The 144179-nt window shown below is 38.4% G+C and overlaps 3 protein-coding genes across 3 annotated transcripts; 2 read left to right on the plus strand and 1 right to left on the minus strand.

Moving 5' to 3' along the window:
• Positions 1–45673: 45673 nt before the first annotated feature.
• LOC149847329 (serine hydroxymethyltransferase 7-like) lies at positions 45674–77834 on the minus strand. The gene is made up of 4 exons (XM_089996930.1): positions 76549–77834; positions 61533–61938; positions 46250–46351; positions 45674–46129 (listed from the first exon to the last, which is right to left on the minus strand). Exons 1-4 carry the CDS (start codon positions 77593–77595, stop codon positions 45906–45908), a joined length of 1779 nt encoding a protein of 592 aa, XP_089853056.1. The 5' UTR covers positions 77596–77834; the 3' UTR covers positions 45674–45905.
• A 14685-nt stretch (positions 77835–92519) lies between these two features.
• On the plus strand, positions 92520–108536 carry LOC149847330 (nifU-like protein 2, chloroplastic). Its single transcript, XM_089996931.1, has 4 exons — positions 92520–92760; positions 92853–92946; positions 102581–102891; positions 108102–108536. The coding sequence occupies exons 1-4, from the start codon at positions 92638–92640 to the stop codon at positions 108288–108290; spliced, it is 717 nt and encodes a 238-aa protein (XP_089853057.1). The 5' UTR covers positions 92520–92637; the 3' UTR covers positions 108291–108536.
• Positions 108537–139543: 31007 nt separating this feature from the next.
• On the plus strand, positions 139544–142898 carry LOC149847331 (FT-interacting protein 7-like). The gene has a single exon (XM_089996932.1). It carries the CDS (start codon positions 139708–139710, stop codon positions 142714–142716), a length of 3009 nt encoding a protein of 1002 aa, XP_089853058.1. The 5' UTR covers positions 139544–139707; the 3' UTR covers positions 142717–142898.
• The last annotated feature ends 1281 nt before the right edge of the window (positions 142899–144179 follow it).

Raw genomic sequence — 144179 nt, forward strand, 5'->3', positions numbered from 1 at the left:
TTGAGAGAGGATCGTGACCTCTGACCATAATTTCATCTGTGGCACCTTGGATGTCGTTCATCTTAAAACTGATGGACACCCATCCAATGGTGAATAAGGTCCTGTTTGGAATCTCGGCGCTGGGGATGGGCGTTTATGCATTTGGTGGCCCTGAGTTAAAATTTTGGTCAAACTATCTTGGTAGTCCTGTTTGGAATCTCAGTGCTGGGATGGGCGTTTATGCATTTGGGATGGGAAGTGAAGCCCTTTCCCATTCATAATGCCACTAAATCATGGATTTGGCTGCCACTTCTTCAAATGCATAAACTCCATAAACTCCCATGCCAACTACAGATTCCAAACAGGCTTCATTTTAAATCATTCAGATGGAAACTCAAAAGAAATCATGGAAAACAGTGGGCTCATGGCAGTGATGGGCATCTCATTTGTACAGGTTTTTGTTGCGGTTCATCTTGAAATCAACGGCATTCAAAGGAGCTCTAACAGCATTACTCTGACCTGATCCCATCTGTAATTTTACAAAGCGGTGGCGAAGGGCGAAGTTGGGGTTGTAAACGTAGCGCCTTTTTAGGCTTTTAGTTTTTGTAGCCAGAGAGAAGTAAGATGAAGAAGAGTTGGAAAAGAAAAAGTTGGTGTATCGGCATAATGAACAAGATAGATGATGATGATGATGGTCTTTTGGGGGTCGTAGGTGGTTGGTATTTGCCATGGTGTTTTTTTTTTCAAAGATTCCATTCCATGTGATTTTTGGAAATAAGTCACAATAATAACTGTTTTTTTTGGAACAGTGTTAATTCTTGCTCTATGTGTGTGGTAAGGGTGTCAATGGTTCGGGCTCAGGTAGAACCAAATCTATGGTATCGGGTTCAGACCCAAGTTTAATCGGACTCATCATAAGAGAAACCATGCTCAGACCTGATAAAAACTACATGAACCAGACCCGGGTCATACCCGTTAAAATAATATTTTTTTTTATCATTTTTACATTAAAAAACTGCGGCTCTTAATTAGAACTCAGGTCGGGCCGAGGTGTGGTATAAAATTTCACAAACTATACCAGGATTCTTGTATTAATCGAATCTTCGTGTCCGGACTCCGGTCTTAATTATTTATCACCATTCCCGGACTCTATAGGAGGACCAGACCCGTTGACACCCTTGTGTGTAGGGGGGGGGGCTCTTTGGATGGTACTGCACAATGTCTGGATTGTAGGTCAGGGATAGGAAAAGCCCTTTATTTAGGAGTAGGTTTTTTTCACTCCACAAAGAATGAAGAAGCTATAGCCAACGAGGCAAACTAAGTGGGCCTTGGTAGATTTGACAGCATTGGCCCTACCTTGGGGAATTGTTTATACGAATGTTCTTTGTTTTTTGAACCTTTAATTATTAAAGAAACAGGTGTTTAAAGGGTTTTGAGATGATGATGATGTATGGTCTTTGTGGTTGAAACATTGAAGACTGGTTGGTTGGTTGAACTTGCAGTTGTTTTGTGATTTTCCTTCTTTTTTCCTTTCACTGCCTTCTTGTGCGGTTGCAGATTTTGATCATGCTCACTCATGCTTTTAGCTTCTCAGCACCACCAGCTACACAGTCACCATCAATGTTGTCAGTACAGGTATCGGCCCTCTATCGTTTGGCCAAAGATTCAGATGAATCGGCGGATACTGATACTCAAGTGAATCGTTCTCATGAATCTGCCAAAAAATAATTAAAAAAATGTTACTGCTGATCAAAACGTGACATGTGTTAAAGCTATTAAAATAATATAATTTAAAGTATTTTTATATTCATTAAAAAATAACCGATTCTAGGGTGAAGCGCATCCATTTTCAGCCGATAAGCGCCGGCACTGACAACATTGATCACCATTTAAAACCAGACAAACATTTGTGGGGTTTTCCCATCGATCAACAAAACCCCTTTCTTGAAGGTGGTGGATGAAGATGCAGTTACAATAGTAATCCATCCTTACTTGCAAGTCCATTGACAATGAGTGAGTGTTTGATTGCTTGGAAACTAGACTTGAATATGAGATCTGAAGATTAGAGATACACTAGATATCTTTGGCTCAACTCCCCTTTATGGACCAGTGATCCATGTATCTCCATTACAATTTGGATATGAAATCTTGGTTTTCGAGTGGAAACCAGATTCAGCTTTAGAATACTTCAGATCTTAGTGTAGGCCCCACGCCAAGATTAATAGGTGGTTCTGATAATCAAGGTATTCAAACGCCCCGAGAGAGAGAGAGAGAGAGAGAGAGAGAGAGAGAGATTCATTGATCTTTTTACTCCCCACTTGAACCACTTTGACTCTTTTTATAACTTTTAAAAGTATTGGCATGATCTTTTGTAACTCTTAATACCAACCTTGCAAAAGCCTAGTGGGATAAAAAGTAATCCAAAATGTGTATCTAATCCTAAGGCTTTAAAACTGATTCTTGATTTGATGTGGGGGCTGTTATTTTAAGGTAGCCCCTCCGTGAGAGATCCTCAATTTAATATCCACAATATTTGGTTTTGGCTCATTAAACTTGTTGGACATTTTCCAAATAATAGTGAAGGGTGGTAAGTTACCTTTAAGGAACATGAGATTATGCCTATGGTAAAGGTTTAATTTAATCTTCCAAAACGACCTTTTGACTGCATTTATATGTGAAGATGATGGGTGCTTTTGTTAATTAGGGAGACAGGTCACCTGTGGATTCCCACCATCAAAGCCTAGGCACAGACATAAGCATACCCTACAAGGGGAGGAAGGGAAAAGATGTTTTTCCTTTCCCATGGAAAGAATCAAAGCATATTTGTATGGCGATAGCTAGAACCTGCATGAAAGGAAATGATGTAGGCTCTAATGATATTTTAACATTGATATCAAACATACTCACTTTCCACGGCAACCAAATCCGGCTTAATGTGGATTGATGTGTTTCTGATGTTGCAGTTCCACTGTCATTCACACATATATATAGGGTATCTGAAATATATAAACCAGCAAACTATGTAAACAGGTATGCACCAAGATTTTTATAGTTTTTTTTAAATGTCATCGTACAGATGTGATTTAGATGCTTGGTTTTATAGAAACAGACTCTTAGATCATCCCATTAAGCATCTTTTAAGGCTTGAAAATCAATGGCTTAGAATTTTCATAAATATTAAATGATACAAAATCACATTTCCCTATGATTCAATAGTCTATTCCAAGCAAATGGACCATGTCAAATGCATTTGCATAGTTAGATTTGCAAAAAAACTATGAAAATCTTGGCTCGTGTACATATTTTAGTTTTCCTGTATGTATATACAAGGTTAACAATTAGTGCCATTAAAAGCACAAAACTATCTAGCTAGAAATCATAGATTCAAGTTCAAGCTTTATCAACTTAATCTGACCACATAGATGTTTTCAGCATGGTTTATTTGTTAAGGATCAAACCTGTTAAATAAAATATAATAAATAGGTTTTTAGGTTTTTCTCGTTTTATTTTTAGTTTCAGACCATACAAATGTGGTCGACGTAATTGATTTTTTAGGGATCAGCATTTGGAGTGTTCAATTTTGTCCCATGGATAGGTTTTATAAGGTTAAAAAAATCAATGGTCCAAAATCTTTGTAAACTTTTGAGGATCTAAATATCATTTTTTTTCATAAAACACACACGATCTAGGTGTGGATTCCTAATAAATTGATCATGATTCCCACATCTATGGGGTCCAAATAGCAAAAAAAACATGAAAAATGCCAAAAAAAATCATTTAGCATGTTTCCATTTCTCTCTCTCTCTCTCTCTCTCTCTCTCTCTCTATATATATATATATATATATATATATATATATATATATATATATATATATATGAGTCCCTATCTGCAAATTTCTTAGATTTTTTGTTCTTTTATCTTAAATCTAGTCTTAAAGACATGCTTTGTTTTATAAGGACTAGCTCTTGAATTCTCCAATTATGAGTAAGATTTTTTAAGACTTTAAAATCAACCGTTTATAATCTTTATAAATATTCAAGCATCCAAAAAAATTTATTTTTTCATCAAAAATATATGATTGATGATCCAATAGTTGACTTCTAGCAAATTCACACGCCAAACACATTTACATGGTTGGATTTGCAAAAAAAGTATTGAAAATGCCCAATTCACATGGTAGTTTTCATATTCTATACAGTTTTATTCGTGTGCATGGTGTGCAAATTAATGTGCACACCATACGCACCAATAAAATTGTGCACATTCTCTCTCTCTTTTATATATATATATATATATATATATATATATATATATATATATATATATATATATGAGATTGTTAAAAAAGGCCTACAAATGTGATCTATATGGTTTGTTAACAAAGAATAGGTTTAGGTCATATATATACCATTGCAATGTCTAAGAAGGATTTTCAAGGATACTAAAAATCAATGGCCCTAGAGTATACCAAAACTTCATGACTTAAATGGTCATCTTGGTTTTATTTAAAAGATATACGATTCAAGGTATGATTCCTAGGTAACAAATGATGCTCAACACATTTGCAGGTTTAATTATATTAAATAAGAGAGATTTTTTATGTTTAACCACATAGTCATAGTGCAAACAAGGGCACATCAAAACTTGAACACTACCAATATATATATATATATATATATATATATATATATATAGAGAGAGAGAGAGAGAGAATGCTCCATGTGCACCGACACCCACCTAGTAAAAACCATAGATGCGGGTTAATCTTGTCAATCCATATAGATGATGGATGCATCACCCAAATAATTCATGTCCTAAACTGTCCTAGTCACATCTAAAAACATAGTTGCATATGTTTTTAGCTTAGTTCAAATTTATAGATATGTATAGTTTACTTAGTAGAACACATGTATTAGATTAGAACACGTCTTTATAGCAATAAAAAAGATCAATGGCTCACGTTAAACTAAAAAACTTGATCAAATAAAAATCAATGTTTCTCGGTAAATCAATTCAATTCAAATTATATTTTTAGTGAATAAGCAATGATGAACACTGTAGAGATTTGGATTAAGCTAAAAACACACGCAATAATACTTTCTTTGGAGGTGTTTGGGACAGTCTATGACATGAATTGTCTAGGAGCTGCTTATTACTCCGATAGATGTATACAACATAGTTTACCTGACAGGAATCACAACTTAGAATCATATTTTTCAGATGCAAAATATGATTTTTTATGTTATAAAGTTTTAATATAGTATGGAAATGATTCTTTTGAGATCTTAAAAATTCTATATTCACACACAAAATCATACGATCCAAAACTTTTTTTTTAATGGGAAATATGTGTAGATCATATCTAGCACGTGTAAACGACAACAAAAAAAGGATGAAACAATTACAAAACAAGAAACCTAACTTTTGACCTATTTACAGGATCACTCCTAACTTTTCACAATTTACAAATACCTGCTTTTTGAGAGAGACATGATGATGATCATCATCATCAATCACCTATCCTCATACCACAAACTTCATCATCATCACCTTCTCCTTTTTATTCCCAACAGACCCGGGCCCAACCCGAGTTCCGATTAAAACCCATAATTTTTCAATGTAAAAATGATAAAAAAAATATGATTTTACCTGGTTTGGTTCACGTAGTTCTTGTCGGGTCCGGGTATTGTTTTGTTTATAATGGACCAGATTAGACCCAAGTCCAGACCTAATGTCATAACCAAAAATCTGGTCCAAGTCTGGTTTCACCTGGGTCCGAACCAAATCCGACTGGTTGACACCCCTAAGCATAACTTTAGTAAACCTAGCTGAGTTAAAGGAGGCGTGTTTTTTTTTTATATTTATCAGAAACCTAGCCACGCTGGCTCTCCTTGCCATATTTACTGGAGTAAAACTTTGTGGCCTTTATCCCTTGCCCTTAAAAGGAGACGTGTGTTTTAGAATCATTTTTTTAACCAAGCGTGCACTTGTGTATAGGGGTGGGCAACGGGCCCAGTGGCCTGATGGGCCAAGCTGACCTGGCCCGTCATGGGCTGGGTTTAGGCCCGTACTCGGCCCGGCCTGCGGGCTACCGGGCCGGTTGGATGGGCCTGAGTTATTTATTAATTTTTTAACAATATAATTTTTTTAATAAAATTAACTCTTACATTTAATTCATTTTTTGTTAATTTTAGGAATGGGTAACTATTGCTAGTTATTAATTTTATATATTTTTTATTTAATTCAATTTTTTTTGTTATTCTAAGAATTATTATATTAATTTTATTAAAAGAAACCGAGCTACAAATGGGTTTGGACCGGGCTGGACCCTACCTGCTTCACATTGGCCCATTGGGCTTATGGGCCGGGCCACATGCTTCTCTTCAAACCCGAGCCCATTAAGAACCGGGTCAAAACCTGGCCCGTTAGTAACCGGGCCGGGCCATTGACTGGGCTTGCCCGATCAAAGGTCTGGTCCATTAGCGGGCCAGGCCGGGCCGATGCCCACCCCTACTTGTATAAAGTTTAGGTGCACCCCGACCTTATTACTACTAATATAGTGCTATAAAAATAATTCCACACGTTTGCATTTGTAAGTTTGCTAGGGTCCTGTGAACTTGTTGGCCTGCACATGCGCACGCTCACGCACAAATCACAGCTATTCCTTTCCAAAATAAAACCTGTATTATTTTTTCGGTCAATTTGTTTTCTAATTCCTTTAGCTTAGATAATTTATTTTTATTTGAAGTCACCCCTTTTATATTTTTGCAGATTTTCAAATAATAGGTCCAAACTAAAATAATCCTTAATCATGTATTTTGTATCATTTCAAAGAGTTTTCTAATGTAGATTTTCTTGGTACCACCGAGGTGGTGCCAAGCTGAAGGCCCAGGTTCGAATCCCTCTGTCACATGGGGCTTAAGAGATATCTGATAAGGGTCTGCTTAACCTCAGCTTGCCTTTCAAAAAAAAAAACTCCTTAATGCAGTAGACTTCTACTTATTTTTTAGTCATATTTTTTACTTGTATTACTCCTAATCCTTGCCTAGTGCAATTACATATTTTTTTTCTTTTTTTTATGATGAGAAAATCTCGCTGAAACTAGGAAAACCCTGGATGGGGCCCACGACCACCCTGCCTTACGTGGCCCACCTCCAAAAGCTACAGACACACACACACCCGTGCGTCCATGGGGTCACATAATTTTGCTACTCCATTTTTGCTAACATCTATGCAGATTAGGTCTTAATGTATTCTTACAAAATCAATCCCTAAGGGATATGTTTGTCACGAAATGCGACTGACTTCATCCATCCAATGCAAGTTCATTTCTTTTTTATTGCATCATCTTGTTCAATACTAAAGTCATGGCAATGAACCTCTCTCTCTCTCTCTCTCTCTTTATATATATATATATATATATATATATATATATATATATATATATATATATATATATATATATATATATATATATATATATATATATATATATATATATATATATAGTAGTGGGAAGCTATTGCATCCTATCAAACGGTGCCCGATTGCTTAGGACCATCAATTTTCTGTGTTTTTTTAAATTCTAACCTTACAAATGTGTTCAGCATGATTGGTTTACTAGAAATTGAAACTTGGATCATTTGATTCTGATGCATAAATGGATTTTAATAAGCTTTAAAAATCAGTGGTCTACCGTTTTCATAAATTTTTTAGGCTTAAAATTCATTTTTTTCATCCAAAAATGCATGATCCAAGTGTCAATTTCTAGTAAATCAATCATGATGAACATATATGTAATGTCAGAATTTCCAAAAAACATCAAAAAATTTCTTAGTGGGTAGGGTTGGTACGTTTTCTATCGGGTAGGTTTCCATTTATAATATATATAATAAAATCTTACAAAATGAGCAAGATGCTAAATGAAACATGTTATTGGATTTTTGGTATTTTTTCTTCAAAATTCTGACCTCATAGACGTGTTCAACATGATTGATTTACCAGAAATCAATACTTGGATCATGCATTTTGGACAGAAAAATTGGTATTTGGAACCTCAAAAATTTATGAAAATTTTAGGCCATTGATTTTTGAAACCTTATGAAAACATATCCATGCATCGAACTCAACCGCTCCAAGAAGCGATTCTAATAAAAACAAACATATAGATCACATCTTACGGTCATAATTTTGAAAAAAATACTGAAAATCTAGTAGCATGTTTCATTTAACACCATAACCATTTTGTAGGTTTTCATATATATATATATATATATATATATATATATATATATATATAGTGTGTGTGTGTGTGTGTTTTCGCAAATCTATTGTGGCAGATATAATCGGTATGATCAGTTTGCTAGAAAATGACTTGGATCATGTTTTTTTATTTTAAAGTATAACTTTTAAAACCTTGAATATTTATGAAAATTTTAGACCATTGATTTTTAAATCTTATAAAACCTGCCTGCGTGTTAGAATCAGATGAGAATTCGATGATCCAAGAGTAGATTCTATAAAATTAAGCACATAAAGGAAAACAAAAAAAACACTCTTCAAACGCCCAATAGATTGGTGGTTGGCCAGAAAAGTGGTAGGCAGCTACCACCTACTGTATATGTTTATATATATGCTACCAACACCTTAGATTGGTGTTGGTAATGGAAAAAGGTAGAGATTTGGGTAGGAGAAGAAAAGGCTTAGTCAGCTAGGAGAGAGAGGATTGGGTGGTTTTGAGAGGTTAGAAAATGGTTAGGGATGGATTGAGAGGAATCTCAAGCAGTTAGGCAGCTAACTACTTAAGTCTAACCCTTTTATAGTAAATGCACAACTCCAATAGAAAGTTCAAGGAATTCTCTCTAATTGCATTAAGCAACTCAAGTGAGCAATCATAGAATAAGCCAAATGTTTTGGATTGGGCCTCATATAGACCTTAGCTTTCATAACAACCCTTGTTACATATGAATATTACATTCATGCCACCCAATTCTCAGTTGAGTACAAAAACTCTCAACAATTACAAGAATTACAAGGCTACCCAAGTAGCTGATCCCCTTGGAATGACCTTTTAACCGGATTGCCAAAAGTGAATGTTACATTCTTAACCCCTTGAAATTTGCCTTGTCTTCAAGTCAGGTGTTGGACCAGCCAATTAGGGGTGGCAATCGGGTCAGGTTGGCGGGTCAGCATACCTCAACCAGAACCCGGCCCGTTTATTAAACAGGTCGGTTGTGGCAAACACGAACCCGACCCGTTTATTAAACGGGTAACCCGACACGACCTGCCAACCCGCTTAATAAACTGATTGGGTCAGGTAAACGGGTTGGCGGGTTGACCCACCCGCCTAACCCATTTATTAAACGGGTCAGCCGGGTTGGCGGGTTGGCATACCTCAAACACGAACCCGACCCGTTTATTAAACGGGTTAGGCGGGTCGACCCGTTTATTAAACGGGTTCATTTTTGCCCAACCCGAACCCGCCTAAGAGTCAGGTTGGCGGGTCGGGTCAGGTTTTGCCCCCCTTACAGCCAATGCTCATGTCAAGATGGAGATGAATATGATATTGGTGGTCTTTTGTCCCTCTTGCATCCAAAACCTTTTCTCGTCTCCCAATGATGGAGTCCATGGCTATGTATACTTCCTTGGTCTCAAGATTATGGATGTGGGTGGAAACACAACCTCATAAACTCCAAGGTGGCTCCTAATGTTTATATTTGTGGCATTACTTCACTTTCATTGCCCATTATTGAACGTAGGTGGCATGGGCTCTAGAATATTCAATATTCAATTATCGGGTCATGACTAACATTGATTGTTGAGGACCATGGTGCATAGTTCTTGTGTGATTGTAGGGTGCTCACAAGTGATAGGCAGCTGCTCCATATATAGTTTTCTTGTATCTATCATCAAATTCATCACTCCTCATGTCTTTTCATTTTCTTTTTTATCATCCTCCATACTAGCTGCATTTTCATTTTTGTGATCCTCCGTACTAGTTGCTTCTTTTTCATGTATCATATTTTCAACTTGTGATTAAGTGAAGGACTCGTGCTTAAGATCAACATCTGAATTCTTTTCGTGTTCGTGAGAAATCTCATGTGTGACACCTTCTTTGGCTTCTTTTCCTGAATATCTATCATGGTGTTTCTCCAAGATCTCTTGCACTGTCCCGAAGTGACTCGACTTGTGTCGAGTTCGCCTTATGGTTGTTGAAGGGAGGAACTCCAAAGAATGAATCCTAGCAGTTTGGTGTGCCAAAGAAACTCTTGTGCCATTGTAACACTTATTAACATCATCATCAAAATGTAAAGTTGCTAGGTGCACCTTTTCGTGTTTCTTCGGTTTGAGCCCACTCGAAGTAGTGCTCCACCTTGATCAACCAACTGTTAGGATCAATTCCATAAAACTTAGAGAAGTTCATTTTAGGCTTCATTGCTTTGCTGATAGCTTCATTTTTTGGCATGCCCATTTGTGACTTTATATTTCCACTAGTTTGTCTTTGTTTAAGAGCCATTAATTCTTGAAGGCTTCTTATATGATAGCTCTTAGTTTATCATCCATGGAGTCAATCTTGCTTTTGGGTCCACTTACTTCATGGTTTATAGTATCTAATCTCATTTGGTGCTCAGCTCTAAGGCCCTCAACAAGGTCTTGAGCTCGAATAGTCATGGTTGGTAATGTACAACTAGGTTATGGTCTGTTTTTTTGTGAGGGTGAATTTTGGTTCAGTTTTGGATAGGTTCAAGCCAAGACTGGGTTTGGTCTTCAAGTAGGGTAACTTGAGGGTCTACAATCAAAATTTGAACAGGACTGAACTAAACTGAAATTGCACTTGGTTCCAAAATAAAAAAACTTAGTGCCACTTCTTCCAAACGGGACCAAACCTCAAATTTTGAATTCTGACCTTCCTCCACACTCTAAATAACAAGAAACATGAACTTCTTTAGGAAAACACACTCAACTACTGATCTATCAAAGAAGATCAAGATCTTGAGAACTTCAACGTGGGTTTGCATATACCACATGAATTTGACCAAGAACTGACCCAAGATTCAACTCTTCTTCAAGCTATCGTAAACACAACTTCAGAAGTCATGCAATGTAGTAATCTTCAACATATATATCTGACCCAAAATAATTTTTTAACAGGAAATATAAAATTCACTTAAAAAATCGCACACTTAGAAACCCAACATGAAGGTGGCCATGCACTACAAGAAAAACGTGGATTAGTGACAAACGCTATCCGTCGCTAATCTGTCTTATCTATCGCTAAACAATTTAAAGATAGATTGGCGACAGATTAGCAACAGATAGTGTCCATCACATAATCTTGGTCGCTAATTATCGACATAACTTATTTGTCGCTACTTCCGTCGCTAACTTGCGATGGATTAGCGATAAACATGATCTGCCACACGTCCGTCGCTAAATAAACACTGATTTGGGTTTACGACAGATTATATTCCGTCACTATTTTAGCGACGAAATTAGCAACAGAATATAATCTGTCGTAAACCATCAAAAATTCATCGTTGAATATTAGCGACGGATAAAACAAAAATTAAAAAAAGAGCCCAGAGGTGTGCGCCTCATACGCCTTGAAGTGCACACCTCGAGACGAGGCACGCCTCAAGTCAAGGCATACACGCCTTAAATTTTTTAATCAAATGAAGGTCAAAGTCCTTATTTGACCAAAAATTAGGGTTTTTTTACGCAGTTTTAACTAAGCTGCTAGTAAAAAATCAGGTATGATCCATAAGAATCCGGGTCTCGAACATAAGCCCAAGAAAAAACCCAAACCCCCTCCTGTAAGGAAAAAAACTCTTAATCAGGCTCCACAACTCATCACGTATCCCCTAATGGGCACAACTTTGACCGAGTCTTATTATTGTTATATATATATATTTTTAAAAATTCAGTTGGTTAACTAACTACTATTTGATTGTTGTAAATTTTAATGGAATATTTTGAATTGTATTTACATATCACATACCCATAGAAAGATGAGTTAATGGCACACAGACCAAACAAATGTAGTGAATGTTTGATTTTTATAAGCTACATCAACCACATCCACCAGAGACAACGCTTTGATATACAGGACAAAGACTTCTTAAAGTACCATTTTGAGAAACCAACATTTATGTTTTTAATGGAAATTAATAAATTCATAAAAAATTTTGGGTCATTTTTTGAAAGGATTTCATATATTCAAGAAGTAGAAGCTAAGGATTTTTTTTTTCACCAAAAATATAGTTCTTATTGTTCTCATCACAATTGCTGCAGCTCTGGCATCAAGTCTAGAAGTTGGTTCATCCATGAATATTATGGAGGGATTAGCAACAAGCTCCACTGCAATTGTCATCCATGAATGTTACTGACTTTGATAAATGTTCTCAAGATATATCTTGCACTAGCATGATCTTTGCCTCCCTAATTTAATAAAGGAAAAGATTTAGTTCTCAAATTTAAAAAACAAGAACAAGAGAGAGCAAAATGAAACAAAAAAGGATTACCCACTTGATTTCTGGTACAAAACTGTCCAAGTGAAAGCAAAAGGTTCATATTGTTGCTTCCCACATAATCATGAGCCATACCAATAATGGTACTAGCAAGACTCAGAAGCAGAAAATGAAAGTGGTAAGAGAAGCAACAGGATGAAATAAATGAGAAAAATTTAAAAATCAAATGAAAGCAATCAAGCATTAAAATAACAATAATGACAAGAGAAAATGGAGACTATGTCCCCAAGATGGAAAACTCTGAGCCAAAGAGATGATGTAAAATCTAAACCTAAACCGTTTAACCATAGAGATTTTCAAGACATAAAATTGCAAAGAAATTCATAGATTTCAGAAAAATTGAGGATTAACAGAGAGACGTGGGGTCATAAAGGCATATATATTAATGTGAACATTTAGGCCAAAAAATAGCCAAAAGTACCCATGCACAAAGACTATCTTAGAGATGTGAAACAATTACAGGAAAAGAAAGACAAAAATGATAATGATGCTTAGCATTCTGTAACAACGATTGATCTGTAGAGTATTGAATAACAATTCATAATGCTTTAGAATAATTTTCAGAATTAGAACTGGGAAAAAACGATGAAAAGCTCACCTGTAACAAGAAGGTGCTATAACATCAACTAGTTCACTTGCCGGAAGACAGAAATAAGGAGCCTGTTTTGGAGAGAGAACAGAGTTAAGATGAACTAATCTAGTAAAATACTGAAGAAAAAACAGAAGGATGACTAATTGTTGGAAACAAGTATATGCAAACTTTTATACCTCCTCAATATGGCCATCCAAATGCTTTAAGTGGACCTGTTCACTAGAAATTCATTAAAGATGATCATGAAGGATTCTCACAGGAATGAACTTATCTATTGTTCATAATATCTCTATATAATATAACAAATGTGGATGTTCATGTAAGTCATCTTAACAAGCATGGGGTCAATAAATTAAAAAAAAAAAGATTAGAATTGTTCTTGATTTGGCAGCTAATTACAAATCACATTTCTCTTTACTTGGAACATTTCAGATGGATATCTTTATGGTTTTGCATCTGCAGATGTTAAATGCTTTTCTGCCCATAGGAAATAGGAATTCTCTTGTAATTGCAAACTTGGTAATCAATAGAATCTAAGGAAAAAGATGGGAAAATGGCAGTGAAAGGTCAAAACTTCATTTTTGTGAAGCACTCATAAGTAAAAGGCCCAAACGAAGCACTCAAGAATGGCAATTCAATGAACAAATTGATATGAGTAATTCCTGTGCTTAAGTAACTAGACTTATATGAATCATATATCAGAAAGAAAAGAATGCCAAGTGAGCAATTCAAAAGATAACTCTCTTTAAAATAAGAAGCCAACAGTACCTTGTAATCTTGCATGAATTCATAATGTAGAACAGTCTCAGGATCACTGCTCGCAGCTTTTAGAAATTTCTCCAGCCCATCCCGGGCTCCATTGTCTGGTAATAATTTAACATCAAAAGGTTACCTGGAGATATTTTCTGGTAGTTCCACATTTTTCATGCTAATTCCATGCAAGCCACGCTCACAATGCACTTGCATTTCCTTGACCTGTCTCAACCAGCTCTCCTGGATCAAAAGCCATAAAGTTCTATGTTAGGCTTTTCTTTTTCAGTGTAGTACACACATTGCTCATGAAGACAGAAGCTGCCGTGCTCTGTTTAGGAGATGATCGTCAGAGGTCACAAGGGTGGAGTTGTTAAATGCATAGCATTAGAATGTGTTTGGAAACATAGAAAAAAGGGTATTTGAGGGTGTTGGCATCAAAAGTATCACCTCCAACTCCTCAAACCAGCTACCACCACAAAGAGGTGGCAATTTGGAGGCACACACCCCACAACCACTCCCACAGTGCTTCTGACTACCACCAAGGTAAGTCATGCAAGCGTGATGGCCAATGGACCTCTTTTACCAAACACCTTTCAGGCGGAAATGGCAAAGGAGTGACTGAATCTTCCCAAATTGATGAATAGGAAGTGTCAATTTCATGGATTCCACTAACCTATGGAATCCACAACTGCATTATCAGCATCCAACCAAAGAGAGCCTCTTTCTTTTTAAGAAAATGAGAAAGAAATTAAGGGAAAAAACATATTATTTTGTATGCTAGAACAGAATAGAAAGTAAAAAGGGAGAGATTATAGATATACAGAAAATTCTAGCCACATAAAGATAAATTTACAAAAATAGATTTACTTCATCTCTGACTCACAAGGTAGTTTCCCTCTTGTTGTAGGGCCTTCTCCATCTGATAAAAAAGAGATCTCCACTTCACTAGATGATTTTCAGGTAATCCATTTTGTGTACAACTAGCGCCGGAGGATCGTTTAATGCATGTGTCATTCCCTTGGTTAGGCAAGAGCTCCCTCGACATAATAAAAGACAATTCAGTTTGTATCATGGTTTGGATTCGCTTCTTACTGCGCCGCAATGCTGAAGCAAGTGACATTGAAGCCAATTGCCCGCCAACAGGAAACAACCATCCTCCGTTGAATCTGACGAAAATCAAGACTAGCATTGCCGGATCTTCACATAAGAGGTGGCATAGTGAAGAGAAAAGAACGAAATCGACCATAACATCAACATCAAAAAAAGGAAAACCAGATCCAGTTCAACATCAAAAAAATCGCACGCTCCAGTACACTTAAAGAAAAACAAAACTACATAACCAGATCTTCAAAGAAGAGACGAAATGATGATGGAAAAAATGACTAAGATCCATCTTAACATCTTGTAAAAAAGGAAAACCATTATTCTCCACCAACACTGACGAGAGACCGTTACCTGGGTGCCTTGCTCGAGACAGTAAAGCTCCCAACACGCATTCCCGACCTGAATGTCGGCCTGACCGATGTTAATTGAGATGCACTCTCTCATCTTCCCCAGGAATCGAAAAACACGAGACTGGTCTGCGGACGAGGAAGAGAAAGGAGAAGAAGAGAAGGCTAGGGGGGCGGCTGCATACAGTGAAAGGGGGAAAAGTGTGAAAGAACAAAGGGGGGGGGGGGAGTTAGGGCTTTGGGGGTGAACGGGAGGAGAGAGCGCACCGAGGGAGAATTTGGCGTCAGTTTAAATCGAAAAGTGTGGCGACGGAATTAGCTACGAAAAAATTCTGTCCTATTCCGTCGTTAAGAAGAAAGGGATTTGCAACGAAAAAATTCTGTCGTTCATTCGCCGCTAAGTTGCGACAGAAGTTTTCTATCATTAATTAAAGTTTTTTGGTATTGGGATTTGACGACGAAAAAAATTCTGTTGCAAATTCATCGCTAATTAGTGACAGAAATTTTAGTCAATAATTTTACAAATATTTTAAATTGTAGCGACGGATAGTTTTCTCTCGCTAATTTGCGACTGAAAAAATCTGTCACAAATGTCCGTCACTAATTAGCATTTTATTGTAGTGATGTAATACATAAGTTCAATCACGCATCCACTCAAACTTCATGCAGATCTCAAACCTCTTCATTTTTTAACACAATTCAACATATTTTCTACAATACTTCAATATATCTTGAACCCAAAACAAATTGGTAACAAATCTAAAGCTTTTCCACAAAATTCAGTCTCTTGTCTTAATCTTGGAGCTCTTGTGGAGTTAGAACTCACAGATTTTGATTCTCTCACCAAAATCGACCTCCAGAGATGAGTTCAAGGTAAAACTTACCAACTACTGTAGATTTTCATGTGAATAGAGAGGTTTGTAACTCGATTTGCTTCTTGGTTGATGAAGACACCAATACTTGAGGCTGATGGAATGGAGCTCCTCCTTATAGGTTGAGCTCCTCTATGGTGGCTCCTTAGTTGATTCATGATTATCACAACCACATGGTTCATGGCCTGCTCTGATACCAATGTTACTGGCACCTTGGATTGGTGTTGATAATGGAAAATGAGATTTGGGTAGAGAAAGAAGAAGCTTAGTCGGTTAGAGGGAGAGAGAAAATTGGTTAGGGAGAGGATTGAGAGAGAAAGTTGGGTGGTTTTGAGAGGTTTGGGATGGATTGAGGAGAATCTCATGTAGTGAATGCAATCCTGCAAGGAGCATCTATAACACCATCTATTCATTTCAATCGAATTTGATTTAACAACTCTATTGTTGATAAACTTTATAATTAACCACAAGTAGTAATTTACAAAATGACAAATTGCAAGTGTATCGCAATGGATGGGCTAGGCATAAATGAGGTTAAAAAATATTTAAGATTATATATGGGCTATTGCATTAATTTAGAATGAACAACCTAAATGATGCTCCTTGCTCATTCATTGTAAAGTTGGTTTCAAGTCTTCTCCCCATTTCTTATTGCGTGTTTGTGCATGAGAGAGAGTTGGTGCCATGTCCTTTCTTTCTTTTTTGCTCAAGGGAAAGATTTTTTTTTATTAAATATCTAAAGAAAGACTACAGAGTTAGCTTGAGGAGGACTCGACCAATAGAACTTGAAAAGTAGAAGGATTCACCGAAACGAAGGTCGTAACCAAGCCATGTCCTCGGTTCCCCAGTGATTCCTGACCTGATAGAAAATATCTACTAAGAAAAGATGACTAAAAGTCTCAGTAGCAATGAAAACCTCGCTAATTGCTTGGGTTAGGCAGATCCTACCAGTTATACAACCGTACCATTGGGATTTGAACTTGCAACGTCCCAATACAAGGTGACCTGCACTAGCTGCTCCTACCAGATAGGGATGGCACTGGACCGGGGGGAAACGGCCCCCACCCGGCCTTGCCTCATTTTGACCGGGGATGAAGGATATGAAACGGGGATGGAGGTTAAAATTAAAACTTGTGCGGGGATGGACTTACACGCTTTTCCCCCATCCCACCTTGTACCCATCCCGATCCCCACTTTGCTGCACCCCCAATCCCTTTTTAGGGACGGCAGTGGACCAAGGGGAAACGGGGCCTCGCCCTGTTTGGACTGGAGATAGAGGACATGAAATGGGCTTGGAGGAGATGGGGGGTTAAAATCAAAACTTGTGCGAGAATGGAGGGCACGATTTTTAGTCGGGGCGAGGGTGGTGACCTTGTCCTCTGCTCCCGCCACGGTCAACTGCCATCCCTACTACCAGACAAGCAGAGCCCCTGTTGGTAGGAGAACACAATAGTTGAAAATGAACGCATGCCCAAAACAGATGAAAAAACATCTCTTCTGCTGAGTTGCACATAATGCAACGGCTAGACAGGTTATAACCCTAGTTTTTTAGTGTGGCTGGAGTAACTGGTCAGTTCAGCAGAACAAAGGTCATAGAGAGGGGCGAAGAATTGTCATTGCAGGTGGCAAGAGAGAGTAGTAAAAGAAGCACACCATAAACAACCCCCTCTTTAGTACATGACCATCATACATACTCATCATCCGAAGCTACTAATCTGGATGAAAAATGCTCCCAAACTCTGCTCCACTGCTTCCATAATCACAAAGCCATTCTCATGGTGGAACCCAGGCACCACTCAAAACAGTGAGACGATAACCTGTACTTCTCTTTAAGAAATACAAAAACTGTAGGACGCTTGGAAGTAAGAGTAGACAACTATTTACCAAGCAACGCCACATTGTGCCCGCGCAAGAAGCGAATACCAAGACCACCATGATCAAATCGAAGTGTAACCTGCTGCCAAGATACCATGGCTGGCTCTCTCTCTCATCCGCCATACCACACCAAAGATAGTCCCTTAGCAGTTTAACAATCTGCTTCTCAACTTTCAGAGGCATAAAAAATACGGACATGAATCATGGATGTTAACAAGTTCACCACGAATTTCAACCCCCAACAAAAACTAAAATGGCATTTTGGTTTCATGAATTATTTGTTACAACCGAGAGCATTTTATCAATTTATAGAGCATGACACATTTATTACGTGCACTTTGAATGTGCACATTTTCTATTTTTTAAATTGCTCATGGTGACAATTATTGTATAAAATCATGCCATCTAAAATTTGTTGGAAGTATAAATTTGCAGGGAACATCAACGCCCATGAAAGGCGATCAACCCCCATACATATATATACATATGAACCAAAATTTTCATAAGTTTTTTTTTTATTTTCTTTGAAAATTTCACCGTATAAATGTGATCTAGACGTTTGGTCTTATAGAAACCAAGTCTTGTATCATCCAATTATGATATATAAGAATGATCTTTTAAGGATCGAAAATCAATGGCTTAAATTTTTTATAAATATTCAAGCATAAAAGACCGTATTTCTTGATCTAATTACGATGATCCACCTGTCGGATTTCTAGCAAATGGACCACGCCGAACAGAATTAGATTTGATAAAAAAAAACTATGAAAATCTTGATTCATATTAGCAAACATATTTAGTTGGTAAACATATTCCAGTTTCTCTCTCTTTATATATATAACAAGAGACGGAGAGAGTTTGCAGTACTAAACCATACTATCATATATAGTGGTGCACACTATTGTTTTCATGGATCTTGCCACCAAATGTTTAATCTAACCATACAGATATGTTTGGCATGATTTTGCTTACCACAATAGTAGGCCTAATTTTGTCCAATATATCATATGATTCAACTTTTAAGATAGTGAAAAATCAACCACTGCTGATCATGAATATGAGGGTGATTTAAAAAAAGGTCAAAGCATCATGTCTCTTTTAATTACAACAACAAACAACAACAACTACGCCTTCATCCCAAAACAATTGGGGTCAGCGATATGAACCAAAAAAGAAATTCATTTTGGGTCTTCCACATGAATCCTTTTCCTCCAATCATTTCTATCCAACGCCATGTCCTCGGTGAGGTTCAAAGCATTCATATCCTTTCCTATCATCTCCATCCAAGTCTTCCTAGGCCTACCCCGACCTCTTTTAACTAATATATTTTCCCATTTCTCCAACCTTCTAACTGGAGCATCATTAGGCCTTCGCCGAATATGTCCAAACCACCGTAAACGATTCTCTCGCATCTTATTTTCAATGGGTGCAACACCTACCTTCTTACGTATCTCTTCGTTCCGAATCTTATCTTTTATTGTATTTCCACATATCCATCTAAGCATCCGCATCTCAGCTACACTCATTTTTTGAATATGATGTCTCTTGGCAGCCCAACATTCCGTACCATATAGTAAAGCGGGTCTAATAGTCGTCCTATAAAACTTTCCCTTCAACCGCAATGGCATTCTACGATCGCACAGCACTCCAGTAGCACTTTTCCATTTCATCCACCCAACCTTTATCCTATGATTTACATCTCCATCAATTTCTCCATACTTTTGAATGATGGATCCCAAATATTTGAAATAATCATTCACCGGTATATCTTGCTCACCAAGCTTCACTACACTCCCATCACTACTTCGTTGCTTACTAAACCGACATTCCATATATTCAGTCTTACTCTTACTCAACTTAAAACCTCTAGCTTCCAATGTCTGTCTCCATAATTCTAACTTAGCATTAACCCCAGCTCTAGACTCATCAATCAAAACAATATCATCAGCAAACAACATACACCACGGTACATTTTCTTGAATTGATCTCGTAAGCTCATCCATCACTATCGCAAATAGGAAAGGGCTTAAAGCAGATCCTTGATGTAACCCAACCGTTATCGGGAAATTGGTTGTCACCCCTCCACAAGTGCGGACATTGGTTACTACTCCTTCATACATATCTTTAATTATACTAATGTACTTGAGAGAAACACCTTTCTTCATCATTGTCCACCAGAGAACGTCCCTAGGTACTCTATCGTATGCCTTCTCTAAATCAATAAAAACCATATGCAAATCTTTGTTCCTCTCTCTATATCTTTCAATAAGTTGTCTAAGAAGATGTATAGCTTCCATAGTTGATCTTCCAGGCATAAAACCAAATTGATTCTCCGATATCATGACAACCTTCCTCAACCTAGACTCAATCACCCTCTCCCAAAGTTTCATAGTATGACTCATGAGTTTTATACCACAATAGTTTGTGCAATCTTGTATATCACCCTTATTCTTATATAAAGGCACCAAAGTACTCTTCCTCCACTCATTAGGCATCTTATTTGTTCGCCAAATCAAGTTAAAAAGATTTGTCAACCATTCTAAACCTTTCTCTCCCAAGCATTTCCAAGCCTCGATAGGTATACCATCTGGGCCAACTGCCCTTCTTGATTTCATTTTCTTCAAAGCCTCTGCAATTTCTTTCTTTTGAATCTTGCGCATGAAGTCACGATTTATCTCATGAAAAGGAATGGAGAAGTCTCCAAGATCTTGAGCATGACTATCATTAAATAGCTTATCAAAATAATCTTTCCATCTCTCCTTAATCTCCTCATATTTGACTAAAACCCTTTGCGTTTCATCTTTGATACATCTAACCATACCCAAATCCTTCGATTTCCTATCTCTCATCTTTGCAAGCCTATAAATATCCTTCTCGCCTTCTTTGGTATCCAACTTGTCATAAACCTCCTTATATACCTTAGCCCTCGCGTTTCGAACAACTTTTTTAGCTTCCTTCTTTGCTATCATATACTTCTCCAAATTCTCATTATCACGACTCTTACTTAGATTTCTATAACACTCTCTTTTAACCTTAATAGCTAATTTGACATCCTCGTTCCACCATGATGTATCCTTACCTAGTGGTGCACCGCCTTTAGACCCACCCAATACCTCCTTAGCTACTTTTCTCATACCACCCGCTATCTTATTCCACATTGATTCTGAATCCTCCTCGAGACACCAATCAACTTCCTTAACTACCTGCTCTACAAACATTCCTTGTTTAGCTCCTTTCAGTGCCCACCACTTAATTCTAGGATCTATCCTATGTCTATCCCTTTTGCGGCATTGTCTAATTCTAAGATCTAAAATTAAGACTCTATGTTGTGTAGCTACACTTTCTCCTGGTATAACCTTACAATCGATGCAACAACCCCTATCTCTCTTTCTAAGTAGGAAAAAATCTATCTGACTCGTATTAACCCCACTTTTAAATGTTACTAGGTGAGACTCCCTCTTCCTAAACCAAGTGTTTGCTAAGATCATATCATAGGACAAACAAAAATCTAAAATCCTTTCTCCACTTTCATTTCTTTCTCCTATACCATAGCCTCCATGGATATTCTCAAATCCATCCCTACTAATGCCTACATGTCCATTAAGGTCACCGCCGATGAAAAGCTTTTCTCCATAAGATGTCTCTTGTACTACTCCATCTAAATCTTCCCAAAATTGATGCTTAATGGAATCATCTAAACCTACTTGAGGTGCATAAACACTAATAATATTAATAATATCCGTACCTAATACTAATTTAATAAGTAAAATTCTATCACCCTTCCTACGGACTTCAACTACATTATCTATAAACTGACGACTCATAACAATCCCTACTCCATTCCTATTCCTATTTATTCCTGTATACCAAATCTTATATCCCCAAGGTTCTATCACTTTAGCTTTCTCACCTACCCATTTGGTCTCTTGAAGACATAAAATATCAATCTTTCTCCTACACATAACATCTACTAACTCTACCAACTTACCAGTTAAAGACCCTATGTTCCAAGTGGCTACCCTAATTTTATGGTCTTGGACTAACTTCTTTACCCCCACCCGTCCAACAAAGTGAGGGAACCCTTGCCTATTTGACACCACACCCGGGAACCCATGTCTCTTTTAATTAGAAAGGAAAAAATAAAAAATGATGTTATGGGTCAAGTTCAACACATGAAAATAACAAATTGGATATATTAAACATTACCCAAAAGTTAGTTTTTGGTTTTGGAGATTAGATTTGTGTAAATTAAGAGTATACCACCTTAAATTTGTTGAAAAAGGTTTCAAAATATATCTCACTTTGTAAAGTTTTGGTGTTTTATTGTTTCTCACCAAAAGTGTTTTGAAAATGTTTAGTCCTATATCTAAGAAGGAGAAATTTTTCTAGTGGTTTAAATAAAGTGTTTGTTCTCTATTTTTTACTTTGGTAAACCTTTTTTGTTAAAGTAGCTTTCAGATGTTGCTTCACTCCACGCAAGAATGGATGTGCCATTCGCCCAAACGCACGCGTGTGTGCGCAAGGGTGCTTAAAGTGCAGCGGCGCGAGATGTGTGTGAGCTAATGAGGTCTGCTTTGATCAAGCCGTCTTTGATTTTTCATTTTCTTGAATGATTTGGTTGTTTGAAAGACTTTAAAATTGTATTTATATAGTGTTTATGAGGTATTGTGGCTGTTGAACAGTATTGAAGGTCTTTCACTATTGACTGTCAGTGAAAGGCGGGTGATTATTAGGGTCATTTTCATCTAATTTTTAAACCATTGAATTTATAGCCTTTAATTTTATTTATCACAAAAATGTCTTGGCCTTCCTAAAGTCTATAAATCTTTTTATTTTCATCTTTTGGTTCATCAGATTTTCTGAATCTCAAGTTTTTTCTCTTTCTATTCTTTTGTTTTTTATTTGGCTTGCCAAGTTCATGTGTGGGAGAGGTCGTCTGGTCTTGCGAAGCAGTGACACTCTTGAGGTCCAAGCTTAATTATATCTTGAAAACTCAGTTACGAACAAATCCTTTTTCATCTTCAAAATTTTCAAAGTGGAGCGATTGAAGTTTTAAAGATAGCAATCTTAAGAACATGCTTCTAGACTTGAGATATCAATTTTCTTAAATCCTATTTTTGGTCACCGGTGATTTACCATCATATGATATAAAATTCGTCCATGGTCATGCTTTGCTGTTCTTGTGACTGCTTGTCATATTTCATTGCATTTAATGCAAATTTTATGTTCCCTTCAAAAAGAGAACTCATATCTTATGACAGGTTTTCCTATTCTTAAAAATTTTAAAGCACCTGCAATCTGCAGTCGAAATTTCAAAGTTTAAAATGTCAAAAAGGGCTCGAACCTACAAAGTGACCTTATACAATATAAATCTTATTGTGGCAATACAGTTCACCACTATGAGTATAGTTTTTCAAATAGGTGGTTTTTCTCTTTAAAACCAAAATGTCAAAAGGCTAAGACCTACACATAATTTTGAGATAAATACAGAACACCATTTTCTCTCAGAAACACCATTGTGTCCCTTTCAGCGTGAGTGGATTTCCTTGGTATTTTTGTGTTTGTTCTTGAGAGGAAAAAGAAAATGCGAGCGAAATTTAGTTATTAAAAGAGAAGAAATGTGAGAATATGGGTTCAGCTTACAATCTGTTTTGATATTATTTTCTTTTAATTTACATTTGTAATAAATTTAGCACCGGAATCTGCACTAATGCTGAATATATTATTAAATGCTAATAAGAATATGTCACTTCAGCTTTGATCCTCTTTTCCTTTCATTTTTTTTCAAAAATAATAAGTACAGAGAAATTCAAGGTTCAAATTTGTTTCTTCGGCTTCATTAGAAATGGATTAGGCATACACCATGATAGAAAAAAAAACTAAAATATTTGTTATTTGAGATGATAAAGCAAGTGTTAAGTATGCTTAAAATAATGCCAATATAAAGGGGTGATTATATTATATATGCTAAAGGAATTAAGAGAAAAAGGAGAAAACAGTAGGGCAGTTTCTGTCATTAGAGAGGTGAAATGGTTAGAATTGGATCTTAAGACTAGAAACAACATTTTACCTAAGGTTGTTTCTCAGTTTGGAATTTGTGTTGACCTTGTAACCAATTATTAAACACCTTCTATATTAGTAAGAACTAGAGAGGTTTTCTTCAATATTGAGCAATTCTTATATCTTATTTGTAAAAAAGGTGATCGAGTCTTCCTGTAAACTATAGTGACCAATTTCAACTGCATACACTTACATCATCCTTCTTAACAAAGAGAGAATTTAAGTGATTCAAGAGCACAACCGTATACAAGTTCAATCATAATGGTACATTTATGAGTAGAAATAAAATTAAATGAAGCCATTCCAATTTGATTCTTTCCATACCAAATGAAGCTCGGTGTACTCCATAGTGTGCAGAGGAGATGAACTGGTCGGGCTTGTCAGGTTCAAGGTGCAGCCTGAGCCCGGCACGATTCAGGCCAGGTACCCCAAGCCCGATAGGCAGCCCGACCCCAAGGCCACCCTTAGTTTTAACTACTTGGGGGGTGAGTCGACCATCAATCTCTCCTACCACCTGAACATGGGTTTCCCCTCAATAAAATATAAAAAAGCCAAATGAAATTCATGGTTTAGTCATTAGGAGGTTTATGGTCTAGGTAGTGAGGACTTTGCTTCAACCTGATGGTTTCTCCTCTTTTTTTAAAAAAATTTCTTTCTGATCTATTACTAGAAGAAACTGCACCTGGCCAGAATCGAAGACTTGGTCACTTTGGCTGAGCCTGTCATGCCCATGGTCGTCATCCTAAAGGCGTAAACTCGGATGATAGGACCCTCTCCCTAAGGGTCTATGTTAGGTATTGGCTTGTGCAAAGAGATGACGCCCGCAGGAATTGAACTTTGATTGTCCAATTGAGAGCCAAGGCCCAACCCCACTATGCCAACCCCCTTGTGGCCAAGGTAAGGACTTTGAGAGGCTTATTATTCTTATTTCAATAGTTTCCTCTCATGTGGCACAATATTAATTCTTTCATCTCCTTTTACGTATCCATGATAAACCAGCTGCTAAGATAAATGTCAGGCCAGATCGTGGATATGGGCTCAATGTTTTTGTATGTATGTAGGGGTGTCAACGGGCCTGGTTTACCCGGACCCAACCAGAACCAAACCCTATAGGGTCAAGGTATGGTGATAAATAAGAAGACCCAATTAAGACCTGGGCCCAGACTCGAAGGACTGATTAATACATGGACCCGAGTATAGTTTGTGAAATTTTATACCAGACCCGGACCTGACCCGAGTTCTGATTAAGACCCATAATTTTTCAATGTAAAAATGACAAAAAACTATGGTTTTGCCGGGTATGTTTTTTTTTTATAGTAGACTTGATTAGACCGATGTGTGGACCTGATACCATACTTGAAAATCTGGTTCAAGTCTGGTCCCATCTGGGTCCAAACTAAACCCGACCTGTTGATACCCTATTTATATGGCAGTAGGGCTACCACATGCGTGAGAATATTTGCATGGAATAGAAAATGAGAGCACTCCCCCAGAAACACATTGGTGGCCATGCCATTTCTGAGAGCCTGAGAGTGCAATGCAAACTTGGGAGCTGCAAGGAAAGTGGCCTTCATTTTTCAATGTCTGATGATTCAAAAACGCCCTTAGGGTTAGGGCAGAGGATCAGGCGCAATGTGATTGCATACTTTTACTGTGTTGCTGCACCTGATCACCCTACATCTGCTGTTGGGCTCACAGCGACAAGTTGTATCCTGAAGATACAGGGTGATCAGATGCAGCAGCACACTAAAAGGGTGCAATCACATTGCACCTGATACTCCCTCTAAGGTTAGGAAGGTTCAAGTTGAGCTTTCTAGGGTTTAGGCAAGATAAGGGTGAAAAAACTAGCAGGTCTTGAAATATATAAAAGAGCTCCCTCCAACCATGCTTATGACTTTAGTTAAATATGACTTTTTAAAGAATTCTATTTGTGCCTATCATGTCACGTATGACTTATTTTATTTCAAATAGTACATTCACAATTAAAGAAGTAAAGAACAAATATGCAAATACGGGCCCTGGTTTGTAAGATTTCTGGTAAAATTTCTGAAAAATGCTATGATGTAAGATCATTTTTCCTACAAATGATTAGACATGTATAGCTGTTAGATGTCATTGTCTAAACCTGGAATTTTCAGTTATGGCAGTGTTGGAAGAGGGTTAATGTTTTGCTACCTTCATGTATAAGGAAACCACTAGTAAAAAATTGGCAAATTTTTTAAGTTTTTGATGTTTTTTGCGTGACATTCGAGATGTGATCTACATGTTTGGGTAAGGAGAAATAAGTGTTTGATCATATTATTTCAATATATAAGATTTTGCAGGGGTTGAAAAATCAAAAGCTCTTGGGTCAAAACAACCTTCTTCTATGAGTTCCAAGGGTTTCTTGGGTACCAAATACTTGCCCGTTGAAAAATGTATAAAGAGTTTGAAACTTAGCTCTACTTTCCAACCTCCTTTAAGTCTTGCTTGTTTCATTTTCATGTAAAAGAAAGATTTTACCATGGATTTTTAAAAAATGTTGCCAGCTCAATAAATGTGAAAGCTTTCTTAAGAGAGATTTACCTATAAAAAAAGTGATAGATGATGAAAAAAATTAAGTCCATCTGAGTCGGCACAGCACTTTCTCAACATAATGATTTGATGTTTGTTTCATTAATTGTGAAAGGATAACATCAGGTTGTCAACTCAACACTTTCTCATGTAAATTCCGTGACAGATGAGGCTTTAGAATGTTGGGTAACTTATAGATAGAATTTAACATTTTTTGTCTTTCCTAATAATGCTTTTGACAAGATGGATCTACTGGTTGACTTGAGACGTTTTTTTGGCAGTGTATGGTGCAGGTTGTATCTTTCAGAGAAGCCAAATTGTGATAGTCACAAATGGTAGGAGTTCAATGGGACTCTAAGATCTGAAATTTATGATGTTAAGCGCCTCTCAAAAAATCTATGATCCTAAGCATGTAGTCATGATGCTTCATGATTGTTTTCAAAGTACAGGAAACTTAGCATTTTTCTTTTTTCTTTTGGCTAGGTCAAGAGAAAAGGCACCTACTATATGACAAGGGATACCTCTCAGTGAGTCTGTTCTCAATCATAGTTGTCTCGTGTTGGTGACCCTTGAGGTCTTCCTGCCTGCTAGAGAGTACACTCAGCTTCAACCTTATGACAAGGGATACCTCTCAGTGAGTCTGTTCTCAATCATAGTTGTCTCGTGTCAGGTGATAAACCATGGTCTTCTCTAAGCAGGAAGGTCGAGCCCTTATGTGACAGTATTTTCTAACATTTTCATAAGTGGAAGAGATCTGGGAGAGTTCATCACAAGCTTCAATCAAAAGGGATGGGAATCTCTAAAATTTGGAACGTCCAAAACACCAAGGCCCTAAGGCACTTTTAGATGATGAGTATTCTAGAGGAAGGGATGAACTAACTTCTTTATGATCCAGACCTCACAGAATTCTAGCTTGTTAAATGAGTCCTTCCAAGTGATGCATGATTCTTAGACACTCGTCATAAAAAAAAAATATGAGAAAAGTTGAGATATAAGTCTAGATAACATAATCCAAATGATGAGTTGTAAAAGGGAGGCAACAAAGAATAGCCTTGGGAGATTTTTTTCTTCATGGAAACCACCTTCGACATCAGAGACCTAGTCATACTGGTTAAATCGGACGTACTTAGGTTTGCTTTCCCAATAGTGTAAACTCATGGCACACCCCCTTACCCCAAGGAGTCACCCAGCTTTGGCTGTCCAAGGGATAAGCAAGAGCTTACCCCTTAACTTTTATTCATTGTTTCGTTAATGCAAGGGGTTTGGCAGTTATGGTAATGAAAGACCCCTTCCACTGCACCAAACCCATTGAGGCTAGTCTTTGGAGAATTTAAAGAAAAAGTATGATAGGCAGAGAAACATGTCAGTGCAATACATAAATATACAACAATAGGCTCACAAGGGCTCCACTCATTTGGTAGGGGCAGCTTGTAAATGTCACCAAGTTGATAAGACGTCACAAGTTCAAAACCCATGGGTGCATCTCCTGCCACGAGGTCGAAGCTGGGTGTACTCTTCAGTGGGCAGAAGGGACCTTAAGGTTTTACCAATCGGAGACCAATCAATGTGTGGTCGATGATGGAGTTTTTTTTTTCTTGGATTGTCCCAAAAAATAAATAAGTATACAACAATAGGAAGGAAAGATGTTATAGAAAAAACTAAAAAAGCACAAGTGATGTAATGCAATAAAACATAGTGCTTGAGCTGTCACGGGCCTATTTCTTCAATAGGCCAATGCGGCGCGACGGTCCTTCCTTACTGTCGCAAGTCTTTCGGTCACTCGCTTGCCGCTTGCAGAGGCTTAGATAACTCAAAGTGCAAGAGAGTGAAAGAAGAGAGAGGGAGAAAAATTGTAATAACTTAAAAGTAATTACAACGAGAATGAACAAAAGAAAGCTCAACTCATTTGCATTCATTCACAATTTTGCCCGCAGGCTCATTACAGTTCAACTCTACGGGCTAACCCTTCAGGGTATTGATCAACCTGAACCAAAGTGTAAGAGTGACTCAAAGAAAGTTACAAGTGACTCAACACTTACATCAAGACTCAATCAAAACAAAACAGACTCTAGACACAACTGTACAAAGTAGGTCACAGAATAACAGGCTCCCCCCTTCAAATCACACACTGCCCTCGGTGTCATCTATTTTATGGTAGGCTCTGACTTCATCTGGATAGCGGCTCTTCATCCAGAATGTGGGCTCCTACATCAGTTCTGTTGTCTCCTACCACTATACAAAAAACTTCTTTGTTTCGCCTAAGTAGTTGACCTTGTGGCAAAGAATCTTGTTGAGATGCTTCTCGGCCTGTTGTGCTGTCGAGGTCCTCTGCCGAATAGGAGCATGTTGTGGCATGCTACGTTCTGAATCTTCCTTGTCTGCATAGAATGGTTTTAGGTTGCACACGTGAAACACCGGGTGCACCTTGAAGTCTGGGGGTAGGTCCAGTTTGTATGCTAGGTTGACCACTTTCTTGGTGATGGTGAATGGTCCTTCGTACTTCCTGATCAGTCCGCGGTGTCACCCATAGAAGATGCTTGTGCGATCCGATTAAAGCTTCACCAACACCTGGTCTCCAACACAGAATTCAGCAGACCGACGATGCTTGTCCGCCCACTTTTTTATCCTCGTAGACGCCTTGTACAGAAACGCCTTCGCAAGCTCGGTCGGCTCGTGCCACTCTCAAACAAACTAATAGGCAAAGGATGACCTTCCTTTTTCTTATGCGGTTAGAGTATGTGGGGTCAGCGGTTGCTGCTCCGTAGCTATCTCGAACGGGTTGTGGCCTGAAGACTCGCACTTCTAAAGATTGTAGCAGAATTGGGTCATATCCAGGAGCTTCACCCAGTCTTTCTGATTGGCACTAACAAAGTGCCTGAGGTATTGCTCCAGCAGTCCGTTGATGCGCTCCGTCTGCCCATCAGTCTATGGGTGAAAACTTATTAAAAATGGCAGATCGAAACCGAGTAGCCGAAATACTTTATGCTAGAATTTGCGTATCACGATCGCTCATAATACTTTTTGGTACACTCCAATACTCACAACATGCTAATAAACAACTATGCAGTCATCTTTACGGGGTACTCCTTCGAAGCTGGGATGAAGGTGGCGTACTTAGAGAAATGATCTACCATCACCATGATGGAGCTGAAGTCATCTACCTTTGGCAGACTAACAATGAAATCCATGAAAATGCTTTTTTAAGGACGTTCTGTAATTGGTATAGGCTCAAGGAGGTCGACAGTCTTCTGGTTGGTCCCATTGTCTTGCTGGTAGATGAGACAAGTTCGTACATACCCCTCCACATCGTCTCTTATCTGTGGCCAATAGTAGTCGTGCTTAAGGAGTGCTAAGGTTCGCTCCTGACCTGGATGACCGACCCATAATGTATCATGGCACTCCTTAAGCAATTCGCGGTGAATGTTCCCCCACCGCTGCACGAAGACGCATCCCCCTTTAGTCATAAGAAGGTTGTCCCGTAGCCAGAATCGCTTAATCTTTTTCGCTTACACCAGAGAGACAAGGTGTTGTGTTGTTATGTCCTGCTGCATTCCTTCGCAGATGCGATCCAACAATGCACCCTCCAAGTGGACTTCGAAAGGTTTCGCCTATGCAGCCGCCAATTCTGCCATGCGATTCAGGGCATCAACGACAACATTGGTCTTCCCTACCTTATACTCTAAAGCGAAGTCAAACTCAGCTAGAAACATTTGCCATCAAGCTTGCTTGGGCGTCGGCTTCTTCTGCGTCTGAAAATAGCTCGAGGCGACATTGTTTGTCTTGATGATGAACTGGGCACCCAGAAGATAGTGTCGCCATGCCTTAAGGCAGTGCACGATGGTTGTCATCTCACACTCGTACATAGTGTAGCGCCTCTCCGCATCCTTCAGCTTTTGACTCTCGTAAGCAATCAGATGTCTCTCCTGTATGATAACTTCATCGATGACAAAGTCTGAAGCATTAGCGTGGACTTCAAAGGGTTTTGTGTGGTCTGGCAACCGTAACATTGGTTCCTCATCGGGGCCTTCTTCAAGCCATCGAAAGCATCTTGACAGACTCATATCCAGAATAGTAGTTTTCCAAGCCAAGAAATGATCGCAACTCTGGCACTTTGGTTGGCGGACTCTATTCTTGGATGGCTCTTATCTTTTGCCCGTTCATGCGCAGCAAATTATGACCCACGACATGGCTAAAGAAGTTGATCTCCTCCTGACCGAAGAAACACTTCTCTCGCTTGACACAAAGGTCATTTTCCTTTAGCACCTGAAAGATTGTTCGCAAGTGCCTGACATGTTCCTCCATATTGATGTTGTAGATCATCATGTCATCAAAATAGACCACCACAAACTTGTCTAAGTAAGGGTAGAAGATCTTGTTCATTAATGTCGTGAACATGTCTGGAGCATTAGTCAACCCGAATGACATCACCAAAAATTTATAGGCACCATAGCGAGTGACACAAGTTATCATTGACATATTACCGTCAGCAATCCTCACTTGCCAGTAACCTGATCGCAAGTCTAGCTTCAAAAAGACACAGGCACTACCTAGTTGATCGAACAAGTCCACTATCAGTGGCAACAGATACTTGTTTTTCACTGTTACCTTGTTTAATGGACGATAGTCTACACACAGCCATTTGGAGCTGTCATGTTTCAACTAAAAGAGTAATGGGGCACCAAAGGGTGCTTTCGAAGGATAAACGATGTTTGTTTCTAACATCTTGTCTAGTTGTCTGCGCAACTCCTTCAATTCAGTCGGTCGCATGTGATAAAGGACCATGGCAAGGGGTTTTGCTCCTGAGGTCAACTCAATCTTGTGGTCAACCTCGCATCTCAGTGGCATACGCTTCGGCAGTTTTGGGGGCATCACTTCTTGAAACTCCGCCAATAGTGGGGCAAGGGTCGGCATTACTGCTACTTTCACCTTCCATTTTTCGATGCGAACGACAACTAAGAATGTCTGCTCTCCCCGCTTGATACCCTTCTTCAATTGCATAACAGATAGCATTGAAGTCTTGCCTCCAAGAGTAAGGCACTGCACCATGTGCGAAGAGTTTGGCCCCATGATCGTCAATAAGTTAAACTTTGGCAACGTCATCACATTTTGGCTGCGAAGAAACTCCATGCCCAAAATCATTTGAAAATCATTTAGGGACACCACTGATAAGTTGGCTTTATCGGCCCAACTCCCAATTTGGATAGCCACATCCCTTGCTTCACTGAGAATGGGCTACACCTCAGAGTTCACTGTCTTGATGGTCTTTTGCTTTGACATGGGCTTCAAGCTCAATCGTTCTGCCTCTTCCCGCGAGATGAAGTTATGCGTGGCCCCAAAGTCTACCATTGCTGCAGTAAACTTTCCATTTGCAATGACTTCTAGGTACATGAGCTTCTTGTTCATCGGCATGCTCTCTGTTGTACAACTTCTAGTTGCATTAATCAACTGCATGACTCCCATCCTTGGTTGCATGACCTCGGTGTCTCTACTCTTTGCCTGCACTGCATTGGCCTGCCTGTCATCCTTCATGAGGCGCTTTGGACATTGCCTTGCGATATGTCTATCATCACAGAACCAACAAGTCACAACTCGACCTTTGTTGTACTTATTGTAGTTCTGCTTCTTGTCAAAATGGTGTTGGGACGATGCCTCACTCTTGTTGTCACATCGATCCTTCTTCTTTCTTCTATGATCTGACTTCTTCCTGGCCTTGATCGATGGAGTGAAGGACTTATGTTGTGTATCCACTAGTCACTCGACCGTCACATACATATCTTTCAAAGTCACAGAATTGCTCATTTTCACTTCGGATTGTGCCCACGGCTGTAACCCCATAATAAATCAGTTGAGTCTGTCTTCATCTCGTATATTGGGTACATCCTGCATGAGCTTCTGGAATGTCCTAATGTAGTCTATCAAGGCTCTAGTGTGCATCAATTTTGATACCATCTGATAAGCTTGGCGTTGTACATTTCTTGGCATAAAGTAGTTGTGTAGCTCAGTTTTAAAGACCTCAAAGGTATCAATTACGCAATGCCCTCTTTCCATGTCACTACATTTTTTTCTCCACCAGGCTATGGCATCTCCATCAAGTAGAGTTGTTGTTGCTTTCACCTTGACGTCGTCGGTCAATACATTCTGAATGTCCAAGTAGTCTTTCACTTGGAACAGAAATTTCTCTATGACCTTGCTATCTTTGGAACTATTGAACTTCGCTGGCCTCGACACATCTATCTTTGATGGCCTATCACTATTTTTGCCATTTAAGGTCATTGTCTGCTTCAAAGTGCAGTTCTTCAACTGAAGCTCTCCTACTTCAGTCTGCAGGGTAGTCACTGTCTTAGTCAATGTAGTAATGTGTCCCATCAGCAAGTTCACCTGCTCTTGCAGGCTCATCATCTCGTCGTCCAGCCTTCTGAATGACTTAAATGCGTGTGAAATCGCTTTCTCATGCGAAGTCATATCAACCACTAGTCTATTGACAATCTCGGCCATCTGCTCATGGCCCCAAGGTGAACTCATGTCCTCGGCTTCAACGATTGTCTTACTTTTGGTGCTACTTAAGTTGTATTAGGGTACCACGATGTCTTGCTCACAAATCATGGCCTGTCGGTGCGTTTCTCGACATCAACTCTGGAGTTTCTTCTCCAGCTCAAGAACGGACTCTGGTACCACTTGTCACGGGCCTATTTCTTTAATAGGCCAATGCAGCGCGACAGTCCTTCCTTACCGCCGCAAGCCTTCTGGTCGCTCGCTTGCCACTTGCAGAAGCTTAGATAACTCAGAGTGCAAGAGAGCGAAAGAAGAGAGATGTAGAAAAATTGCAATCACTTGAAAGTAATCACAATGAGAGTGAGGAAAAGAAAGCTTAACGCATTTGCATTCATTCACAATTTTGTCCGCAGACTCATTACAGTTCAGATCTATAGGATAACCCTTTAGAGTATTGATCAACCTGAACCAAAGTGCAACAGGGACCCGAAGAAAGTTACAAATGACTCAAGACTTACATCAAGACTCAACCAAAGCAAAACGAACTCTAGACACAATTGTACAAAGTAGGTCACTGGGGAACATGAGCATTAATTAGAATAATTCTTTTCACGTAATGCGATAACAGCTTGAGTAAAGAAGTCTTTTTGTCTTTTTTAGGCCAAGGAGAAATATCCCTCATCATTGACCGCACATTAGCAGGCCTCTGATTAGTGAAAGCCCTCAACGTCCCTTACTGCCCACCAAGAAGTACACCCAACATTGAGCTTGCAACAAGAATGGGTTGCAATGGTGGTCATCTGACAAACTAAGGTTACCTCTTAACCAGGCAAGCTTAGCCCTTGTGGGCTAGTACTTTTTATATGGTTGAGATGATGAGGATTTTTTATGTTTTAGCAAAATCGGTGGTGAGATTTATTAAAATATCATGATTTATCATAACAAACATAAACATTTCGATCTAAACGCGATGTTTTTGTTTTTAGCAACTATTTATCATAAAAAATCATGCATTTTTTATTTTTAAATAATTTTTAGTTGAATTGTATTTTTAATAATTTATTATTATTGACGATATTTTACCGATATTTCTCGCAAGTTTTTGGCTTCCGGTGTTTTGCCGTTTTAAACTTTTGTCACGTGATAAGTCACAAATTGATGTACTTATCCAAAACAAGAAGAAAGTATAGGATTGATGAGTAATTACGTTGGAAGAAACTCATTTAGAACGAATAAAGAAAATCAAAATGATTGGATATTTTGTCCTAATAACATAAATGAACCAGAAATACCATTGCTAAGTTAGAGAATATAAGGAAGATGACCAATTTACTGTTTACTTGACACTTTTGCCCTTTGATGCTCACAAATTTAAGCATCTGATTTTTCAAAAGACAACTTACATGGTGCCTGATTTTTTTAGGTGATAACTGACATGACTAAGGTGCCTATTTTGTTAGGCAATATAAGGGTAAAACTGTCAACAAAAAATAAAAAAATTATAAGTGGTCATGTTTGACATATTTTGAGTAGTGAATTGGCAGTCTAACATATTTCTCTAGTCTTCGCCAAAACAATGAATTGCGCCAAAAGTGAGTACCATCTAAGACATTTTCAGTAACAAATAATACTAGTTGAATTTATAAATAAAAAAAATTTGCCAACTGAAGACGATCAAATAAAACTTGATCTATGGATTAGGGATGGCAGTGGACCGAGGGAAAGCGGGCCCCGCCTCGCTCCGTTTGGACCGGGGATAAAGGGTATGAAACAGGGATGGAGGCGGGGGCGAAGGTTAAAATCCATCCCCATCCGGGGATGGAGGCGGGGATGGACGTGAATTTTTTCCCGCCCCGTTCAGTCCCCGCCACGAACCCCGCCCCGACCACTTTTCCCTGCAATAAAATAAAAGCTTGGGGTAAACCAAGGTTCTCAAACTAGAAAGCTAAAGCAAAAAGCGGGAAGTAGAAGTGAGAAGCAATACATTTTAAACTGTATAGGAAATCAAAAGTATGGAATAAAAAACAATATAGGAATTGAATGAGAATCTAAATGCAACACAAATAAAAAACTAAAATAAAAAATGATTATTCTTAAATTTCATGATTTTTTAGTATAAGAGCTAAATTTTTAACAAAATCTAAAAATGATGGTTGCCAATTTAGAGAGAGCACATGGAAGTGAGTGAGAAACATGAGAAGAAACAAATAAAAACATGAAAAGTAGAGTGAGAAAACATATAAGAAGAATAGAATAGGAGAAGCACTGGAGAATCAAGATTTCCATCAAGTTTCACAAGCGAAGAGTATTGTGCCACCTATCTAAGAAGCTTTCGGTAACTATGGGGTAAACCAGTAGAAACATAGAGGAAGGGCAATGAACAAACTCTCTCTCTCTCTCTCTCTCTCTCTCTCTCTCTCTCTCTCTCTCTCTCTGCTTCAAAGATGCAAGAATCGATTTAAGCCCCTTGGTTGAACTTGAACATTGAGAAAATATATAAGAAAATAAAATTTTACATATGAAAACTTCTAATAATGAAAATTTTTCTCTTTGTGTGATGAGACAGAACTGGGAAAATGTGAAAAAAGTAATAATTCTGCACACTTATGCTTGTTAAATCAGAAATTTATTGTTAATACATATTAACAAATAATCGGTATGCTTTAAAAAAACAAATAATAGGGGAGGGATGTTTTCACTTAACCAAGTTTTGGTGTCACCCAAACACACCAAAACTTGGGTTTTTTGCTCAAAACATAGTTTAGCCAAGTTTAAAATTGGGGTCTGGGTCTCATCCAATCGGTACATAAATTTTTTACTTAAGTACAGAACTTAGCAGGTTTTTGTTTCATACTCTTTTCTATAAAATATACCCACTTTCATAGGAAGAAGGGGCTCTTTTCTAATCTTCATGAGAAATCTGTGATGGGGGCACATAATAAATGCAAACAAGCAATTTTCCTATCAAAATGAGTTTACACATCTCTCCCTGGGCAAGCACTTTACTCTTAGGTGTCCCTTTCAAGGAAAAGTAGCTAACTTTGGGTGGGGCTGTAACAAGCGCCCCCAAAAATATTGGCATTTAGGATTACTTTTTCACTACCCTTGAGGAGAAAAAATGGATGTAGAGATGTAAATGGGTTTGGATTTAGTCATTACCGAATCTGACATAATCAGATCTAAATTTTGAGTCAGATGGGATCATACAAAACCAAATCCAGTTTTGACTAGCTTAAAATCCAATATTCACACATAATCAGATTCAGATTCAGACTCGGATGCAAAACTTAATACTGAATTTGAAACGGATTATTATCGGGTTCCAAATTTGGCTACCGAATCCAACTAGTTGGATTCGGATTGGGTGTGATGTCAGACTACTTCGGTCCCATTGACATCCCTAAATACATGTATGTTGGGTCTTATGCAAGGTAACAAGGGGGGGAGAAAATATTGATTCTTAAGGTGGATAACCAGATGGGAAGAAAATGCTCTCATTTGAGAGAGAGAGGGGGGGGGGGATGGGATATGAAAATTTTCTTCACCTGTAGAACTGGAGAAATTTCTCATGTGAGTAGCTCATGGTTTTTGAAAAAATTACTAGTTTGAAAAGATGTTCTTTCCCACCCGCACTTTTCATATTTTTGTTTCACTTCCAAGCGTGGCCTTACATGGGATAAATTGTACTGTAGCATCCAAATGTCCTGAATATTCAGTTCTCAATTAACAGTCACCCCCTTGGGGAAAGGATTAAGCCCTTAGAGTTTTATGATGCCAAGACAGTGATCATAAGTACGTCAGGTAGAGCCAATGTGGCTAGATCTTTGATCCTAAGAGCAGTTTATTCGTGTAAATATAAAAAAGAAATAGAAAATGATTGTACGACAAAAGTGATGCATGTTAAAAAATGTTCCATAATTTACCAAATCCACCGAATGGACAATATTGTAGGTTCTCAATTTTTTCTTGATGCTTTTACCCTTTACATGTGCGAATTTTTGAGTTTCACACGTCATGACGCTAAAATAATACGCCCACGTAACTCATCAGCAAAATCTCATATGAGGTTGCAATATTTCATAAAAGAAAGCAAAATTTCAAACAATTTGTGAAAAGTTTGATCATTACAAAATCACAGATGATTATTGCATAAAGTATTACAAAACTACGAAAAATTATGAAAGCCTGATATTGCGAAATTTCTTATTCCAATCACACTTATATTGTGCAATTTCTTTTTCTTGCAAAATTTTGTATGAATAGTATAAAAGCAAAACTAAGTTTCAAAGAAACTAGGTTTTTCGAGGTCATTTTTTCAGGGCCAAGCATCGGTGGTGCTTCATCGAAAGAAAATAATCAATGATGAGTTTTTCCAGTAAAGGCATCTTATGGTATGGGTGGCATTGGAAATAAAATCCGCAACTCAATCTTAACATAGAGGATGGGGAACGATGATGATGTATCTTCCCATCAACATAAAGTTGACATATCTCACAGTCAACGTTCGATCACATGATATGGGTGGGACATGTAGCATTCTTGAGGCCACTGCTCTAATGAACTGTGAGGACACACATCTTATGATATAGATAAGATAGAAAAACCAAAAGTGAGCAAATTAGCGTTTAAGGTGGTGATATGTTGAAGAACAACACATATTATAGCGTTTTCTCTTCATCAAAATACAATGATACTTAGCATTTTTGATGCCCAAGAGATTGAGGTACCTTTGCACATGCTCATATTTTCTCCCCATCAAAGTAGTGAAAAGCAACATTATTATCAAAGAATAGAATGAAATCAATGTATGAGAGACTTCGCTTTGTGAAAGAATAGTTTGAATGCAATGAATGAGCGACTTTGCTTTATGAAAGAACAAAGTGAATGCAATGTATGAGATCGTTAGCTCCGTTGGCAAAGGTGCATGGTTGTCGGAGAACCACCATCACCGATGGTGCTTCGGTCGGCCTCTAGAGTGAGTGGTTAAAAGAGATTATGGAACCCTTTCGTTGGAAGGGGGTTTTCGTCGTGGGTCATCGCCAGAAGGGGGGTGACCTTCGTCGGGGGTCATCGATTCACCGGCAGCCTCGCCGATGACGTCCCCTGAAACAAGAGGCCGAAGGGGCATTTGCCCTTTTTTGATGGTCTTCAGTTTCTCAAAAACCGAAACAGGCCTTATATTTTATCGCATTCGGTCTGGGCAGATCTGGACTCGGCATCTGGACTAGATCCATGAGGTGGACCTGACTCATTCTGAGGGTTCGGACCAGACCCGAACCCATTTGGGTTTCGGGTATGGGTCTGATCCGAACAATGGGTTGGTGATCGGATCCGACCCGGTTGGATAAAAAATAGACCCATTTGGGTTTTGGGTCTGGTCTGATCTGGATAAACCAGGCCGTGATCTAAATCTAACCGGATTTGGATATAGTACGGGTCTGGGTCTGATCCGATTAGATTGGGTCAAGATCCAGATCTAGGACTGGACTAGGTATGGTTTCTGGATCTGACCTGGGTCCTGTTATGGACCAGATCTGGATGGATTTTGGATCATTAGATCCAATCCAGAACCCAATCATTGTGGGTCTAGAACCAGATTGGATCTGGACTGAGGGTCTTCAACCTAGGATCCATTCAAGCTGGACTATTTACACTTGAACCGGCTCTATGACCGATACAATACCTTCCAGGACCAGTTCATAGCCATTTTTTAACGAGTTCTTATTAGTTTTTCACCAGTTACAAGATGTAAAGACCCTGTTTTCGTGAATCCATAAAAAAACAAAGATTTTTTCATTCATAGGGTTTTATGATCTTTTCTTTATGTTTTGCACCGGTTCATTAGTTCCCAAATCGATTTAGACCCATAGATGACTGGTTCGAGGCCGTTTGAATGAATGCAATGTATGAGAAATGTCATTTTGTGAAAGAATGATGTTTCATTTTTCAACCACTTTTTTGCATTTGGATGCCTTATTTTTGCAAACCTCGAATTATAGCCCATCTTCAATAAATTTTTTGGTGAATCTCATGTGAATCGTGGAAATGAATAAAAAATTTTGTGAGAATTGTTTTTTTCAATATCAAACTTTCTCAATTTTTGCACGTACCTTGCGAAGTTCCCATCTGATTTAAAAAAAAATGAATGAAACTTTGCATGTACCTTGTAAAAAAAATCAAATTTAAAAAGAAATAAACTAAAATTTGCATATACCTTGTGAATATCGTTATTGATGCAGAAAAAATCACCATTTACAAACACAAGTTCATTATCTATTATATGCACATATCAAACAACTACATTCCCTGTTATATACAAAATTCATTCTCATAAACAAATCAACCAATCAATCTCCTTTTATATAAACAATTCATTCTACTAACAAAATAATAATCAAATAACTTCATTTCCTGTTATATATATATATATATATATATATATATATATATATATATATATATATATATATATATATATATATATATATATATATATATATATATATATATATATAATTCATTCTTATCAAAAAACAAGAAGCAAACAACTTTAACTTTCATTGTCGCAAGTGCAATGGTGACCTTCATGAGCTTCTATCTGCAAGTGCAAGTGCATTATCTGGCTTTCATTACCACAAGCCTAACACAACAGTGGTCGACCATTCTGCGTAAATATCGTAACCAATACATACTGAAAAAAATAACCTGTAATACAACATTAAAATGAATGTGTAATTTAATAAAAAAAAAAGCACAATATTGAAAAGCTATTATGTAAACTACAAAGAAGCATGTCATAAACTACTTTCTAAATGCATTGAATACTCACACATTACTTCCTAATTGTGTTTTTGCCCGTTATGGCCAAGCTCGTGACATACACTCCACTTGTATGGCACTACCTCCTTGTATTATGTTCTCCGTCTTTTCACTTTAAGTCACCCTACTTTCTTAATTGGCACCGGTGGTAAGACAGGAATAAGGGTCGGAGCAGTGACGTGTTGGACATTATTGGCCATCAGATGAAATGGATAAGTACCATATGTAGCTTGATACAATTCAACTGTATAGAACTTATTGCAATAATCATCTAGAAGATTGCCCTCGTACAAAATGCATATAATGACATGCTTGTAAAGAATCCCGCTAGCATATCACTCTTCACATGAGCATTTCATACTTTCAAGATCAACATTGTAGTTGTGTTTTCAGTCACGGGGTTTGTAACGATGATGGAGGCAATGTATTACTACCATGCATAGCTTTTGTGCTTCTACGTGATGCTCTTTCATCTTTATAATTATTTCAAGTACCACAATGTCAGTCATTTTCTCGTAAAGTTTCATCAACATTAGACAAAGTTTCTTAATAAGTGAGATTAAAAACTTGTCACGTATGAAGAGAATCCATGAATTAAAGCACTTCAGTATATTAGAGGTTAAGCACCCATACCTTCTAGAGGAAAAAATGATTGTTAGCCTAAGATATTAGTTTTACTTTTTTTTGCAACATATTTGTATGCTTATTGAATTTGCTCACGAATCTTTGAAATAGAAAAATGGCATTGTTGTCTCGTGGGTGCTTTAGTGGTGTACTACCAATATGCACTAAGTGGTACACCAATTTTTTTAAAAAAAATTTCAATCAGGTGCTTTATACAATATCCATAATGACAGTTACGCCATGTGTGACGAACAACATACAGAAGCGCTTTGTGTCTATCTTATATAACTGTCAACTGTTGTTTAAACTTGAGCTTATCATCATCATAGATATTTATTTGGTTCTTCACATACCCCCAAAATCATTTTCATGACTTCTTCGACTCTTTATCCATTATTCCATATGCTATAGAAAATGTATCACCAGATGCATCGATCGTGTGGGCAGACAACAAAATACCCATGTATTTCATCTATCATAAAAAGTGGAGGGTATCTATTGACAAAGCCATTGATGCATGGTCAAAAATGATAAAAACATGTACATAAATCTATTGTTTGTATCAGTTTCAATGAACGCTACCAGTCTAGGAGTAGCCATCATCAAATGATGACAATAAGTGGGAAGCATCTTAAAGGACTCCTCAAATGAATAATATAGCATCAGCCTAGTCAATTCACGTCCAAGTCATGCTTGTCTGTAAGAAACCTCCACACTTACATCGTGACTGAGGTTGTTCATTATTTCTCTTGAAGTCATCTTCGGGTTATCGTGTAAGCGTCCATCAATAACACATGAATTTTACTTTGAAAACACTTTTCTTGCAATAAGATTATTCATTGATCCACCACATGTATACTGGCTTTGATACCTCTTCACTTTAAAGAACGATGATCTGTGTATCTTTGTGGAGTGGATCTTGCAGAGGCAATCTACCATAGTAGGTGGGTTATTTGTCGTATATACGAGAGTGACTCAACTCTTCATAAGTTTTATTTTAAAATTATTCTTAACCACATGATCTCTCAGAAACTCGCGACATTGCTTAAGATTAGTAAACCTTTTGCTACAAGCAATTTCGTGATCGTTTGACTATGTTGATAACCACTAGAACTGTTTGCATTCATTAAGTTTGTGCAACTCAATATACAACTGAGAAGCCTCTACATCAATTATTTTCAATTGTTCTTCATTGAATGAGAATTCATTCATTAAGAACCAAGGTTTTGACTTCTCAAATGTCATTAGCGCATTGTTCTCACCCACCAATACTTGTTCCAAATTATCACTAATTTGGTCATCCCATATTATCTTTTTGTCCAACCCAGCCGACATTGTATACTCAGAAGTATCGCAATCATCTGATTATGCAATGTGTTCATCATCGTTGCTAGCACAAAATGACTGATTGGCTGCACAAAGAAAATAAAAACTTATCGTATCTATGACTCTCTTTTCTTTCAAAAATGAAATATTCGTGTATTCTTAACTTTGAAGATTAAAAAAAAATAACACTTTTAATTTAAGCATAAATTAAAAAGATCGTCAACCTTTATATATATTTGTCATCTGTATTGGAAGGCTGGGTGTTATACAACATCCTGCGATGAAGGTCATCGACACTGGTCTGTCTAAGTGGTTTCACATCGTTTGTAGTAATTCTTTCATCATTAACTATTGGAAACAGTGGGATGTTCACTAGAGGAGTGAGTTTCATAGTTGGTGGCTGAGATGCACATTATCCACAAGATTTTCATCATGCTATTTTTGTACATCACTTTCGACCACGTCTTGTACATTACTTAGAACTGCCACTTGATGTTTAACTTTGCAAACATTGTTAATTCGTGTCGCTTTACTAGCAACTAAGTAAATGTTGTCCCTATATAACATTGATTGTACATTATCATTGTCAACGAGATGTAACCAAATATTTTCACCATCTAATTTTGAAGTGTACTTATACCAGAGGACCATTAACTCTTCTATATATCTGGTTTTATGAGACACTAATGCTACAAATTTCTTATAGTTGTTTTTAGAGGACATTATAGATCTCCAAAGGGGTTGCTTAGTGCTACAGTACTTTATAAATATCATTTCAATAGTTATCATAATTACCTACAGCAACCACCAAATATATCACTCAGTTAACAACTCTGAAACCAATAACCCACAATAAACCACAATATCCCTACAACCCCAATGTTTGTGCACAGTCAATCCCAACCATATCTAACTAATTGAATATGGCATCTTAGCCTCAATCAAATAGAGATAAATACTGACAAAATCACCAAATATTGACAAGCAACAAACAAAAATAAGTAACTATATGTGAAAATTCCTAAAGATCGTAAACCCTAAACGATAAGCGAGAAAAAAAAGAGATAATGCAACCTTAACAGCTAATCGAAGAGGTGCAGAAGAAGCATACCACAACCGTACACGAGATGGAGTGAACAACTTTCATGAGAATCGCCAGAAGGGTTGGGGTTTTAGAAGGAGGAGGAGGATTGGGGTTACCGATCTTTCCAGATACAAACGAGAAAAAGTAAAAAAAAAACTAAATGTGAATTTATATGAGATAATTTTGCAAGCAAAAGTAATTATGTAATACAAGTGCGATTGAAATAAGAAATTTTGCAATATCAGTCTTTCGTAATTTTTAGTAATTTTACAATACTTCATGTGATACTCGTCTGCAATTATGAAATTATCGGGCTTCCACAAATTTTATGATTTTTCGTATGTTATCTATTTAAATTTTTGCAATCTTTTTTGAAAAATTGTAACCTCAAATGTGATTTTGTTGACAAGTTTCATGGGTGTATTATTTTAACGTCATGATGTGTAAAACTCGAAAATTTATACCTGTGAGAGGTAAAAGAGTCAAGAAAAAAACTAGGAACCTATGATATTGTTCATTAGATGAATTTAGTAAATTGTAGGCATTTTAAAAAATGTATCATTTTTTCCCATTATTTTTCAAACAAAAATCCAGTTTCCCAAAGAGCTGGCACACTGTCACACCCTGGAATCCTAAACACAAGCAGGCCATGTAGGTCCCATGATTTCCTCTATTTGCTGTCAATCAATGTTGGAAACTCATTATGAATGGCTCCTTTTTTCTCCTAAATTATTATTCATTGCCACCAAAACAGTTGACTTTTTTTTATTAGAAAACATTGAACATTTTCAAAAACTACATTCAGAAAAGTAGTGTTTTATACATAAGAAAATAAGAAAAGTAGTACCTCTTAAACCATTTTATCTCCTATTTACTAAATGGGTTCTTCATTGCTTATTCACTAAAAATCATAGGTTATAACAAATTAAATAGAAAATTTAATTTTAATTTTAATACAATGCTAGCCACATCTAAACATGAAAGGAACGGCACAATTCATGTTTCTATTAATTAAGCTGTATAAAAATATACATAGTAACTATTACATTGGGCTGGAGCAACTTAAGGTGTTCAAGACCAGCTCGTTTTTGTGGAGAGTGAAGCCGAGTAGCTCGAGCTAAACGAGCCAAACACAAGCTGGCTCGTTTACAAAAAAAAAATAGATTGTTTCAAAGCCAAAGTAATAGGATTTAAAGCCTATACCTACTGAGCCAAGCTCAAGTTGAATCGTTCACACCAAAAACGCATTGCTTCAAATCTGGAAGCAATAAAATTTGAACTCTAAACCTGTTTTTTTTTTAGAGAAAATTCAATGTAATGATATGTCGATAAGGCACAATACACGATTATGAGTGTGATGAGGTATCACACCCAAAAATCAAAGATAAACCAAAAGCATAAGAAACATAAATCAGAAAATCAGACGCAACACAATAAGGTTGCAGCTCTAGCAAAGAGATCTGTTAGAGACGATCCATTGAATGGACTGATTCTGCCATTTTCTGGGCACCTTGCTTGAAAGCTCTCACTTCAATTGTGCAAGCAGATTATCAGGGCTGCTATAAGATTCATTGAAAATACTACGTTCAAGCCATATTAACTTCCATGCTGTCAACATCCAATCCCGCCACAGAAATTTTGACCTTTTCCCTTTTGAGTCAAGGTGGCTCGCAATCAAAACCTGTCTTGGAAAATCTAAGCCGTCTCAAGTGAAACCCAGATCACCCCATGTCTGCTGCAACAAATACCTCATGAATTTGCATTCCCAAAACAGGTGAATAATCGATTCCTAATTGCAAAGGCATAAGAAGCATCAATTGGCTAATCTTCAATATGATCTCCACTTTGATCTTGCCCTGTAAAATTAACCAGCCTATCAATGAACGCCCCACACACACACACCACAAATACTTCAGCAACTAAAGGGCATGCCATTGCCTTATAAAACGAAGCTGCAAAAAAGTTGCCATCGTTAGACGACGTCCATTCTATCTCATCTACTTGCTGCATCAAGGAGATGGCAGCCAAATCTAATATGAGAACATTCCATTGCTGAAAGGCTTCACCGGATGGATTCCTTATCAAAATAATATCTCAATTATTTGAGTCATGTGACCGGACATCGAGCACTCGGTAATATTTATGGTACAGATCGGGAAACTCATCTCTTAGTTGTCGGTCACTCGCCACTTATCGTGCCAGAAGGTGCCGTTATCAACAACCCGTATTAATTGACAAAAATTCTTCAATTACCATAGACCACCCCTTTCCAAAACCCCGAGCCCCCCTTCCATCTATGATTTTCCGCCCAATTTCAGGGCCAATCCGATAAACCATATTTTTCAGGAAAAAACAATCCACAACCTTCTTTCAAATCAGCCACAAACATTTTGCAAGAAGCGCCTTGTTAAACCGATTTAGATGACGCAAACCCAAACCATTGTATCAAATAAAACATATTGAATTACTACTTCATGAATCTGTACCAGCCAAACCAACCCAAACACTGAGCCTATTTTATGAGTTCGAACAAACTCTTTCAACACCAGGACCACATGGGGAAGTTGGGCACTAATGCACTGGATCCGGCCCACCACAACCCCAAGAAGCTGCAAACTTATGGAGCATGCAAGACAAAGATTGCATCTCTACTAGGCTGGCAAGTTGTGACCCCACTCACTTGATGCTTTTTAAGAATGCCAGGATGGCTGCAACAAAGACAGGCATTTGCCGGTGTATATTGATCTCTCATCAAGAACAATAATGAAATGCAATTTATTACCATATATACAAAACGAGGACGTGAAAGGAAGAGACCAATCAAGCTCATCTTTCTCCATATCCAAGTCACCTCTACAAGCTCCTGGCTAAACTGCAGCAACCATGCCAACTCTCTTCACATGTCGAATGCAGGCAAAGCAAACTGCGCTGCAAAATTCTCAACACGGGTTCTGAGTTCAAGGGCATCCTTGTTGCTCTGAAGGCCCTTCAAGAAATCCTTCTGTAGTTTCCCGTGCTCCCTCTGTATGTCGATTGCAATCTGCACTGCCCTAAGAAGAAACTCTGTGATCGTCTCAAAATCACTTTCCAAACAACCCCTCGATGTCATTGCAGGGGTTCCTGATCAAAGGCGGAAGAAAAGAGCATGAGAAAGATGAATCGACATGCACTTTGATTACAAAACAAGCACACACTTCATAATTTTGACAAACAATGCAAACGCTCAAATGATGATCTTACCAATCCTCACGCCACCGGGGGAAACAGCACCATTATCACCAAATATTGCGCTTTTGTTTAGGCTAATGTGGCACATTTCACAAACCTTCTCATAGTTTTTACCTGAGAAGAGTTAAAAGAGGGGAAAGATCACAACCTGTATGACTGTATCACAAGTACAAACCTCAACTACCAATCAATGTGATATCTATGTACTGGGCTGGTCGGCAAGCCCTATATCCACAATGATGCATCTTAAAGTTGGACAAATAATTAAAGATAGCTATGCAAAATTCAGTAACTTGATGCAACTTTTGGGGACCACCAGAACATTTTTATCTCATGGAGTTTGCACCACATTGGTTGCATAGTAATGGCTTCCCAACACGGGCATATAAACTTGGCAGAAGACAAGAACCCCACTTGCTGAGGTTGGTCAAAAAACAAACACATGTTTCGACATCACATCACATGGCGTGCTAACTGGCAAACAGTCAAGCACAATCAGATACCCTCATACCATATGATGTTTAAGAAACACAATTCATCATCTACCACTGTGAAGCACAATACTGATGGACATTAAAAACTGCAGGCGAAACTGCTCAACTTGCACGGAAAAGCACCATCGCATTTAAGCCAAAAGAATAGCTGCCAACTAGCAACAGAAAAGAGAGACAAGATTGAAATCTTTGAAGAAGATTAACAGCACTTTTAGGAATGCTTCACAAACAAAAACAGGTATAGACCTTTACTTTAAGTCAATAATGCCCCTTAGCTGCTGGTAAAATCAAGATGTCATTGAAGGCACTTTAATTTCATTTCATTTCATTTCAGAAGAATTGAATAGTGTTTTACTCAGTGATAAGAGTTGGCCTAAAGTCGACATTTACAGTAAAATACTCAGGAGGTCAAAGTGTACACGTTGGCTGATAAAGGAGGGAAAAAGACACGAACTCCAAGCATCACAACAATAAGCAATCATTCTCTCGCCCAGATTATGTCATCCATGACATAGCATCCAAAGAAACTATAATTCTTCCTACCTTGTAAATTTCAATAACCAGAGTAAACAAAACCATGGAGATTCATTAACATGTGTTTAAACCATTAGCTGTACTTTTTATTACAATATATAAATTGCATAACAGTTCTTTCTAGGGAAAAAAACAAAAAAAAAAGTGTGACAATTACAATGCTTGTGTAGCATGAAGCATTGCACTTGAAAACTGTTGAGCCATATCTATGTAGTCAAAAGCTCTAGGCAGTCCCTAGTCGGTAGAACCCTAAAAAGACTAGCCAAGGACTAGTCGGTACCCCAATTAAATATAAAAAAGTACACAAAATATACATAAAATATGTTTAATTCGTTTACCAATAAGATGATTTCATTATACAAGTACAAAATTACACAGGTTTTCAAAAAATATATTAATATACATAACCAGAATATATATATATTCAATTATTCAGAACATATTCAGTATAATCAACAAAATATGTTTTCAACCTTTCACAGAAGCACAGTATAATCAACAAAATATGTTTTCAACCTTTCACAGAAGCACAGTAACACATACATATATAAATAACATATTACATAATTCATAATGCTAAACATGCTTTCAAGCTTTTATAGAAAAATTCATCTGAAACAAAGTAACACACACGTATAAAAAAACATAATCAATTAAAATTAATTGTATATGCTTTCAATAACTCCGCCTGTGTATAACTGTTTAGTTATACACTGCCGGTCCCAAGCCCGGATAAAGGAGGAGGGTTGCGGTAGGCCTGTGACAGCCAGCATAAAAACTTTGTCATACCCTATGAATATGAACCAATATGAGAATTTCGTTGGGGCGTTCCCTACTGAGCGACGCGTTGTACTCTATAGGCCCGGAGGCAGTGATAAATGGGCAAGGGTTGCTAGGTCGTCGCCCGGAAGCGACGCGTCACACCGGCGCCCGGGTGTGGTGTCAAATAGGCAAGGGTTCCCTCACTTTGTTGGACAGGTGGGGGTAAAGAAGTTAGTCCAAGACCATAAAATTAGGTTAGCCACTTGGAACATAGGGTCTTTAACTGGTAAGTTGGTAGAGTTAGTAGATGTTATGTGTAGGAGAAAGATTGATATTTTATGTCTACAAGAGACCAAATGGGTAGGTGAGAAAGCAAAAGTGATAGAACCTTGGGGATATAAGATTTGGTATACAGGAATAAATAGGAATGGGAATGGAGTAGGGATTGTTATGAGTCGTGAGTTTATAGATAATGTAGTTGAGGTCCGTAGGAAGGGTGATAGGATTTTACTTATTAAATTAGTATTAGGGACGGATATTATTAATATTATTAGTGTTTATGCACCTCAAGTAGGTTTAGATGATTCCACTAAGCGTCAATTTTGGGAAGATTTAGATGGAGTAGTACAAGGGATATCTTATGGAGAAAGGCTTTTCATCGGCGGTGACCTTAATAGGCATGTAGGCATTAGTAGGGATGGATTTGAGAGTATCCATGGAGGCTATGGTATAGGCGAAAGAAACGATAGTGGAGAAAGGATTTTAGATTTTGGTTTGTCCTATGATATGATCTTAGCAAACACTTGGTTTAGGAAGAGGGAGTCTCACCTAGTAACATTTAAAAGTGGGGTTAATACGAGTCAGATAGATTTTTTTTCCTACTTAGAAAGAGAGATAGGGGTTGTTGCATCGATTGTAAGGTTACACCGGGAGAAAGTGTAGCTACACAACATAGAGTCTTAATTTTAGATCTTAGAATTAGACAATGCTGCAAAAGGGATAGACATAGGATAGATCCTAGAATTAAGTGGTGGACACTAAAAGGAGCTAAACAAGGAATGTTTGTAGAGCGGGTAGTTAAGGAAGTTGATTGGTGTCTCGATGAGGATTCAGAATCTATGTGGAATAAGATAGCGGGTGGCATGAGAAAGGTGGCTAAGGAGGTATTGGGTGAGTCTAAAGGCGGTGCACCGCTAGGTAAGGATACATCGTGGTGGAACGAGGATGTCAAATTAGCTATTAAGGTTAAAAGAGAGTGTTATAGAAATCTAAGTAAAAATCGTGATAATGAGAATTTGGAGAAGTATATGAGAGCAAAGAAGGAAGCTAAAAAAGTAGTTCGGAACGCGAGGGATAAGGTATATAAGGAGGTTTATGACAAGTTGGATACCAAAGAGGGTGAGAAGGATATTTATAGGATTGCAAAAATAAGAGATAGGAAATCGAGGGATCTGGGTATGGTTAGATGTATCAAAGATGAAACGCAAAGGGTTTTAGTCAAAGATGAGGAGATTAAGGAGAGATGGAAAGATTATTTTGATAAGCTATTTAATGAAAGTCATGCTCAGGATCTTGGAGACTTTTTCATTCCTTTTCATGAGATGAATCGTGACTTCATGCGCAAGATTCAAAAGAAAGAAATTGCAGAGGCTTTGAAGAAAATGAAATCAAGAAGGGCAGTTGGCCCAGATGGTATACCTATCGAGGCTTGGAAATGCTTGGGAGAGAAAGGTTTAGAATGGTTGACAAATCTTTTTAACAAGATTCGGCGGACAAATAAGATGCCTAATGAGTGGAGGAAGAGTACTTTGATGCCTCTATATAAGAATAAAGGTGATATACAAGATTGCACAAACTATCATGGTATAAAACTCATGAGTCATACTATGAAACTTTGGGAGAGGGTGATTGAATCTAGGTTGAGGAAGGTTGTCATGATATCAGAGAATCAATTTGGTTTAATGCCTGGAAGATCAACTATGGAAGCTATACATCTTCTTAGACAACTTATTGAGAGAAATAGAGAGAGGAACAAAGATTTGCATATGGTTTTTATTGATTTGGAGAAAGCATACGATAGAGTACCTAGGGACGTTCTCTGGTGGACAATGATGAAGAAAGTTGTTTCTCTTAAGTACATTAGTATAATTAAGGATATGTACGAAGGAGTAGTAACCAATGTCCGCACTTGTGGAGGGGTGACAACCAATTTTCCTATAACGGTTGGGTTACATCAAGGATCTGCTTTAAGCCCTTTCCTATTTGCTATAGTGATGGATGAGCTTACGAGATCAATCCAAGAAAATGTGTCGTGGTGTATGTTGTTTGCTGATGATATTGTTTTGATTGATGAGTCTAGAGCTGGGGTTAATGCTAAGTTAGAATTATGGAGACAGACATTGGAAGCATTGGAAGCAAGAGGTTTTAAGTTGAGTAAGAGTAAGACAGAATACATGGAATGTCGATTTAGTAAGCAACGAAATAGAGATGGGAGTGTAGTGAAGCTTGGTGAGCAAGAAATATCGGTGGATGATTCTTTCAAATATTTGGGATCTATCATTCAAAAGTATGGAGAAATTGATGGAGATGTAAATCATAGGATAAAGGTTGGGTGGATTAAATGGAAGAGTGCAACTGGAGTGTTGTGTGATCGTAGAATGCCATTGCGGTTGAAGGGAAAGTTTTATAGGACGACTATTAGGCCCGCTTTACTATATGGTACGGAATGTTGGGCTGCCAAGAGACATCATATTCAAAAAATGAGTGTAGCTGAGATGCGTATGCTTAGATGGATGTGTGGAAATACAATAAAAGATAAGATTCGGAACGAGGAGATACGTAAGAAGGTAGGCGTTGCACCCATTGAAAATAAGATAAGAGAGAATCGTTTACAGTGGTTTGGACATATTCGACGAAGGCCTAATGATGCTCCAGTTAGAAGGATGGAGAAATGGAAAAATATATTAGTTAAAAGAGGTCGGGGTAGGCCTAGGAAGACATGGATGGAGGTGATAGGAAAGGATATGAATGCTTTGAACCTCACCGAGGACATGGCATTGGATAGAAATGAATGGAGGAGAAGGATTCATGTGGAAGACCCAGAATGATTTTCTTTGTTGGTTCATATCGCCGACCCCAATTGTTTTGGGATGAAGGCGTAGTTGTTGTTGTCGATGCTTTCAATGTTTCACAAAAAAATCCCAAAAGCAATGTAGCACACACACATATATAAATATAATAACTAAGCATGTTTTCATGTTTTCACAGAACAAATCACACACACACACACACACACACACACACACACACACATATATATATATATATAATAACAAAGTATATATGAAAAATAATTAACTAAACTGCCCTCGTGCCTAGGCGGAGGCAGCTTAGTCGTCAACTAGGCGCCTTAGTCGGTGCCTAGTCAGAAAAATTGGTACCTTTTAAGGTATCCACCTAAGAATTACAAAGCCTAGGCATTTTATTTAACCTAGTCGAGCTTTTGACTACATAGGCGTCGACTAGGCACCTAGTCGGGCTAGTCGGTAGGAAAACTAGGAATTGCACAGATTCTTAACTTCCCAAAAACAAGGGACCTTTTTTTCTGACTAGGTGCCAACTTCCGACTAGGCACCTAACTTGCCCTAGCCTAGGCACGAGGGCAAGAAAGTAATATATATTTTTAATATGAAAAGACGAGAGGGGGAGGGAAGGGTTATAAAACCCGTTTCCCCTCTCTCTTACACTCTCTTTTTCTCTCTGCTCTCTTGCTCACTCTCGTAGATCGTTCGTCGCCCTCACCCACCCTCTGTCGAGGCCCTTAGCCTCCAGGTATTCTTCTTCTCTCTTTGTCTCTCTTCCTTCCCCTGCCTCTTCTTCTTCTTCTTCCTCTCCCCCCTTCCTCCGCTTCTTCTTCTTCTTCTTCCACCTCTTCTTTTTCTTCGCCTTTGTGTCTCTTTCTCCCCAGCTCATCTTCTGTTTCTTCTTGTTCTCCCCCCTCCTCTGCCTCTTCTTCTTTTTACTTCTTCTTCTTCCGCCTCTTCTTTTTTTTCTCCTCTTTGTCGCTCTTTCTCTCTCCTCGGCTCCTCTTCTTCTTCTCTTTATGTCTCTCTTTCTCTCTCCCCCTTTGCCTCTTCTTCTTCTCACTCTCCCTTCCCTCGCCTCTTCTCTCTCTCTCTCTCTCTCCCCCCCCCCCCCTTGCTCTGCCTCATCTCCTTCTCTCTTTATTTTTTGTTGTAAATGTTGTAATTGCACTTGTAGTTGTAATTGCTATGTGACCTGTCCTTATTTTTCTGCTGTAATTGCTTTAATCTCTCCCTAGTTCTGTAATTGCTTTCACTATTTTTTACTGCTGCGGATTTTGTGAGAATGTGTTCATTGAACTTATTAACTTTCTACTTATTACTTATTAGTTATTACTAGTAATTTAGTATCCATGTAATATGTATATATGTTTTTTTATTTTTTCTTCTAAATCGTGTATTTTATTAACTTTTTTTATCTGGGTGAGTGAGTTTAGTATTACTCATTATATATAGCAGTTATGTGTGTATATGTAATAGTGTACTTGTTTGATTCTTTTAATGTATATGTAAATATTTTTTATATTTTATATTTTATATTTTATATTTTTTAATTAAGATACCGCCTAGTCTCTGACTAGTCTTTTTAGAGGTCCACCGACTAGGCATACATAGAAAAATATTCAAGCCACAAAGGAAACGCGAGATGAACACGCAACTCAAGGTAAATGAAAAACCTTAACCAAGACAATCATGCAATTGAAATATTATACACAATCATCAGAATTCCTGACATGAACTGAAACACCTATAGACTAAATTTTCAGAATTCCTGTCGTGCATTCTTAACATGCACAACAACCGTCAGTACCATAGAACAAATTTATGGTGTGCATATATAATATTTTAAGCAGCTCACATAGAGCCACTTGTTACGTCCTGTCATTCACATCATGCATATTATCACCAGATTAAGTATCAAAGTCGTAAGCTTTGTGGAAAATGTTAATTGAAGAAACCTTTATAGGTGGACAGTCCTCGTCATCATTACATGGTATACAAAAATTAAGGGTATGTTTGGAGCCTAAAAACATACGGTCTTAGTTTTCCTAAATGAAGATATTTTTATTTCTATTTACTGTTATATGCTAATACAATGATGCACTAAAATAGAGAGAGAAATAGGAGGAACTTTTTTTGTAATTTCATGAAACAGAGGGGAGTTACATTCTATTTTCTAGGAGAGAGGTTATAAAAGTGGGGAACAGAGAGTTTCCTAATTTTAATGCCTTCAAATATTTACCTTATACCTAAATATTAAGCATGCTAAAAATTGGGTGAACAAGACAACGTTGCAAATTTATCACGCAACATTTTGCAATATTAGGATGCGTGCAAAATGTGACTTAAACTATTTAAAATTAGCATCAGAAAAACTAACGTATTCTGTAAAATACACTTCTAACTGAAACATTGAGTTGACTTTCAAGAAATAACTCACTTAGAACACTCACGTACATGAAAAAAATGAATTTTTATTGTAAAATTTTGGTGCTTGGTGGGCCTTTCACTTTTAGATTTCCTTTAAACCTGTCTAAAGATCAAAATCTCCTAATTAACAAACATTCTCCACTAAGAAAGCAATAGAGATCACACCTATATCATTAGATCCACACAACATTCAGTGGTGATATTAGAAAATCGATAAGCCCAATAGATAGCAATCCATCCATACAAGTCATGGGAAACATGCAAAATAAGATTATCATATATGGTCTCTTAAACATTCATCACCACAGACACCAATATCTTGAGCAAAGGCAATTTAGTTTTCTATAAACTCAGTAAAATAAGAAAATTTTAGAAAAAGGAAAAACTAGCAATAATTTTAATTAGTCTGTTTCAAAAGAAACAATGTTCAGAAGAAATCTAGATTTATCAATAACATAGATAATCTAATTGCAATTTTAAAATAACCATTGTTTGCTATAATCCAATTATTCTCAGAGAATTTACCAGGGTTACCGGAAGCACCATAGGACCTGGGGTAGCGCATTTTGGAAGCGTGAAATGTGGCGCTTCCGAAACGTGCTAAGCGCAAAAAAAATGGGAAGCTCGCTTCCCCTTCTTTTTTTCTATTTTTTTGTTTTTTCTTTCTTTTTTCGCTTTCCCCTCGCTTCCGGTTTGCTTCCTAGGTTGCTTCCGGTTCGCTTCTCTTCTAGCTTCAAACACGATTCCTGGTTCGCTTCTAAGTCGTTTCGCGCTTCCTAAAATTTTGGAAGTGCCTCATTTTCCGCTTCCGCTTCGCGAATTGCTTCCTGCTCCCGCTTCCCCGATTGACAACTCCGGAATTTATAGATGTTAATGTCATATTTTGTTTAAACATGTAATATTTTTTTCATTTTTAAAATTGCAATATTCTCAAAATATTGCTAATATCGGTGACTTAGATAGAAACCAACTTAATTTCACCCAACCCGCCAAAAACAACATAAACAAGAGGAAACATAGGCATAGTGCGGCCCTTTATGCCTTGAGGCGCACTTAAATAGCGCATGAAGGCCATGGTGCATGCCTCATGCGCTATGAGGCGTACGCATCAGGGTGCCGCCTTACCCTGAGGTATGCACCTCATTTGATTTAGGTCAAATGGGGGTCAAAGGCCACATTTGACACAAATTTGGAGGGAGCCCAACCCATATTAGGGTAGGGCCCTCTCTTCTTTCCCTCTCTCATTGCTCAATCCTCTCTCCCTCTCTTGTCTTTCGTCTCTCGCATCTCCCTCCTCTCTCGTTGCTCCATCCTCCCTCTCTCTCGTCTCTCATCTTGCATGTACGCAGTAGAAAAAAGGAAGCAGAAGAAAGAGAAGAATTATGTACTTATTTCCCTCTCTCGTCGCTTGCTCTCTCATCTCTTCTTTCTCCCCCTCTTCATTTTTCTCTTTTCCTTCCTCCGCCTCTTCTTCTCTCACCGTTTCTTCCAAGGTTATCAGTATCCTGTTGCATTATATGCTCCGTAACATGGGTGCGGGTGCGGGGGTGCGGCAGAGGCAAAAATGTGTGTGTGTGTATATATATATATAAGGGGGTCCGAGGGTTCCCCCGGCAAGGGTCCCGCTCTTAGAATTATAGGTATGTGCATCTCAAGTTCTCAACTAAAATACGCATACCATATCCTCAGTAAGGGTGAAATTCAACATTTGATTGCTTCGAATATTACCATGTGTCCCATGTCAAGTCAGATCCATGGATCCGAGACCTGAAGTAATCGAAACCAAAAGAAGTGTTTTTTATCACATGGATTCATGAAGCATCTTCGCCCCACGACCAAAAAATGTGGACCGTCAGATCTCATCGATCCGACGGATGTATGACGTCAAATCCCACAACGATCTAGGCAACTCATGCAAACTGCATGAACACCGCTCTCACGCTACCAGCCCCCGCCAGAAACCACACCGGCTAATTCTAGTCAGGTTAAATGACCGAACGCCTTTTTGGTTTGTGACCAAAGAATTTCGTTAGATATTATCCCAAGAAAGAAACTCCAACCTGAACCTTCGGACCAAACCAAAATCCATCGTCCGATCAAATCGAAAAGAAGAGAGGGAACAGATATCCATCGTCTGATCTCCTCCCAACACCATATATAAAACCCTCATCCCCCTTCGGCCTTCCCCGTCTCTCCATTTTCACTGTAACCCGTGCTAGAGCCGCTCTCCTCTCTCGCTCTCGTTCTCTGCGTCTTCTTTGTCCTTGGATCTCCGAAGAAAGGGAAAAAACCAGAGGAAAAATGAGGGAAATCCTTCACATTCAGGGAGGGCAATGCGGGAACCAGATCGGATTTAAGTTCTGGGAGGTCGTCTGCGACGAGCACGGCATCGATCCGACAGGGCACTACATCGGGATGTCCGATCTATAGCTCGAGCGCGTCAATGTCTACGACAACGAGGCGTCCTGCGGGAGGTTCGTGTCGCGCACCGTGCTCATGGACCTTGAGTCGGGCACCATGGACGTCGTCCGCACTGGCCCCTACGTCCAGATCTTTCGGCCGAACAACTTCATCTTCGAGCAATCCGGCTCCAAAAACAACTGAGCCAAGGGGCACTACACAGAGGGCGTCGAGCTCATCGACTCTGTGATTGATGTTTTGCGTAAGGAGGCTGAGAACTGCGATTGCCTCCAAGGTATGTGTAGATTGTGCATTAGAGTCCTCTGTTCTCTATTGATTTAGGGCTATATTTATGGAGAATTTTTGCCGATTATGCATAATAATGATTAGAGCTCTGGATTAGTGTTTTTTTCATCTTTGTTGAGAGATTTCTGGGTTGTAACCTAAGCAACGAAAAACATAGATCGCTTGTTTAGTTATTTTGAGTCAAATCTGCGGTTTTGGCACTGGTCTACTAGAATTTTTTTTAAAATTCTGCAGCCCATTTCATAGGTCAAATTTTTAAAAAAAAATCCAAAAAATGGACCGAAATGACCCTGGGTGCGGTCAACGCACCTAGGGTCGGGTTGACCGCACCCGTGTCGAGTCACGTCGACGCGGGTGCGGCACCCTGCTAGTCGAATCCCTGTGACATAGATTATATGATACGATAAGATGCATATTGTTACTTTTGGGATTTACGATATGATACTTAAGAATGCATTTCTACCATTTTTCACTCAAGAAAGTGGGTTAAGGTAAAAAATCCCTATTCTTTGATTCTTATTGAGTATTTTTGGAGAAAGATGACTTCAGAGGATCCAGCAATGGCAACGGGGCACTCAAGTAGTGAGTAGAAACCGACTAAGAATCAAGTAAAACTATTGCCAAAGTTTTTTTTCGGGTGGTATCTCTCAGTTAAAGTATCATTTAGCTATGGCACATCATAATGTCAAAGCATGCACGTCAAGAAAATTGTCGGATTCCGTAAAACGGCAATGTCAGCAATTACTTGATAATCTGAGAGGAAAAAAACAAGAGAAATTAATGAGGCAGAAATTGAGTACGTGGAACCCTGGGAAGATGTGTATTACGAAAATGAGCTCCGTCTGATTCTACAGCCCATAGCATAAGATTAGAAGTAAGAAGTTCTGCAGTGAAGGAAAAATGTGTGGTTGGTGACAGTAGTAGTGTCGCGGCTTCCGTCTGCAGCCGTAGGCACAAAAAGAAGGGGAGGGAGTTCTTCGAGAGGAGGACCAGGAGGTAGAGCGAGAGGCTCTATTAGAAGCTTTTTCCCTCCTAGGACTATCCCTGAGGTACAGCCTGACATTTGTACTGCTATGACTCCTCAGCATTTAGTCGAGCAAGCGGATGTCACGGCTAGAAGATGGTTATATGATACCTGCATTTCTTTCAATGCGGCAAATTCCTTTCATTTTCAGGTCATGGCAAATGTTATAACCAATATCGGGTCTGGTTATAATATGCCTTCATATCATGCTTTGAGAGAAAAAGTTTTAGATAATAATGTAAAAGTGAAGGTATATTGTGATGAGATGTGGTAGTCATGGAGAGAAACTGGGTATAGCATCATGGCAGATGGGTAGACAAACAAAAAGTCAAGAACCTTGATAAATTTTCTTGTTTATTACACTAAAAGAACCATGTTTTTTAAATCAATTGATTTAGCTGATACGCCCAATATTGTAAATGTATTGCTAAGGGTTTTTGACCAGGTTATGGAAGAGGTTCAGCTTTAAAACATTGTAAAATTCATCACTGATAATACAGCAAATTATATGACAGCAAGTAAAGAATTGGCAAAAAAAATTGGGTCATTCTTTTGGACCCCATGTGTTGTCAATTGCATAGACCTCAATGCTTGAGGACATCGACAACATGGATGAGACAGTTGAATGCTGCCAAGAAATAAATAAATTTATTTACAATCACGCATGGGTTTTGAGCTTAATGAGAAAGTACATTGGTGGTGCTGAGTTGATTCATAGTGCAGTTACTAGATTTGCTACGATTTTTTTTACTGTGCAAAGTCCAATAAAGAACAGAGTTGCACTAAAAAAATGTTTTCATCAGATGAGTGGAATGCATATCCCCATGCACAAAAAAGAAAGCCCAGAGAAATTTTAGATATTGTATTCAAAAGTGAATTTTGGAAATCATGCGTCAAGTTGTTGAAAATAACTATACCCTTGGTGAAGATGTTTTGATTGGTTGACAGTGAAGATAGACCAGCTATGGGTTATCTTTACGAGGCCATGGATAAGGCAAAAGAGGATAACTTGAAGAAGAAAAAATAGTACATGCATATATGGAACAAAATTTATCATAGGTGCACTCGGCAACTTCATCAACCTCTTCATGTTATAGCATATTATTTCAATCATGCATTTATATACTCCCTTATATTTAAAATGGACAGGAAAGTCAACAAGGGACTTTTGGATTACATTGAAAGGTTGAACACTGATTATAACATTCAAGATCAAATTCATAAGGAAATAAAAACTTACGATAATGCATTATATGATATGGAGAGACATGTAGCAGCGCAAAACCGTGTCACGATGCATCGAGGTAATTTATTTCGTCTATTTCAATTTTAATTTTGATGTTCCAAATTTCAGAGCTTTTGTCATTCATTTTCTTAGCTAAACATGTAGTGAAAGTGGATGCAAGAGAAACTGGAGTGTCTCTGAGCAAATCCAAACCAAAAGAAGAATAAATTGGAGCACAAAAGGCTCAATGACCTCGTCTACATTCGCTACAACTTACGACTAAGGCAGAGGTCTATAAAATTATAAAGTTTATTTGTTATTTTCATTCAAAACCCAACTAATTTCAATTTTTTCATGTCAGATTTTTAGGTAAATCGAAAAGTCATAAGCAAGAAAATACGGAACAATTCAATCCCATCAGTTTGGAACATTTTGATGAATTGGATGCATGGGTTGAAGAAAAAGCAAAGACTTTTGAATGAAGAGGAAAATTCAGTGGATTAACATGGAAGGAGCACAAGAGGTAGACGATGAAAACCCCATGTATCTTTGAGACAACATGAATGTCGAAGGAGGAGGCGAATAAGATATTGATGATGAAGATAATTATGATTAATGATGTATCATGTTTTATTAAAAAACTTGGTTATTAAACACTTAATTGTTCATAAACTTAGTTATTTTGTTTTTGTTTATATAATATGAAAGTACAAATCTTGTGGTATGTTATTAATAGAAAGATATTTAATATTTTTCATTGTTCTTGTGAGATATGCATGCAATATTATTTATGATTCTATATTAGTTGATGTTTGATGATGTCTTATGCTACCCATAGAGATATAAATGTTTCATATGTGATTTTATGGTTGTATTTTGTGCAATTCATCATTATTTCATGTGACAAGATTTTTTTAGAATTTTTACTAAATTTTTCTTACTTTTCTTGATTTTTTTGAATATTTTTTAATTTTTTTATTAAAAGTTTATGATATGTTTACGATGCAATACGATACAATACAGTGTTACTATTGGCCCAACTGACAAGGGTAATGATACGCTACTTACAACCTTGGTTTCTTCATCCGCCTCTTCTCCCTTGTTCTTCTTCTATGTTCTTCTTATTCTTCTCCCTTGTTCTTCCTCCCTTTCGCTCGAGTCTTCTTCTCCCACTGTTTCTTCCTCCCTCACACTTTTTCTTCCTCCGCTTCTTCTCCCCTGTTCTTCCTCTGTTTTTCTTCTTCTTCCTCGTTTTAACAAGATTTGGCGGACAAATAAGATGCCTAATGAGCGGAGGAAGAGTACTTTGGTGCCTCTATATAAGAATAAGGGTGATATACAAGATTGCACAAACTATCGTGGTATAAAACTCATGAGTGATACTATGAAACTTTGGGATAGGGTGATTGAGTCTAGGTTGAGGAAGGTTGTCATGATATCAGAGAATCAATTTGGTTTTATGCCTAAAAGATCAACTATGGAAGTTATACATCTTCTTAGACAACTTATTAAGAGAAATAGAGAGAGGAACAAAGATTTGCATATGGTTTTTATTGATTTGGAGAAGGCATACGATAGAGTACCTAAGGACGTTCTCTGGTGGACAATGATAAAGAAAGGTGTTTCTCTCAAGTACATTAGTATAATTAAAGATATGTATGAAGGAGTAGTAACCAATGTCCGCACTTGTGGAGGGGTGACAACCAATTTTCCTATAACGGTTGGGTTACATCAAGGATGAGCTTACGAGATCAATTCAAGAAAATGTGTTGTGGTGTATATTGTTTTGATTGATGATATTGTTTTGATTGATGAGTCTAGAGCTGGGGTTAATGCTAAGTTAGAATTATGGAGACAGACATTGGAAGCAAGAGGTTTTAAGTTGAGTAAGAGTAAGACAGAATACATGGAATGTCGATTTAGTAAGCAACGAAATAGAGATGGGAGTGTAGTGAAGCTTGGTGAGCAAGAAATATCGGTGGATGATTGTTTCAAATATTTGGGATCTATCATTCAAAAGTATGGAGAAATTGATGGAGATGTAAATCATAGGATAAAGGTTGAGTGGATGAAATGGAAAAGTGCAACTGGAGTGTTGTGCGATCGTAGAATGCCATTGCGGTTGAAGGGAAAGTTTTATAGGACGACTATTAGACCCGCTTTACTATATGGTACGAAATGTTGGGCTGCCAAGAGACATCATATTCAAAAAATGAGTGTAGTTGAGATGCGTATGCTTAGATGGATGTGTGGAAATACAATAAAAGATAAGATTCGAAACGAGATACGTAAGAAGGTAGGCGTTGCACCCATTGAAAATAAGATGAGAGAGAATCGTTTACAGTGGTTTGGACATATTCGGCGAAGGCCTAATGATGCTCCAGTTAAAAGGATGGAGAAATGGGAAAATGTATTAATTAAAAGAGGTCGGGGTAGGCCTAAGAAGACTTGGAGGGAAATGATAGGAAAGGATATGAATGCTTTGAACCTCACCGAGGACATGGCATTGGATAGAAATGATTGGAGGAGAAGGATTCATGTGGAATACCCAAAATGATTTTCTTTGTTGGTTCATACGCCGACCCCAATTGTTTTGGGATGAAGGCGTAGTAGTAGTTGTTTTTGTTGTTGTGAAAGCATATATAGTTAATTTCTAAGTCACAGGGACTCAGCAAAAGGGCCCTCGCATCGACGCGATGCGGGTGCGGGTTCCACACCCCGCACCCGGTGTGGCAAACACGTCACAAGAGAGAGAGAAAGAGAAGAGAGAGAGAGGGTTGCCTACCCACACACATAGAGAGAGAGGGCTGGGGTCGTCCTCTTTCTTCTTCTTGCTGGAATAGATAGAGAGAGATCTCAAATCTCAAAAAAACAGTTGTCAAAGGAAGAAAGATATGTAGCCCTTGTATTGTCACATCAACTATGGCACTTGTCATCCATTGAATGTGGGTCTAAAGTTTTCGTTCACCAGTCTGACATCAGAAACACTCAATGGAGAGTGGCAACACAGGCATAATAGATTAAAGTTGATCTTTACCTGTTAAACCCAGAGGCCTTAAATCCCATAATAGCAAATGATTATCTGTGCCTCCAGTAACCAGCCTGCATTTTCTTTTAAGCAAAGCAGCTGACAAAGCTTGAGCATTTTTCTTCACTTGTTGCATGTATGCTTTGTACTCAGGGCTGGCAACCTGTTTCAAGGCTACCGCAAGAGCAGCAATGTGGTTATTGTGAGGTCCACCTTGTAATGATGGGAATACGGCAAAATTTATCCGTTCTTCAAAATCATACTGGTCATTTTCATCTGACTGAAAACTACACAACCCTTGTTTCCTTGGTTTTATGCCTTTCCTGTAAAAAATTATTCCTCCCCGCGGACCTCGAAGGTTTTTGTGAGTTGTTGATGTAACAATATCACAATAATCAAATGGGTTTAAGCATTCCTGCAGGCAACACCATGTTGAACAAATCAGTAACTACCTAACAAAAGTTTCAAGTAGCTAATGGGAACAAGATAATCCCTGTCAGAAAAGTCAATATTGCAATTGAACAGCTAGAACCAGATTAAAAAATAGAAAGGAACACATAAGTCATTCTTTCAAGATGTCAACAAGTAGAGCTTACAGTATTAATAAAGGACCCAGTAACAGCACTTTTTAAACAAAGGTTAGTGCAAGAGAAACAAAAAAAAAAGAAGCAAACCTAATCAGGTGCCTGCATGTATATGTGTGAGCATGCACATACACGCAGATGTGCATAGCATAAAGCCACAAATAATGTATCATCAGCCACATCCAATATTCACTATTATGCATGGATGTTTAAATAGATCTGCCAAGTTCCAACTGCCAAAAACAAGGGTGCATACCATACAGTTAGTTCATTAAAGGATGAAGCAACTCATGCTGAAGACATGTTTTCTATTGCATGAGCCATGATAAATACATATATGTGTCAAAGTACTTTGATAAATGCATGTACCCATTACACACGCACACACACACATATATATATATATATGAGAAGTCAACATATTAGGCCCTCTTTTCTGGTTCTGCCCCATTAGGCCCCATAGTTTGAAGACTTGAAGTGCTTTATGATAGATCTGAACCGTTAGATGTGTTTAGCATGCTCGATTTAGTGAGAAACTACTCTCGAATCATGTTTTTTGGACGAAAAAGTATTTTTATGAGCCAGAAAATTTTGATGTCTTCATAGCCATTGATTTTGGATCACCGGAAAAACCTGTATACAGGTTAGATTCCGGTGATCCAAAAGTCGGTTCCCACTAAACAAAACCTATAGATCACATCTATGGTGTTAGATGTGAGAAAAAATACCAAAAACTACAATTTTTGAAGGGGCCTAACGAGGCAGAATGAGAAAATGGGGTAGAAGGAGCGCATTACTATATATATATATATATATATATATATATATATATATATATATATATATATATATATATATATATATAGAGAGAGAGAGAGAGAGAGAGAGAGAGAGAGAGAGAGCAGGAAACACTCTCTGGAGGATAAATGGTGGTGGGCTGCTGGCCATGAAGATAAAACCTGGGTTAAGCTCATTACAGCTAAATACAACATTCATAACCAACCACAGAGGTGGATGGCAAATCACAAATGGAAGAAGGACTGGGCTTCAGTCTTGGAAAGTCTTAAAGAACTTGCTGTTGTAATAGTTGCAGCCTTAGATTCCGTACATATGCTTGGTGCAGCCAGTCTGCATTAGCAGATAGATTCCCTTGTTTATTTGCATTGACTAGGGATCCTAACTGTTGACTAAATGACAGATGGGACTCCAATTTTGTGGTTGGCGCATGGTATTCTGGAGGAACTTCAAGGATGCGGAGTTCAACAACTGATTGCACCTTCTTAAGGTGCTGGATATGGCTGGGAAACAAGCTGATCTGCTTCTGACTGGGTTGTAAAGAGCTTGCTCAAATTCGTAAAATAGGTTCAGCTAGGGGTGGCAATTTCTGACACGACCCGGCAACCCGACCCGCCAACCCGCCTCTTAGGCGGGTTCGGGTTGGGCTTAAGCCAACCCGTTTAATAAACGGGTCGACCCGTGTAACCCATTTATTAAACAGGTCGGGTTCGGGTTGGGGGTATGCCAACCCGCCAACCCGGCTGACCCGTTTAATAAACGGGTTAGGTGGGTGGGTCAACCCGCCAACCCGTCTGCCCGACCCGTCAACCCGCCAACCCGTCTGCCCGACCCGCCAACCCGACCGCCAACCTGCCTACCTGACAACCCGATCCGTCAACCCGCCAACCTGACCCGCGAACCTGAAAACCCGTTTACCCGACCCAACCCATTTATTAAATGGGTTGGCGGGTCGTGTCGGGTTACCCGTTTATTAAACGGGTCGGGTTCGTGTTTGCCACAGCCGACCCGTTTAATAAACGGGTCGGGTTCGGGTTGAGGTATGCTGACACGCCGACCCGCCAACCCGCCAACCCAACCCGATTGCCACCCCTAGGTTCAGCATGCAGAACATGAACATGAGGTGTTCAGCTCAGCTCATCTTGTATAAGCTTGTTAAGAAGTAATCAAATGTTTTAGATATAATTTACAGGATATAGTATAGTGTAGAACAAATGATTGAAGCATTTGGTTTGCAAGCATATATATATAGATATATATATAGGGAAATGGAAACCTACAAAATGGACACCGTGCTAAATGAATCATGCTAATGAATTTTTGGTGTTTTTTATAAAATTCTGACCGCATAGATGTGTTCAGCATGATTGATTTACTAGAAATTGAAAGGAAATAGAGCCTCAATACACTCACAAAGAATACTCAAAACAGTATATACACTAAGAGGAAAAAAGAAAATACTTCATTCAAGTGGGGAAAACCCACATCCAAAAAGAATTCAAAAGCATGGGGTGTTGCCCCATATTTCTTGAATTATGCTTTTTGACTTGGTCAAAAAGCATAAGTTCAAGTTTGTCTTATTTGGCTTTTGCTTTTTTACTTGGTCAAAAAACATAAGCTCAAATTAGTCCAAAAAGTAAACTAAAAAAAAAAATAAACTACCTATTAACTAGCTATCCTATTGTAACTAAACTGAAAAAAGATTACATATGATGGGGTTTTAACATATGAGATTGTCTATGAGATTACAACTTTTAACACTTCCCCTCAAACTTACGGTTGAACAACCGAAAGTTTGTCCAAAAGAAAATGGAACCGTGAAGCAGCAAGAGGTTTGGTAAAAAAAGTCTGTCAGTTGATATTCTGAGGAGACATATGAAAGCTCAACGGTGCCATGTAGAAATTCCTCACGCACGTAGTGGCAGTCCATTACGATATGCTTGGTCCGTTCGTGAAATGTCCGATTGCTGACAATGTAAATGAAACTTTTATTGTCACAACATAGTCGTGATGCTTTTGTACTCTCAATACCCATATCTTGAACTAGTAGCCTCAACCAGACTACTTCCATGATGGTTGCTCCATGACACTGTACTCGGCTTAGGTTGATGAAAGAGAGACTTTTTATTGCTTCTTACATCTCCAAGAAATCAATGACTCTCCTAAAAATACACAAAGCCAAGTAGTTGAGTGTCGATCATTTGGATCACATCCCCAATCTGAATCAGTATAACCAGTTAGTTCTAATGAGGAAGAAGCATACAAAAAAAATCCTCTACAAATAGAGGTTTTAAGATATCTAATAATTCGCAATATTTCTATCATATGAACAATAATGGGTGCTTGCTGAAATTGACTTGTTGTGTAAACAGCATGTGCAATGTCAGGTCTTGTGATAGAGAGGTAAGACAATGCCCCAACAAGTTGTCTATAAGGTGTTGGGTTCTCAAGAGGTTCCCCGTCATCAATTTTCATTCTGATGTTCACAACTTCAAGAGTAGCAACATGTTTGTCATTTGTGATTCTCGACCTGTCAATAATATCAAGTGTAAATTTAGATTGAGTTAGTAAGTAACCTCTAGGAGAATAAGCTACTTCAATACCAAGGAAAAATTTAAAAAAACCTCAATCACTCATTTCAAAGTTGGTTTTGAGAAACTTTTTTTATATTATCAACTCCCTATTTATCACTACCTGTGATGATCATGTCGTTCACATAGAGAAGAAAAATGATGATCTCTGTATTAGATTTATTAATAAACAAAGTCGTGTCATTAAGACAAAATTGAAAACCAAAATTAAGCATAACCTTACTGAATTTATCATACCAAGCCTTAGGGGCTTGCTTAAGACCATATAAGGCTTTATATAACCGAAGAGCTTTTTCTTGGAGAACTTCTATGCCAGGAGGTAATTCCATATAAACTTCTTCTGCTAAACTTCCATTGAGAAATGCATTCTTGACATCCATTTGAAAGATATGTCAGTTCTTTATGGAGGCAATGGGCTATTAGAGTTCTTACAGTGGTCATTCTAGCGACTGGTGCAAAGGTTTCTTCGCAGTCTATTCCATATTTTTTAGAATAGCCTTTGGCGACTAGTCGAGCTTTAAAGCGTTCAAGAGTGTCATCACTCTTAGTTTTAATTTTGTATACCCATCGACATCCAATGGGCTTTTTCTCAGGTGAAATATCTTGAACAGTCCACATGTTTGCCTTTTCCAAGGCATTTAACTCAGTTGTCATAGCTTCGACCCATTCCGAATGTTCTTTTGTTGAATTATAGTTTGAAGGCTCTATATAGGGGTGTAATAAGGCAATATATGCTTGATGTTTTGGTGAAAAAGATTCATAGGATACAAATTTTCCAGGCACTCTTGACACTCTAGGAGATTTTCTGGTTCCTATTTGATCTTGTGCTTTAATATATTTTTCTACAGCACAAGGTTGCTCTAAATTTTCACGCCTAAAATATTGAATGCAATATGGATGAGATGTTTCAACGTTGATTATACTATTTTGATCTTCTTGATCAACTTCTTCGTTAATTTCTGAAACTAAGTCCAACAAAGAGTATTCATCAACCTCTCTAGGGTTTTTAGTTTCAAAGAAACTTTCATTTTCAAGAAAAGTGACATTTCATGAAACATATAACTTCCTAGTTCTGAGATTAAGGCATCTATAGCCTTTCTGATTGCTTGCAAACCAAGGAATGCACAAGGAATGGCCCGAGGGGAAAGCTTGTCATTTTTGTTGGAGAAAACAAAATATTTGCAACCAAATACTCTTAATCGCGAATAATCTAGAATTTGTTTGAAAAGTTTTTCAACAGGTGATACATTTTTTAACAAAGATGATGGCATTCTATTAATGAGATATACTGTGGTTAAAGTAGTTTCGGCCCAAAAAATTTTAGGAACTTGATGAGTAATGAGCAGAGTTCTTGTTGTTTCTATAATGTGTCTATGTTTTCATTCTGCTAAATCATTTTGCTGTGGAGTATATGGACATGACTTTTGATGTAAAATACCATGTAGCTATGTCACATGGGTGCGGGTGCGGGTGCGGGGATTCGGCACTTCCAAAAAACCCAGGTGCGGGGGGTTGCGGCAGGGGCAAAAATGTAATATATATATCATGTATAGTGTATATGTATGAATGTATGGTAGCTGTTAAGGTGCATGACATTTATGCTTTATGCCCAACTTACTTTTTACAATTTTTTTATCTTATATGGTTGTCCCCAAAGATGAAAGTGATGAGTTGTAGAGCCTGATTCATTGTTTTTGCCCTTGCAGGAAGGGGGGTCCGAGGGCTCCCCCTGGCGCGGGTCCCATTTCATAGGGCAAAAAATTAAAAAAAAAAATCCAAAAAAAATGGACAAAAATGAGCCTGGGTGCGGTCAACGCACCCACGGTCGGGTTGACCGCACCCGCGTTGAGTCGCATCGACGCGGGTGCGGCACCCTACTAGCCGAATCCCTGTGACATAGCCATGTAGATTAAAATAATTGCTAAATTCTTTTGACAAAAACTCTCCTGAATCAGGGCGAAAGATAGAGATATCATTCTTAAATTGATTCTTAAATAGCTTATGAAATATTTGAAAGTAAAAAAATACTTAGGATTTATTTTTGAGAAAGTAAATCCAAGTATGCCTTGTAAATTCATCTACAAAAATGACATAATACGAAAAAAACCCTTCAGACATAACTGGTGCAGGACCCATACATCTGAATGCACTAACTCAAAAGGCTGAGATGAAACAAAATTTCTTCCTTGAAAAGGTAATCTCTTCATTTTTCCCAAAATACATTCTTCACAATTAAATGTTTTAGATTTACAAAAAAATTTCATATTTGAAAACAGATGAAGCTTGGATATGCTAGGATGACCAAGTCTCTTATGCCATATATTCAAGTTCATTTTTTGAACAATACAACAAAATGTATTCTTGGAAATTTCTAAAAAATCCATGTAGTATAAGCCTCCTTCTCTATGGCCTTCCCCAATCAGCTTCCCGAACTGGTAATCCTGCACTCGACAACCACGAGAGGAGAAGGAAACATTATATTCATGGTCAGATAGTTGAGGAACAGACAAGAGATTGAGATTTAATTTGAGAATATATCTAATTTGTGGAATATGAAATCCTTTTAAGTTTTTAGAAACTTTTTCAAAATTCCTTATCGCTTCAATTTCTAGTGATGTTCCATCGACAGTAAAAACATTGAATCCATTTGAGTTATGACATTCGAATAATATTTCAACATTTGGAGTCATGTGAAAAGAAGCGCCAGAATCAAGAAGCCATAGAGTTTTACGTGGATCGGAAGTACTCATGGAAGAGACTATGACTCTTGTAGATGAAGATGCTCTCTTGAGTAGAGGTCCGAGTGCTTCCACCAATTGAGCGAAAGACATACTTTCAATGAAGGTTTCGCTAAATTCCTGTGGTAGTCCGACGGAGGCAATTTTTTTCTCATAAGGTCTCTTTAATTTTGGACAGTGAGTTTTCACATGTCCAGGTTCACGACAATAATAGCAAATGATTTTCTTTTTCTCAAAATCATCATTTCCTCTTTAATATTTGGGAGGTTTGTAGGTCCTGACAAAGTTTCTTGGTTTCGAGACAACTAGAACTGAGTCATCATCGCCTTAAGCAATTCTACTTTTTAGTCTATTCTCTTCCATACTCAATTCCTATATTATATCTTCAATTGAAGGTCCTTTTCCACGATGGAGAAGAATAGACTTAGTGGATTCAAATTCCTATCTTAATCCACTAATAAAATGAAAAAAGTGTTCTGCATTGATTTGGTTTTGGCGGAGTTCAATATCTTGTAGACAATGCCACTTTGGTTCAAGAAGAGTTAATTCTTCCCACAACTCCGACAAGTCATTATAATACTCCCTAATGCTCTTGTCTCCTTGAACCATGTTTCTTACTTTAATTTGAAGATTACACACATGTGCAATATCCTTAAGAGAATACATTCTCTTAAGATAGTCTCATGCTTCATTTGCACGCTCAAATTTTGCTAAACTTGAGCATTTCTTTATATCAACACTTGAGATAAGCCAAGACATGATTTTGGCATGTCTCATACGTCATTCTTTCCACCTTTTCTCGTAAGTAGATATGGCCTTAACTTTTTCTACTTCCGTGAGAGGTATTTTTCTTTCCCCTTCATATTTAGTAAGAACTAGAGTAGGTTCCTCATCGGTTCCATCTACTAATCTCCACAAACCCTTCCCCCATATAAGATGCTTCGTAATAGAAGCCCATGTGACATAGTTAGAATCATTTAGTTTGATGGGCTTGATGGTGACATTATCATTGTCATCCATTTTACAATATTTGGGAAAAGAGGAAAGAGAAAAGAAAAATAGAAGGATACTCTACCACCTATGTCACATGGGTGCGGGTGCGGGTGCGGGTGCGGGCGCGGGTGCGGGTGCGGGGATTCGGCACTTCCAAAAAACCAGGGTGTGAGGGTGCGGCAGGGGCAAAAATGTAAATATATATATATATAAAGGGGGTTGTTGTTTCCCCCCAGGTTTTTCTGCTGGCAGCTGCTGGCAGCTGCTGTCAGCAGCTGACAGCAGACTTTTTAAAAAAAAAAAAATTCGTTGTTTCCCCCCAGGTTTTTCTGCTGTCAGCAGATTTTTTTTTAAAACAAAATTACAGACAACAGCTGTCAGCCCTGACAGACAGCAGTTGTCGGCCCTGACAGACAACTGCTGTCAGCAGATTTTTTTTTTTTTAAAAATCGCAACCCATTTCATAGGGCAAATTTTAAAAAATAAAAAATAAAAAATAAAATGTACCTAAATGATCCTGGGTGCGGTCAATGCACCCAGGATCGGGTTGACCGCACCCGGTGCCGCACCCGCACCCGCGTCGAGTCGCGTCGACGCGGGTGCGGCACCCTGCTAGCCGAATCCCTGTGACATAGTCTACCACGAATGATGAGTATAAATATTTCTTCAAGCTTTTTATGCCTCCACACGATCACCACTTCAAGGAAAATCACATTCTTGCAAGAAACTCGTGTGGCACAATTCCCAATGCACCGAAAGAACTTGCTTCAACCTTGCTCTGATACCATGAAAGGAAATAGAGCCTCAAACGGAAACTCCAAAAGCAAGCTCACAAAGGATCTCATAACGAACACAAGAGTTCATTCAATACACTCACAAAGAATACTCAAAAGAGTACATACACTAAGAGGAAAAAAGAAAATACTTCGTTCAAGTGGGGAAAACCCACATCTAAAAAAGAATTCAAAAGCACGGGGTGTTGCCCCATATTTATGCAAGTGTTAATGTGGCTTAGAGAGAGTCGTTGGACTCTCCAACGGCTCTAATAGAGTCGTTGGAAGGTCCAACTACGCTTTCTTGAATTATGCTTTTTGACTTAGCCAAAAAAGCATAAGTTCAAGTTTGTCTCATTTTGGCTTTTGCTTTTTGACTTGATCAAAAAGCATAAGCTCAAATTAGTCCAAAAAGTAAAGAACTAAAAAAAACTAAACTACCTATTAACTAGCTATCTTATTGTAACTAAACTGGAAAAAGATTACATATGATGGGGTTTTAACATATGATATTGTCTATGAGATTATAACTTTTAACATAAATCGATACTTGGATCATGCATTTTGGATGGAAAAAATGGTATTTGGAGATCGTAAAAATTTTATGAAAATTATAGGCCGTTGATTTTTTAAACCTTATAAAAACATATCCATGCATCAAAATCAAATGCTCCAAGAAATGATTCCTATAAAAATAAACATATAGATCACATCTTTATGGTCAAAATTTTGAAAAACACCGAAAATCCAATAGAAAGTTTCATTTAGCATTGTACCCATTTTGTAGGTTTTCATTTCCCCATATATATACACAGAAAGAGAGAGAGAGAGAGGATTATCCTGTCCCCTTTTTTCGTTAAATCACCGATAGAACCTGTCACATGGGTGCAGGTACGAGTGCGGGTACAAGTACGGGTGCGACACAGGTGCAGAGCAATTTCAAAAAATTTGGACACGAGGACACGGCTATATATATATATATATATATATATATATATATATATATATATATATATATATATATATATATATATATATATATATATATATATATAATAAGATTGTGAATTTTAAAGCAAAAATAAAAAAGTAACAAAACTTACCAAAATATAACACATAAAGAAGGTTGTGAGTGTGATAACAACAAAACTTATCATAAATGGACAAAAATAGACTCGGTCAAAGTTGACCGAGTCCAAAATTCATTTTAATAAATGAACAAAAATAGACTCGAACAAAGTTGACTGAATCCAAAATGTGGACGAACTCAACCCAGGTGCATTGACCAAGTCTGACACTTAGTTGACTGTGTCCGTGTCCGCACCCGTGTCGGAGCGTGTCGATGCGGGTGCGTCGGCCTTTTAACCGAGTTCATGTGACTTAGGTTAGAACCCTCCAAACTCATAGTTTTAGGTCTTTTATGTTAGATATGAACCATTAGATGTGTTTATCATTGCTCATTTATTAAGAAACAAACTTTGTTTCAAATTGATTTGATGTAAAAATGTGAATATTTTATCAACAAATTTTAGTGCAACATCAACCATTGCACTTTTTACCTCTTTAAAATACACATCTGAGCATACAAATGCTTAATAAAAAACATGTTTTCTATTCAGTAAACAATGATAAACACATCTAACGATTCAGATCTAGCATAAAACACTTAAACCTATGAATTTTATGCAGCATAATCCCCATATATATATATATATATATATGAGTAGAGTGTAGGTGCTTGAACATTAGGTGCTTGTGATAAGTGCTTGATAGATTTTTAAGGTCTTTTTTGTTTTATTTTTAAATTCTGACCGCCCAGATGTGATCTATGTACTTGATTTTATAGGGATCAGCTCTTGAAGTGTTTGATTCCGACACATGGGTGGGTTTTATAAAGTTCGAAAAATCAACAATCCAAAATCTTTATAAATTTTTGAGGCTCCAAATATCATTTTTTCATCGAAAACGCATTATCCAAGTGTGGATTCCTTGTAAATTGACCATGCCCAACACATTTATGGGGTCAGAACTGCGAAAAAAACAACGAAAGAGCAGAAAAACCCATCAAGCAAGTATCACAAGCACCTAATGTTCAAGCACCTACGCTCTACTATATATATATATATATATATATATATTATTGCTTCCAGCTATGAAACAATTTATTTTTTAGTAGTCCCGTTGCTTCCAGCTTTGAAACAATGTATTTTTCAGTAAATAAGCCAGCTTGAGCTTGGCCTGTTTGGCTTGGGCTTACTATGAGCATGAACTCTGCTAGGCGCGCCACAAAAAAACGAGCCAAGCTTGAACACTTCAAGCTTGACTTGTTCGCCTCGTTTACCAGCCATAGTGGGAACGTGAAAGCTATGGTGACTGTGACCAGATTGCCTGGCGCTACAGCCAAAAGGGCACGTTTTATGTCAAAACATTCTATCAAGCCTACTGGAAGTCTGGAACCAGGTACAGAATCACACACACATTATATATATATATATGGAGCTATGGTCCTTTACCGCAGCCGTGTTTTTGCATTGTCAGCCTCTCTCAATAAGGCAAGTACCCACTTTAACCTTAAAAGGAGAAGCTTCTCCTTAGATACAAAATGTGTGAAAGAGAGGGAGTCCACAGTACACCAGCCATGACCTTCAGTGCTTCACCAATACCCCCACCCTATGTCACATTACAACATGGAAATTTCTAAATAGAAGGTAATATATATATAGAGAGAGAGAGAGAAAGTGGTAGTTGCCTACCACTCTACCGGGATTTTGAAGGGTTTTTTTCATGTTTTCCTTGAATCTGAGGTACAAATGTGTTCTAAATGCTTGATTTTATAGGAATTGACTCTTGGTCCTTGGATCGTCCAATTCCAACACGCAGGCAGGTCTTTATAAGGTTTAGAAGTCTATAGTCTAAGACTTTCATAAATATTCAAGGCTAAAAAATTCATTTTTTATCGAAAAGCATAATCCAAGTGTTGGCTCCTAGCAAATCGACCATGCCGAACACATTTACAGGATCAGATTTGTGGAAAACAAAACTGAAAACACCCGTTCACTCATGGTAGGCCAGAAAAGTGGTAGGCAGTATTTTACAAAATACTATTAAGTTACAGGTTGTTAAGTACGAAATAAAAGTCTAAAGCATATAAAAATAGTTAATTATCAAATAATGATAAACAAATATACAGTTATCATTAGACACTTTTGATGTTGAGCATAGACTATACATTGGTTAGATCATAAGATGGGTAAAATGGGTCAAGTTTGAAACATAGTTGACTCATACCTAGGAGTACCCAGTTACCAGTATGGGTATGACGTAGGTAAAGGGGCTTAATAGAAGTACTCATATTACATAGCCACCATTTTCTCCCCACCATACTACCCATTGCCACCAAATTACACCTCTATATGAATATAATATGTAATACCTGGAGAACCTACAAATCCATGAAAAGCAAGCTTTTTTTTTTTGCACTTTTAGGGTTTCGGCCCCTGTCTATCAAAAGAACAATAGCGGTCATGTTTGGTATTTCACTCCACTCTTCATCATGTACTATTGAAAAAAGGCAGGATTTCACAATATTAAGGGTGCCTAGTGAATACAACGGTGAGAACAAGAAAACTTACCTGGCCCACAATTTCCACAACTACATGATGTGGGGAACAAAACTCAAGTCCTCTCAAATTCCTACAAAGTGGATGATTTTAGACTTTTCAAATAGAACCCCATTGACAATCCATATAGATGTTAAAGAGGATGCAAAGAACCCCGGAGTCAACAAAAGCTACCAATTCTCATTCTCCCAAGCATCTAGAATATCCTCATTAATGAGGTGCTCATTTCACTTCTAACCCAAATGCACAATAAAAGTGTACGGTGCTTCACACTTGTATCTTGCGAAAGAGGTATTTGTTTTACTAAATTATAATGCTACAAACTTCCCCTAGCACAGACAGCTGACAAAGCTTTCAAAATACGCCACACTAAATTGTAATGCCATCAACTTCCCTTCACAGCTTCAATCAAGCCTAGTCTATGTCACCGGGGTACAGGTGCGGGTACAAAGGGTACGACACGGTAGTTCCAAAAAAATGTGGGTACGGGGATACAGCTATATATATATATATATAGAGAGAGAGAGAGAGAAGGTTTGGACCTGTCCAAACTCCAAAACCTTCATTGACCAGGTTTGGACCAAACCTGGTCAATGAAGACGTGTTATAAAAGAAGAAGGGCTACGCCCCCCTTCTCTTTTTGTTTTTTCTCTCTCCAAAGTTCTCCCCTATGAGTATGAATATGTTTTCCACGCTCACTAATCACTATAGACAGGCACTGATTGAGGAGGAAGATAGCAAAGGAAGGGTCAAGACACGCACTGGGCAGCATAGCAAGGGCACTCCTCGTAGGGACCGGCAGTGCCAGAGGGCAGGCAGCATGTGCCGCACGCTCGCTTGCACAAGTTCGGCCTCGACGACAGACTGCATCTGATTGCAGACGCCCCATCACAGTCTGCACGCATAGAAGTAGAAGAAGAAGAGCCGAGCCCCAATGATCGGTGAGTCTCTCTCTCTCTCTCTCTCTCTCTCTCTCTCTCTCTCTCTCTCTCTCTCTCTCTCTCTCTCTCTCTCTCTCTCTCTCTCTCTCTCTGGACAGAAAGCGAGGGTTTCGGGAGATGAGAGAGAGAGGGAAGGGGGGTTTGTCAGGTAAAAATTTTGAAAAAAAAATGGTCTGAGACCAGACCCGACCCGACCTGCGGCGTACCGGTACCGCATCCGGTACCCATGCCCATGTCGACACAGGTACGCCAGCCAATCTGCCGTGTCGCAGTGACGTAGAGCCTAGTCTTTCGGACTACATTTGGATGCACCTGGTGGTATTGAGATATAATCCCATTGAGTCAACTTTTAGCATGTTTGGATACTTAAAATATCTCAGAAAGACACATAATTTTTGTAGGAGAAAATATATATGGCATCCAAGACAGTGTTTATGTGCATGCATGACATGAGCTAAATATATTGCTAAATATATTCAAACCAAAAATCAAGAATGCAGTCGACTAGTAGTTTTAGAAAAAAAAGACAAAGAATGATAAGCTGCACACTGACAAAGATTAAGAAAGATAGCTAGAATAGAACAAGTATGGAAAAGCATACATATGTTTGGCTTGGAACGAAACAGCAAGAGCATAAGGAAACTTAACCCTGTGACAAAATGCTAGCAGCCCAAGACCAAAATAACCAGGTAATCCAATTTTAAGGGTCAGGAAAATGTTACAATATGCAACTTCATATCTTGAAATGCTAGCAGATCATGACCCCAGTAACCAGGTAATGAAAATTTTAAGGGTTTGGAAAATGTTACAACGTGCAACTTTATATCTTGGTTCACTGCTCTATAGCAAATTGGCTTTCTGTGAAATGAAAATAGAATGGCATGGTTCAAATGCACAAATGAGATAGATTTACATGTATGCCTGCATCAGTAGCACATTCCCCATATATTCAATTTCAATAACTGGTTTTGTACCAGTTTTAACGGTTACAGCCTATAACTTTATCCCTTGGTAGTTGATATTGAGGAAATTCATTTCCAATAGAGGATAAAATGTTCACTTTTATACTCTTGGTCAGTGGGGGTGGAAGAGATCTGATGATTGTGCTACAGGAAGTTCACACTAATTTCAATGTCCAATATGCAGAGTTCCTATCCTATTACAATCATAGTTTCTAACAACTTCTTTTACACCGAAAAACTAAAAAAACAGACTTCACCATGTTAAACTAAGCAGATAACTCCAAAAGAGAGTGACACTCATTTGTTTGAATTTAGATAAACATGAAAAAAGAGAAACAAAAACAACCAATGAGTCATAAGCACGAGTACAACCATGGAAATGAGGAGAAAGAAAATAACTTCCATACATGACTTCAACAAATGTGACCTCAGTAACATGTGGTTCAAGTTAATACAGGGAAAAAAACATCACAAAAAGTTGTACTCTTAAATTGACATGACTCATAGTACATCAATGAAAAAGTTAACATATTGCTAGTAGATCACGTACAACACCTGCAGATTATAACATATGAGCATCTGTGAAGCAGAACACAAAAAAATTACATATCTTATAGTCCAAAAAAATTACATAACTGAATATTTCAAAGTGATAAGTAAAACTTATAAGTATCAAAGAGCTGATCTTATTGCATCTGCTATTGCCAGCAAAGTTGGGAGCTGTTTGGCTCCAATGACAAAGCTTATCCAATGTATCAAGAATCATCGACAACTGATACTCTATCCACAACAATCAGAATTGCCCAATGTTTCCTAATCCCATATTTGCAGATTGCAGAAACAGACAAACCGTTAGCACATCAAACAAACGAACCATCGAACAGAACAAAATACTTTTGCAGAGGCGGACACCCAACAGTTGATTTCATGCTAAGAAACAGTTAGGGTCCATCACAGTGAGCTAGTTTAGCAAATAGAACAAAACCAACCAAACCAACAGCTGGTGTCATTACATTTCCTATTCATACCTTGGCAGCCACAAGACCACTAATATGAGCCATGTCGCACATCAATACAGCTCCACACTTATCAGCAATCTGCCGAAAACGTGCATAATCCCATTCTCGTGGATACGAGCTTCCACCACATATTAATATCTTGGGGCGAAAATCGAGAGCCTTCTCCTCCAATTTCTCATAGTCTATGCATCCTGTGTTGGGGTTTACCCTATACGGAAGGCTCTCGAAGAAGATTGACGCACCGGAAATCTTCTTCCCACCTGGAGTATAGTACCCATGACTCAAATGGCCACCGGAAGGTGAATCCAAGCCCATGATTCGATCCTTGGGAAGAAGAAGGCCCGTGTAAACGGCAAAATTCGCCGAGGTGCACGAGTATGGCTGGACGTTCACTCCCCACTTCCCGGGATCGAGATGAAAAGCTGCCAACGCCCGCTCATGGCAAAGCAATTCGATCTGATCAATGAATTCGTTGCCTGTGTAGTACCTCGCCCCGGGCAACCCTTCCGAGTACTTGTTCGTCAGGTGGCTCCCGAGCGCCTCGAGCACGCCCCTGCACACGAAATTCTCCGACGCGATGAGCTCGATCCCCTTAAACTGCCGCTGCTTCTCCTTCTCCATGACCTCCCAGACATCCGGATCCGCCACCGCCAGCGGCTGGTTCGCCCACTCACTCACAGCCGCCCGCCTCGCCTCCTTCTCCACGCCCCACTGATTGCTAGTCGAGCTCGAGCACCCGGAATCAGGCAGCAAGAAGGCTGGAGCCAGCGGAGGCGGCGGGGGCGAGGGCCCCGCCTCCCTCTGGCGCTTCAGGCGCATAGAGTACCCAAGGATTTTGAACTCCTCCTTGTCCCAGTCCTGATCGGAATCCGTCTTGCTCTCAGCGCGCTCCGGCTGGTCGAGCAACTGAAGGGGGATCCGGCGGGCGTTGCCGCAGTCGGAGAAGCCGGAATCGATCTGGAGCGATATCGAGTCGTCGGTGATAGGCGTCCGCAGCGGCGTCGGGCTGAGCGGCTGAAACCCTAGCGACAGAGTCGACGAGTCCGATAGATCCATCGCGGCCAACCTGAAACCAAAAAATCCTAACCCAAAAAGGAATTTTCTCTCGATCGGAACCGTTCGAAACCCCAGGGGGGGCGCAAAGGGCTTCTCCTTCTCCTTCCTTGAGCTCTGGTTTCACGGAGAAGAACAACAATAGCAGCAACAGTAACACCGGCAGCAGCGGCACCGGAACCGGCGGAAGAAGGTGGCGGTGGTGGTGGATTCCATGGAACTGGAAACCCTAAAGAAGGAAAAACACAGAGGGAAAGGGGATGAAATAGGAGGAAGAGGAGGTGTTGACCTTCTCTATGGGAGAAAGAATGTACGGTCATCCGGTGACCAGGCGGTGAGGGGAAGAACCTGGGCGGGATGCCGGACGGGGTGACTGGCGCTAGGCAGTCACCTGACGCGGCCGAGGAATGGTTGCAAGAGATCCGCCCTCATATACCCTACTAGGCGTCTTTGGTTTTACCCATCCTATTAGAGGGAGGATCAGGTGCAATGGTGTTCCCGACTTTTAGTGTGCTGCTGAACTAATAACCCACCGGATACAGACAGACTCTCAGCTTGTGGGGCCCAACAGCAGATGTCAGGTGATCACCTGCAGCAGCACACTTTAAATGTGCAACAACAATGCACCTGATCTCAATTCCAGAAAAGGTGACCCCAAACGTGTCTACCAGAACACCAAACGGAGTGGTTTCGGGTTGGTCCTCCTAACCCGGTTCAGTTTGCTTCCTTTCATGTGGACATCCAGGGGTAGGTAGGGTCAACCAATAGCGTGTTCGAGGAGCCATGAGGGCGCGTTAAATCTCGGGTCGGATCTAGGCATTGTCTAGCCTGACTTAATCGGATCTAGCATAATCAGCCTTGAATTCAAATTTGGAGTCCTGTGGCATTCAGACAAAACTGAATCTAAATCGAGTATGGATCAGGTGCAATCACACGGTACAAAATTTGTGCATTAAGCACGTTATCGCACTCCATCAGGCCTTGGGCCCACACCTGAAAGGTGATCAGGTGCTTAATGCACAAATATTTGTGCACATGATCTTTTCACGTCTCAATCTCAATTGCTAAAAATCACACATTTACATGTATTTGGATTTAGAGTTTAGCGGAGTTTGGATTTTTCTCATATCTGTATGCAAAAGTTGATACTGAATCCAAATCCCATTATTAATCAAAGAAAATACTGATCAGGTTATGTGAGTCCAAGTCCAATCCAAATGCATCATCGTACTCAAAAGATCTGAATCTAAAAATGATATATTGAATTGGGATTCAATATCTTATGCAGGAGCAAGAACGAAACTTATCTTGGTTCATAAGGTCCATTTGGATTCATTTTATAGTTTCAGATTGTTTTCTTTTACAACTTAGTAGTTCATCAGGATTAGCAAGATTCTCAATTGATATTTATTAAAATCGATAAGTTATATCTACTTTTTCCTGAATATTATAAAAGCATAAGGAAGGGTATAAGTGTAAAAAATTTGATGCTTTATAACTTTATTTTAATTGACATTCTTATCATGTGAATTAACAATGTAATTAAAAACCTGTATGAGATTGTATGAATTTTTCATTAAAAAAAGTCTTGCTTACATGGCACATTGTAATTTAAAAAATAATAATTACCATTTATAAATGTTCTCTCCCCTATGTCATTCTCAATTTCTCTAATTATTTAAACTTGAAAAAACTTCATTTTCTCACTCTCCAAAACGTCTTTCTCCCTCCTTAATAAGAATAAAATGAGGACTCTCTCTCACACACATTGGCCATAAAAAGAAAAATATTTATGCACGAGATTGGCCATTTACATGCATAATTGACAAGCTTTGTTTATTAGCGATTTAGGGTTGTAAATAGGTTGGGTTCCGGTTAGGTCTTATCAGACCCAATTCCAAATCGGATCTAAAAGTTAGACTGAAACTCAACAATTTAAACCAAGTTTGGGTCCAGATCCAGGTGCAGCTGAAAACTGTGGGCTCAAATAGGTTGAAAGGTTGGGGTACATATTATGTTTTCTAATCGGAACTAAGAATTAGACCTGAATCCAACTCATCTAGATTTGGGTCAGGTTCAATATGTTTAAGATTTCAATTATTTTTACTTTCAGTATTGTTAAATAAATTTGATATAGACTTTTTTTTACCATTTGATTTTATATGGCCCGACTATGTGGGCAGGCTGGTCATCTGGTCTATAAATAATAAGGAGATCTAGGGATATAGGAAGTTGAGTTCGATCAAATTTTGTTTTATTTCTTATTTTTTTAGTCAATTTCTTACAATTGCTTTTATATTTCATGTTCAACAACAACTACGCCTTCATCCCAAAACAATTGGGGTCAGCGATATGAACCAAAAAAGAAATTCATTTTGGGTCTTCCACATGAATCCTTTTCCTCCAATCATTTCTATCCAACGCCATGTCCTCAGTGAGGTTCAAAGCATTCATATCCTTTCCTATCATCTCCATCCAAGTCTTCCTAGGCCTACCCCGACCTCTTTTAACTAATATATTTTCCCATTTCTCCAACCTTCTAACTGGAGCATCATTAGGCCTTCGCCGAATATGTCCAAACCACCGTAAACGATTCTCTCGCATCTTATTTTCAATGGGTGCAACACCTACCTTCTTACGTATCTCTTCGTTCCGAATCTTATCTTTTATTGTATTTCCACACATCCATCTAAGCATCCGCATCTCAGCTACACTCATTTTTTGAATATGATGTCTCTTGGCAGCCCAACATTCTGTACCATATAGTAAAGCGGGTCTAATAGTCGTCCTATAAAACTTTCCCTTCAACCGCAATGGCATTCTACGATCGCACAACACTCCAGTTGAACTTTTTCATTTCATCCACCCAACCTTTATCCTATGATTTACATCTCCATCAATTTCTCCATACTTTTTGAATGATAGATCCCAAATATTTGAAACAGTCACCCACTGGTATTTCTTGCTCACCAAGCTTTACTACACTCTCATCACTACTTCGTTGCTTACTAAACTGAGATTCCATATATTTTGTCTTACTCTTACTCAACTTAAAATCTCTTGCTTCCAATGTTTGTCTCCATAATTCTAACTTAACATTAACCCCAGCTATAGACTCATCAATCAAAACAATATCATCAGCAAACAACATGCACGACACATTTTCTTGAATTGATCTCGTAAGCTCATCCATCACTATAGCAAATAGGAAAGGGCTTAATGCAGATCCTTGATGTAACCCAACCGTTATAGGAAAATTGGTTGTCACCCCTCCACAAGTGCAGACATTGGTTACTACTCCTTCGTACATATCTTTAATTATATTAATGTATTTGAGAGAAACACTTTTCTTCATCATTGTCCACCAGAGAACATCCTAGGTACTCTATTGTATGCCTTCTCCAAATCAATAAAAACAATATGCAAATATTTGTTCATGTCTCTATATCTCTCAATAAGTTGTCTAAGAAGATGTATAGCATTCATAGTTGATCTTTCAGGCATAAAACCAAATTGATTCTCCGATATCATGACAACCTTCCTCAACATATACTCAATCACCCTCTCCCAAAGTTTCATAGTATGACTCGTGAGTTTTATACCACGATAGTTTGTGCAATCCTATATATCACCTTTATTCTTATATAGAGGCATCAAAGTACTCTTCCTCCACTTATTAGGCAGCTTATTTGTCCGCCAAATCTTGTTAAAAAGATTTGTCAATCATTCTAAACTTTCTCACCCAATCATTTCCAAGCCTCGATAGGTATACCATCTGGGCCAACAACTCTTCTTGATTTTATTTTCTTCAAAGCCTTTGTAATTTTTTTCTTTTGAATCTTGCACACTAAGTCACAATTCATCTCATGAAAAGGAATGAAGAAGTCTCCAAGATCCTGAGCATGACTTAAATTAAATAGCTTATCAAAATAATCTTTCTATCTCTCTTTAATCTCCTCATCTTTGACTAAAACCCTTTGCGTTTCATCTTTAATACATCTAACAATACCCAAATCCCTCGATTTCCGATCTCTCATATTTACAAGACTATAAATATCCTTCTCACCCTCTTTGGTATCCAACTTGTCATAAACCTCCTTAAATACCTTATCCCTCGCGTTTCGAACTACTTTTTAGCTTTCTTCTCTATCATATACTTCTTCAAATTCTCATTATCACGACTTTTACTTAGATATTTATAACACTCTCTTTTAACCTTAATAGCTAATTTGACATCCTTGTTCCACCATGATGTATCCTTACCTAGCGATGCACTACCTTTAGACTCACCCAATACCTCCTTAGCCACCTTTTCATGTCACTCGCTATCTTATTTCACATTGATTTTGAATCCTCTTTGAGACACCAATCAACTTCCTTAACTGTCTGCTCTACAAACATTCCTTGTTTAGCTCATTTCAGTGCCCACCACTTAATTTTAGGATCTATCTTATGTCTATCCCTTTTGCGGTATTTTCTAATTCTAAAATATAAAATTAAGACTCTATATTGTGTAGCTACACTTTCTCCGGGTATAGCCTTACAATCGATGCAACAACCCCTATCTCTCTTTCTAAGTAGAAAAAATCTATCTGACTCGTACTAACCCTACTTTTAAATGTTACTAGGTGAGACTCCCTCTTCCTAAACCAAGTGTTTGCTAAGATCATATCATAGGACAAACCAAAATCTAAAATCTTTTCTCCACTTTCGTTTCTTTCTCCTATACCATAGCCTCCATGGATACTCTCAAATCCATCCCTACTAATGCCTACATGTCCATTAAGGTCACCGTCGATGAAAAACTTTTCTTCATAAGATATATCTTGTACTACTCCATCTAAATCTTCACAAAATTAACGCTTAATTGAATAATCTAAACCTACTTGAGGTGCATAAACACTAATAATATTAATAATATTTGTACATAATACTAATTTAATAAGTAAAATCCTATCACCCTTCCTACGGACCTCAATTACATTATCTATAAACTCACGACTAATAACAATCCTTACTCCATTCCTATTCATATTTATTCTTGTATATCAAATCTTGTATCCCCAATGTTCTATCACTTTTGCTTTCTCACCTATCCATTTGGTCTTTTGTAGACATAAAATATCCATCTTTCTCCAACACATAACATCTACTAACTCTACCAACTTACTAGTTAAAGACCTTATGTTCCAAGTGGCTAACCTAATTTATGGTCTTGAACTATCTTCTTTACCCCCACCCGTCCAACAAAGTGAGGGAACTCTTACCTATTTGACACCACACTCGGGCGCCGGTGTGACGCATCGCTTTTGGGTGATGACCTAAGAACTCTTGCCCATTTATCACTGCCTCCAAGCCTATAGAGTACAACGTGTCACTCAGTAGGGAACGCCCAACGAAATTCTCATATTGGTTCATATTCATAGGGTGTGACTAAGTTTTTATGTTGGCTGTCACTGACCTACCGCAACCCTCCTCTTTTATCCGGGCTTGGGGCTGGCAGTGTATAACTAAACAGTTATACATAGGCGGAGTTCTTTTATATTTCATGTTATCTTAAATAATTTTAGTAGTTGAAAAGATTTTTTTTTATAAACCCATCCTATATAGGTTTAGATCAGTTTGATTTAGGAGAATGATGCAAGAGCAAAACCAAGCGATCTGGGACTATTGGTTTATTCTGGATCCATTTGTTTTTGGTTTGAACCCTTTTTTATATTTGAATCATTTGCAATGGATATTGGATCTAAGAAAATGATTCATATCCGATTTTAGTAGTTTAGAAAAATTATGATGCTTTTCTAAGTAGGTGTTTATGGAGATAGAGATTATGAATCATCAGGATTTTGTAATCCTTCATCTGTACATTGACGAGACTAATAGAATTTAGCGACACTTGAGCTGAAATCAAAACTGTTATTTTTTAGTTTATTTCAATTATTTTCTGTTTAGTTAATTTTTTATTATTTTTTGCAAGTTTCATTGTTTCCTACAAATTTTTTGAATTTTTTGCTTTTCTAAATAAATTGTAGTTTTAGGTAACCTTTTATTGTAAATCTGATGCCGAATTACATCCATGTCCATCGTATCCAATTTGTTTAAACCACTAGATTCTTGTCATAAAAATAATTATAAAGAAGCAAGATTACTTGCATATTGCTACTGCCATAGTGCCATGATATGATATATAATATAAAAATTATGTAGACTATGTCACGGGTGACATCATTCTTCCCACTTGCATGTTGCTAATGTCATTATATGATATAAAATTATCTAGACTACGTAAGGGGTGATGTCATTCTTCTTGTATACAAAACACAAAACTGGTGAGACACGACACTGAGTAAGATCCACAACAAGCTGAGTTAGCCCGGGCTCAACCAGTTTAAGCTCGGCTTGAATTTGTTCCAAAAAATAAATAAGTCGAGCTTGAACAAGGGTTCAAGCTCGGTGCACATAGATGAGCCGAGCTTGACTAATAAGTCCAGCTCAGGTACTCTCGGTAAGCCTAATTAAGCTCGGCTCATATAGGTACATAAATAAATTAGACTTTATATATCTATTGTTTTGTTCATAATATGGTTTGGAAGAAAGGTGTGTAGGTTGTTGGTATTTCTTGCAAGTGGCGTGGTTTTTCTTCTTTAAAAAAGTTTTGACATGATTTTCAAAAACTTTACAAAAACAAAATTAAAGGTATTAAACTCAAGCCGAGCCGAGTCAGCCCAAGCTCGGCTCGAACGCGACTTGTGTGCATCCCTACCTGTGAGCTGAATATGAACCACATCTGTGTGTCAGGGTCCATGGGGGGGGGGGGGGGGGCAAGGAAAGCCAAGCCATCATTTTGTCTTTTGTGGTAGAGTGATATTATTGGCCCAGCTAAGATTTAGAGCTGACATGGATGTGCATAGGGCTTTGTTTGGGAGTTGGGGGTTGAAGAAAGTTTATGGATTTAGAACTTAAGAGCTACCAATTCTTATAATTTGCCGCAACAATGCAAGGAGGTGGTAGTTATCAATTTTGTCTCTCAATGCAAATACAACACTTTACCTCCTTTTTTATCATTTTCATAAATCCCAATGTCACTCTCAATCAACTACCACCATGGCCCAAATCTTCAACTCCTATCATTAGGGATGGCAGTGGACGAAGGCGAGGGACAAGGTCTCCACTCCAACTCCGTCTCAAAATCCTGCCCTCCATCCTCGCACGGGTTTTGATTTTAACCTTCATCCCTACCTCCATCCTCGTTTAATGTCCCCCATCCCCAGTCCAAACAGGGTGCGGCGGGATGGGCCTCATTTCCCCTTGGTCCATTGTTATCCTTAAAGAAGGATTGAAGACGGGGCGGGGATCAGGACTAAGGAAAGCGTAAGTTCATTCCCGCCCCCATCACCACAAGGGTTTTGATTTTAACCTCCATCCTTCAACCCTATTTCATGTCCTTCATCCCTGGTCCAAACAGGACGAGGTGGGGCGGGGTCCCGTTTGGCCCTGGTCCACTGCCATCCGTACCCATCATAAATACCTGCTCTTGAACTATGGGTGTTAATGGTTTGAATTCATAACTAAATACATGAGGATTCAGATCAAAATCAGATCTGAAACAACTAAAAATTGCAAAACCTCCATCATTGATCCGATCCATTTACATCCTTATCCCAAACATAGCCTAGATGTGCAACATTCATTTGGCCGGAACACAAGGGCTATGAAACCTAGCTTTCATTGTATACTTCAAAAGTGAAGTTGTAAATGGTTGCTTTTGGCTAAGTGTTAATTTGAACTCTAACACTCACATGTTCCCCCCACTAAATTTTGTTAATTATGCCTATTTCTTCACCTCCTCTAACTAACATCAGGGCATCTCATTTGTGTTTGTAATGAGTAGTCTAAATGGAACATAAGGGGGGTTGTCGTTGTCCCTCTGGCCTAACAAAAGAAGTTACATGTTAACTCCATATTAAAAAGCTCATTTGACCCCAACACCTAGGAGAGTTTTACGAAGACTAAAAATATATATATTATTCTAAATATGAAACTTCTGTGGTTCTCTCATCCCCCACTAAGGTCCAAACCTTTCAATTGCCTAACTTTCCACATAAAATATTAGAAAAAAAGAAGAAATTTGAGGTGGGGTTTGAAGACTTTCTAGTTTGACAAAAAGAAAAAGAAAATGGGGAAGACTTTCCATTTCAATATATATATATAGTAATGCTACTGTGCCGTGAAAGCACCTACTCCCACCTATTATAAATCATAGTTGTAGGTTTCATATTCTCAATTGGACCTTATAGAGGTACTTAACATAGTTTATTTGATATGAATCATGGTTTTAGACATAAAAATAAGATTTTTTAAGTAAAAAAAATTGGTATATTGTGAGCCGTTGATTTTTAAGATCACAGAAAACCTGATGTGTGTTATAATCACATGATCCAAAACTTGTTTTTCACTAAATTTGTAGGTCTATTTTTTTTAAAAATTCTGAATCTTTTATTAGGTGGAGAAGGTGCATTGTAGCTACAATCTAGTTTGAATCTTAAGATGCAAGTTGTTTTGACACAATCTAACCTCATAGATGTACCCAGCATGCTTGATTTAGTAGGAATTGTCTCTTAGATCATGTTTTTTCAATAAAAAAACAAGTTTTTCAGAGTTGAGAAAAATTGATGCCTTCATAGCCATTGATTTTTGAATTGCCAGAAAAACCTATATACAGGTCAGATTGTGGGGATAAAAAAACTGGTTTTCACTAAACAAAACATGTAGATCACATCTATGGTCTTAGATGTGAGAAAAAAATAAACCAAATAAAGGGGTTCCGCCCCCATTTGCTTGATCATTTGCATATGCAAATGTCTCTACCAAATCTTATATATATATATATATATATATATATATATATATATAGATAGAGAGAGAGAGAGAGAGAGAGAGACTATAATGTGAGAACTAATGTGTGAACCATGATTTTTATGGATTTTTTATTCTTTCTCTTGAATATAACCATATGAATGCGATCTACATGCTTGATTTTATAAGAACCAGCTCTTTAATCATTAGATTTTGATGCATAAATGAGATTTTTTTAAAGCTTTAAAATCAATGGCTCATAGTATTCATAAATAATCAAGCATTGAAAAATCACATTTTTCATCGAAAATACACAATCCAATGGTTGATTTCTAGCAAATTCACCATGCCAAGCGCATCCACATGGTTAGATTTGCAAAAAAAGTGTTGGAAATGCCCATATTTCTAGTTTTTATATTCTAGTTCTCACATTTAAGTTCTCATATTCTAGTGACTCTCTCTCTTTATATATATATATATATATATATATATATATATATATATATATATATATATATATATATATATATATATATATATATATTGCTTTGGAAGGCTAAGCAAGGGTGATTTAATGGCAAAGTGTTTTTGAACTTCGTTTAAATGCATTTGGATTCCTAGGAATTGTCACGTCATTCCTGTTAAGCTGGAAAAACTATTAGGAGTCCTGGGTCGTGAGTGTTGTTGGAAGGATAAACCACCAGTTTGGTTTCCTTTATGTCCTCAAATTCTGCCTAACCCCAACTTACTAATCCAAAAGCCTATTAAATTAATTCAAACTACATTTGAAATATGTCAGTAATTATAATCACCTCAATGATTATAGGAAAGTCTACTCTAATTACCACAATCCTCCTATTAACACTTTCATTGTCCAACCTTTGCATTGTGTTAAGAGCATCACATCTAAAACTTCAACCAAAGGCGCCTATAGGGGTGTCAACGGGCTGGACCTGACCCGAACCAAACCCTATAGGGTCCAGGTATGGTGACAAATAAGAAGACCCAATTAAGACTCGGGTCCGGACCCAAAGGTCCGATTAATACATGCCAATTTCCGATTAAGACCCATAATTTTTTAATGTAAAAATGATAAAAATTATTATTTTATCGGGTATGGTCTAGGTCTGGTTCATGTAGTTCTTATCGGGTCCTGGTATAGTATCTCTTATAGTAGACCCGATTAGACCCGGGTTCGGACTCAATACCGTACCCAAAAATCTTGTCCAAGTCTGGTTCCACTTGGGTCTGAACCAAACCCGACCCGTTGGCACCCCTAACTACTACCCTGCAAGCAGTTAGTTATTTTAAGTCTCCTTTGTGTGTAATAACTAGATACATGAGGCAGTGCACAACCCTTTCGGATCTATTTTGGTGTAAACTAGGTCCATGATAAATGCCATCTCTAAATATCTTGGTTTCTAGTGCAAGCTGTTTTAAATTAAGATCTGTGTAAATAGTTAAGATGGACATGATTTTAGTTAATATTATTGTTATTTAAATAAAGTTAAAAGCCAAAGTCATGACATTTAGAACTGCCACTTCAATGAACCCTAAACATATTTTATTTTTACTTGTTAAAAAAGAATGGTCCAAGGGACAATGATTATGGGTATTCCCATCGATTGCTTTTGAAGGTATTCCCATCGATTGCTGGTGGAAACCTTTTTTTTTCTTTTTTCTTTTTGGTGGGTGGGGGGCGTCAGGCTACAAATTTGGTGGTCCTTTCAGTTGGTCAAACCCTGAGGTCCTCCTCAACCGTCAGGAAGTACACCTAGCTTCAACCATACAGCAAGGGAGATTTTCAAACTAGTGACTTCCCTTTTAACTTGGTGATGTTCAGGAGTTGCCCCTACCAGATGAACAGAAGGGCAAATGAGTAGAACACTCATGAGTATTGAAATCAAGGTTAACAGGATAGGAAATGGAAACGGAAAACATATTGGGGAGTGGAAACAAAAAAACAAGACTTTTTAAAATACATGTGTCATGAAAAACATGATATATATATATACAACAACAACAACTACGCCTTCATCCCAAAACAATTGGGGTCGGCGATATGAACCAAAAAAGAAAATCATTCTGAGTCTTCTACATGAATCCAATTGTATCTTGAAAGTGTAGTTGCACTAATACTCATTGCATAGAGGACTTCATAGTAAGTGGGACAACTATCACTTGAAAGACATCGCATTTACGTGTGCCTCCGAGCTCACTTATTCAATCTCAGTTGTCTGACCCACTAAGTAAGGTACAATTTCCAACATTGAATTCTAGACTTGCTTTGCTCTATGATTTGCAAGAAAAAATGGAGGTTTGTGGTGGTAGGATATGGACCTTTCTTAATTTCTTAATTTTTTCTTTAATTAGCAAGAGTTTTTTGTATAATTGGAAAATCATAATCTACTTGGCGAAAGTTACAAGAGTTTTGGGAAAGGATTGTCTCAAGAGTTTTAAGAGAGAAAAGTGTAATGCCTTTGTATCTCCTCTTTGTTTATCATAGTTAAGCTTTGCTTCCCTTTGTCTATGGGCGTAAGTCATAAATCGAACCACGTACATTTTATGTTCTTAGGTTGCTATCGTTGTTATTGTTGTGTTATGAATGATACGCACAAACTTTTCACAATGTTTTTCGAGTAAAAAAGGCAGATAATAGATCCACCAACTCAGAACATTCTCAATCTGCAGCAAGTATCCCTGCCAAACCCAGGTCTCCTACCCATGTAAAATTATTTGAAACAGTGTCAAGTAACTCCATCACCTTCTCACATGACTGATTTGCACAAAATCAGTTGTAATCAATTGCCAGAAAAAAAAAAACTGTCCATTTGTTACTTCAAAAGACAAAGATTGGATACAGGGACACTTCAAATATATGCAGTCTATTTCATTTCATTTCATTCAAAAAACTGTGATCCCAATCCATTTCATGATGTCAACACGATTTTTGAACTCTGCTGGAGTGTACTAGTTCAAGCAGAGGACATTTAAAACCATTGTTTGTTGAAAGCAACAGTTTTCTTCTGCAGCTCTGAGCTTATGTCACAATGTTGTAAAAATTGGTGTATGAACCAAATCGATTTTAAAAACGGTTCAGAGAATCGACCAATTCAGGCTCTGATCAAATCAAGTTGAATTGTTTTTGAATTCAGCCTAGCTCCCTTCGCAATCGCGCCATAAAAATCTGATTTGCATAAAATGAAGAGGCCGATTCAAACCCAGTTCAGATCGATTCGGGCCGATTCAACCACAGTTCAGCTTGAATCAGGCTGATTCTGCCGAATTGGCATTGAATTGGCCAATTTTTTAGTATGGCCATTTCACATGATAACCAGAGTGGCCCTTCAAAAGGTGAACTATATGGACCATAAATACTCAAGAGTGGCTTCTTAGGTTAGGAAGCATGCTTCTAAATTGTGAAGGGCTACTCTGTGCACTTTCTATGTAATGGAAAGCACCCTTTTCACTCACTTCTCAACTCGCTTTCTAGCTGAAGGAGCTTAGGTAGAGTGCTCTAGAATATTTTAAATGTACTCCAAGTCAACCAAAAAATATTAGCACTCAACATACTCATAGGAGTGTCAACAGGTTGGGTTTGGTTCCGACCTAGGTGAAACCAGACCTGGCCCTTATTTTCGGGTATGGTATCGGGTCCAGACCCGGGTCTAATCAAACCCACCATAAGAGAAACCATACCCAGACCTGATAAGAACTACATGAACTAGACTTGGTCCATACTTGGTAAAATAATATTTTTTATCATTTTTACATTGAAAAATTGAGGGTCTTAATTGAAACTCGGGTCGGGCCTCTGGTATAAAATTTCACAAATTATACCCTGATCCATGTATTAATCGGACCTTCAGGTCCAGACTCGGGTCTTCTTATTTATCACCATACCTGGACCCTATAGGGTTTGGTACGGGTCAGGTTGGGTCCGGGTAAATCCGACCTGTTCACACCCCAAAATACTCGGTTGTCCTTTGCCCACAAGGATGGGTGCACACACACACACACTCACGCATAGTGAATGATCTGAATGACAGCCTAGTCCGGCAAGTGGTGAACAGGTCTTGGCAGAGGTCTGGTCAGCTTACTGGCATAGCCAGGTTTGGTGCCCATCTAGGTTGACTCAAGTGAGTTCACGTGGTTGGAATGGCAAATTAACAATTAGGAAGGACTTTTCATCACGGTCAAAGATGAGCCACGCCCACCATCGGAAAACTGATCTTGACCGTTGGCTGGAGATCATATGTGTGGTGGCGATGAAGATAAAAAAAAAGGAAACATCAAAATAACTCCACCAACTAGCTGGGGTTAGACAGGAGTCAGGGTCAGGTGAAATCACATGGCACAAAATTTGTGCATTAAACACCTGATTGCCCTTCATAGGGCCTTGGGCACCACAACTGGACAGGCCCTGTCCCCAAGACTGAGGGTGATCAGGTGCATAATGCATAAATACTTGTGCAATCATATTGCACTTGACCTTTTCATGGTTAGGCAGACCTCCACCGGTTATACATCATACCTAGGGGTGACAAAACCTGACACGACCCGCCACCCCGCCTCTTAGGCGGGTTCGGGTTGGGCTTAAGCCAACCCGTTTAATAAACAGGTTGACCCGCGTAACCCGTTTATTAAATAGTTCGGGTTCGGGTTGGGGGTATGCCAACCCACCAACCCGGCTGACCCGTTTAATAAACGGGTTAGGCGAGTGGGTCAACCCGACCCGCCAACCCAACCCACCAACCCGTCTGCCGACCCGCCAACCCGACCCACCAACCTGAGAACCCGTTTACCCGACCCAACCCATTTATTAAATGGGTTGGCGGGTCGTGTTGGGTTACCCGTTTATTAAACGGGTCGGGTTCGTGTTTGCCATAGCCGATCCGTTTAATAAACGGGTGGGGTTCGGGTTGAGGTATGCTGACCCACCAACCCGTCGGGTCAACCCGCCAACCCGCCAACCCGACACGATTGCCACCCTTAATCATACCTACATCATACCATTGGGATTTGAACTTGCAACGTCCCAACACAAGGTGACGTGCACTAACAGCTCGGTTGGTCCATGGTCTTAAATTTGACTCGCCAGCTAAAGAGTTGGTTTTCTAGTAGGTTTTGTTTCAGAATTGGATGACTGACTGCATGAATGTCATCTAACTTGAGGGATGTAAGTAGGGCTGGGAAACGAGATGAGTTGCTTGCAACTTGTTTGTAAAAATACATTGTTTTTAGAGATGGAAGAAATAGGATTTAAAAATACATTGTTTCAAAGCTAGAAGTTCTGACGCTCCTTGTCAATCACTTTCATTCCTCTGAAAAGACCAGCCATTAGGATTTGGTGTTTTCTTTTTTTTTTGTTTTGGCCTTGCAACTTGGGATGCTATTTTTGGATATTTTTCTTTTTTAGTTTTTGAAATTAAAAGAATGTACTGCAAGTATCAAAAGATATAATTCAATTAGGTGTGTCAATGAGTCAAACCCAGTTTGGACCCTAACTCAAATATGATTAGTTTGGTCTCTGAACTCTAATCTAACTAGGTCTGGACTCAGATTAGACTGGACCCACCATAAGAAAAACCAGACCTAGGTCCCATAAGAATTACATAAACCAGACCCAGTCCTTACCCTATAAAATAATATTTTTATTTTTTACATTGAAAATTCTATGAGTAACTCAAGTCAGACTTGGGTATGGTATGAAATTTGACAAACCATACCTGGTTCCATATACTAATGAGATTTTTGGGTCTGCCCCCAAATTCTAAATTCTAATCAGGCCTCTTTTTTTTTATCACCAATCTTATAAGGTTTGGTACTATTCGGATCTGGGTCAAATCTGACCCATTAACAGCCGTAAATACAATGTTGAAAGAAGTGGTGCTTTAAGGAGAAGGCCAGAAAACAACAGACCCAAAACCATCTTTGTAGCCCTTCGAGATCTGAGGCGCCACAGAAACTTTACAGTGCGGATCGGATCAAAACCATCTTTGTATTATTCAGATCCAAATCAGATTAGGTTTTGTTTCATAGGTCTGAACTTGATACAGCAAAGTCGGTCCCATCTTCACATTCACTCCTTTCACACAATTTTGGAGAAAGTCCAACAAAAGAAAGGCTACGAAAAAAAGCTTCAGAAGAGAGAGAGAGAGAGTTTTAGAAAGAGAGAGAGAGAGAGAGATGAGTGCCGTTGGGGGCGGTCCGGCGCATTTGATGGCAATGGCGGCACCCTCTTCCTGCAGGTCTCAGCAAGCCCTCGAGGTCTCTTCCTCTTATGCTGCTGCCTCTCTCCCTCTCGTCAAGGTCTCTCTCTCATGGAAAAAAAATGAAACATGTTCTCCGGTTCTCCTTTTCTATCTTTGGCTCATTCTTTCTTACTGGAATTGTACTTGCAGAGTTCGAGCTTGGGGTTTTTCCGTAGGCCGAAGGGATTCGTGGTTCCAAATCACCACTCTCGTTTCCATTCTGTCACGGTTCGAAGGCGGTGTGGTAATTCCTTTTCCCTCTTGTTCTTGTCTTTTTGTGCATTTTCTGAGAGGGGTATTTGTGAATATCTTCGAGTTTTATCCGTATTCTTAATTGGGTATTTCTTTTTTTTGGGAAGTTTTCTTGCAAATCTATCGTTTTTAGCTTTTTTTTTTTAGGAATTGTTGATTCGGGTAATTTTTCTTGAATACCAACGAAGGATAATATTAAGAACCGTTGCCTAACGTGAATATCACATTATAGGGGGAAGAAAAAAACTACTACTCAGCTTGAAATATAGGAAGTTTATTTTGTGCTATGAATGGAAGGTAGGAACCTCAGTAGGCTATACTCAATTACTCACCATCCATCTTAATCTAGATTGGGTGGAAACATGGATCATATTGGAAATGATTGGCTCATAACGACCTTGTTGATCTGATACTGTGACAAATCACCGCTTGCATATCTTCTTAAATTGATTCTTCCACTGGTACCTCCAGTTAGGTGTTACCCTCTAGAAGAATTTTCATTTTGACTCTTAAGCTTATTTGTTTATTCCTCCTAAATGTTTCTTTCAACAGATTTGGACTTTGGTTACCTTCTGGTGTCTAATAGGATCAATCAACATTTAAACAGATTTCAATAATTTCTGTTTCATTCCTAACATTGCTTTGTGATCAAGCGTACTGCTTGAAATATAATGGTGAACTAATAATTAACAAAGAAGAGCTCCCTACAAAGGGAAATTTTCTCCTCTCCTCTTTATGTAGGGATCCTCACATTTTCACCATGAGAGGATTTCACGCGCTTCAGCTTTATTATGTTTCTATCAATTTGTATTGTTTTCCCCAAATTGTCAATGTATTACTAATTTGGGATGGTTTTTATTATTGAGCTTGTGGCAAAGGATGTTATGCATAGCATTGTGAAATTGAGTTCAAATTGGACAGCTTATGACAATTTGAATTGAATCAATGTTTAAATAATTCAACTTTTGTAGAAAATTACAATCAGGCTGACTTCATCAAGTGTTTATTTGGTTGAATTGGATGCGTTGAAAGCATCTACCTTCATTTCAATTCTTTCAATTTTTTTGTTCAGTAGTTCGCTCAGATTTGACCATCTTTGGCTGGATAATCAGCTTTTATTTGTTCATGTCTTCTGATCAAAATTCTAATATCTATAAAGTGACTCTTTGAATTTAATTTTTCTAATTGTAATTGTTATATGGGAATGACTCTGTTAATATTTCATTGGTTTGTCAAATCCCAATTGCCAATGCTGGTTAAGATGCCTATGTGCAGTCAGAGGTGTTGCATCTTTGTATGAGATTTGTGTTCAAGTTTCCTCATCATCTTGTATTTGGTGGCAGTTTAGCCTTTGAACCACCTCAACAATAAAGGCAACAACTTTGGGAATTATCTTTTTCTCTGTGATTGTTTTGATATGTCATTTTGCCATTCTAGATGCCTTTAGTTTTGTAGTCTATTTTTCTTTACTATTTTCTTTCTCCTTGGTTCTCTGATACCTTCTCTTTCTCAATATTTTTTGCATAAATCTAAGCAGAAATAGAAATAATGTAAAAGAACAAACAAGTTTTTGTCTGTGTATATGCGTGTGTGCATGTCTACATGTGCTTCTTCATCTTTGATATCCTGTGCATGAGTGAGATTATTTCATGGATTTTTTTTTGTTAATATTATTTGTTGAATGACGCAGTTAATCACATATTCTGAAGCATTATTCCAAAAGTGATATGTTCCGGAGTAGTTTCTGTAAGGAAATGTTGGTCTTCCACAAATGTATGAAGAAACTCACAACAAATGTCTATTGGAGACACTACAAGCATAACCCATGAAAGGGTATAAATGGAAGAACACTTGAAAAGAATAATATTTTATTCGATACACAAAATGCTTAAGAAGCATTTGAAGAAGTGAGTTACATTGAAGGGGTTCACCCCTATTTATACTAAGAGAAACAAGAGGGGAGAGCTCATTTTGAGCTCTCCTCAAAAGAGATGTTGGACTCTAGTCCAACGGCTCTTATTATAGCCGTTGGACTAGAGTCCAACAGCTACACTTCAGTCAAGTTCCAACTAGGAACTTGATTGAACAGTGTATCTAGTTCCTATTGAACTAGATACAAAAAACACCTATAAAGATAAAAATAAAAATAACAAAAGTTAAAAAATAAAATAACAATATATATATATATATATATATATATTACATTTTTGACACTCCCCCTCAAACTTACGGTACAATGAGCGAAAGTTTGCCTAAGAGGAAGTGAAATCTGGGAGCTGGGAGAGGTTTGGTGAAGAAGTCTGCTAATTGATACTCTGATGTAACATATGACAGATCAATGGTTCCATTTAGATACTCCTCTCTGACGTAGTGACAGTCCATTTCAATATGTTTGGTGCGCTCATGAAATGCTTGGTTGCTTGCAATGTAGATCACACTCTTGTTGTCACAGCACATACGTGAATCTTGTGCAGTTTCAACTCTCATGTCGGCAAGCAAATGTCTGAATCAAACTACTTTCATGGTAGTGGTTGTCATGGCTCGGTATTCAGCTTCGGTGGATGAAAGAGAGACCTTTTGCTGCTTTTTGCAACTCCATGACATTAAAGATTCACCTAAGCAAACACAAAAATCAATGGTTGAGTGTCTGTTATTAGGATCACATTCTCAATCATCATCAGTATATGCAATTAAATTTAGTGAGGAGGTTGCAGATAAGAAAAGTCCTCGTGAAAGAGTGAACTTGATGTATCTAATAATACACAAAGCAACTCTCATATGAACAGATGTGAGAGCATGTTGAAACTGGCTGTTCGTGTGTACAACGTGTACAATGTTTGGTTTGGTAATGACAAGGTAGGAAAGTGCTTTGATAAGTTGTCTGTAAGGAGTTACATCATCAAGAGGTTCTCCATCATCAATTCTCATTTTAACATTGACAACTTCTGGGGTGTCTACTTTCTTATCATCTGTACCTGGAAACAATATCGAAAACAAATTTAGATTGAGACATTAAATACCCACGAGGGGAATAAGCAATTTCAATTCCTAAAAAATATCTTAATAGACCTAAATCAGTTATTTCAAAATGAGTTTTAAGAAGATTTTTGATGTTTTCAACTCTCTATTTATCGCTTCCGGTGATGATCATGTCATCCACATACAGAAGAAGCATTATAATTCATGCATCAAAATTCTTAATAAACAAAGCAGTGTCAGTCAAACAGGATTGAAAATCAATGTCAATCATAACATGACTAAACTTATCATACCAAGCTTTTGGGTCTTGTTTAAGACCATAAAGAGTTTTTTTCTAAGCGAAGGGCTTTACCCTTAGGGATACTAATACCAGGTGGGGCTTCCATGTATACCTCTTCAATTAGGTTTTCATTGAGAAATGTATTTTTGACATCCATCTGAAATATGAGTCATTTTCTAATGAAAGCCAAGGCAATTAGGGTTCTGATAGTGGTCATACGAGCAACTGGTGCAAAAGTTTCTTCATAATCGATGTCATATTATTGAACATAGCCTTTGGCCACTAGTCGAGCTTTATACCTTTCAAGAGTTCCATCATTATTGGTTTTGACTTTGTAAACCCAATGACAGCCTATAGGTTTCTTACCTAGAGGAATATCTTGAATAGTGCAAGTGGAAGTCTTTTCAAGAGCATTTAACTCAGTTTTCATGGCTTCTACTCATTCTACATGTTTTTTGGCTTGAGAGTATGAAGATGGTTCAACATATGAATGTATTAGTGCAATAACGACCCTATATGTAGGTGAAAAAGATTCGTATGATACAAACCTTTCAGGAGACCTTGATACTTTAGATGACCTTCTGGTTGGTATATCAGAATATTTTTCAAGTGCGTATAGAAGGTTTGATTCTCTTCGTCTTGAATATTGTAAACTAACATCTCTATGGATTAACTCTTCATTGTCATCATTGTGTTCAAGATCAATAGTACTTTGATCTTTGTCAAAGTCATATTCAAGATCGTATTCATTATCTTTTGATGTTAAATCTATTAGAAAATAATATTCAGTAACTTCCTTAGGTTTTTCAAAATCAAAGAAGCTCTCTTTTTCTAGGAAAGAGACATTTCTTGATACATACAATTTTCCATTTTGAAGATCAAAACACCGATAGCATTTTTTATTATCGTCATATCCTAAAAAGGCACAGAGAATCACACGAGTGGAGAGTTTGTCATTTTTGTTAGTAAAAATAAAGCACTTGCATCCAGACACTCTCAATCTAGAGTAACCTGGAGCAAGATTTACAAGTTTTTCAATTGGAATTATATTTTTTAAAGAGAAAGATGGCATTCGATTAATCAGATATGTAGCAATTATGACAACTTCTGCCCAAAATTCCTTTGGAACTTGGTTTGCCCAAAATTAAGATAATCTTTGAATTCTTTGGACATAAATTCTCCCCCTGAATCCTTGCGAAAAATGAAAATATCATTTTGAAACTTGTTTTTAACAATGTTATGAAATATTTGAAAATATGAAAAAACCTTAGATTCATGTTTAAAAAATAAATCCAAGTATGTCTAGAAAAATCATCAACAAAAATAACATAATATGCAAATCCACCTTTGAAAACAATTAGTGCAGGACCTCAAACATCCGAGTGTATTAATTCAAGTGGTCTGGAAGAAACGAAGGTTCTATCATGAAATGGTAATCTTTTCATTTTGCTAAGAATAAATCTTTACAAGTGAAATTATGTTCAGGATTACAAAATTTCCCTAAACTTGGAAAATATTGGATTTTGGCCATATGTGGTTGACCAAGTCTTTTGTGCCACAAATCCAACTATATTTTCTAAGTATTATAACAGAAAGCATTCTTAGGCAATTCTAAAAAATCCATGTAATAAAGTCATCTTTCTCTATGGCCTTCCCCAATCAGCTTCTCAGGCTGGCGATCCTGTACCCAACAACCATGAGAAGAGAAGAAAACATTACATACATGATCAGATATTTGAAAAACAGATAGAAGATTTAGATTTAGTTTAGGAATATATTTAACTTTTGGAATAAAAAATTGCCTAGTTTTATGAACTTTTTCAAAAAATTTCATTCCTTCTATTTCAAGAGATGTTCTATCAGCTGTAAAAACTTTTGACACACTTGACTTATTTTTGGGACATTCGGATAAACTATTAATATTTGGAGTCATATGGAAGGAAGCACCGGAGTCAAAAAGCCAAGGAAGGTTAACTGGATCGGAGAAGGATGAAACAGCTGTTCCGGTTGAGGCTTCAGAAGAGGAAACTCCTTTGAGAAGAGGTTGAAGAATCTCCATTAATTGAGCCATAGAAACTGGTGCATCTTGATCTTTGGATTCTGATTCAACATACACAACTTTCTTTTCTTCTTTTCCTCTTAGCTCTCTTAGCTTAGGACACTGGGGCCTATAGTGCCCTGGTTCACGACAATGGTGGCAAATTACTTTTCTTTTGTCAAAGTCACCATTTTGTCTATTGAAATTAGGTGGCCTATAAGAGCGTACATGGTTTCCCGGTCTAGACACAACTAGAACGGAATCATCTTCCGATTTCTGAGTATTTTTTCTAAGTCTGTTCTCTTCCATAGTCAATTCTTCTATAGTATTAACAATAGAGGAATCTTTTCCTCGATGAAGAAGAGCCGGTTTAGTCGACTCAAATTCCGGTCTTAGACCGTTTATGAATTGATAGAAATGCTCCATATCAAGTTGTTTTTTACGAAGTTCAATGTCTTCGGGGTAATGCCATTTTGGCTCTAAGAGAGCGAATTCCTCCCAAAGTTCGGACAACTCATTGTAATATTCTCTAATGGTTTTATCTTTTTGAGTCATTGTCCGAACCTTGTCTTGCAAATTGCACACATATGCAATATTTTTAAGGGAATACATGTTTTTAAGATATTCTCAAGCTTTATTAGCATGCTCAAATTTAGCGAGGCTAGATCATTTCTTTATGTCAACGCTATTGATTAGCCATGACATAATTTTGGCATGTTCTATCCTCCATTCTTTCCACTTTTTCTCGTATCATGCTATAGCTTTATCCTTTTCTCCTTTCAATAGAGGTACTTCTTTATCATTCTCAACTTTTGTGAGAACTAGTTTAGGTTTTGAATCAGAACCATCTACTATGCCCCACAACCCTTTTTCCCAAATGTAGTGCTTCATGATCGAAGTCTACATTACATAATTTGTGTCATTTAATTTCATGGGCATGATGGTGATCTTATCATTATCATCCATCTTTTACAAAAAGGAAAAAAGAGACAGGAGAAGAGTAGAGAAGCAAAAAAGAGAGAAAAGAGGAGAAAAAGTAAGTGTAAATACAAAATTTGTAGCCAAACTTTCCCCCAAGCGCTCTCCTTCTTCAAAAAAGGATTACTTGAATCATGAACAAAAGAATAGATTACTTTTGCAAAGAAGGCACAGAGAACAAGGTGGGAATCTTCCACGATCAAAAGATCTTCACGGCTTTGATACCATGTAAGGAAATGGTGGTCTTCCACAAATGTACGAAGAAACTCACAACAAATGTCTATTGGAGACACTACAAGCATAACCCATGAAAGGGTATAAATGGAAGAACACTTGAAAAGAATAATGTTTTATTCGATACACAAAATGCTTAAGAAGCATTTGAAGAAGTGAGTTATATTGAAGGGGTTCACCCCTATTTATACTAAGAGAAGCAAGAGGGGAGATCTCATTTTGAGCTCTCCTCAAAAGAGACGTTGGACTCTAGTCCACCGCTACACTTCATTCAAGTTCCAACTAAGAACTTGACTGAAGAGTGTATCTAGTTCCTATTGAACTATATACAAAAAACACCTATAAAGATAAAAATAACAAAAGTTAAAAAATAAAATAACAATATATATATATATATATATATATATATATATATATACACATGTCGGTTTAGTAAGCAACGAAGTAGTGATGGGAGTGTAGTGAAGCTTGGTGATCAAGAAATACCGGTGGATGATTGTTTCAAATATTTGGGATCTATCATTCAAAAGTATGGAGAAATTGATGGAGATGTAAGTCATAGGATAAAGGTTGGGTGAATGAAATGGAAAAATGCAACTGGAGTGTTGTGCGATTGTAGAATGTCATTGCGATTGAAGGGAAAATTTTATAGGACGACTATTAGGCCCGCTTTACTATATGGTACGAAACGTTGGGCTGCCAAGAGACATCATATTCAAAAAATGAGTGTAGCTGAGATGCGTATGCTTAGATGGATGTGTGGAAATACAATAAAAGATAAGATTCAGAACGAGGAGATACGTAAGAAGGTAGGCGTTGCACCCATTGAAAATAAGATGCGAGAGAATCGTTTATGGTGGTTTGGACATATTCGGCGAAGGCCTAATGATGCTCCAGTTAGAAGGATGGAGAAATGGGAAAATATATTAGTTAAAAGAGGTCGGGGTAGGCCTAGGAAGACATGGATGGAGATGATAAGAAAGGATATGAATGCTTTGAACCTCACCGAGGATATGGCATTGGATAAAAATGATGGGAGGAGAAGGATTCATGTGGAAGACCCAAAATGATTTTCCTTTTTGGTTCATATCGCCGACCCCAATTGTTTTGGGATGAAGGCATAGTTGTTGTTGTTGTTGTTGTTGTATATATATATATATATATATATGTATTACATTTTTAACAGTTTCTTTGCTTAATGATGCATGTCCTCTCTTTTTTTTATCTAATTTAGGCTTTATATCTCTTCCACTACAGCCCTTTTTGTGTTTTTGATCTCAAATCACTGGATTTCTAAATTAGTTTCAGAATTCTGAGATTGCCTATCCATGATTTTGGCTTCTCAAAATCCAATACTGTTCCTGGTCAGAGATATGATTGACAAATATTAAGTATGCTATCTGAAATTCAAGAGCAAAAGTTTTAGAAGACAACAAGCCTATAGTCAGTTATTGAGCTTCTGTTAATCAGTTCCATCATTTTCAGTCTAAAGTACGTGTGTGCATACATAAATACACATCTATATATACAATGTACATGTGTGTTCTTATGAACATCATGTGTTTCAACACACACACATATGTATGTATGCAGTACCTACTATATATATATATATATATATATATATATATATATATATATATATATATATATATATATATATATATATAGGGGTGGAAAAATCTGACATGACTTGCCAACCCGACCCGCCAACCCGCTTCTTAGCCGGGTTCGGGTTTGGCTTAAACGGGTTCGTGTCGTAAACGGGTCGGGTTCATGTTAGGGGTATGCCAACCCGCCAACCCGACTGACCTGTTTAATAAACGGGTTAGGAGGGCGGGTCAACCTGAACCCGACCCGCCAACCCGTTTACCTGAACCCGACCCGCCAACCTGCCCGCTAACCCACCAACCCGTTTACCCGACCGACTCGTTTATTAAACGGGTTAACCGTGTCGTGTCGGGTTACCCGCTTAATAAATGGGTCGGGTTTGTGTTTGCCACAGCCGACCCGTTTAATAAACGGGTCGGGTTCGTGTTGAGGTATGCTGACCCGCCAACCCGCTGACCCGACCCGATTGCCACCCCTATATATGGTACCCGGACACTGCATTTTTCTCTCCGTACGCATGTATCCCTGTGTCGACACCCGGACACACCATTTTACCCTCCATACATACAAATTTGTATTTAATTTATAATTAAATTTTCAGTATATAATATATATTTTAGATATAGCATATATTTTTAGATTATATTCAGTTTATTTTGTATTTATGCGATATATATATATATTTATGCGATATATATATATATATATATATAGCCATGTCCCCATACCCACATTTTTTGGAATTGCCGTGTCATACCCTCCGTACCCGCACCAGTACCCAGGTGATATATATATATATATATATATATATATATATATATATATATATATATATATATATATATATATATATATATATATATATATATATATATATATATATATATATATATATGGTGGGTATTAAGGAGTGTTCAACTGGCATAAAATCACCAAACCACCCTAGTGTTGGGCAACTTTTGAAATTTACATTGTTACTTGTTTAGTGTAGGTATCGCAGGCTGAGCCAGCACGACCAGGTCTTCGTGCCTGATGTGATTTCTTCAGGTTATAAATAGAAAAAAAGTTAAACACGATTTTAAAAAAGTAAAAGAGGGTTATTTGGTCCTTTAGTTTGATAAAAAGTAAATGTGACTTACCCTAAAAATGATCAACAAATTTTCAAAAGTGCCTCCCCTTTAGAGGTAGTTTGGCAATTTTATGTTAGCTGATCCATCTAAAGTTATTACAAAAGGTTTATACTTAGATGACCATATACACACACATGCTAAAATCGATGATGTCTATAAGGAGTTTTATTATATTCAACTTTGAAAACATAGTTAATGAGAAGTATCTTTAATATCATATTTTCTTTTTAATTTATCATAGTTATGCGTGTTTGATTTAGCTGATCTGGCTTTTGTCATTCTATTTTATGCTTTAGTTTAAGCTTCTTGTTGTTTGTATACCTGTTTTTTATGTTATAGCGAGTGGAAGTTTAGATTTGGCCCTTCCTTTGTGCAGAAATTAAGGCCGTTGCGACACCTGATTCTGCAGTTGCATTGCCACTTACAGCTGAAAATGTTGAATCTGTGTTGGATGAAGTGCGACCATATCTTATGTCAGATGGGGGCAATGTGGCTTTGCATGAGATAGATGGCAATGTTGTGAGGTTGAAGTTACAAGGAGCTTGTGGCTCTTGTCCAAGTTCTGTAATGACAATGAAGATGGGAATTGAACGCCGTTTGATGGAAAAGATTCCAGAAATTGTTGCTGTTGAGCCAGTTTCAGATGAAGAAACAGGTCTTGAGCTAAATGAAGAGAACATAGAGAAGGTAATTTATTAGAACTCTTTTGAAAACCTTTCTTGTTGCTTCTGGTAATTGTTTCTTCTAGCATGCAGTCATTCATGATACTAAGGGCCTGTTTGGAATCTCGGTGCTGGGATGGCTGTTTAGGCATTTGGTGTTCCCGAGGAAAATTTTTGGTTAAATGCCCATGGTGGTCCCGTTTGGAATCTCGGTGCTAGGATGGGCGTTTATGCATTTGGGATGGGAAGTGAGGCCCTTTCTTTTTTGTATTTACACTAAAGGATGGATTTGGTAGCTGGTGGTAGCTGGCAAAGCAGCTGCCATTTTCTCAAATGCATAAATTCCATAAACGCCCATCCCAGCTACCGATCCCAAACAGGCCCTAATAAGATCTCTCTCTCTCTCTCTCATATGTCCAGACATGCACATACAAAACAAATGATAAATCATGGTTGTATCTAGAAGCATACCTTTATTACAAATGAAGTGAACAATGCGCAGTAGTTTTCTGGAAATAATGATCAAAATCCAAATGACTATTAAAATCTCAAATTACACTATCAAACATGAACATAAAGTTTCTCTAGATAAATATGATGTTGCAAGCCAGCGGCTATTTTGTCATACTTATCAAATCATTTAAGGCATATTCACTACGAAATTGAAACCTTATTCTTGTGGAGCAAATGTTTTCCAATAAAATGATGTTTGAATTTTTTTTCACTATGATAACTTGCTTCAGATTTTAAATGGTGTACTTGAAGGTATGCCTAATCTGTCCTAGGTGGCCCATGTATCGGCCCTGTGAGCTAGCATCTAGCCAACATTTTGGTCAATTTTTTAGGGTGGGCGGAGGGGAGGGGCACTTAAGAGATGTGTTTTTCTCTTATAATGCCATAAAAATTATGACCATGATTTAACATTTTTTTTGTATGCTTATTCTTTTATTTCTACAACTTGTTATTATAAATAAATATGCTTATTTGGTTTCTAAGTAATGCCTACCCTTCGAGGGGCTAGTGCTCAGGCATCACCTAGTGCTTTTGACTTTCATAGGTTTTCGCCTGCTAGTGTGATTCCAAGTGTGTTCTTACCATAGCTCTAACTTATATATACACCTTTACAGACCGTCTATCCATGTGTGTATGTGTGTGCACGTGCATGCACATGTGCAACTACAATTTATTGCTATTTGAAAATGCTTATTGAATGTTTGTTTGCTTGGCTGACACTTTCGTATGTAAAAAATGGAGTTTCCTTTTTGTTTTTTCAAACTTCTGTTTGGGGAAAAGTGGAGTTTTATGAAATGTGTTTTCTACACATGGATGGTGAATTTTGATCAAGTTTACAAACTGATGAGTTAAACAGCTAGGTTCAATTTACAGTCTACACATGTTTCTAATGCTCTCCATTCGCTTAAGGCGGACGGCTGGACAAGCACATTGATTGCAACATCATATGCCCATGTGGACGGGGGATATTGTTGTAAAGGCAGTGTCTCCAAGTAATACACATATAAACGCATGTGCTCGCACACACACAACAACAACAACAACAACAACAACTACGCCTTCATCCCAAAACAATTGGGGTCAGCGATATGAACCAAAAAAGAAATTCATTTTGTGTCTTCCACATGAATCCTTTTCCTCCAATCATTTCTATCCAACGCCATGTCCTCGGTGAGGTTCAAAGCATTCATATCCTTTCCTATCATCTCCATCCAAGTCTTCCTAGGCCTACCCCGACCTCTTTTAACTAATATATTTTCCCATTTCTCCAACCTTCTAACTGGAGCATCATTAGGCCTTCGCCGAATATGTCCAAACCACCGTAAACGATTCTCTCGCATCTTATTTTCAATGGGTGCAACACCTACCTTCTTACGTATCTCTTCGTTCCGAATCTTATCTTTTATTGTATTTTCACACATCCATCTAAGCATCCGCATCTCAGCTACACTCATTTTTTGAATATGATGTCTCTTGGCAGCCCAACATTCCGTACCATATAGTAAAGCGGGTCTAATAGTCGTCCTATAAAACTTTCCCTTCAACCGCAATGGCATTCTACGATCGCACAGCACTCCAGTAGCACTTTTCCATTTCATCCACCCAACCTTTATCCTATGATTTACATCTCCATCAATTTCTCCATACTTTTGAATGATGGATCCCAAATATTTGAAATAATCATTCACCGGTATATCTTGCTCACCAAGCTTCACTACACTCCCATCACTACTTCGTTGCTTACTAAACCGACATTCCATATATTCAGTCTTACTCTTACTCAACTTAAAACCTCTAGCTTCCAATGTCTGTCTCCATAATTCTAACTTAGCATTAACCCCAGCTCTAGACTCATCAATCAAAACAATATCATCAGCAAACAACATACACCACGGTACATTTTCTTGAATTGATCTCGTAAGCTCATCCATCACTATCGCAAATAGGAAAGGGCTTAAAGCAGATCCTTGATGTAACCCAACCGTTATCGGAAAATTGGTTGTCACCCCTCCACAAGTGCGGACATTGGTTACTACTCCTTCATACATATCTTTAATTATACTAATGTACTTGAGAGAAACACCTTTCTTCATCATTGTCCACCAGAGAACGTCCCTAGGTACTCTATCGTATGCCTTCTCTAAATCAATAAAAACCATATGCAAATCTTTGTTCCTCTCTCTATATCTTTCAATAAGTTGTCTAAGAAGATGTATAGCTTCCATAGTTGATCTTCCAGGCATAAAACCAAATTGATTCTCCGATATCATGACAACCTTCCTCAACCTAGACTCAATCACCCTCTCCCAAAGTTTCATAGTATGACTCATGAGTTTTATACCACGATAGTTTGTGCAATCTTGTATATCACCCTTATTCTTATATAAAGGCACCAAAGTACTCTTCCTCCACTCATTAGGCATCTTATTTGTTCGCCAAATCAAGTTAAAAAGATTTGTCAACCATTCTAAACCTTTCTCTCCCAAGCATTTCCAAGCCTCGATAGGTATACCATCTGGGCCAACTGCCCTTCTTGATTTCATTTTCTTCAAAGCCTCTGCAATTTCTTTCTTTTGAATCTTGCGCATGAAGTCACGATTTATCTCATGAAAAGGAATGGAGAAGTCTCCAAGATCTTGAGCATGACTATCATTAAATAGCTTATCAAAATAATCTTTCCATCTCTCCTTAATCTCCTCATCTTTGACTAAAACCCTTTGCGTTTCATCTTTGATACATCTAACCATACCCAAATCCTTCGATTTCCTATCTCTCATCTTTGCAAGCCTATAAATATCCTTCTCGCCTTCTTTGGTATCCAACTTGTCATAAACCTCCTTATATACCTTAGCCCTCGCGTTTCGAACAACTTTTTTAGCTTCCTTCTTTGCTATCATATACTTCTCCAAATTCTCATTATCACGACTCTTACTTAGATTTCTATAACACTCTCTTTTAACCTTAATAGCTAATTTGACATCCTCGTTCCACCATGATGTATCCTTACCTAGTGGTGCACCGCCTTTAGACTCACCCAATACCTCCTTAGCTACTTTTCTCATACCACCCGCTATCTTATTCCACATTGATTCTGAATCCTCCTCGAGACACCAATCAACTTCCTTAACTACCTGCTCTACAAACATTCCTTGTTTAGCTCCTTTCAGTGCCCACCACTTAATTCTAGGATCTATCCTATGTCTATCCTTTTGCGGCATTGTCTAATTCTAAGATCTAAAATTAAGACTCTATGTTGTGTAGCTACACTTTCTCCTGGTATAACCTTACAATCGATGCAACAACCCCTATCTCTCTTTCTAAGTAGGAAAAAATCTATCTGACTCGTATTAACCCCACTTTTAAATGTTACTAGGTGAGACTCCCTCTTCCTAAACCAAGTGTTTGCTAAGATCATATCATAGGACAAACAAAAATCTAAAATCCTTTCTCCACTTTCATTTCTTTCTCCTATACCATAGCCTCCATGGATATTCTCAAATCCATCCCTACTAATGCCTACATGTCCATTAAGGTCACCGCCGATGAAAAGCTTTTCTCCATAAGATGTCTCTTGTACTACTCCATCTAAATCTTCCCAAAATTGATGCTTAATGGAATCATCTAAACCTACTTGAGGTGCATAAACACTAATAATATTAATAATATCCGTACTTAATACTAATTTAATAAGTAAAATTCTATCACCCTTCCTACGGACCTCAACTACATTATCTATAAACTGACGACTCATAACAATCCCTACTCCATTCCTATTCCTATTTATTCCTGTATACCAAATCTTATATCCCCAAGGTTCTATCACTTAAGCTTTCTCACCTACCCATTTGGTCTCTTGAAGACATAAAATATCAATCTTTCTCCTACACATAACATCTACTAACTCTACCAACTTACCAGTTAAAGACCCTATGTTCCAAGTGGCTAACCTAATTTTATGGTCTTGGACTAACTTCTTTACCCCCACCCGTCCAACAAAGTGAGGGAACCCTTGCCTATTTGACACCACACCCGGGCGCCGGTGTGACGCGTCGCTTCTGGGCGACGACCTAGCAACCCTTGCACATTTATCACTGCCTCCGGGCCTAGAGAGTACAGCGCGTCGCTCAGTAGGGAACGCCCCAACGAAATTCTCATATTGGTTCATTTTCATAGGATATGACAAAGTTTTTATGCTGGCTGTCACAGGCCTACCGCAACCCTCCTCCTTTATCCGGGCTTGGGACCGGCAGTGTATAACTACACAGGCGGAGTTGTGCTCGCACACACACACACACATTATATTTCCTGGCTGCATAGCATTTATATTTTGGACTGTTCCTTTATTATTTGCTGTTTCTGGGTAGAACCATGCCTGAAGTTTTATGTCCTATCAAATTCAAAGATTGGATCATGGTTCTACGTGCATTGGCCTGTGTTTATTTATAATAAAGTGAAACATAAATGTGGAAGCTTGAGAACCAAGCTGGCCTAGATTAGCATCTGACAAGCTTAAACTATGTCAAACTTCATTTGCTGCATGGAGCATCTGAGTTCTCCTGGACTTGGTGCCAGGATTGATGATATCTGAAGATCATGTAAAGCACTGTTCTGATATTGTAGCAAAGAGAATGTGTTTTGAGGTTACCTAAATTGTATGAGAAATTTTGAAAGCATAATGGGTTGCTATTTTTATCACTCAAGAAGAATGTGTTTGTAATGCAGGTACTTGAAGAGATCAGACCATACCTCGGGGGAACTGGTGGTGGTGGGCTTGAGCTTGTCAAAATCGAGGAACCAATTGTGAAGATCAAAATAACAGGGCCGGCTGCGGGGGTTATGACTGTCCGTGTGGCCGTAACGCAGAAATTGCGGGAGAAGATACCGGCAATCGCAGCTGTTCAGCTCCTGTGAGTTTGTGGTGATGGGAGTTTGAAAGAATATATCCGAGTAGCTGCAGAATTGGATACAACTTAATTGGCTGCTGAAGTTATACTCAGAACAATGGGAATGCCATCATCCATCACTAGCAGCCATTATGTTAGATTGTACCTTCTATGATTCTGGTTCAGTTGTATTATATTAGTGCCGATGGTGATGCTAATAAACCTTATGTCCAATTCACTTGTTGATCTTATTTTTCAAGAGTGTTATTGCCAATCACGAGGCTAATAAGCTATATGGTTAATTCACCTGATCTTATTTGCAAGTATGTTTAGAGAGAGAGAGAGAGAGAGAGAGAGAGAGAGAGAGAGAGAGAGAGAGAGAGAGAGATGTGGTTATTGATCTTTACCTTTTTCTTTTTCTTTTCTTCTTTTTCTTTTTCGACAAAATTTTGTTAAGAGGAACACCAAATCACAAATAGCAGAGGAGCCAAAACTCCCAACTTCTTCAAAAGATTCAATCCAATAAAACGCCAACCCAAGCCGTTTGTCCCCTTGCTCACAGGCGTATGTCAATACTAACTTAGCAGCATAGTGTTTTTTTTACACCCACCCAAGTTGCCCAATTGGCAGCGGGCCTGGAGAAAAGGTGCTGACTCCTCATCCTAGGTTCAACTCTCACTGGGTTTATGCGTGCCTTCTAACTGGTGGGCTCCATGAGGGCTTGGGTATCGGTTACCCCACACAGGGTTTACCTTGCAGGTGAGCAGGCCCATTAAGTGACCCGGTTCTGTGCCAGGGTTAAAAAAAAGACTTCCTTTATAATTGCTACAATTTGTTTGTATGAACAATTTGGTTGGGACCTTCATCTCACCCGGTTATTGAATAGTGTTTTTTGATGAAAATGTATTTTTACGTGTCAAGAAATTTTAAAGCGATGATTATTGTTGACATTTGAATCACTGAGAAAACCTACTCACATGTAAGTGGCTGCTAGACGGGCAGTCAAGCTTCTATTCTCATGGGTGTCGCCCTTCTGCACAAGCCAACACGTAGCATAGGCCCTGGGTCAGGGGTCCTAGTGTCCTTGCCAGGGCCAGTTTTTTTGGGTTATTAATTAAGAAAACAAATGAGATTCTCACAAAAGAGATCAATATAGATCGTATCTAAAGTGTCAAATATATCCCCACAAGATTAAGATTTGCTCAGTTTGAGCATACAAATGATTGTAGAAAATGTTTTCCTTTTCAAACAAATATGCCTCATTATTTCTCTTGTTGGATTGTTAACCAAGTCAACATGAACGTTAATGAAGGTGCCAGTACTTTATGCTTAAACGAATGCATCTGCAAGCAAGATAAGATGAAAGATACTTGAAAACTTTTCTATCCCCAAAACAAATGAATATTGAGTAGTCATTTTCTCACCTCTAGAACACAATGATGCATTTTCCACAATGTTTCTTTTCCTTTCTAAGTCTTTTTTTTTTGTGTGTGTGTGTGTGTTAGTGGATGAGAGGTGTCACATTGATCGCGGATCAGAGTCGGTGTCCATGGCCATGACTTGGCCGAGTCATATATATATATATATATATATATATATATATATATATATTATGTATATTATATATAAAAATATGATTATACATCTATTAATAAAATTATACATTAAATATATTATACAAAATATCATATAATGCATATTATATATAATAGATTGGTAACATACTATAAATATAAAATTAACATGACTCGGCCGAGTCACCAGGTTGACCCGGTCAAGTCACGAGTCAATCAAGGACGAGCCTAATGACGAGTCACTAGGTTTTAAAACTATGAGTAAAACCCTTATGGAAAGAGAAAAGAAAAAAAAAAGAGTAAGGCCGAAGGCACTATCGGCTTGGCATACATGAAGTTTTTTTACATACTTTCACAGGAACCTAACAATCTCCCACAGTCCCACTTACCTTGACAGCGAAGGAATTACCTAAGCATACCTTTTCTAATCCAAACTTTTTTCTTTCTAAGTCTTCTTGGCTGATGTGACAAGGTGTTGTCGGGACACACATTGTGTTTTCTAGGCTATCTGGTTGGGTGTATCATTGGTAAAGTAGACGAGGCAACCGAGACTGAAGTAAGTTGGGAACAAAGTGACAACTTGTCTCACACCCTTAATCCAAATACAGCCTGTCAGGTACAATTTAATTCACTTATATATATGAAAAAATATTTGCTACTAATGAAGGTACATAACTAATGAGCTAGAAATCATAGGTGCAAGTTCTCAATCTAACCACAACCACATAGATGTCTTCAACATGGTTTGTTTGCTAAGGATCAAGCCTTGGATCATTTTTTTTTATGTAAAAATGTGATCTTTTGAGTTTTGAAATTTTGATACATTGTGAGCCGTTGATTTTTGGATCTTTTTAAAAACCTAATTACTTGTCATAATCACATAATTTAATACAAGTTTCGTACTAAACAAACAATGTTGATAACATTAGTAATATTTGATCTACAAAAATTGGAAATTTTTGAAGAAAAGAGTGATTTCTAAGCATTAGTTCCTTACCTTCAATATTTACCCTATATATATAAACCAATCCTTTTTGTTTATTCTTCAAAAGGATGAGGCCCTAAAATATCATGACTAGTCTCTTTTTTAGAATTTGCGACCGTTCTTGGTCCCTAGATGGAAAATTGTGAAGAAATATTTTCAAATCAGAACAGAGACATTAAGTATTTTTTGTTCTCTTATAACTAATATAGAAGCATAAGTCATGACTCTTAACACCAAATAGTTAAAGCTTGACCCTAGATGTAAGGATTACAAGTTTGTTGCCATTTGTGCTAAAAAAAATCAGTGATTAATTGTTTGAATAATAATAAAATCATGAGACCTGTGACTTAGCACACAAGGAAAGTAATGAGTGAATTATGCTTGCACGTTATAGTATTGTCTGGTTGCAAGAACCCCATGAGCTGTTTGAGAGGACTCGTTCTAAAGAACATAACCTCACTTCTCAGAAGAGGCCACAAGGATCACTGAGGAGCAAAAAAGATGGTCAGAAAAAGACATGGGATGAAGGATGTAATCATGACTATGACACCAACTATCAAGTTTATTCTCTATTTTTCTCACTTTTTGCACTCACATTCTTTCTTTGTAAGCCTTTATTGTCAATTTCAGTTTGTTTGCACCCACATATGAAATATGAGCTTAACAAGTTAGGGTTTTTTGCCCACAAAGGCTACGGTTTATTGGCTAAGGGCAAATGTAGTTCGTCACTTGACATGAAATGACCATGATTCAAAACTCACAGGCATCCCTTACCACAAGATTGAAGCTAGGTGTACTCGGTGAGCCAAGCCACTTGTACATCTCATTTGATGTAGATGTTTGAGCTCCACTCTCACATATCCCAAGTGAGGTGAACTGTCCCCAAGTCAAATGTGCATGGGATTGAATATAACTGAAGATTGGTTATATACAATATAACCCCTCTTATAAAATTGTTATTAAAAAAAGAGTGAGTGGTAACCCTTAGGTGTGGATGTGTATGGCCGCGACTGATGGAAGACCACAATCGAAAAAAGAGAGCAAAAATGTGAATTTGCATGTTTTTGCCCCTTTAGCATAGTTTTCGACCACCCCTAAATACAATTTTAGTAATGATGCCTGCATCCTTCTGCGGCATTTAATGGCGGCCCAAAACGGCCACTAAAGGGTAAAAACACATAAATTCACATTTTTGCCTTTTTTTGCATTTTTTGACAGTCAGCGCCGTTCCACTGCAGCTATGCACCTAAGGATTGCCCAACTACCACTTTTTCAAAAAGAAAAATAGAATCAAGACTTTGCCAGTGAAAAATTGTTATCTAAAAATCATGCACTAACTTAACCAATGAACAATTTTGGTTAAAATACAAAAAGTGAGTAGGAATGCCAATAGGTTGGATCTAGGATGGAGGTTTTTGCAAATTTTGGCTGTTCCTAATCCGATTCTTCAATATATTTAGCTGTTCGGATCAGAACCATTTGCATCGAGGCATGCTTTTGAATTATGGTTTTTCTATTGTCATAATTCAAATTACAAAATAAATTTGGGTGTGTTTCTGCAAATGACCATTCATAAAAATACCCCTTCATCTTTTGCTGTCTTTTCATTTAGCCGCTTGGTGAGTGTGGTGGGCCTGCTGCTGAGTGCTAGCCCATTACACGCTTCAAGGACCAGAGCAAGGCCACCCTGACAACCCCACCATCCTCCCCGGTTCTTCTCAACTTTCCGGTGACCATCTTCGATTTCCGGACACATTCAGGTGATGCCACCACGAAATCCAACTAAATCCATGAACTCTAGGCACTCGTGAAAAGGTCGTTTGATGACACATTTTGGGTTTTCTTTGGGATGGCATTGTTTATCTTGCGTTGCATGGCTAGCTAATGTGTACATATACATAAGTTGGTGTTCTTTTCTTCGATTTCTCTGCATACATGCGATTTATATGGTCTGAGATTAGTGATTCTGAGTGATTACATTGATAAATTCTCACCAACATTTCCTTTTCTTTTTTCCTTTTCCCCTCTTGATGATTAGCTTAGGTCTTCCAAGTAGACAGATTATGCTGCTTCTAGTTGAGCATATTATACAAAAGGGATACCTGAGTTTGATTATAGCCTTTCAGGGGCGGGAAAGGCATGGTTCTGCAGTCTGTTTTGCTCATGCAATTGTGAGATATGCTCTTTTCTTTTCTTTTTGTGTAATCTCTTCCATGATCATGTTCACCCAACAAGTTCTTTGTTCAGTCAGTGTTTATATTCAGCAAGAAGAAATTTAACATTGCCTTTTGTGTCAATGACTCTTTGGAGGCGAAAGCGTCTCGTTCCCGCAACCTTTGATCTTCTCTGGTTACTTGGTGACTCTTTCTGTTGAAAAAGTGAACAGGGGTGGAATCCAAGTTGGCGACGCGAATGACAATTTTTTATGTTTCAATGGGATAACATGGTTAATCTGTTCTTCCACTGTGATCGTCTTCCTTTTCGAAGCCGAGACATACCATCCATCATTGGAGACATTCCACTCTGCCGTGTTGTTTCTTTCGGTTCCCGGATTGTTACAGATGGTTACTATATGAAAAGAATGTTGTGTTCTCCAATTTCAAGAATTCATGAACCCCATAATCCATCTGTAAGGGAGAGAATTTTGATGCTAATGGTGGTAGTTTAGCAAGACAATGAATGCCTCATTTGTAATCTATGATGGTGTATGACTTCCCTTTCATGTCATCTGTTGGGATCAAGGCATAGAGCAGAAAGCCGCAAATTGGAAAATGGGTTATAGCAACATGCAAGTATTTCCTATTCTAACGTCGATTCTTGCAGGAATCACTATTAGCCCTCGTTGATGCATCATGCTTGATTCATTGAATGCTAAACACGAAATAAGAAAATGTTGTAAAGCATCAACAACCTTCTTGGATAGTTTGAAAGATTTATATAGACATAACTACATCATTATTTAATTTAGAGAATGTCGTTTAAGATGGTTTCATTGTGTTTTATGGAGGACATATCACAATACTAGTGCAAAGGTTGACATGATGCAAGTGGAAGAGAATAGGAAAAGAGGAAGACCATTGAAGACTTGGAAGGAGGCCGTGAGGTGATGTGAAGGACTGTAAGGTGGTCGAAGTTGTAGCTCAAGATAGGATAGGACTCATTAAACTGATCCCATGTAATTGGGGTAAGGCAAGATGATCTTCACAATCATTTTATAGGAAAAAGTAGGATCAGTAAGTCAATGTAGTTGAGGAACTTGATGATTTTTCAAGAGGTAATACATTTTTATGTAGAGTCTCAAGACACTCTGTTCTTTACAACTTTAGTGACAGATTTCAGAATCCTGCATTTGTTTCGTATTTTTGTTTCAGCATTCTGGATATTCTAATATATAATTATTTATATACTTAAAAGGCCATTTCCATGTGTCATGTATAGTTTCATCTGCTCCATGTTTATCTAGGTGAACAGAAGAAATAATGTCTCTGTTCTTTGTGATTTTTAGGTTACTGTCATGGATCATAACAATGAAAGCTATGATGACAGATTCTTGCAAGTGCCCAGGATACCTCCTGAAGAGCAGGAGGAGCATGCCAGAGTAATTCATTCACTCAGAACAAGTGCTTTCTTGTCTCCGATAATTTCCATGAATGAGGATGGATCATACTTTATGTGTTCGCCTCCAAGTTTTCATTCTTCACCAGCCCCAGTTATACAAGGCATTCTGAGTCCTGATAGCCTGATTCATTTCCTTGATAATTTGAGTTCTCCTGAGGTTTGCTGTCCTCCATCTGCTACAACTGAGGCTCTATCCATCAATTCACAATCTTCTGGTGATCATCTTTTCCTGGAGGACATTGAGCTCTCTTACCCAATTCAACCTGAAATAAACAAGGCTGTTCAGTCTCAAAGCTTGACAACCTCAGGGACATTTGGAAGAGAGAGGAAGACACACACACAGAACAATGGAATAAGAATCAAGAATGAAGAGGATGAGGGTAAAACAGAACTTCATCTTTCTGTTTTGGAAGAACCAATCCAAATGGGGAAAGAAGGTGACAACAATTAGGAAACAATGCTCAGCCACAATCATTGCTTGAAACCAACAATTAGTGTTACTGCTTTTAGATTATTGATTTTATCATAGGCTTTGAATCCATGCTTGCAGTAAGACATGATGTTTAAGTCTCAACATTTAACAGTCTGTGTGGAAGGCTAGAAAGCTAAGAAGACGTGCAAGTATAAATATCAAGAAGGGATTCAGTGCAAATTCGTAAGAGAACAAAGAACCAGAATGGATGTTAGAATGCTGCAAATGGATACTGACTACCTCGAAATACAAGTTTAAATACTTCAGAAAGATTTGCTTTTTTTGCAAAATCAATCAAGTGTTGCTGAAAGCTGTCGAAATGTTCCAAGATTTGTTTATAAGTTCCTTCTCGAATACCTTTTGAGATAATGTTGGTTCTTTGTTACACACTATGTGAATGATATATGGACCCCAATGATACATCAGTTTTTTTTTTCTTTGAATAATCCAAGCCGCACATTGGCTGGCCTCTGCTTGGTGAAACCCTTGAGGCCTCCCCTGCCCACCGGGGAGTACACCCAGCTTCAACCTTATGGAAAGTAACCCACCTGTGGGTTTCGAACTGTCAACTTAGTGACATTCACAAGTCACCCCAACCAGATGAGTCGAATCTTTGTGGCAGTCACATCAGTTTTTTTGAAAAATGGTATTGCAGTTGTTTTGTTTCTGTCTACAAGGGCTTTGATACTCGAAATGTGTTCCTTTTTGTAAGGCAGAAGCAATGGGGAGATTGCATCCATGAGGGGTAATTGGTTAAGGTACTGTTGAGGCTATGAACCCATCTCCAATATCTTGAGTGGGTGGTTTCGGAAACCCATCTCATGCTATTGGGGATGGGTTCATAGCCTCAACAGTACCTTCACCAATCGCATGAGTGGGTGAAGTTACACACACACATGTATATATATATATATATATATATATATATATATATATATATATATATATATATATATATATATATATATATGAAAAATATTTGCTACTAGTGAAGCTAAGGAACTAATCAGCTAGAAATCATAGGTGCAATACTCAATCTAACTACATAAATGTGTTCAGCATTGTTTGTTTGCTAGTGGTCAAACTTTGAATGAATCGTGCCTATTTTGACGCAAAATGTCAGTTGAAATTTTGGTACATTGTAGGCCATTGATTTTGAACCTCTTTAAAAACCTAATTATTTGTTTTAATCGCATGATTCAAAACAAGTTTCTTACTAAACAAACCATGTAAATCACATCCATAACATTTGATCTACAAAAAATTAGAAATTTTTAAAGAAAATAATGATTTCTATTCATTAGTTTTTTACCTTCAATAGTAGCCAATATTTACCCATTATATATAAGGTGACTAGGAAGAAGTTGATTTGCAAGTCAAGGTAAAAGCTAATGGACGAACTGTGCAACACAATAATATGGATATTTCATGGCCTCCAGATCCTAGGATATTATTCCCCCTACCAAGCAATCATCAATCTCCATGCACACAAGTTATTTCTCGTGAGCACCCCCAACCAATCATAGCATTCAAAACCATACTTGGCGACATCCATCTTGAAAATTGGGCTTTGTTGGACATGGATTGCTTATATATATATATATATATATATATATATATATGATCATGTATAAAATTATTATTTTATTCAAGAATTAGATTTTGTCTTCTTTTAATGTAAAAGTCAGTTACTTTGTGAAAGGGATGCAAACGGGTCAGGTTTTGGATCTCAAAATACATTGGAGAGTTAGGTTAGATTGGATCCAGGACAGCCAAAATTTGCAAATTCCTCTTCTTGGATTCGCCCCTGTTTGCAACCCTACTTTGTGATCAATAGAGATCCCTTGGCAATGAACGGCATCCAACGACCATGGCCAGTTTACTTATGTCTCAGTCACAAAACTTGAATTGCTTGGAAGAAAAGTAAAAAATAGTGGTGGTTGGGGCCATTTATCGCATGGATGAACGGCATCCAAGGGACTCTTGACAGTAATTCTCAAAGCCATTCTTGCTCACGATGACGATTGTGGGGCTCACAGTCTGAATCAAAAGAGTTCACTTGTGCAGGAAGATGGGGCATCACAATTTTTTGATGCAATGTGATTGCACTAAACACAGATCACATCATTTGAAATAGGGTGAGTTTCATCATACATTCAATCATGGCCGTTGATTGGATGACTAGGATTGAATGTAAGATGGAACACATCCTATTTCAAATGATGGGATCCGTGTTCAATTGCACTTGACCTTCTCTCAATTTTTCTGTCGTTGAGAATTTGCATTGCTTTCTCAAGACTTTTTTTTTTCAAATTTTGCATTATGAAAATGCGAGGACCCGAAGACCTACGTTTATGGGGCGTTTGAATATCTCCATTCTTGTAATCAGGGTTTGATTTTAGCATGGAAACCGTGGTGAGAACTGATGAAAGAAGGAAGGTGGTTACCCAAGGGCTCAAGATTCTCTCAGTTGATTTGGTTTATCTTATCCCTATCTTTATTGTTAAGATTGCCTCAGATTGGCAAGTTACCATATTGATCATGAAAAATGTTTCCTAATGTAGTTAGCAAAGACTCATGTATTTGCCTTTAGTAGATGTAGGTCATATCAACCGAACCACGTTATATTCTGTGTTGATATGATGATGGTCACAAATTGTTGCAACCCTAGCAATCACATCATATAAATCGTCACATGATATATGCATCGCATTAGACAAATCGCCACACGATATGTGCAAATCGTGACTAAATCGTATTATCGTAAAGTGGTGCCTCTTGCAAATAGTAACAGGCGGCAACATGATTTTAACATGGTATCAGATCGTGCGTTCAAGATCAACCTGGTACAGTTGCTACAGTAACTGATTTGTCATTGTATCGTTTCCACACGTGTGTCAGCTTTCTCCTTCTTCATGGCCGACGTTTAGGGAACATCGGGTGGGACGACTGCAACCAGTAGCTCATCTGCGAAAGTTGTGGTTCAAGAGCAAAATCCTACCTTGAAAATCACCACCGTCTCTCTTAATAGTCAGAACTATCTAAGTTGGTCGAAAGCCATAAGTCTTTTTCTTAGCGGTAAGTCGAAACTTGAATATGTCAGCGGCAAAATTCAGCAACCATCTAAAGAAGACTCGACTTATGATGAGTGGGAATCAACAAATCATCTAGTCATGTCTTGGTTACTAAATTCCATGGACCCAACTATAGCTGAGGGTTTTCTGTTTATGGAGACGGCCAAAGATTTATAGGACGTCTTGAAAGAGGTGTATGGGGAGCAAAATAATCTTGCTAGGGTTTATCAGTTGCAACAAGATATATCCCAATATAAACATGAAGGTAAACCTTTTCATACATATTTAGGGATTTTGCGCAACATGTGGGACGAGATTGCTCAATACCGTCCTACCACAATTGATCAAGAAGTTATAAAGCGGCGTCAAGAGGAGGATGGAATCTTCAAGTTGCTTGCTGGCCTCTGTCAAGATTACGATCAATTGCGAAGTCAAGTCCTAATGACTCAGGTTTTTCCCTCCTTTAATAATGTTTGTGCTATTATTCAGCACGAGGAAACCTGATGCAAAGTAATGGGAAGCGAGGTAAAAACTGATTTTTTGATTTAAGAGAAAGTAGTATGTAAAATTGAAAATTCCAAGAGTGCTGAAAGCACGGCTATGAGTGCTAAAAAAAGGGAAACATAACCACCTGATCGAGATCGCCCGAGAGGAAGGCCAAAATTGCGATGTGTTCATTGCAAAAAAAATTGGGCATATAAAGGAGCATTGCTAAGATCTTATCGGACGGCCAGGCAGTGAAAAAAATCAAGGACAAAGGAAAGAGCCAACCAACACTTATTCAATGAGTAATCTGGCCAAACTTTTGCAGCAAATAAGCAAGTCCAACCTTGTCGTCAGTCGTGAAGAAGAAGATCAAGTTTGCAGCTCAGGTATGTATAATCACCATGCCCTAGTTGCAAACTCTCACCAAAAAAATTGGGTGATTGATAGTGGAGCAACCAACCATATGTTGGGTGAGTTGAGCCTGTTCTATGATGTAAAAATATCAGATAGACAACCTATATATATTGCCGATGGGAACTCATTACCTACAAGGTATCGGGTTTGCGGACTGTGTGAATTCCAAACAGCTCATAAAAGTTCTCTATGTTCCCCAACTCTCAAACAATTTGTTATCGGTTAGCCATTTAACTAAAGACCTTAATTACATCATAACGTTTTTTGCTGAGGGTGTTGTGTTTCAGGATGCAAAAATGATGAAGGAGATTGGTAAAGGGATTGAACATAGAGGTTGCTATTTGTTAGATAAAAACCTTCAAGCTTTATGCTCTGCAGTGAAAGTAGAAAACTATAGACTCTGGCATAACAGGATGGGACATCTATCAGACAGGGTGTTGAAAATTTTATTTTCTGATTTACCTATTAATACGCATACTTATGAAACCTGTGTCTATGCAAATCTAACTAGATTATCTTTTCCAATGTCCAGTAGTAGAAGTAAACATCCTTTTGATCTCGTTCACAGTGATGTACGGGGACCTGCTCCCATCGTGTCTCGTCTAGGATATAGATATTTTATTATCTTTATAGATGATTATTCTCGTGTAGTCTGGATTTATTTTATGAAACAAAAGAGTGAAGTTTCCCAAATCTTTAAGGATTATTTTAAGATGGTATTTACCCAGTTTAACACCAAGATAAAATGGCTAAGGTTTGATAATGACAGTGAGTATGTAAATGAGTTCATACAAAGACTCATGTCGCAACATGGAATCTTGCCTCAAACAATGTGTGTAGGAACGCCACAGCAGAATGGCATTTTTGAGAGAAAAACAGACATATTCTAAATGTCGCAAGAGCTTACATGATTCATATGAATATGCCTCAAGAATATTGAGCCAGCGCCATAGCCTCAGCATGCTATGTCATCAACAAGATTCCAAGCACGTCAGTTGAGGATAAAATTCCCATCGAAATTTTGCATAACAAAAAATGATTTTTTCTCACTTGAGAACATTTGGGTGTAAGTGTTTTGTTCATCTTTCAGAAAAAGATAGAAACAAACTTGAAAAAGGGCCATAAAATGTTGTTTTCTTGGCTATTCTATAAGTCAAAAAGGATACAAGTGCCTCAACCCTATAAAAATAAAACATATGTATCAAGGGATGTGAAGTTTGTTGAAAGTGAGCCATATTTTCCTGATGTTGTGACTTGTATGTTTTATAATGAACAGGGGGAGAAGCATAGTGAATCTCAAGACCCAATCCTTCCTATGGTGACTTTTGATGAGAATGTTGAATTTTGTCTTCAAGAAAAGTCCAACCAAGAGACTCATGTTTCATCAGAAGAGTGTTCTTTTCATAATGATGGCCAATCTTATATACCATTAAGAAGATTGACACGAACCTCAAGACCACCAACTAGTTTAAGGGATTTCTACACATATCAAGTGTCTTCTTCCTCTGTTCACCCTATTGAGAAGTATACATCGTTGAAAAGGCTTGCACCTCACTATCAACATTTTCTTTTTAATGCCTATTCTCATCAAGAGCCGACAACCTTTGATAAAGCTAATGAAAATCCAAATTGGAGGAAGGCTATGAAGGAAGAACTAGATGCTTTAAGGAAAAATCATACATGGGATTTGATCGACATCCCAGAAGAAAAAAGAGCAGTCGATTGCAGATGGATTTATAAGATAAAGTATAAAAGTGATGGTAGTATAGAGTGTTTTAAAGCTCGTCTTGTGGCAAAGGGGTACACTCAAGTCGAAGGTCTGGACTACAATGAGACCTTTGCATCGGTTGCAAAGATGAATTTCATTCGGGTACTTCTGTCTGTAGCAGCAAACATGAATTGGGACACCCATCAACTTGACGTTAAAAATGCTTTTTTACATGGCAAACTCGATGAAAAAATGTTCATGGAGCTACCTCAGGGTGTGGAGCCTATAATCGATCAAAAGAAAACAATATTCAAGCTAAACAAGGCATTGTATGGACTCAAACAATCATCACGTGCTTGGTTTGCCAAGCTGAGTGAAACTCTCCATGACATTGGCTTCAAAAGGAGTAATGCTGACCATACCATGTTTGTGGCTTCTCGACAAGAAGGTATCACAATTCTTCTTGTCTATGTTGATGATATCATACTTACAGGAAATGATCAAAAGTTCATGAAGGAAGTCAAACATCACTTAAATCAATTATTTGAGATCAAAGACCTAGGATGTCTGAAGTACTTTCTTGGCATTGAGCTAGCCCATTCTGATAAAGGTATCTTTATATACCAAAGAAAGTATATTTTAGACCTACTTAAAGAGACATGGTTGCTTGGAGTAAAGCCAGTTGCTACCCCCATTGAGGTCAATAGCAAAATTTCTAAAGATGAAGGAGAAATGCTTAATGATGTATCCAGCTTCCAAAGACTGGTGAGGCGTCTCATATATCGTACTGCTACCAGGCCCAACATTACCTACGCAGTCAACCTTATCAGTCAGTTCATGCATAAACCAAAGAAACATCATTTGAAAATGGCTCATAGAATCTTGCGTTATCTGAAAGGCACTCCAGGAAAAAGAATTTTATTCTTAAGGAATAATAAAATTGACATTGTTGGATACTTGGATGCAAATTGGGTTGGCGATCCGAGAGATAAGCTATCGACGTCTGGCTACTGCACCTATGTTGGAGGAAATCTAGTTACTTGGAAAAGTAAAAAACAAAATGTTGTTGCCCAATCAAGTGCCCAAGCTGAGTATAGAGCAATGACTCAAGCTACATGCGAACTAATATGGGTAAGATCTCTTCTCGGTGATATGGGATTTCATCAAACTAATTCCATGCCACTATTGTGCGACAATCAGGCCACTATACACATCGACGCGAATCCGGTGTTTCATGAACAGACAAAGCACATCGAGGTTGATTGCCATTTTTAGGGAAAAAATTCATGACAATACTATTCATACTCCTCATGTTCGGGGAAATGAACAAGTGGCTGATATCTTCACCAAGGCTTTAAGCCAAGAACGATTTCAATACCTTAATGGCAAGTTAGGGCAGATTGATATCTGCCTACCAACTTGAGGGGGAGTGATGAAAGAAAGAAGGTGGTTTCCCAAGGGCTCAGGATTCTTTCTGTCGATTTGGTTTATCTTATCCCTATCTTTATTGTTAAGATTGCCTCATATTGGCAAGTTACCATATTGATCATGAAAAAGGTTTCTTAACGTAATTAGGAAAGGCTCATGTATTTAAGCAAGGTGTAAGCAGACACATGTTGAGAGAGAGAATGAGATAGCTGGTGCTGCCTTTCATGGATGTAGGTCATATCGACTGAACCACGTTATATTCTGTGTTGATATGACGATGGTCACAAATCGTTGCAACCGTAGTAATCACATCATGTAAATCGTCACACAATATGTGCATTGCATCAGACAAATCATCACATGATATATGTGTAAATTGTGACTTATAAATCGTATTATCGTAACGTGGTGTCTCTTGCAAATCGTAACAGGCGGCAACACAATTTTAACAAACCAAAACTATTCAAACATTGAATCTTGATTTCAGATTCAAATTTATAAGAACCTATGGTCTGAACAAGGGGGGAGGGTCAGGCCGGAGATACACATCCTTAGATCTCAGATTCACATCTGACATCCCAGCAGTCAAACACCTCTTACTGTAAAGAAGTAAAAATCCATGTGCTTTGAATAAGATGTGAAACTTTTTTCTTTGATTATGAGGTCCTCCTTAGAAGGCATATGGATCCTCGGCAGCTAGAGGGTGTGTGAAAAGATGGGAATTTGACTGCAGTTCAACTTATTTTTTCTTTGTGTTTTGGCAATCAGGGAAATGGAGAAATTTTGGTTATTTATAATAAGGGTTAGTGTTTGCTACAGTTGATTATATGACTTAAATGTGATCTACATGTTTTTTAGTAGGAATCGACTTTTGGATTACAGAAATTTGACCAGTGTAAAGGTTTTTCAGACGATGCAAAAATGGATGACTATAAATGTACCTATTTTTTAGACTAAAAAAATGACCTAGGACCGATTCACACTAAATCAACCATGCTGAGAACATCTACGAGGTTAGATTAAGTAAAAAACAACTTGCATAATGAAATTCAACTAGATTGTACATACAATCGACTAAACAAATATATATGTTTCTAGTAAATCGCTTCCCCTTTTTCTAATTGTCTCCTTAATAGTAACCTGAAGGTGTAATACAGATTAGGAGAACGATATAACTCAGGCTATAGAACTTGTTTGGATCTACTTGTATTTAGGGATGGCAGTGGACCAGGCCAAAATGGGGTTCCGCCCCGTTTGGACCGGAGATGGAGGACATGAAATGGGGATGAAGGTTAAAATAAAAAACCCGTGCGGGAATAGAGGCAGGGATGGACTTACGCTTTTGCCCGGACTTACGCTTTCGCCCGCCCTGCCCCACCCGTCCCCACCCCTGTCCTCGATGCCCATTAGTAAAATAACTAAAATGCTTTTAGGAATAAGAGTGGACTGAAGAGAAACTGAGCCCCACCCTGCCTCGCCTCGTTTGGACCGGGGATGGAGGACATGAAAGGGAGATGGATGCAGGGATGTAGGTTAAAATCAAAACCTGTGGGAAAATGTAGGCAAGGATGGAGGGCAAAATTTTGAGATGGGGCGGGGATGGAGACCTTGCCCCACGTCTCCGCCTCTGTCCACTGCCATTCCTATTTCTATTGTTTGTATTTTTTATTTAGATCTTCTAAATTTTTATTTAGATATTTGGTCTATATTGGATCCACTTTGGGCATGAGGATTTCTCAAAAGATTCTTTGCTTATTTGTTTCTTGTTTCCTGTTTTTTGTAGTTCTGGGACTGACTACATAGTTCTTTTTAGCTTATTTTGTGTTTGGTACCAAATCTGTGGGCTTAAAAAAGACATTCCTATGGTCATAATGACAAATATGGTGAGATTTACAAAAATCTCGCCATAAATTACCTGAAAGTTATAAAAAATGGTACTTTCTTGTGATTTTTTTGTCAGAAACACAAATATCATATTTTAAACATGATATTTATGTTTCTATCAGTTATTTATCGTTAAAAAATCATGTTTTTTATTTTATTTCTCTATAAAAAATTAATTTTTATCACCAAGATTTTGCTGAAAATGTGAAATTTACAAAAAAAATATATTTTTTGCCAGTTTTTGGCTGCCAAGATTTTGCCATTTTTTTTACTTTTGTCACTATTCCTATGGCTTGCTATATTTTTTTGTTTTTATACAAGACAAGGCTTTTAGTTTTATGAAACTTTCTTTTTCTTTGTAGACAAATTCAAAAAATGTTGTTTCAAGAAAGACCTTTCAATTGCTTGCTATGTGTTTCTAATCTCAGAGAAGACAGGGCTCTTAGGTTTAGGAAAGACTTTTTCTTTTTAGACAAATGCAAAAAAAATATTGTTTCCCATGTTAGCATTTTCTAAAAGGATATATATTTGTTACAATTGATTGTGCCTACAATCGAGTTGAAATCTCATGATGTGAGTTAATTGACTCAATCTAACCTCATAGATGTTTTCAGCATGCTTAATTTATTTGGAATGGACCAATGTTGTCATCGGAATTGGACATGTATAGTTCGGCGAACGATTCAGTTGTATCGGCTCGATACCGATACAGAAGTGTAAGCTTTGAATTGGTCAAAAAATAATTAAAAAATATTACGTGTCAATCAGAACATGGCATGTGTTAAAACTATTAAAATAAAACAACAACAACGCCTTCATCCCAAAACAATTGGGGTCGGCGATATGAACCAAAAAAGAAAATCATTCTGTCTTCCACATGAATCCTTCTCCTCCAATCATTTCTATCCAATGCCATGTCCTTGGTGAGGTTTAAAGCATTCATATCCTTTCCTATCATCTCCATCCAAGTCTTTCTAGGCCTACCCTGGCCTCTTTTAACTAATATATTTTCTTATTTCTCCATCCTTCTAATTGGAGCATCATTAGTCCTTTGCCGAATATGTCCAAACCATCGTAAACGATTCTCTCTCATCATATTATTTTTAAACTATTAAAATAATATTAAAAAAATAATTTAAATTATTTTTTGCATTAATTAAAAAATAATGGATTCAGGTCAGTATCGTATCGATTTTTTGGCAATACGATACATATTGACCGATACAGGCCGATACACACTAATACTGACAACATTGGAATAGACCACCAAATAGCGAAAAACCTGTAGAAGGTTGAAATCCAACAGGTTCCTGCTTTTTTTTTTGAGAAAAAATTAAAAATTAAATAGATAATATAGTCTTAAGTTGAGGAGGACTAAAGCAATAAAGCTTGGAAAAGAAGAAGAATGAGCTCGAAATAGAGGTCGCCACCAGGTCACATCCTTGGATCCTAAGAGGGTATGCCTTAAAGACTCCGGAGCAGTGAAAACTCCTCGGAAAGTGTGCCTGACATCTATTTGAGAAAAAAAATAAAAAAAATAAAAAAATAAAAAATGTTGTCTGCTAAGTCGATGGTATATACAATCGACTGTAGCAAACATTAACCCATTCTAAAAACACATAGGGCATAGTCATCATTGACGATTGGTCAAGAAGGATCGTTACTACAATAGTTAAACAAAAATGTGGAGGCTCTGCTTGTCTTGTAGGAGCACCTAGTCGTTGTGTTGGGACGTTGCGAGTTCGAATCCCAATGGTATCATTGTATAACTGGTAGGGGTCTGCCTAACTCAAGCTTGCCTTTTAAAAAAAAACAAGCATACCAACTAATTGAGCTAAGGGACTAATGGGTGCTCCACATGTGGGGTAGGAACAGTTGGTGTCAGTCGCCTTGTATTTGGGATGTTGCAAGCTCAAAACCCGATGGTACGGTTGTATAACTGGTGGAGGGCATAGTGACAAAAGTTAAAAATGACAAAAAATCTTGGTAGGCGAAAAACTCGGGAGATTTTAAATTTTTTTCATAAATCTCATGTTTTTTGGCAAAATCTTGGGAATAAAAAATAAATTAAAAATTATAAAAAATAGAAATAAAACACATTTAAAAATAAAAATCTCAAGGGTTTTTATGATAAATATATTTGAAAAATATAAATATCACGATATTTGTCACGGTTTGAAAATCTCATGAAAAATTGCCTTTTTAAACTTTCAGGCAATTTCTTGTGATATATCAGCAAGATTTTTATAAAATCTCGCAATATTTGTCACAGATGGGGGGTCAGCCTAACCCCCAACTTTTCTATAAAATAAAAAAACTAATTAAATGAATTAAAGTTAAGCCGAATTAAAGTTAAGCTAAGTTGAGGTAAAATCTATGTCACAGTGATGCACCATTTAGAAGGCATGCCATAAGTGACACAAATCGGACATGAAGCCAACCCAAGCCCGACCCATTTACATCCCTGGCTGAAACCTACTGGGAAGTTAGAAAAATCTAATAGACAGCCAAACACTTTTTCTTTCTTTTTTTTTCTACAATGGCTCCAGACACTTGACTAGGTGGGTCGGCTTAAGGCGTTCAAATTGAAGGATGTTGCAAGTTTTTTTCGATAGAGAAAGCTGGGGTTAGGCAGACCCCTACCAGTTATACAACCATACCATTGAGATTCGAACTTGTAACGGCCCAACACAAGGTGACAAGCACTAATGGATCCTTCCCCGTAAGGATGTTGCAAGTTTAATGCCCCAGGTTTGCATCGTTTGCGGTATCATCAAAGCCAACAAGAAACTACCGCCGAGGTGGTATCCCATGTAGTATGCGAAGTAGCCTTAGATGCCTTATTTTCATCCAAGACTTAGAACCATTGAAAGGGAGCAAGGTCCAAACTCTAGAGTGCCTTTGTCAACACTTATTTTTAAATTTATGTGACACCTAGGGATGAAAAATGCTTTATATGAGTCGAGCTTAATTGGTATCCCATGTAAAATGCCATATATCATAGGCAGATTCACAGACTGATATTCTGTTAAACTCGTTTTGATCGATGACGAAATATAATGCATTCATAGCTTTTGCATTTAGATTTGCCATCTTCTTTTCTTCATCAGACCATAAAGCATAGTTTGAGGTTAGAGATGTGTATGGATATTCTACAATTTTCCATACAGCAAAGTCTATAGACTTTAGAAATATGGTCATTCTGTACTTCCAATATCCATAGTTCGTGCCACTAAAAAAAGGAGGGCGAGATGAGTGTTGACCTTCGATGTCACGAGCATAAGAGGTTGATGCCATTCTTGTGCCAAAAGACTTGTTATATTGAAACCAGCAGAACCTGCTCTGATACCAAATGAAATTCTACTAGAGAGGGGTGAATAGTGAAATTCGTTTCAGATCGATAATATAAAGAATAAGACAATTAGGCATAATACAATAAACACAAAATTTATACTGGTTTGGCCGAGTTATTGACCTACATTCAGTTCCCAAGTAAAACACTTGAGTCTTTCACTATAAAATCCGTGTTACAGGATAAATAGTACAACACCCTCTTCCTCATAGGTCTACTTCTCTCAACAGAGAAGAGAAACACCCTCTTCCTCAGAGGTCTACTTCTCTCAGCAGAGAAGGGAAACATCATCTTCCTTATAGGTCTACTTCTCTCAACATAAAAGGGATACAACAGGAAACAGAAAGTTACAACACTTTCCTATATAACCTTTAAAATGATATGCAGAGTATAAATGCACGTATGAAGATTCTCTCAGAATGTTCTTTCTTTTGAAAATAGGCAGAATACTCTTTTAAAAGAACAAAATGTTCTTTTTCTTTTTTTCTTCAGACACACACTTGATTCTTTTGTCAGAGAGCTTTTCTTGTCATTTTCTCTTTCTTTTTCTAAGCTCTTTTTCAGTGTGTCGAGTAAGAATATTTCTCTTTGAACGCTCACATGTATATGTGTTGAAATATTATTTTGTTTATATATATATAGACCTTAAAAAAGTAGTCGTTGGTTTTTGAAATGCTTTGAAATAATTGTCCTTTTATGATGTGAGATGCCAGGTCATCTTAAAAACAACTTTTATGAAAAAAGGTGTGAAATGATATATGTACTGTATATTGCTTTTTAAGAAATCGTCATTCCATAAATTTAAATAATTGTTAAGTAATAAATGTTTGGTGTATTTAAATAATGATAGTTTCTTCAAGTCATCATTTCTAAATTAAATATTTTAAAGCATAATATACGTTGGTGTAATTAAAAATGAGATTTAATTTATAATAAGTCTTTTCTCAAATAAATGTTTAGTAGTACATTGAACGTTGAGGTATTTAGAAATATAATTTATATTGTAATTTATTATTTACTCAATTAAATGATTTGTAGTACATTAATTATTTTATTACAAATCATCACTTCTTTGTTTAAATGTATGTAAGTACAATAAATGCTTGTTTAGTACTTTATTTTACAAATGGTCATTTCTTGAGTAAATGTTTTTGAAGTACTTTTTAATGCTTACTAAAAGAATGATGACTTCAAATATAAGTCGTCACTTTTTGAGTGAGTGTTTTTGAAATTATATTTAATGCTTAAAGAAATAAATGGTCATTTCTTAATTTAATAAAATAATGTTTGTTTTCTCAAATTGTCATTTCTAAAATGAATAATTTGAAACTCAATAAATGCTTGAGTAATACTTATATTACAAATAGTCATTTCTTAAATAAATGATTATATGTTATGAACCAATACATCTTTTCACAATTTGTCTTTTTATATAAATGTTTATGTATTATGAACCAAAATTTCTTACGTAAATGTTTGTGTATTATGAATCAATGCATTTTGTCTTTTCTTACATAAATGCTTTTGAAATCATGAGCTTTTATTTCTTGTCAAATTGTCTTTTTCATAAATGTTTGTAAGAAGTACAATTAATGCTTTTGAAATCATGAGCTTTTTATATCTTGTCAATTTGTCTTTTTCATAAATGCTTTTAGGAAGTACAATGATTTGTTTCAAAAAAGGTGTTTTTGAAATACTACAATATACATAACGTATCTTTTTATGAAAACTTACTTTTTGTAAATAAATGACTTGTATGATTTCAAAGCATATAGTCTAATATGAAATATGCATGCTTCTGAAGGTTCTGTTACATATGACTTTAAAGAAGAAAAAATCTTCATTTTGAAGTAGCCGATCTTCTTGGATAATCTTTAATGCATCTCTTTGGCTCATCAAGCTTTTTCTTCAGAGTAGTATGATTGCATCAAATTGTTGCACTTGATCAAGTTGTCTTCACTCTTCTTAAGTGAAATAACCTTGCATCAAATACACGTTAAATACATAGCACATCATATCCAGTCATAAAATAACATATCCAATTTCAACTATGAAAGCATATCATATTGATCATATCTCATGAAAGTATATCATATATTTATCATGTATCATCAAAACATAGTTTTTCAACATTTTCGAGCTGGTCGATCAAACAAAATCCAGCTTTCAAGCTGGTCGATCAATCAAAATCCAACTTTCGAGCTGGTCAATCAATCAAAATCCAACTTTCGAGTTGGTCGATCAATCAAAATCTCATTTTTTTTTGAAAGGCAAGCTAGGGTTAGGCAGACTCCTACCAGTTATACAATTATACCATTGGGTTTTGAACCTACAACATCCCCACTAGTTGCTCTTATGTTGGTGGCTTACAACAGTTTTATCATAGTGGAAGCTGTTCCCTAGTAAAAAAACATCAGATTTGTAGGCTAGAGCTAATCACTGAAGAATGGTCACTTGAATTTTTTGACATAGATAAAAAAAAAAGAATCGTGCTGACGACGTATGTGCTAGGCGAAGCCCTTCCTCATGAGGTGCATTGTCATCCACTCATTATCCTTTGCCAAGTGGAGTGGAATGGATTCGCCGATTGTTTGACGAATCAAATTGGATCCAAAAGTTCATATATTTTGAGAGGTTTTCAAGATTTCCAATAGCAAGACCGAAGGAGCTTATTTGACCTCGGACCAAATATCTTAAGAATTTAAGAGAAGATCCGAGGTAATGTGATTGCACACTTTTAATGTGTTGCTGCACCTGATGGTCCACCGATCTATGGAACACAGGAATCAGTCAGTTGTGGTGATGGCAGGCAGATAAGGTGCAACAACACATTCAAAGTGTGCAGTCACATTGCACTTGATCTGCGTTCACATTTAATCCCACCCAAGGCCTTGTTGCACAATGTGGAATTTTCAAAGAATTAGAAGCCTTTGAAATTTGACTTCTCATTTAGAAAATGCCAAAAAAAAAATCATCTTTTTTAGTCTATATGAAGAAACCACCCCAGGATTAGAGACCTAGCCGCGCTGGCTGTGCCTGCCGTACTTAAGGTCGCTGTCCAATGGGTCTTTTGTTTTTTGGCCTTGCCTCCACTCTGCCTAAATTTGCAAGAAATTGCAATAGACCTTTGAGAAAGTAAAGTTATTGGCAAATTCACACTATAAGAAATGAGAAAGACAACTTTGTTTAGGATGATTAGTGAAAACTATCTTACTCACGAACTCATTTGTGTGAAAACCTCATGTTCCTCTTGCCCGGAAGTATGCCATGTTTTGACCTCGCTACAAGGGATGCACACCCTTGTGTTTTGATCTTGTAGGGTACTTTTGGTTGCTTGTGGGGTGCTGTGCAAATGAGATTCATTTTCTAAATCTCATAACTCAATTCTTATAAGGTGATGAGATTCTAGTTCGGGTCTCATTTGTAAAAGCTTGCTTTTGGGGTTTTGTTCCCAACTCACTTTTTAATGTTTGGTTGTTTTTTTAGGTGACTTGCAAATAAAATTCACTTTCTAAATCTCATGAGATGAGCCCTTGCGTTATGTTATTGCAACATGCAAAGAAATGCAAATAAAATAAAATATATAATTCTTCTGCACCTACAAAATGTGAGCAGGCACTCCATCATATTGGCTTACAACATGGTCTGTTGCAATACTGGGGCAGTATGTTAAGTAGTTGAAATGTTGGAGTTTCAGAACTTTGTCAGTTCTCTTTTGAAGCACCAACATTAAACAATTCTGACTAAAGTATATTCTGATTGCAAATGGCCAAGTGGTACAGGTGATGTGCATGCCTTGGCACTAGGGGTGTCAACGGGCCATATTTACCCGGACCCGACCCTAACTAAACCCTATAAGGTCTGGATATGGTGATAAATAAGAAGAGCTAAGTCGGACCCGAAAGTCTGATTAATACATGGACTCGAGTATAGTTTGTAAAATTTTATACCAGACTCGAACCCAACCCAAGTTTTGATTAAGACCTGCAAAATTTCAATGTAAAAAAGATAAAAAATATGGTTTAACAGGTTTGGTTCATGTAGTTTATATATATATATATATATATATATATATATATATATATATATATATATATATATATATATATATATATATATATATATATATATGGACTCAATTAGACCCGAGTCTAAACCCGATTAGTCCCAAGCTTGAACCTGACACCATACCCAAAAACCTGATCCAAGTCTGATTTTACCTGAGTCTGAACCAAACCCGACCCGTTAACACCCCTATTTGGCACCAATGTTATCATTATCGGTGCCTATCACCAATACACATCTAGCTATGTTTTTAATAAATGCAAAAAATACTAAAAATTAAGATTTTAATATTATTTTAATGATTTTAACATGTGTCATTGACATGTGATAGTTTTTTATTTATTTTTTGGCCAATACAAAACGATTCACTTGAGTATAGGTATCCGCCATTACAACTGAATCGGGAGCCCAAAAATTCAGGGCCTATACCGACACTGACAACATTGCTTGGAACACAAACCCTGGGGTTCTATTGCAGGCCAAAAACACCAAATGGGTTGCATGGAGAGCAAGAAAATAAAGCGTCGGTATTTCATGGCCAAGTCTTTTTTTTCTTAATGATGAAGAACCTTCGCTGAGAGCCGGGTCACTTAATGGGCTGCACCTGCATACTTGGTGGAAGTCGAACCTGGGACGTAGGGGTCAGCACCTTCTCCTTTATCTCTGGAAATGAGAGCAGATTATGTCATATTCTAGATTCAATCACCATCGATAAGACCTGGACCCAAATACCCAGGTATAGACCCCAAAATTTTTGACCTAAACCTTAACATGTGGGCCAGGATTGGGAATTAAGATGCATTTTTGCGTGGATATTTATCTGACCCGACCTGCTGACCCAAGTATTTTATATGTAAATTTCAGTGCAAATATACATTTTAAAGATCTTTTAATAGAGACCAATTTGTGATTCATTTTTTGTGACCCGCATAATTCAGGTCGGGTACTGGAGCCTGACTGATTGTTATATGGGTGGGCTCGAGCAAACCCTAATCCGACATAAACCTGACCCACTGACAGCCCTAGAGTTAGAGTTATGGTTATATTGTAAATAATAAGGTGAAGAAGGAGGCTAGTTGGGTTCAGGACAACGACCGTACGGCATGATAAATCAGTATAAATAAAAAAATTATTCTATATAATAGCTTGCCAAATATATTCAATCCCCACCACACATGTTGTAATATTTGAAAGTGAAGCCTACAAATACTTTGGATCGAGTTAAGTATACAAACCGGATTCATTAATAGCCCTAGTTACAAGTAGGGGTATCAACCTGTCGGATTTATCGCGACCCAACCCGTACCAAACCCTATAGGATCTGGGTATGGTGACAAGTAAGAAGACCAGATTAAGACCTAGGTCCATATCCAAAGGTCCGATTAATACATGAAGCCGAGTATAGTTTGTGAAAATTTATACCAAACTCAGGCCCGACCTGAGTTCCGATTAAGACCTACAAATTTCCAATGTAAAAATGATAAAAATGTTATTTTACTAGGTAAGGCCCAGGTCTGGTTCATGTAATTCTTATCTGGTCTGGGTATGGTTTTTCTTATAATGGGTCTTATTAGACTCAAGTTTGAACTTGATACCATACCCAAAAAATTGAGGTCAGGTCTGGTTTTACTTGAGTCCAAACTCGTTCACACCCACTAGCTACAATTAGGGATGAACAATGAGGTGGACTAGCTCGAGCTTGGCTCGTCCCATAAATAAGTCAAGCTTGAACTAGGTTTTGAGACTTGACCAAGCAAACAAGCTGAGCTTGATCGGCCTATTAGGCTCAATAAGGCTCGGCTTGTATTATATATATATATATATAAATTAAAAAATCTCCCCAAACCCGCCTCGAGCCCATGCCCTCACAACCTCGACCTCATTTTCTCTCTCTCTCCTTCCCATCTCTCCCATGTCTTCCTGTTTCTCGTCTTCCCCCCTTCAAAGCCTTGGTCGGCAACCATCGGCCGAATCACCCTTTTCGTTGAGGATTGCCATCACCCCTTCCATCGGTGCCATTGAAGATTGCCAGATTCACCACATCCACCCCTTCAGTCTACCACCTCTCTCTTTTGTGTGTGTGATCAAGAAGAAGGAAAGAAAGGGGAAAACAAGTTTTCTCACTCAATGTCTCTTTTTTTCCTTCTTATTTCTTCTTCTTCTTTCTTTCTTGAGTTTAGACCGAGCCACAGACTGAACTCGAGCATTGAGATGCATATGAGCTGAGCTCGGTCCGAGCTCAACTTGGGCCAATCCTTCATCACCATTTTTACCTGGACAAGTCGAGCTTGAACATGCTAGCTACAACTGCCCCCAGAAATCTTGTATGCAAATTTTTTTTTTTTTTTAAATATAAAAGAGCTGGAGGATAAAACATGTGGTGGAATTGGAACTTGAGAACTCTCAATTATAATGCTAAAATTTATTGGCCATGCATTTATCACATTCGACCCGTCTGACCTATGTTCTTATAATTAATAAAAGAAGGATAAAGAATAACAAAAAAAAGGAATACGAGGAGAAGTGGGGGCCACCCATACGAAATATCAAATGCTTGCACGTGCCTGTTGCATGTGGTTGAAGCTACAGATAAACTATTACATATATAATGACACGATCCTTCGATTCCTTTGTTTTTTTCCCTTTCTTTTTTATGACTCATTTGTGAGTTGTGATGATACGGGGACCAATAGGAGGTTTAGTTTCAAATTTAATGTGTCATCCTTTGCACAAGCCTAAGCATGGTGAATCCCTGAGGGCAAAAGGGTGAGCTCACAAAATTTTATACTAACAAAACATTGACAGTCAGATTTCTGATTTTGGGGGCAGTTTCTCTGTATAAATATAAAAAAATAATAAAGATGCAAGAATATGAATAAAAATGCAAACGGTTTAGATCCAGTACAACTAAATACATTGGAAAGTTAGATCTGAAACATCCAAAATTTATAACTAATCCATTTGCATCCCTAAATTGGAAGGGCCCCATGGAGATAGATGGACAACAACAACAACAACAGCCACCAATCCCTTGTGAACAGCTACTTCAGCCCCCGACTCGCTGTTCTGCCATCACCCCAACGTCAGCTTTGGACATCTACTGGTGCCCAACCTGTCCCACAACTTGTTCAACATCCACCAATCCCTCATGAACCTATCGCCCAAGTTTGTGTGGACCAATTTTCTCACTGAAAAACCAATGCCGGTTCTATTGCCGTAGCTTTGGATGAATTTGGTGGTCAACTAATGGCTTTGTTTTATTGGATTTGCATATGTTTTGTATGGTGTGCTCCTCATCGGGTTTTATTGATGCAGGAGAAGGAGAAGGAGAAGGAACAAAGATTTGCATATGGTTTTTTTTTTTATTTGGAAAAGGCTTACGATAGAGTACCTAGGGATGTTCTCTGGTGGACAATGATGAAGAAATGTGTTTCTCTCAAGTACATTAGTATAATTAAAGATATGTATGAAGGAGTAGTAACCAATGTCCGCACTTGTGGAGGGGTGACAACCAATTTTCCTATAACGGTTGGGTTATATCAAGGATTTGCTTTACGCCCTTTCCTATTTGCTATAGTGATGGGTGAGCTTACGAGATCAATTCAAGAAAATGTGTCGTGGTGTATGTTGTTTGCTGATGATATTGTTTTGATTGATGAGTCGAGAGTTGGGGTTAATGCTAAGTTAGAATTATGGAGACAGACATTGGAAGCAAAAGGTTTTAAGTTGAGTAAGAGTAAGACAGAATACATGGAATGTCGATTTAGTAAGCAACGAAATAAAGATGAGAGTGTAGTGAAGCTTGGTGAGCAAAAAATACCGGTGGATGATTCTTTCAAATATTTGGGATCTATCATTCAAAAGTGTGGAGAAATTGATGGAGATGTAAATCATAGGATAAAGGTTGGGTGGATGAAATGGAAGAGTGCAACTGGAGTGTTGTGCAATCGTAGAATGCCATTGCGGTTGAAGGGAAAGTTTTATAGGACGACTATTAAGCCCGCTTTACTATATGGTACGGAATGTTGGGCTGCCAAGAGACATCATATTCAAAAAATAAGTGTAGCTGAGATGCGTATGCTGAGATGGATGTGTGGAAATACAATAAAAGATAAGATTCAGAACGAGGAGATACGTAAGAAGGTAGGCATTGCACCCATTGAAAATAAGATGAGAGAGAATCGTTTACGGTGGTTTGGACATATTCGACGAAAGCCTAATGATGCTCCAGTTAAATGGATGGAGAAATGGGAAAATATATTAGTTAAAAGAGGTCGGGGTAGGCCTAGGAAGACATGGATGGAGGTGATAGGAAAGGATATGAATGCTTGGAATCTCACCGAGGACATGGCATTGGATAGAAATTAATGGAGGAGAAGGATTCATGTGGAAGACCCAGAATGATTTTCTTTGTTGGTTCATATCGCCGACCCCAATTGTTTTGGGATGAAGGCGTAGTTGTTGTTGTTGTTTGTTGTTGTAGGAGAAGGAGAAAGAACACAATGGTGGCGGCGCCGACGTCGCCTCTCCCTTCCATTAGCTGCTACCCCCCCTTCACCAGTCTCGTGTTCCCTTCCACCAAGTAACAGGGGGTGAAACGAAAATAACATTGTATTCTGAATGTGGTGGACGACATTCTATGCATCCACCATATCCCACATTTGTTATAAAAAGTGTGAAATTTAGTCTTTTTGTTTCGTGCTTTGCGCACGAAACACACCTTTAAACATGCCCTTAGGACACACTATCCTAACTAAAGGGTTTTGGGTTTGAATTCTAAGAAGGTTATCTCTTTATTGCTTAGGATGCCCCATAAAAAAAAGTGAATTTTTGGGATAGGTCTTCATTCATACAAAAGAATGAGAAACTACCTAGGTGGACAAATAGGAAAACAGAAACAAGAAACATCTTGAAAAACTTAAACCAGAAATGTAACTTTTCAAGTGCATGTGAAATGAAAAAACTAATCGGAAACGACTGTGAGACATATGAGAAACATGCTTACCAAACATGAGAAACATGTATCTCACAAACGGAAAACACATGGAACACCCGTGGGAAACACGTTTCCTGAATATGGGTGACACGTTTCCTGCAATATAGGAAATGTGCTTCTCATAAATTTTTTTGGCATCAAAACGCGTTTCCCCATCTTCCTATAGTGTTTTCGGTAACCCTGAAAAGAAGCACAAGATAGATTAAGATTGAATTAAGACCAACCCATCAAATGAAAGTTTGGATCCAGAAAATGAATGTAGAGGAAAAACACTTTCCAACATCCTGTTTGTTCCACAAATTCAAATGGTCTTTGACAGTATATTGCAAATCCTTGGTCATGGGTGCGAATGCAAAGCACAGCAATCCCCAACAGAACAAGTTTTCGTGTAGGATGGAAATGTAATGCTGCAATTCCATTCAAATCCTGCCAACTCTTGCTCATCCAAACATTTGTGCTGGGAAGAATGCAAGCTTGTTGATGTTTGAAGTGTTTTTTTAAACTTATAACCTGAAGAAACTGCACCCAGTACAAAGACATGGTCGTGCTGGCTCAGCCTGTCATACCTAAGGTTGGTTGTCATGCCAGCAGTGTAAAACTCCCAATCTAGGACCCCTGCCCCAAGGGCCTATGCTACACATTGGCTTGCACAGAGGGGCGACACCCATGAAAATCGAACCTTGACTGCCCGTCATGCAGCCAAGGCCCCACCCCACTACTCCAACAACCCTTGGGGCAGATCGTTTGAAGTTGGTCCATTTTCTCAAGTCCAAAACATGATCAACTCAACAGGCTGCATCTCGGGTATGGAATGGGACACCAGGGGGCTATTTATAGTTGGACTTCTGATCTGAAATCCATACAATATTTCTGGTACCGATCCTAAATTAAGATCCCCAACATGCATTTGAATAGGATTTGGAGTTATACTACCGGATTTCTCGGAATTCAGATTCAGATTCACATTTGGATCCAAATTTAATCTGATGCATTTGCATTTTCTACATGCAAAATCTGGCGGTTCCGAGTTCTGACCATTTTTTTCCAATATCCAAAACATTACCATATAAAATTTGGATATGTTTTCAGCTCTATCATATCAAATCCAGATTTGGATTCAGGTTCGGTCAATCCCATACTTGAACAAACATCTTCCCTCTTACTGAATTCTCGACCCTAAGTTTTCATCAGCATTTCTTCGTGTATATACATGCTCAAAATTTCAAGCTCAAAACTGAGTTTGACCACACTGAGTAAACTTACTAACTAGGCACTAGATCAACAAATCTTTGATTAGGGATCTCAATGGGTCGGATTTTATCCAATATCAGACGGGATCTTATTCCATTTAATCAAATTTGGTAAGCTAAAAAGATATCCGATTATAGATGTGGATATGGCTTGAGTTTTTGCTATTGAATCCAAAAAAAAAATCTGGATTTTTATAAATATCCCAATCCATTTACATGTAAAAAATTAAATATGGTATGAGTTATCACCATCTGAATCTGAATTCAAATCCGTTAACCAAATTGGATTAGTCTAATCGAACATAGTATTGGCTACATCTGATTCGAAACCCAACCGTTTACATCCCTAATCGTGATTTGAATCAGCTTGGAACTAGCTAGGTTCGTTGCAGTCTAACTGAGCTGGGTTTAGATTTGAATTTTCTTAGCAACGAAACGTTCGAGAAATTTAAAAACAAGAAAAACAAGGGAATCATAACTGCAAAGGCCAATGTGATTTGTAAAATAAATCAATGCAATGACATTCAATATTTCTTTGAAGAGAGACATTCAATATTTTTTTCAATAAAAGCATAATCAATGTCATTGGGGAGAGGGAAAAGGCGAAGAAAAAGGGATTCCCCCTGACAAATCCATGGCGTTTTTGTGCTTTTCCCGGGAATTCTGCGCAAGAGAGCAAGCGAATCGTGGCGTTTCTCAGGGCCAACTCTTGCACCGTACATCCACTTCTCTCTCTCTCTCTACACTAATCCCTTCTCATCTATTGAGCTAATATTAGTAATTCTCTCTCTTAACAGTAACCCCTTATCGTCTATTGAGCTAATATTAGTAATTCTCTCTCTTAACAGTAACCCCTTATCGTCTATTGAGCTAATATCAGCAACTTCTCTCTCTCTCGACACTAACCCCTTCTCATCTATTGATCTAATATCAGTAACCTCTCTCTCTCTCTCTCAACACTAACCCCTTCTCATCTATCGAGCTAATATCAGTAACCTCTCTCTCTCTCTCTCTTGACACTAACCCCTTCTCATCTATTGAGCTAATATCAGTAACCTCTCTCTCTCTCTCTACACTAACCCCTTCTCATCTATTGAGAAAATATCAGTAGCCTCTCTCTCTCTCTCTCTCAACACTAACCCCTTCTCATCTATCGAGCTAATATCAGTGACTTCTCTCTCTCTTGACACTAACACCTTCTCATCTATTGAGCTAATATCAGTAACCTCTCTCTCTCTCTCTCTCTCTCTCTCGACACTAACCCCTTCTCATCTATTGAGCTAATATCAGTAACCTCTCTCTCTCTCTCTCAACACTAACCCCTTCTCATCTATTGAGAAGATATTAGTAACCTTTCTCTAATCTTTGAACACTCGAAGTTTCATATTAGAAGCTAGATTTCAGGAACCCGCTCAAGTTTTAGCAAAAGCCGGTCTCCAAGGTTGTTGATTGGTTGAAAGGCCTGAAGAGAATATTGTTGTAGGGGATGATACCCGTTGGTGCTGGATTCAATCGATTCATTCACCGTTTAAGGTTCCAGCCCAAAGAATTAATCTCTCCCCTCTATTAACACTAATCCCTTGTCATCTACACTACTGCTTTTATGCAGAGAATCACGTCAAAAAGACTCGTCTGATCCACATCCCTATCCCATAGTCTGGTTCCACAGGCTGTATCAAACGAACATGCATTAAGAAAAGAATAAATTATCATAAATACTGAATCTGTAACATAGAAAATCAGAAGATCAAAAAGCAAGTCCGTTTCTGTAAATTTTGGCACATGATGGTCATCCCCATCCTCCACCCACCAATTGCCTTTTTACCTCTTTAGTTTGTCTTCCCTCCGCCTCTCTTCTCCCATTCCCGCCTAATGATGCCCAAATATCCCAAAAGATAAAAAGATGAGAGAGAAAAAGTAGAGTAAAAAGCAGACCAGCACAGACTACACATAAAACCAAACCGACACACACTCTCTCTCTTCTCTCTCTCTGCTATACAAACCAGAAGAAGAAAGTCTATCTTCTCCTCTTCTCTATAAACCGGAAGAAAAAAGTCTCTCTCTGCCACGAACGAGAAGAAAGAAAAAAAAAGAGGGTTTTTGGGGTGTGAAGGATTCAGGCAAGGAAGAGAAGGAGCAATGAAGTTGGTGGCGGAGGTTATGGATGCGAGCGACCTGATGCCCAAGGACGGGCAGGGGTCGGCCAGCCCCTTCGTTGAGGTCGACTTCGAAGGGCAGCGGCAGAGGACGCAGACCAAGGAGCGGGACCTCAACCCCGTGTGGAACGAGCGGCTGGAGTTCAACGTCACCGACCCCGACTCCCTCCCCGACCAGACCATCGTCGTCGACGTCTACAACGACCGGAAGTCTAGCCACCACAAGAACTTCCTCGGCCGCGTCAAGATCTCCGGCTCCTCCGTCCCCCGCGCTCCGGACGCCTCCCCCCAGCGCTTCCCCCTCGACAAGCGCGGCCTCTTCTCCCACATCCGCGGCGACATCGCCCTCAAGCTCTACGTCGACGACGGCGCCGCCGCCCCGCCTCCTCCTCCGCCGCCCTCCGCCGCCGCCGCTCCTGAGGAGGAGAAGCCCGACAAGAACAAGAAGAAGGAGAAGGAGAAGGAGAAAATCATGGAGTTTTCCAACCTCCCGGCGGCGGCGGCCGAGCCCAAGCCCACCGCCGACGCACAGAAGCAGAACTCCGACAAGGTGAAGCCCACTGTCGTCGAGCAGGTCTTCTCAATGCACGCTCCTGCTGCGCCGCACCCACCGCCCATCGTGGTGGCGCCCCTCCTGGCCACCCTCCAGCAGGTGCAGCGGAAGGAGGCGGAGTTCGGCCTCGTCGAGACGTCGCCGCCACTGGGCGGCGTCGTCGGGTACTTCAACCGGCGGGACAAGACGGCGAGCACGTACGACCTGGTGGAGCAGCTGCAATTCCTATACGTGAGCGTGGTGAAGGCCAGGGACCTCCCCGCCATGGACGTGAGCGGTAGCTGCGACCCTTATGTGGAGGTGAAGCTCGGCAACTACAAGGGCATCACTAAGCACCACGAGAAGACGCTGAACCCCGTGTGGAAACAGGTGTTCGCCTTCTCCAAGGAGAGGTTGCAGTCGAGCGTGCTTGAGATCACGGTGAAGGATAAGGATCTAGTGAAGGACGATTTCGTGGGGAAGGTGGTGTTCGACCTGAGCGAGATTCCGGTGAGGGTTCCGCCTGATAGCCCCCTGGCGCCACAATGGTACCGGTTGGAGGACAAGAAGGGGGAGGCGAAGGTGAAGGGGGAGATCATGGTGGCGGTGTGGAGGGGGACGCAGGCGGACGAGGCCTACCCGGAGGCGTGGCATTCCGACGCTGCCGCCGTCCCGGCCGCCGCCATCCATCACACCAAGTCTAAGGTCTACTTCTCGCCGAAGCTCTGCTACCTCCGCGTCCATGTGATCGAGGCGCAGGACCTGGTGCCCGCAGGAGAGAAGGGGAGGTCGCCTGACACCTGGGTGAGTGTCCAATTGGGCAACCAGCACCGCCGGACGCGGCCTTTGCAGATGCGCTCCGTGAACCCGCTCTGGAACGAGGAGCTCCTCTTCGTCGCGGCCGACCCCTTCGAGGAGCACCTCGTGGTTTCCGTGGAGGACAGGGTCGGGCCTAACAAGGACGAGACGCTCGGCCGGCTGGTCCTGCCGCTATCGACGGTGCCCCGCCGGAACGACCACAAGGTCGTCGAAGCCCGGTGGTTCAGCCTGGAGAAGCCGTCGGGGCCGGCGGAGGGCGGGAACGGCGAGAAGAAGGAGGTGAAGTTCTCGAGCAGGATCCACCTCCGGTTCTGCCTCGACGTTGGCTACCACGTCCTGGACGAGTCGACCCACTACAGCAGCGACCTCCGGCCGACGGCTAGGCAGCTGTGGAAGCCGAGCATCGGCGTCCTGGAGGTCGGCATTCTCGGCGCCCGGAACCTGCTGCCGGCGAAGACGAAGGACGGCCGCGGCACCACCGACGCCTACTGCGTCGCCAAGTACGGGCAGAAGTGGGTGCGGACGCGCACCCTGCTCGATTCCCTCTGCCCCAATTGGAACGAGCAGTATACTTGGGAGGTCTACGACCCCTGCACCGTGATCACCATCTGCGTCTTCGACAACGCGCAGCTCTCCGGCGGCGACGCAAAAGACGCCCGCGACCAGCGGATCGGCAAAGTTCGAATCCGGCTGTCGACGCTTGAGACCGATCGCGTCTACACCCATTACTACCCTCTTCTGGTTCTGCAACCCTCCGGCCTGAAGAAGACCGGCGAGCTCCACCTCGCCGTCCGGTTCTCCTGCTCCTCTTTCGTTAACATGATGCATATGTACAGCCAGCCGCTGCTGCCCAAGATGCATTACGTGAATCCGATCTCGGTGATTCACCTGGACTACCTCCGGCACCAGGCGATCCAGATCGTGGCTCTCCGGTTCGGCCGGGCGGAGCCGCCGCTGCGGAAGGAGGCCGTCGAGTACATGCTGGACGTCGACCAGCATATGTTCAGCCTCCGGCGGAGCAAGGCGAACTTCTACCGGATAATGTCGCTGCTCTCCGGGCTCGTCGCCGTCGGCCTGTGGTTCGACGACATCCGCAACTGGGTGAACCCGGTGACCACCGTGCTGGTTCACGTCCTCTTCCTGATCCTCGTGTGTTACCCCGAGCTCATCCTGCCCACGGTCTTCCTCTACCTGTTCCTGATCGGGCTGTGGAACTACCGGTTCCGGCCACGCCACCCGCCGCACATGGACACCAGGCTGTCGCAGGCGGAGCGGGCGCACCCGGACGAGCTCGACGAGGAGTTCGACACGTTCCCTACGAGCCGGCCGCCAGAGCTGGTGAGGTTGCGGTACGACCGGCTGAGGAGCGCGGCGGGGAGGGTGCAGACGGTGGTGGGCGACCTCGCCACTCAGGGGGAGAGGGCGCAGGGGATACTCAGCTGGCGGGATCCGCGCGCCACCACCATCTTCGTGGTGCTTTGCCTCTGTGCGGCCGTCTTCCTCTACGTGACGCCGTTCCAGGTGGTGGCGGTTCTGGCGGGGCTCTACTACCTCCGCCACCCACGCTTCAGGAGCAAGCTCCCCTCCGTCCCGGTCTCCTTCTTCAGGCGGCTTCCTGCCAAGACCGACAGTCTTCTGTAGATATCAGCCGCCCGATCCAGCCATCGTCGCCGTCGAATCGTCTTATGGGTATGTATTGATGATGGTAAGTAGATACTGTAATGTAATGAACAGTGGTAGTAAGGATCTGTATCCTGTTGTCCAACAAAAAATTTGTTCTGCTTTATTGTTCTTTCTGTTCATGAAGTAATTGTTGTTTGCTGTTATATAAATGTTATTGTTGGGTGGGAAATTGAGAATTTGGGTTTTTTTGATTCAAAAGAGAATTGTTATAATGTTGAGGATGGGAGGGAATTTGGGGTTTCTTTGATTGAAAGGAGAAATGTCATACAATGCTAAAGATGGGAGAGACTTTGGGGTTTCTTTGATTCAAAAGGGGAATGAGATAAAGTTAGGTAGGCAACTACTTTTAGGATGGGAAGAAAAAACGTGGATACTTTTTCGAGATCTGTGTCCTGTTGTAAAAAAAAATTCTTCTGCTTTACTGTTTTTAAATTGTTGTTTGCTGTTATATAAATGTTAAAGATGGGGTTTCTTTGATTCAAAGGGAGAATGAGAGAAAATTGAGTCGGTAACTACTTTTTAGGATGGGAGGAAAAAAACATGGATACTTTTTGGAGATTGGGTGTTGTGGGGTATGGGGTCATGTTCTGTTTGCTACCGATTATAAAAATGAATTTATGTGGTTAAAAAGGTGTACGAAGAATGTGGGGGATAGCTGCTTCTGCTCATGGCTTTATTGGAAAGGATGTATGGTGAATCATTCATCAGGCTTTGTTGGAAAGCTTGTGTGGTGAATCATAAATCATTCATCAGGTTCTTAGTAGGCGGGTGGGTGTGTTTCCATAGGATGTAAAGTTGATGTGACGATTGAGCTATATACTGTTGTATAGTGGTTTACCATGAGAAGCTTGCTTTATGCTTTTGTACTATTGACGTTCGGACCGGGATGTACTTTACATCTAAACAGCTATCTATTTTTTTTTTTTTTTGTGTGTGTGTGTGTGAGAGAGAGAGAGAGAGAGAGAGAGAGAGAGAGAGAGAGAGAGAGAGAGAGGCCATAATACTTTGAACATCCACCTGAATTTACCTCTCATTCTCATCTTGGACCCCGAATTCTGTTTTTGTCCTAGCCCTTTAAGCCCAAGTAGCAGTTTGAATAAAAAAAACCACGAGACAACAAGGGAAGGTCCTGAACTTGGGAAAATATCTGTTTGATCCCACAATTGAATTCTTCTCCGCTTCTCTAAATTCCATTTCATTTTAAAGAAAATTTCCTTACTCTAACCCCAAACTTCATGTTTAAGTTTCTGAATAGACAGAATCTCAATATCACGAGCAATACTGTTACGAAGACACCAGAGCTTCCAAACAACAATGTGGAAGACCTGCTGCCAACAAACACCCAGCCAGCTCTGATCAAAGAATCTAGAAAACCACCATTTTAGTTCCTGAATTATAGTTGTGCAAGGACCGTGACAGTG

Source organism: Nuphar pumila, chromosome 2 (assembly GCF_984573655.1).
Source record: "Nuphar pumila chromosome 2, dmNupPumi1.hap1.1, whole genome shotgun sequence".
NCBI lineage: Eukaryota > Viridiplantae > Streptophyta > Magnoliopsida > Nymphaeales > Nymphaeaceae > Nuphar > Nuphar pumila.

Bases quoted from the DNA above. Each gene is read 5' to 3' on its own strand.
- LOC149847329 (XM_089996930.1), bottom strand. From the start codon at position 77,595: ATGGATCTATCGGACTCGTCGACTCTGTCGCTAGGGTTTCAGCCGCTC. The intron at 61,939-76,548 runs GTATGAATAGGA...TGTTGCCTGCAG, and splicing joins GTGGTCTTGTGGCTGCCAAG to GAATGCTTAAACCCATTTGA. The intron at 46,352-61,532 runs GTAAAGATCAAC...AACTCTTCTCAG, and splicing joins AAGGCCTCTGGGTTTAACAG to GTAAAAACTATGAGAAGGTT.
- LOC149847330 (XM_089996931.1), top strand. From the start codon at position 92,638: ATGAGTGCCGTTGGGGGCGGTCCGGCGCATTTGATGGCAATGGCGGCA. The intron at 92,761-92,852 runs GTCTCTCTCTCA...TTGTACTTGCAG, and splicing joins CCTCTCTCCCTCTCGTCAAG to AGTTCGAGCTTGGGGTTTTT. The intron at 102,892-108,101 runs GTAATTTATTAG...TTTGTAATGCAG, and splicing joins ATGAAGAGAACATAGAGAAG to GTACTTGAAGAGATCAGACC.
- LOC149847331 (XM_089996932.1), top strand. From the start codon at position 139,708: ATGAAGTTGGTGGCGGAGGTTATGGATGCGAGCGACCTGATGCCCAAG.